Source organism: Erythranthe guttata, chromosome 12 (assembly GCF_056151865.1).
Source record: "Erythranthe guttata isolate IM_541 chromosome 12, IM_541, whole genome shotgun sequence".
NCBI lineage: Eukaryota > Viridiplantae > Streptophyta > Magnoliopsida > Lamiales > Phrymaceae > Erythranthe > Erythranthe guttata.
Genome location: NC_142544.1, coordinates 15,404,085 through 15,521,029, shown reverse-complemented (window position 1 = coordinate 15,521,029; position 116,945 = coordinate 15,404,085). Strand labels below are relative to the sequence as shown.

General features: G+C 34.7%; 12 protein-coding genes across 15 annotated transcripts; 6 read left to right on the top strand and 6 right to left on the bottom strand.

Annotated features, from left to right (window-relative positions):
* The first annotated feature begins 17,318 nt into the window (after positions 1 to 17,318).
* LOC105954040 (AP2/ERF and B3 domain-containing transcription factor RAV1) lies at positions 17,319 to 18,728 on the top strand. Its single transcript, XM_012977710.2, has one exon. The coding sequence runs from the start codon at positions 17,511 to 17,513 to the stop codon at positions 18,564 to 18,566; it is 1,056 nt and encodes a 351-aa protein (XP_012833164.2). The 5' UTR covers positions 17,319 to 17,510; the 3' UTR covers positions 18,567 to 18,728.
* Positions 18,729 to 24,009: 5,281 nt separating this feature from the next.
* On the bottom strand, positions 24,010 to 26,171 carry LOC105954041 (zinc finger protein WIP6). Its single transcript, XM_088826402.1, has 2 exons — positions 25,327 to 26,171; positions 24,010 to 24,734 (listed from the first exon to the last, which is right to left on the bottom strand). The coding sequence occupies exons 1-2, from the start codon at positions 25,747 to 25,749 to the stop codon at positions 24,249 to 24,251; spliced, it is 909 nt and encodes a 302-aa protein (XP_088682528.1). The 5' UTR covers positions 25,750 to 26,171; the 3' UTR covers positions 24,010 to 24,248.
* Positions 26,172 to 31,540: 5,369 nt separating this feature from the next.
* LOC105954068 (transcription factor HHO3-like) lies at positions 31,541 to 33,836 on the top strand. 2 transcript variants are annotated; one of them, XM_088826675.1, is made up of 6 exons: positions 31,541 to 31,930; positions 32,038 to 32,156; positions 32,251 to 32,540; positions 32,669 to 32,960; positions 33,064 to 33,140; positions 33,240 to 33,836. In XM_088826675.1, the coding sequence occupies exons 1-6, from the start codon at positions 31,923 to 31,925 to the stop codon at positions 33,555 to 33,557; spliced, it is 1,104 nt and encodes a 367-aa protein (XP_088682801.1). In that variant the 5' UTR covers positions 31,541 to 31,922; the 3' UTR covers positions 33,558 to 33,836. The 2 variants fall into 2 exon arrangements, with proteins under 2 accessions (XP_088682801.1, XP_088682800.1); XM_088826674.1 differs by having other exon boundaries at positions 31,541 to 32,156.
* A 9,583-nt stretch (positions 33,837 to 43,419) lies between these two features.
* Positions 43,420 to 46,526, bottom strand: LOC105965604 (Metallo-hydrolase/oxidoreductase superfamily protein). The gene is made up of 8 exons (XM_088826463.1): positions 46,246 to 46,526; positions 45,947 to 46,043; positions 45,719 to 45,844; positions 45,479 to 45,637; positions 44,302 to 44,420; positions 44,003 to 44,194; positions 43,811 to 43,901; positions 43,420 to 43,656 (listed from the first exon to the last, which is right to left on the bottom strand). The coding sequence occupies exons 1-8, from the start codon at positions 46,404 to 46,406 to the stop codon at positions 43,558 to 43,560; spliced, it is 1,044 nt and encodes a 347-aa protein (XP_088682589.1). The 5' UTR covers positions 46,407 to 46,526; the 3' UTR covers positions 43,420 to 43,557.
* Positions 46,527 to 47,970: 1,444 nt separating this feature from the next.
* Positions 47,971 to 50,154, bottom strand: LOC148766571 (pH-response regulator protein palA/RIM20-like). The gene is made up of 6 exons (XM_088826726.1): positions 50,016 to 50,154; positions 49,805 to 49,927; positions 49,465 to 49,729; positions 49,202 to 49,362; positions 48,954 to 49,106; positions 47,971 to 48,430 (listed from the first exon to the last, which is right to left on the bottom strand). The coding sequence occupies exons 1-6, from the start codon at positions 50,067 to 50,069 to the stop codon at positions 48,074 to 48,076; spliced, it is 1,113 nt and encodes a 370-aa protein (XP_088682852.1). The 5' UTR covers positions 50,070 to 50,154; the 3' UTR covers positions 47,971 to 48,073.
* A 1,133-nt stretch (positions 50,155 to 51,287) lies between these two features.
* Positions 51,288 to 55,409, bottom strand: LOC105954093 (GDT1-like protein 4). 3 transcript variants are annotated; one of them, XM_088826363.1, is made up of 13 exons: positions 55,079 to 55,279; positions 54,922 to 54,990; positions 53,193 to 53,252; positions 53,046 to 53,093; positions 52,750 to 52,835; positions 52,580 to 52,616; positions 52,440 to 52,487; positions 52,281 to 52,349; positions 52,144 to 52,188; positions 51,989 to 52,050; positions 51,775 to 51,847; positions 51,566 to 51,668; positions 51,288 to 51,483 (listed from the first exon to the last, which is right to left on the bottom strand). In XM_088826363.1, the coding sequence occupies exons 1-12, from the start codon at positions 55,097 to 55,099 to the stop codon at positions 51,603 to 51,605; spliced, it is 684 nt and encodes a 227-aa protein (XP_088682489.1). In that variant the 5' UTR covers positions 55,100 to 55,279; the 3' UTR covers positions 51,288 to 51,483; positions 51,566 to 51,602. The 3 variants fall into 3 exon arrangements, with proteins under 3 accessions (XP_088682489.1, XP_088682490.1, XP_088682488.1); XM_088826364.1 differs by having other exon boundaries at positions 51,591 to 51,668; XM_088826362.1 differs by having other exon boundaries at positions 51,288 to 51,668; positions 55,079 to 55,409.
* Positions 55,410 to 63,788: 8,379 nt separating this feature from the next.
* Positions 63,789 to 65,852, top strand: LOC105954091 (Eukaryotic aspartyl protease family protein). The gene has a single exon (XM_012977761.2). It carries the CDS (start codon positions 64,117 to 64,119, stop codon positions 65,593 to 65,595), a length of 1,479 nt encoding a protein of 492 aa, XP_012833215.2. The 5' UTR covers positions 63,789 to 64,116; the 3' UTR covers positions 65,596 to 65,852.
* An 8,071-nt stretch (positions 65,853 to 73,923) lies between these two features.
* On the top strand, positions 73,924 to 77,501 carry LOC105954043 (transcription factor HBP-1b(c38)-like). Its single transcript, XM_088826855.1, has 11 exons — positions 73,924 to 74,285; positions 74,408 to 74,529; positions 74,683 to 74,768; positions 74,886 to 75,104; positions 75,446 to 75,523; positions 75,612 to 75,671; positions 76,037 to 76,114; positions 76,280 to 76,337; positions 76,437 to 76,708; positions 76,792 to 77,037; positions 77,122 to 77,501. The coding sequence occupies exons 1-11, from the start codon at positions 74,173 to 74,175 to the stop codon at positions 77,266 to 77,268; spliced, it is 1,479 nt and encodes a 492-aa protein (XP_088682981.1). The 5' UTR covers positions 73,924 to 74,172; the 3' UTR covers positions 77,269 to 77,501.
* Positions 77,502 to 77,565: 64 nt separating this feature from the next.
* On the bottom strand, positions 77,566 to 78,326 carry LOC105954069 (hypothetical protein). The gene is made up of 2 exons (XM_012977738.2): positions 77,856 to 78,326; positions 77,566 to 77,749 (listed from the first exon to the last, which is right to left on the bottom strand). Exons 1-2 carry the CDS (start codon positions 78,250 to 78,252, stop codon positions 77,697 to 77,699), a joined length of 450 nt encoding a protein of 149 aa, XP_012833192.1. The 5' UTR covers positions 78,253 to 78,326; the 3' UTR covers positions 77,566 to 77,696.
* Positions 78,327 to 87,699: 9,373 nt separating this feature from the next.
* LOC105954044 (protein PLANT CADMIUM RESISTANCE 11) lies at positions 87,700 to 90,277 on the top strand. Its single transcript, XM_012977714.2, has 4 exons — positions 87,700 to 88,064; positions 88,163 to 88,234; positions 88,337 to 88,549; positions 89,974 to 90,277. The coding sequence occupies exons 1-4, from the start codon at positions 87,854 to 87,856 to the stop codon at positions 90,048 to 90,050; spliced, it is 573 nt and encodes a 190-aa protein (XP_012833168.2). The 5' UTR covers positions 87,700 to 87,853; the 3' UTR covers positions 90,051 to 90,277.
* Positions 90,278 to 96,680: 6,403 nt separating this feature from the next.
* Positions 96,681 to 97,874, top strand: LOC105954070 (alpha/beta-Hydrolases superfamily protein). Its single transcript, XM_012977739.2, has one exon. The coding sequence runs from the start codon at positions 96,749 to 96,751 to the stop codon at positions 97,838 to 97,840; it is 1,092 nt and encodes a 363-aa protein (XP_012833193.2). The 5' UTR covers positions 96,681 to 96,748; the 3' UTR covers positions 97,841 to 97,874.
* Positions 97,875 to 100,305: 2,431 nt separating this feature from the next.
* LOC105954095 (uncharacterized) lies at positions 100,306 to 106,786 on the bottom strand. Its single transcript, XM_012977763.2, has 13 exons — positions 106,484 to 106,786; positions 105,499 to 105,919; positions 103,978 to 104,224; positions 103,319 to 103,431; positions 102,805 to 102,884; positions 102,367 to 102,508; positions 102,186 to 102,266; positions 101,933 to 102,037; positions 101,639 to 101,821; positions 101,223 to 101,315; positions 100,991 to 101,130; positions 100,808 to 100,874; positions 100,306 to 100,698 (listed from the first exon to the last, which is right to left on the bottom strand). Exons 2-13 carry the CDS (start codon positions 105,886 to 105,888, stop codon positions 100,579 to 100,581), a joined length of 1,761 nt encoding a protein of 586 aa, XP_012833217.2. The 5' UTR covers positions 105,889 to 105,919; positions 106,484 to 106,786; the 3' UTR covers positions 100,306 to 100,578.
* Between the last annotated feature and the right edge of the window lie 10,159 nt (positions 106,787 to 116,945).

Genomic DNA, 116,945 nt, shown 5'->3' with positions numbered 1-116,945 from the left:
AGAGAGAGAGAGAGAGAGAGAGAGAGAGAGAGAGAGAGAGAGAGAGAGAGAGAGAGAGAGAGAGAGAGAGAGAGAGAGAGAGAGAGAGAGAGCGAGAACGAGAGAGAAAAAAAGAAGAAATAAGAAAAATAGATGAGAAACGTGACTTTAGAATTTATGGATTTAGGTTGAGGGCAAATTTGGAATAAAAAGAAAATAAAGGATGTGGGTCATATTTATTTTTAAAAAAAGGATTTAGTTCATAAAAAATATTAGGATTGTATCCTACATCTAATTATGTTTCCAACTAGGGATCTCTAACATATTAACCCTTATTATTATGGTAGAGTTATATTTAGTAGATAAGAAGTTATAATTAGATTTAGAGGGTGTTTGGCTAAGCTTATAAGATGTTAAAATGAGCTTATAAGATGTTTTAGAGCTTATAAGCTCTTTCAAAGTGTTTGGTAAATTTTTATAAAAAGATCTTTTTTTTTTTTTAAAATAAGCTGTTGGAGAGCAAATAAGATCTTTTTAAATAAGTACATCTACCCCACCTTTTTATTTAAGATCTTTTAATGAGTAAAAATAGGAAATAAGTCCATTATCCAAACACTCTAAAAATTAATCATAAAAATAAGATGTAACAGCTTATCAGCTCTTAAAACATCTTATCAGACGTAAGAGCTTATCAGTTGTTCAAAATAAGCTTAGCCAAACACCCTCTTATAACTAAACTTATATCATTTATTATAAGGGTCTATTAGATATAACCCCCTTAAACATTCAAATAATAGGGGTAGACCCAAATTTATATTTGCTATTTTGATAACAGCCCAAACTTTTCCTAATTACATAATTACCCTCAATCAAATCCCACAAAACCCGTTACTTTACCTTTTGAAATAAAATAAAATCCCTTCCTATTTTCCCGTTAAATCACTATCATCCCAAACCCACTATCGAATAAACTGCAACACCTCCCATAACAACTTCCCGGTACGGCCGATTGAAAGGGGTAGACGTCTGCACTGCCGTGAAACGACGATTTTCGTGCACTCCGAGCAAGCCGCCGTAGGTACGTCTTCGCCGTAAGCTGCATCGCTATCGTCCATCGTATGTTGATATGTTTTGGCTAAATCGACTATTGGGTTTGTATAATTGCAGATCTGTTATAATCGCATACCAAATTCGAGCGCTGAATCGTTGATATTGCAACAATTGATGGGCAGGACATCCGCCAGAAGAGGTAACCCATTACTATATTTATGTTTAACTGCAGCGTGATAGTGTTTTTGAGATTTTTTTTCGGAAACTTTGTATATATTTGCTTATCTAACACACTCAGTAAAATGTTGCAGTCATCGAAGCATCGAAAATGGCAGACGACATTATGCTACTAAACGCTGGTGAGCAATTGATTTCCCCTAATGGCAGACGACATTATGTGATAGTTGGTTAATGAAGTTCGATAGTACATTAAGATATTAATATTCGGATCTGTGTTTTAGATAGCGTGATGTTTGTCCGTAGTGTAATTAATCTCATGGGTTTAGTCATGTTATATATCGCGATTAAATCGATTCTATGTGATAGTTGGTCAATGAAGTCCGATAGTATATTAAGACATTCGGATCTGTGTTTTAGATAGCGTGATGTTTGTCCGTAGTATAATTAATCTCATTGGTTTATTCATGTTATACATTGTGATTAAATCGAATCTATGTGATAGTTGGTTAATGAAGTCCGGTAGTATATTAGGACATCCGGATCTGTGTTCTAATAGCGTGATGTTTGTCCGTAGTATAATTAATCTCATGGGTTTATTCATGTTATACATTGTGATTAAATCGAATCTATGTGATAGTTGGTTAATGAAGTCCGGTAGTATATTAAGACATTCGGATCTGTGTTCTGGATAGCGTGATGTTTGTCCGTAGTATAATTAATCTCATGGGTATTCTGATGTTATACATTTGGTCAATATACTATTGTGTATGTGATGTTTGGTTGATAAATCTGAAAGTATAGTATAATAGTCTGACAGCTTGCTGTGTTAATTCCTGTTACAAGGAGATAGTATTTTGAAGTCGTTTCAGACCGAGTTGTTGTGAATTGATATAGTATATTAATATAACGTTGTGTTGTTATGAATCTATATATTAATTGTAGAACGAGTAGGAATCTATATATTAATTTTAGAACGAGTAGTGAAATACCATTACTTTAGAATGAATTGTTGGTCTCTTAACTACACTGCAGTGTTAGTTTGCATGCTTGTGTAGTTATGTGTATGGTGTTAAAATGTATGCCTATGATATGTTTAATTGTTATCAATATTTGTTGCGTATTTTACGTTTCTCATAATTACACAATTTTACATGATTTACAGCCGAATCAAACATAATGGCACAAAAAGAACTAGACCAAGGCAGCTGGACCCGACAATTCCGATCAAGCCTACACTCAACAGTGGACTTTTTCGCAAATGTCAGTCTGCGAAAAGCGCATTACAAACGCCTCAAAAGAACGCCATTCTACCAGCTAATCTTACCGTTTGCCAAGCATGAAATATCCATCTCGCAAGTCACAGGGACACAAATAGGCACAGTCCTCATATTGAAAACATACAACAAAGAAGACAGAGTGTTCAAAATTGGAGGAAGAGAATTGAATGTCACAGAGGAAGATTGCAATCTGATATTCGGCATCAAATCAGGTGAAAAAAGCATAAGTATTCGCAGAACCACCAAACCAGAATTCGGTCTAACCAATCGTAAATTTAGAGATGTATAAAAGATACGGTTGGGGATGTTGAAGCCTAAGATGCTGGAATACATAGACAGTAGGGATGACGAGGATGTCGAAGATGTGGTTCGTATAATCATACTCCATGTACTTACATCCTGTTTTTTTGCAACTTCCGGAGACCAAATCAGCTGGTGGATGGTACTGCTGTGTGATGAACTATACAAACTCTGTGATTACAATTGGGGAGGTTACATCGTCGAATTCCTGATGAAATATGTGCAGGAAACAGAACCATCATTAGTCCGTGGTGCACAACTAGGGGTGGGCATTCGGGTCGGGTCGGGTTATTCGGGTTATTCGGGTCGGGTCGGGTTATTCGGGTTATTCGGGTCGGGTTATTCGGGTTTTTTGCAAAAAAAAAATTACCCGAACCCGACCCGAGATAACCGGGTACCCGGCAACCGGGTACCCGGTTATTTCGGGTCGGGTTCGGGTTTTGCTATTTTCCTCTTTTTTTTTTTTTTTTTTTTTTTTTTTTAAGGTATAAATATATATATATAGAAATATACATATACATATACTGATATACATATATTATATATATATATATATATATATATATATATATATATATATATATATATATATATATATATATATAGACAGATACATACACTGATATACATATATATATTTATATATATATATAGACATATACTGATATACATATATATATATAAATTTTTTTTTTAAACCGGGTACCCGATCGGGTACCCGGGTAGAATTTCTATTACCCGGACCCGACCCGGTTTGGGATCACCGGGTACCCGAACCCGGGAAAAACCCGGCTACGTAAAAAATTACCCGATCCGGTCGGGTAATACCCGACCGGGTCGGGTTATACCCGAATAACCCGACCCGAATGCCCACCCCTATGCACAACACTATTGTTGGTATGTCCGCATAGTTATATATACATTAACTCGTGTTCAACTCTGCATAAATAGTATTTTTGTTAGTATATTAACTAACATGCTCACGTAAATATGAAATCTCGTATATTCATTTGAAACATAGTGTACATTCTATCCATACAGTATAGTACTGGACCTAATAGTATATTTGTTTTGTTTAGATAGTATATTTATATTGTCTTCATATGACATTTATAATATCTTAATAGTATATTAATATCTAACATGCAGTCCATTCCTAACAATGGATTGTTTCCGCAGTTCTGGATGTGCGAGAGGATAAATATCATTGAACCAATCATCGCTGATGCTTTCCCAAGGTTCCAGAAGTGGAATTTGAAAACACTGGGGACAGCGCTGGAGCATAAAGCCATCAGAGACATCCGCAACGATGAAGTGAACGAGTCCGCACTCACTCAGACAGAAGAAGAAACTGCGTTCTTCAACAAGGACACATCTGCTGCAGAAAGAGGCAGTAAAAAGAAAAGAACAATTAAAAATAAGGAGCACAAGAAAGGCAAAACAGATGACACATGCACCAATTCTGAAACAGGAGATAATGATCAGAATATGAATGTCCCAGAAAAATTCATGACTAAATTACGTGAGAAGTCGTCAGAAAATCGCCGTCTTTCCAAGCTAGTACTCCAGTACGAGACTGAATCCCATATACTGAGAGAGAAGAACAAACATCTGGAATACGTCTTGGCCAAATACGCACCAGCCGCAGAAGCTAGTCATGGGGGATCGGCCCAACCCATAGACCAAACAACATAAGCAAAATTAGCTGCCGAAACATTACGTTGCGCCGCACTCGAAGAACAGCTGATAGTTATGAAACAGTCGTACGATGACTTGGAAGCAACAACAGCACTGTTGAAGCTACATATAGAGGCCCTGACCGCTGACAACAACAGCCGCAAGAAGTCCAAAACAGGACTCCAGAACTCCAGTGACGAACCTGATACCAAATTGCACGAATCAGCTGGCAAGGCAACCACTTCCATGGTGACAGGCTCAACTTCAAAAACTCCGACGGATGACAGTATGCCATCTTTCCCATTGCTTTCACAAACGCAGCCTGACCCTAATGAGACAGCTGGTGATCACGATGATCCTTTACCTCTGACGTACGTTGACGAGACCGAGATACAACTCGTTGATCTCATTACTGATGTAACATTGCTGAAAGATATCAATAAGGAGAAGAGTCAGACGATACTCCACCAAAACGAATTAATCAAACAGCTGAAGCACACAATATCTAGTACCAAAAAGACTAGCAATTGTCCTCAAATTCCAGCTGAACAAATGAATGTATCCTTCGAGATTGATGGGGGGATCATGGACTCCAACAGCGAAGGTCATGAGGGCTCGGCGGACATATCTGCTGACAAATTGATCTTACCGCATGCCAACACGGAACATGCCGAAAGCATCGAAAAAATACTACCCATATCTGATAGAACACGGTCTAAGCGTCCTGCTGTAACACCGACAACTGTATCCAAGGTTGTAAGGAAGTACAGGAAATTCAAAAACTATCGCAATATGTCGGAGAGTAACAGGTCTCTACTGGACATCACAGTGGAGGCTGCTGCAAACAAGGAATAGTAAATTTGAACAAAAATCCTTTCGCCATAATTTGTTTAATACTAATATAATTAATTTGCCCCCAACTAAACCTTTTATTTACCCTAATTTGCCCGCATCACCAAAGTTTGGACAAGGAATATAATTAATGTTTGTTGAACGACCGAATATAGCAGTGATCATTTGACTTATCCACCGATGCGTGTATCCTCCACGAACATTGGCTAGCATTTTTGAAACGACACACCGCTGTAACTCTCGATGTCTCATTCTTAACATACGAGAATTCGAATCCCATCTCAATAGAGTATTTGATAAGCGATTTCCTGAACTCACGAACACCGCCTTCAAAAACCTGACCTACATCCTTGATCAAATATGCCCAATCCGCACGCATCAATCTTCTGCCTTTCACCTTATCGCGCACTCCCTCTACATTGCCTTCATTAACAACCACACCTTCATCATACAACACCAATGGGAAGCCACCAACCTCCGCAGATAATACATTCGGCCGAGGCACCCTACTGGTTTTCCATCAATGTTAACATCAATACAATCCAACGAGAGATCTGCCAACATTTCAAACATCGACGTCATGTCCTCATCGTCAGCCAAGATACATTCACCAATGCCTTCCAGCCTATATGTCATGCTTATATCCCACCCATCGAGTTGTGGCCACTTTGAAATAACAAATGCAACCAATGAACCGCGAGTAAACCCATTCGAACACCTCTTTATAGCAACCAACCCACCATATCTCAGCAAAATCCGTACAAAATTCGCCATCGATAAAAATCTTGAATCATGATACGACATTAAAAATGCAGAATACTAAAAAATATATTAATATGATCAAAAATAAACTTAAAATGCAAAATCCATACGATAAATTAAAAAAGACTACGAAATATATATTAATGTACTACCCAGCATCCTAAAATTTGTTGTTACAAACAAATAAACCAACTATCGACCGGGAACAGACTCATGAACTCGACCACAGCGGGCAGTTATTTCAATTAATGCGTAAACCAACTACGATGTTGATATAAAACAACTCTGGTCCGATATGCGTGAACCATCATCTTCTAACTCTGTCAATCCTCTTCCAAACAAACATCATCCACCATAAAAAACGATGTATATATGACGGAATAATTTTTTTAAACAAAATTCTACTTAACAGAATCAAGTATCAACACAACTCTTAAAAAATTTCTAAACACCGTACACGACAATCCTAGACATTGAGCGAAAAATAAAAACAAATAACGCATTCATACCCGGTTGACAACGTCCAACAACGAACGATCAAATTCGATCCTATTTCCACGACGGTGCAGAAATCTTCAAAGACGATAACAAACCGCTGGAACGCTGAAGAGAATCCTCAAAAAATATTGTACACGATTTGATATAACGGCCAATGATCTCACGTAAATTTATTCCGTGATTTAAGGCAACATATCAGCAAATCTCAAATCACGTAGTAAAGGAAATAAATGCCGTTTAAAAATAAAACAGGGGTATTAAAGGGAAATTATATAATATATTTTGGAAAGTTGGCAAAATTGGGTGTATCTCAAAAAAGGGAAAAATAATTGGATCCACCTCATTAGAAAATATGAACAATGGGGTTATCCCTAATAAACCCTTATTATAAACATGGTATCTTTATAAAGGAATAATACGCAAATCAAATTAATTATGATACTTTTTTCAAGTATTCTAATATGGTATCGAAGCTATACTATTGATTTTTTGGTGTTTCTCAATCTTTCGCTAGGCTATACCGATGCGAAATACAACGTAAAACCAACGCCCTATTTTGATTTGTCATTCCAATACTGTTTGTGATCTTTGTTTTTGTTCCTCGCGCTTCCGCCGCAAAGGAAAACACCATAAATTATTGCTCTTACTTTTCTTTGTAGTCTCATTTTTTGCGTTTCTCCATCTTTCACTCGATTCCACCGATGCGGAAAGCACAATAAATCGTTGTCTTAATAGGTGAGTGTACTTTTTCTAAAATAGTCTTGTGTTTGTGTTTGTGTTTGTTCTTCTTTATCGCTCTTAGATCGCTAAGAGAATACCATAAATCGTTGTTGTCCTACATTTACCAATGTGCACAACGTTCCAATCAACATTTTGATTAAGGCACTATCAAAGTCGTCGTTAACCGATCTATTCAATAGGTGAAAACCAGACGATCATCAAAGTTGTCACAATCTTGCACACCTTCAAGCGTCGGGATTCTCAGGCGCTACACGCCTCAACTGAAAAGACATTATTACGATTTAGTTAACAACCTCAAGTTGATATATCACCGCCTTGAGTTTGAGGGGTGTTGTTAGTATGATTAGAATTCTTATTATAAAGTTATATTTAGATTAGAAGTTGGAGACGTGGTGCTATTTCCACCATAAAAAAATCTTATTTCACCACCAAATTAAATATATTTACTATTTTACCCATATTTCCTCTTTCACCTATATTTTATATAAATTCATAAATTGTCCACCACCAAACTAATTAGAATATTAAAAAAAAAAAAAAAAAAAAAAAACTCCACCATTTTCCACTAGAATCTTTACCACAAAATCCCACCCTTTCCACCTTAAGTGAACGATTGATACCTTTGTCCGAGAAAAACACCTGAATGTCAAAAGGAGCAGGTATTCACGTTCTTGGAGAAATAAACTAAGAGCGCTTATGTAGAAATAAATTAAAAAGAAAAACAAATCATAAGTATTTGATATTGTCGTTTTCGGTGAAATAAATTTAAAAAATGGGCTACGTTTTATTCAACACAATCTGTCCAAAAACTGGTTCAAATTGAACGATTATTATAATTTTGTTTTACCCTTTTAGAATTCATTACAAAAAAAAAAAAAAAAAAAATTAGAACATATGAGGATTAAGCGGATATAACGGAAGGTGATAGATTACAAATTTGATGGGTATTTATGTATTTTATATAAATTTGGTGATGGATTGAGATAATTTTGAGGTGGAAATAGCAGCACTCAAAAGTTATTGTCAAATTGTAACTAGACTTATATACCTTACTATAAATATAGTACTTCTATGAACCAATAATACACAAATCAAATTAATCATAATACTTTTAAGTATTCTAACGAGATATAAGAAGAAAATTAATTAGAAAAATGTCACAAACAAAATTTCGATATAATTGAAATATGACTCAAGTAGTAGATTCAATTTTCTACGTACGTACAAAAGCCAGCTATGAGCTGATAAAAACTGTATCGACTTCTCTCCAACCTTTTGCAATTTGATTTTTTTCTATTTGGATTTCGTATCTCTTATTATATATTATAATTTATACATATAATATAAGTCAAATATACGTTATGTATCTCTCAAAAATAAATACACAGTTGTTTATTACAATTGTCGAATGTAAACAAATGGTCGATTGTTGTAAAAAAATATTGTCATATAGATCTCAATATATTATATATCAAAAACATTAAAAAAATATTTAATTAAATATTAATCAACAATTTATTTAGTAGAGTCGTGTGCGTTTTTTTAATCAATTTTGAATAAATTAATTATATAGTTAATTAACTAAAATTTATTTTCTAAGTGGCTGGGTATTATTGGTCGGTCAATGATATTCCGATATTTAAGCAATTACCGACCGATTTAGGTGGTGTTTGCAAATGCTTTTTGAAAGTGATTATGCGGTTTTTTTTGCTCATAATCTGTTTTTAGGTGTTTGCAAAATCAACTTTGCTTTTGCTTCTCTTAAAATAACCTGCTTTAAGCTATTTTTTAAAAACACCCCTAACCCTGCTTTTTCAATTTTAGTTCATTTTCTGAAATATTTGCAAACACCCCCAACTTTTAGAAATAAGCACTTAAAACTAATTTATTTCACAATCACTAACTTCTGCTTTTAAATAATCATTTGCAAACACAACCTTAAGTAACATACATGCACAATAAACATCGTGTTTGAATACTAATTGACACATTAATATAAAGAAATAATAATAAATTATTACAAATTGACACAACTAATTGTTCATACATAATTATAACAACATTAATAAAAGTAGAAAATAGATATATTGCTATGATTATTAAATTCGTAGTAACTCAATTTGACCAAATTGGCCCGTAAGTTGGGCGAAACATATTATAAATTTATATAATTGATGTTGATATTATGCAAATTGCAGAGCCCGAATATTACGTCTTAAGTCTGGGGACGAATGCATTAAAAAAATTATGAAACAGGGCCGATAGTAAATTTATACATGACTTTTTTATAACTAATTTATACAATAAAGAGGGATTCGAGAATTATTAGGGGGCCGAACCCCTCGACTCTATACTGGCTCCGTTACTGCGCTATTGATATTATGAGAAACTAATATAGTGAAAGAATAATATTATAATGGATAATAGGTATTGAGGTTGATTTGATCAATGCTTATCTGCAACAGAAGAAAACGAAGCTGCAGAAATATCATATATATATATATATATATATATATATATATATCTTTTAAAAATATCAAAATATATTATTATATATATATATATATATATTATAGAGATACATATATATATAACCGATGTTGACTTTTGTAAATGTAAGTTTGTGCGTGGCATGTCGGCAACATAAACACTACGTACTTTCTCTACTTATTTCCATCCCAAATTGATAAATTAATTAATTTCTAGGGGACCATTAAACATATGGGCAATTCATTATTCTGTATCTATCTATTTATTTTTTTCAAAATTCTCCATGTGGCAAAATAATATTGCATTATGCATATAAATGAAAAGGCATGAAGTTTTTTCAAGAAAAAAAAATTTGTTCTTGTTATATATAATGTTTTTCTTGCTCGTGATTTTGATTTACTAATTCTTGCTAATCATAAAATACTAGTATTATTTTATTTAATATTTTTTTTCCAAATTAAATTCCTGGGCGAATTTAATTAGTGTAATTAGAACAGAGGAACTATTCTCATCCGTTGACGTGGAGTTCTATTTGAGACGACTATCTTAGGGCAAAGTCAACGTTTTCTATATATTTTTTTTTTTTTGGCAAAAAAAAAAAACTATGGGCTGACCAAGTCCATTCACATTTTTGAATCAACCAGCCCTATTTATTCTTTTACATTGAGAGTATAGAAGAAAAACTATATAATGTGGGTGCAGTTGCAACACGGGATATCATCTGACTTAAGCTTCGAACTGTAATCGCTGGTCAACTTCCTGGCGTGTCACATAATATGTTAAGTGAGTTTACATAAAAGACGCATACATAGAACAACGCAAAGCTCGTGGCATTCGAACATGTATTTCTAAACAATTCTCCAATTCAACGTTCGATTTACAATTTTCAAGTGATCCCGTATCAGATATTATATATCAAATTTTGAAAATTAGAGAGTAAAAGAAAATGGTTGGGGAAGGTCTAGTGGGACAAATTGGCATATTATTTAAAAGGCCAGCTTTTGAAAATTCAAAACCTAACTTATTTATAAGTCTCTAACCATCAAATGGGCAGACAAAATTTGTTAGGTTTGGTTATTATTTGATTGCACAGATGAGAAATAATTAATTAGAAATATAAATGGAATATTTGAAATTCACAAGTTGTGAAGCAATTGGAAGAGTTATGCGGTCCCAATTAATTACTATTTGCAGTCAACAAAACCAACTTGGAACGTATTGCAAATTTTCATCCACTTGCTCTTCCAACTTGGCTCTAACTAAAATTCCATACTTTTGTTTTCTTTCACAATTTTTCATTTATATAAGTGAAAATTACGGCCGGCCACGAGATAATATAAAATTATGAAAACATCCATCGTGTTTGGGTATATATATATATATATATTAGAACTTTATTAATTTCATTTTAGATTAATTAATAATCTAGTTATTCAGACTCGAGGACGATATGGTAAAATAATAATTTGTTAAATTTATATATAAAAAAAAATATGTACAAGAATTCATATACAAATAAAACCCATAGCACATTTATGACTAATATTTGAAAACTTCATAAAAATGATATTTTTTCTCTTGTTATTGAAAGTGATGTCACTTTGAATTTGTTCTCCAACTTTTATTAAGCTTTGTTTTTCCAAACTCAGAGAAATAAACTATGTTGTAAAACTAACATCATCAATTTCATACATCACATTTTTTTAGTTTCAATGATTTGTTTTATCTATTTATTTTTTCAGGATAGTGAAAAGATATTCAACATCCACCCATTTTGCCATGTATATGCAATTCTATGTCACTAGATTCTTTGCCATCTGAATTTAGTAATTATTAATTTATCGATTATTTAGTATTCCGCTAAATTAATAAGATTTTGTCCGTTTTCAATCGTACATTTTATTACGGTATCGAGGGAATTTATTCTATTTAAATAATAGAAAATTAAATATTTACAAGACCCTATCTCAGTCTCTTGTGTTGAATAGTCTTACATATTAATATATATTAATCTCTATTGGTGTTTACTTCCAATTAATAATATTTTGGGATGCCAAGATCTTAAGCTAATACCAATGCTTAAATGTAACTAAATCAGCCTTACCCTTTAATAAATTATTTGAGAAAGTGACAATATATAGAACATCAATGGTTTTCTTTAAAACCCATTAATAAATAAATAAATAATAAATTCACCTTAAAAATACAAAAACACATGCTAGAAACTAATTTAATTTTCCAAATTATGTGCCCTCAAAGGTGCAATTTGCAAATTAAATATACATAAATATTTCCAAATTGATTTCGTTTGAAACAGCATTCATGGAAAACATCAATGGTTTTCTATGTTTATACTTTATATACATACTCTTTAGTATAAATAATTGAGATTAAATATCGTTTATGTCAAGAATCGTAAAACTACGGTTATCGATAAAATAAACAAAACAACAATTAATAATCAATATTTTTAGTAACAAATTGAAGATTAAGGTTGTATATATAGTATGATAGTTTGAACTTCGGAGTCATAGTGTATCAATGAAGCTCCGAATGCTGACTCAGTCACGTGCTTGACCCGAAAAGCTGGGTCTTCGTCCACGTCGATAGAATTAAGAAAATCAAGCAGCAGTCGTGATCTAGGTTAATTAATTAATTAGTTTCTCTAATCTTCTTATCTTAGCTTGCTAATATTTATAGCAACAATTATTATGATTATATTTTCGAACTTCTTGATAAACAGTGAAGCAATAAATAAACAATGCATAGCCTGAAAATGCGTTGATTGAGTGTGCGATTGTGATGAAAAACGGTTAATTTACGTAAATATACTTATTGTGTATGTTCGAATGAACGTAAATGTATTAATTAAATTTTAATATATATACTTTATTCATCAAGTGTTGATACATAGCTTCTACTATTATGGTACAAATGAAGCAGAAAGTTTATTTTTTTAATATTAATCATAATAGTTAGAACTAAAACAATTCGAGTTTATCTATAATAACAATTCGGTTCTAAGAAGTATCTAAATTAAAATACTTATCTATTTTATTCTTCATTAACAAAATCTTATATATAAAAGGAAAAACCCTTGGCAAGCCTGAGTAACCTAATGTCATTTTTATAATTATTTTTGTTTTATATTTTTTAATTCCCACTATTTTTCTAATTTATTTGTCATTATATTCCTCTATCATTGTTAATTGCAATTTCGTAAATCTTTTTTTACTAATTTCTAATTATTATTTTTTATTTTATTCCTTTCTTAACTCGACGAAACATCGTTCCGCTTTTTTTTGTAATTCCGCTTTCTGTATTAACATCTTTGTACTTTTTTTTTAATTATTAATTGCTTCATATATTTAACGATCTATTTCATATTATGAGAATTAATTTTATATAATCTTTTGACAAATAATTTTGTAGTATATATAACATTTTTATGAATATGGATACATCACTAGTACTTTTTATATTTATAATTTATTAATTGTTACAATCGTGTATTAAATTAATTATTTTTTTATTTTTTAAATGTTATCTCGTGCATTCACATGGGGAAAAAAAGAAAAAAAAACCTCTACTAGTCGATTAGAAATCAAACTTAGAAGGAAGACATTCATTTAATTTTTATTTTATTAATGATGACAAGATAAAAAGGATAAAAAGCAACAAATATATATAATTGTCCAAAAAATCCAAATGCCATCATCTATTGAGTCATGTGAAGTATTTTGGCTTTTTGCATTCTCAGTGGTTTAGTTGTCATCTTTCCATGACAATAATATTATTATATATAACTACTTGTCCAATTACAACCCAGTAAAATATTTTTAATCTAACTAAAAATCAAAGATTCCATCATAAAACGTGCCAACATTAGTGTTTTTTATTGCCCTAAAGTCGTGTTTGTCGGTGATCAGATTGAGATGGCATTCTCATCTCTTGTAATAATTATATTAATTAAGTCATCTCTAACTATAAAAAGAAAAACTAGAAAAAAAAAAAAAAAAAACAGCAGGAGAAGAAAAAAAGGGGTTCGCCTGTACATTTAGTATTATGTATTTATTTCAATTGTTAAAAAAAAATTTAGCACAAAGGAAGATATAGAAAGATTTTTTTAAATTTTTTAGAGAGAGAAAATATGGTGAGTTGGAAAGTGCGATTTATGTGATGGAAGCGAATAGATTAGCATATCCGTAGTTTGATTTCGGATTATGATTACGATTAAGATTACCCGTGTTTAATTAGAGGGAAAAGCAGCAGATATGGATAAATGGATGCTTTTTAGTTTTTATTTGATGCATAGTGATGAGCTCATCATGTAATTTATTAAATTTTATTTATCCGATTTAAATTTTTCAAAGTTCAATTGGGACTTTTAATTATTCGATTTTCTCTTTCCTTGTTTTCCATAATCCTTCATTCAAAATTGTAAATTGTCCCTTCTAAAATTGCAAAAGCCAAAAAATAAAATAAAAAATAATAATAATAAAAAGAAATAAAAATAAAAATATTGATAATTCACCAACTCTTTTGGGGTCAAATGCTACATTGTGCATTATAAAATATTTATCAATACTCAAAATTGTTTTCCATACAATTTTTTTTACCGAATATGATATAAACCCAATGTTAATTTGTATCTGATGTATGATAAAATAAATCCGATTTCGATAGAGGAAATCGAAAACGAGCATATTCGACATATAATATGTGTGGAATATATATATGATGCAATTATATATGATGGGGATGAAATTAATTATTATGATTGATGACTAAGAGAAGCACCAAAAGCCAGGATTAATATAAGTTATATTCAATAATTAAGATTATTTTGTAAAGATTAAGGAATTATCCTCATGTTAAACGATTCTTTCAGACTATTCCACCAACCATATTAACAGAATCTTATGTTTGAGATCAGCAAGTGATGATACCTAGCTACAAGATAATTTAAAATAATAAGGCCTCGTTTGGTTAGGAATATTATTTACTATTAATTTAAAATAATAAGGCCTCAGTTTAATATCCCAATAACTTGATCGGTCGATCCGTAAATATTTTATTTCATAGTTTATCTGACATTATCTTATCTTTTAAGTATTTTTTATTGGGCGTCCCGACGATGAAATAATTGAATTTTCATTAAATTATTTAATCTTATCTTGACTAATCTTATCTTGTCAGCAAATAAAACCCTAAGAAAAATAATAATAATAATAATAATAATAATAATAATAATAATAATAATAATAATGACATTGTCTATCCTCTTGCATTATAAAGTTAAAAATAGAGTAAAAAATTAATAATATCTCTTGGTATTACGATTTTGGATAGTCCCACTTTAAATACGACGTAAGAGATTGCCAAACAAGCCCTACCATTAGATTATAGGGCCGGGTTAAATATGAAACAGACGAACATAATTCATAATCAATATAATCACAAACTAATCCGAGACCAAAATGACTATGTAATCATTTGCAATAATTAATTTGTATTTTAAATAATAATCTCACACGGTTCTAAATTATTCTGCTAACCCTATAGTCAATTTGTGGGCATTAAGCCGATTTCAATATTATTTGTTCGATGTTTTGCATTTAAAATAATTACAGTTAATCGACCCAACCTAGAGTTGATATTTTACCTTAATTAACGAAGTTAATGTACATGGTACGGATCGAATCTCTCTCTCTCTCTCTCTCTAATCTTACATTTGTAACAAATTTTAGTTTTAAAAAAAGAATTTACATCCATTTCATACATAATTTTTTTTAATAAAGAAATCAGCAATCAACTATATATGTGCATTAAGTAAACCTACACTCTCGTATAGCTTGCGAACCATACAAGAGATGTAATATGCACTAGACTACAACAAGCTCGACCCAGTAATCGTTATTCGAATTTGGATCAATTGACACGGACTTACGTGCTCCAATCGCTCAGTCATTCCTTATTGGACAAAATTAAAATACTTAATGAGATAATTATTGAAGGAAAAAAATCAATAATTGATGGATAAAAAACAATTTCAAGGTGGCGAGGTGTGTTGTATGAGGTGGGGGTGGGGTGTTAAATGTGGGCACGAAAACTTGTAAGGGTGGGGCCAGCTTGGTGAGGAGAACTACAATTCCGTACAAGAATTATATGTATCTTTCAACTTACTCAGCAATATTATTGACGAATGTGTATATGCTGGCCCCACACCAAATTCAATTCTAATTATAGAAAAAACTAGAGGCTGGGCAAAGTGATTTTTGTGAGTAACAGTGAAAATAAACTTCAAAGATAAAAACAGAATAAATATTTATATATGAATAATAATATGTGTTCAAAAAAGTACGTATAAGACTTGGTCCGGAACAGTTAAATTGAATTGAATAAATAAACCGTAAAATAGAGAGAGAAAATGTCAATGATTTAGAAATTGTCAATGTTGGTTGAAAAAATGCAACACTAAATGAAAGTGTATACTATACAGAATAGAGTAAATATCAAAATCTGACCAATGAGGAAAGACAAATATGTCGACCCACCAATCAAGTGATGCCACGTAAGCAGGGCCATGGGAGGAAAATTGTTGCCATAATTTTAATGTATATCCATCCCTAATTAAAACAGGTCCATACCCACCCACCCCCCTCAGATCACCCCCCACCAGCGTACCACCCCCACAACCCCAAGTCCCATGCTAGTGGGAAGATTATTAGTTAGTGCCACTTGTCACTTAAACAAATATATCTTAATATATTTGATGCTGATACTTCATCAAAACGAATTTCATCTATTATCTGCTTGTCTGCTTTCTATTACCGCCAACTGTATGTTTTCCAGATAAACATCCCCACCCCACACCCACACGCACGCGCTTCTAATGCTCCTGTGTGATATTCTTGTTCGGAAGCAACATTCAATACACACACATTTATATATATCCACACTCAACAAATTTCCAAATGCTACCTAATTAGGGTTTAATCTAATTGATATATATATACAAATTTTGAAACTTAACAGAATAATAATTAACCAAATTCAACTTGATTCATAGCGAACTAGACTTGACTCAAATGAAAATGGACATCAGGCTTTGGATAAGCTCGACTCAATTAATTCAACAAACCTAGCTAAGGGTTAAATTATAGAGATTAAACACAAATTCAATTAACCATTTATGTGTGTGTAGGGGGAGACCATACTCATAGTCGAGCAGGGGGGATGAACTTACTAAATTAAAAACACGGTCCACAATCATGTGAACCCCCCATCCTACTTGCTTCGTTATCTTTTACACACACCCACACACACATTACACACACTTGAGACACCCCCCACCCCCCACCATCCAGCCCCCTTGTGTCATGAATCTTCCTAGTTCCTTACCATCTCTATAGGGTTGACCCACTTAACACACATCTTCATATCTTGATCATTCTATTTTTTTTATTTTTTTTAATAATTGTACCATATGCAACTATTATATACTATATTAATGTTATTTTTTTTTAATTTGTCACACACTAAAGTTTGAGGAGGCAAAGCAACTTGTATATATACTCATCCTACTGTCCCAACAACTCATTTCATAATTCACACTTTCTCTCTCATTCTACTTTCTCTCTCTAGCTACCAACGGAAAAAAAAGAAAAAAAACAAGGAACGAATTTAACGTAAATCAAGAAAATGGAAGGAAGTATCACAGAGACAACCGAAAGCACAACCAGTACTGACTACTCCATATCAATCACGCCGCCGCCGTCTAATCCGCCGGAGAAGCTCTGCCGCGTCGGCAGCGGCGCCAGCGTGATCACCGACGGTGAGAACAACGTAATCGAGGCGGAGTCGAGGAAGCTTCCGTCGTCGAGATTCAAGGGCGTCGTGCCCCAGCCCAACGGCCGGTGGGGCGCCCAAATCTACGAGAAGCACCAGAGGGTCTGGCTCGGAACTTTCAACGAGGAGGAAGAGGCTGCCAGGGCCTACGACACCGCCGCCCAGCGTTTCCGCGGCCGCGACGCCGTCACCAACTTCAAGCCGCTGTCGGATCAGAAGCACGACGACGAGGTGGAGGCCGCGTTCCTGAACTCCCACTCGAAAGCGGAGATCGTCGACATGCTCAGGAAGCACACGTACGCCGACGAGCTCGAGCAGAGCAGGCGGAACTTCGGGAAGAACGGCGGCGCCGCAGCCAGGGGCGGCGGCGCGTTCGGATTCTGCGGCGGGGCGGCGGAGAAGGCGCGTGAGCAGCTGTTCGAGAAGGCGGTAACTCCGAGCGACGTCGGGAAGCTGAACAGGCTCGTCATCCCGAAGCAGCACGCCGAGAAACACTTCCCGTTGCAGAGCGGCAGCACGTCGAAAGGGATACTGCTGAACCTGGAGGACAGAGGCGCCAAAGTATGGCGGTTCCGGTACTCCTACTGGAACAGCAGCCAGAGCTACGTCCTCACCAAAGGCTGGAGCAGATTCGTCAAGGAGAAGAATCTACGCGCCGGCGATGTTGTCAGTTTCCACCGATCCACCGGACCCGACAAGCAGCTCTACATTGATTGGAAACCCAGGAATAACGTTAACGCGCCGCCGCCCGCGGCGGCGATTGCGGTTGTTCCGGGTCAGATGGTTAGGCTGTTTGGAGTAAACATATTTGAATCGCCGAGAAATAGCGGCGGCGGGAAGAGGATGGTAGAGATGGAGCTATTAGGATTACACTCTAGCAAGAAACAAAGGGTTGTCAACGCATTGTGACATTTAATTAATTGTTAATTAATCTTTTTTTTAATTAATTAATTAGTTGATTAATATAATCTTCTTTTGTGATTTTGTTCTTTGTTTGTGATTAATTGAAACTTGTAATCAGTGTTGTAGATGGAGTTTTACTAGTAGGCATGCAAGTTGCAAATTGTAGAATTTTTTAATTCCAAAAAAATGTACAGTAATCAAAAAAATAAAATTGAAAAAGAAGTAGCTGAAGAGGGACTTTAGGTGGAGGAAATTTGAGCAAAAGATTGTCGATTCGTTACTTTTCAAAGTTTTGAACTGTTATCTACAACTTTTATTTATTATTATTATTTTCTACAGCAATACTTTATTTGAATATGTTTTTAACTTTCATGGAATATTTATATAATGTCATGCTGTGACGTACTTATCTCATTTCTCACTTTTGTCTCGTTTTTTTTAATGGTGGAATGGTTGGATTAAGTGAATTTTTATCAACTCATGATCCAAATTTAAATTAGAATACTAAGGATCCCTAGATCAAACTTGTTACACATAATTTGTGTACGATATACGTCTTTCGTATAATTCGCAAGCAATTTATAAAAGAGTATGAATTTAGTAAATGCACATATATAATTAGTTGCGGATTTCTTCATTTTGAAAAAATAAAATTAAAATAATAATAGAGGAATTGCTAAATGGCTAAATTACAATCAACCCATGATGTATATTTTCTAAATTACAAATATCCCTATTATGTTTGTAAAATTACAATTACTACCCTAAGATATTTCACCGCCCAACAATTTTCCCCTTACAGCTTTAACACTAACAAAATCTTTTAGATTATAAGAATATTTGTTCAAATATTGTAATTGTAAGGTTTTTATTTCTTTAGGGGGGCAATTGTAATATTTTAGATGATATATATGTTTTTAAATTCCATTTAGTAATAGGATAAATTACGAAAATCCCTTTGAACTTGGCTAAATAACAAAAAACACCCCACATATCTGTAATAAGCAAAACCCCCCATCTGATTAACTGTTGATTGAATTCTTTAATAGAAAATGTGTACAGTCTATTATATTTTCTGTTAAATAGGTGAGAAGTAAAAGAAAATATCTGAAATTGTGTAAAGTTTTTTCCTTGGAAAAAAAAATCCGTGAAAAATCACACTCTAAAGTGTTGGTGTAAGACGGGAACAAACCTCATGGGGTTTTTAGTAATTACGAATAGATAGGGGTATTTTTCGTTATTTAGCCTAAATTTAGAGGGATTTTCGTAATTTACACTCAGAAATTTTGGCCCAATGGGCTAGCTCGTGCTCTGAACATACACAATTGTTATCAATTAATGGTCCAATAGGCCGTTATCTTGAGAGGCTGTCTTACATTCTCTTTTTGTTATCCAAAGCTATGAAGAATATGGAACTTATAAAATATAATTCGTACATCATTTTTTTGAAACTTAATTTTTTTTTTTTTTGAACTTATAAATAAATCTTCATATTTTATTAACAATATGATAAATCCTGAATATCATATAAGTTCACTCCAGCATTTTGTGCATAAACAAATTTTACTGTAATAATGCATAGGAAAACACGAGTAATTAAGTAGGTAGACATCCACGTTGACCACATGTGACGTCATAATTTTTTGGTTATGATTTTGGGTCCAATGGATTATTGAAATCCAGCCTATTAAAACCATTTTCTTCTGAAGTAGCCCAGCAGCACAACTGTCTAAAATTTCAACCTTCACCGTTTGATTCTCACCGCTTTGATCCACACTATTCATTCGATGTATTTTTTCTTCGCCTCTCTCAATAACGCAAATGCTTTATCTTTCTTCTCTCTCCTCCGATCGTACCACCAATTGAATGCACTAGCATTTTTCGGCTACACACCCGTTTGAGTATGACAATGGGTGTACCGATTATGCTCTCCACTTTGGAGACTTTTGAGAGAGAGAGAGAGAGAGAGAGATGCAATTTGAATCAGAGAGAGAGAGAGAGAGAGAGAGAGAGAGAGAGAGAGAGAGATGCAATTTGAATCTCTTCTAAGTTTCGGATCTCTGTTCATTGGTGAGTAAGTGAGGGAAACATGAGAGAATTCAAATCTTGTGAGAATGGGGGTTTTGGGTGAGAGCGTGGACCGAAATTGAGTGGTTCTGGTAAGATCTAGGGTTCCGGTGAACTGTACTTTTTGTTGAGCCGTTGGTGCCACTACTAATGAATTCTGGACGAGAAACGTAACATAGGAAATTGAGGCGTAACAAAAAGCTTAGCTTCTTCTTCATTCGTAGGAGTATGATGTTAATTGCTTTTATGTTGGTATTTCTTTAGTTTACAATTTTTGTTTTTTCTTGTCTTAGATAATCTATAATCGCCTGATCTAATTTCTATAGGTAATCTCTATAATATAATAGAATTATGTATTATGTTATGCTTGTCTTCAAGTTCAAATAGTTGCACAACGTTTTTAAATAATAAATAATAATAGATATTATTTACCCACAAAATCACATATAAAAATTGGAGGTTGATCAGAAAAGAATCAGAGAAACCAGAAATTGTCTTGTTTCAATTGAAGAACTCTGAAGGGTGACGAAATTGGAGTTTGGTGAGAGTTAATTAATTTAGGATAAATTAAAACCACCCATGAGGTATGATTAAATTACGAAAATCATCTTATGTTTGTGTAATTATAAGTTATAACCAACTCTTAACTATAAATCTTCTTACAATTTCACCTTTGCGGTTTCATATTTAATAGAATATTCGAGATTATATGGAATGTTATCACTTTTGTACCGTTTTATCCCATTTGAACTCCACATTTTGAAGCTTGATTATCATAATACGTATTTTTTGCTTTTATATATCAGATTGTGGTGCATCATAAACTGTATTTTTACTCTAAACGAGTACAAACTAGATCACATTCCACAAAATCTAGATGATTATGTTGAATTTGACACCATGAGAATGGAGGTGTAAGAAAAAATAATTGTTAGGGTAGATGTAATTATCCAAACAAGAAAGATTTTTTCGTAGATTGATAGTACGGCAATGGTGGTTGTAATTCACCCTTTAATTTAATTGGGGTATTTTGTGTATACTAGTTATTGTATAGTCTTTTGTCTTCATCTTATATGCCCTGTAATATACGGATTGCATCCTGTCACCATTTATCTGATCTTTCTAATATATTTTATTTCCCATCACGTCAGACATCTATTTTTTTTATTATGGGAATTTGAAAATACCCAAAAAAGAAATAAATTATTTGTCACATGTCTATGTGCTAGGTGTGTGTGTGTATATATATATATATATATATATATATATATATATATATATAATAAATGAATAATATTTTTCAATATTATGACCATGATATATATATCATCACTAAAATTTCTTCAATTTAGTTTTAACTATAATATTTTATATTGTAATGATATAAATATGAAGTGTAGGTCTGCCCTTGAGTCCTTGACCATGTACTCATACAATTTAAGTTAGACGTACGTGTGTATATGAGTCGACCTCGCTTGAGCACAAGTAAATGTTTATGAGTTCCAGTTAAGCTTTTCGAGCCTAAAATTTTCGGTTCAAGTTAATTACTAAGTGTCACGAGTCGACTCTTGAGATTTTAATTTGGACACCTAACAAAGATTTTTTTTTTTAAATATTATTATTATTTATATCATTATTTTGCAACAAACTTCTAAAATTGGTGAGAATTGGCGGCGAACTTGTTAAAATTGATAGAACCTGACAGTAAAATTCTTAAAATTAGATGAAATTATAGTACAAATTTGAGAGATGAAAATTATATTTTTCACTGCAAATAATTCCTTGACATAAAAAACCAAATATGATTTTGAAATCAATAATGTTAGTAGGTAAAGGATCTTCTTGTAGCTAAAGTTAAGCAAAAAGTACTTTTCTCTCAAGCTAATTAATCATTAAATAACATCTTTACCTAAGGAATATTATATATAAGACAATTCACCTACATATATTTCATAACTATACATAAACTTATGTATATATGCAAGCAAGCATAATATATGCAAAAATTACAATCTTGAAATTCTACCCTTTCAACTGTCAATATATTCAAACAATGGCATCCCTTGAAATCAAGAAAGTCAAATATAATGTGAACCCCAGGAATTAAAGTATATATCTAAGAACATAACATGGCTATTTTAAGGTATCTGATAAAGCAAAGAGATTTGGAGATATCTCCCCCACCTATTTCGAATCATAAATCAAGAAATCTTGGAGACAAAGATATTTTGTAATATATATATATACGTAAGTGATATACATACATTATTATTATATAATGAGGGCGATGGTTGGTGTAATGTAAAAAACACAAAGAAAAAGGAAACAAAGTGGAAAAAGATTGATGCATGCATGCATGCCCAAATCAATCAACTGCGCATACATACACACATACACAAATGTGTGAAAGTAAAGAGACAGTGAAAAAATTAAAAAGATTAGAGAGATCGAAACAAAAGGAAATAAAATAAAAAGATAAAGTAATTGGGGGGAGGAGAGAGAGAGTGAAGAAAAAAAAGGCAGCCAAAAAGGCCTTGACAGGATGGTGACACTGTGTGATGTGTAAGCCATGCACAATAATGACAAAATATGTATATGTATATATATAATTTAGGGTTTTAAATAAAAGAAAAGAAAGAAAGAGAGAAGAGTGTGGTGGGTAGTGAAACATGTTAAGTAGTAGTATGCTGTATGTATATGTATATATGTGTGTGTGTGTGTGTGTGTATAGATGATGAGTAGTAGTGTTGGTCTGAAAAGGTAAAAGGTAATACTTTGGGTGAAACCCCAAAAACAGAAACTTACAGTGGTCCATTGTTACCCTTCTGACAACATATAGAGAGAGAAAACCTTCAAAGTCTTAGTTGTTCCTACTCCAACCCTCCCTCCCTCCTCATCAAGACCCACCCACCACATTCACAGAGAGAGAGAGAGAGAGAGAGAGAAAACCTTGTGAGTGTACATGTAAGAGAGAGTCCAAGAAAACCTTGTGTTTGTGTGTGTGTGTGCAAGAGAGAGAGAGAGAGAGAGAGAGAGAGAGAAAACTTAGTGTGGGTGTATGTGTGTGAAAACTGAAAATAGAAAAGAAAGAAATCTAGAGCAAAAAAACAAAGGTAGTGAACAGTAGATTCTGAGAGTACTGTAATAGAGAGTACAGTAGTGCAGACAAGTCTGAGGTTTCTGCCAAATTTACCTCAATTCACTTGACCAAACCCCCTCTCTTGCATCACTTTTCTCTCTACTTCCCCATTATTAAATCTTTATCTATATATCTTTTTTATATATGCATGCTGATCAGTGATGATGTATACACACATATATATACATATATATTTGAAATATCAGAAAACAGAGACTTTAATCAAATAAATAGAAATCGAACTGCCACTTCAAACATTTAATGCAATAGAATCATGACTTTCACTATACTATATATTTGTCCTCTCTCTCTCTCTCTAGATCTCTCTCTCACACACACACACACACACAAACTACACACTAAATGCCAAAGACTTCCTAATCAGTACCAGTTCCTAATTAACCAAAATAAAAATAAATTAATAATAACAATAAACACCAGTACTAAACTAAAACACTAAAATTAATAACCTGATCTAAACCCTAACCTTCTTCATCATCATCTTCTTCATCTTCATCATCATCCAACTCACCTGCCACTTGAACACCACGACGACCATATTGAACAGCACCGTACGAGGAGGTGTACAAATTCTCAGTGTGGGGTGCATGCCCCTGCCCGAACGCGCGCACGTGGTCCTTCAACGATCTCTTGTGCTTGAAATCGGAGCCGCAGATGCAGAACCACAGCTTCCCGCAGTTCTTCTCGTGCGTCCGCCAATCGCCGCGCACGGCGAACGGCTTGCTGCACTTGCGGCACTCGAACGGCTTCGCTCCGTGCTTGCGTTTGTAGTGCGTTTGGAGTGTCCGGAAATCCTTCAACGGCTTCGATCTCGGGTGCTCTATGTTGTTCTTGCAACCTTCCGCGCAGCAGTAGCACGGCAGCCTCAGAATCGACGAAGATGGCTTTGTGCCCCGAAGAGATTCCGGCCCTTTTCGGTATTCCGATCCATGCCCCCACATATGCATCTAAAAATCATATATACAATAGAATCTCAATAAATTAATACGCGATAAATTAATCAAATCATTTAAATAATAGTTTCTTCTGGTCTCGACTCGGTAAAAACCTACTAAATTATTAGTTCGGTAATTTAATATTTTGCTAAATTAATAGAATTTTGTTAGTCCCAACTGTATTAATTTATATAGGCACACAAGTTAAATAAGATTAGGTGTCAGTGAAAATTAATGAGGATGCATAAATTAAATTAAATTTCTTGATTTTTGAGTATTATATATTCTTGAAAGTTGGGGGAATATATGAATGAATGTTGGTTTTGAGTATTGAAAGCTGGAATTGCCAAAAGGAGGAGTGGAAGCATGTTTTTCTACTTGTTTTATTTTCTAAGTGAACCAAAATAGAACATGGGGTTTAATTATAACCTCAGACAGAAATTCTGGACGGACACCATTGTTAAAGAAGATCAAGACAGATTTATAAACCCTAAATCAATTTATAGTCGGCCGGATGAAGAAAAGAAATGAAAAATAATTAATTAGAAAATACCCACATAGATTGGGATCACGTGTGTGTGTGTGTGTGTGTGTGTATAAGTACCTGCATGTTGTTGTATCTGTTGAAAGTTTTGGTGCAAACAGAACAAGAAAACTGGGTAGGGCCGACAAGGATTTGAGATGGGGTTGGAATCCAATATTGCCCTATTTGTCCCACTTCCACTCCGCCACCACTACTAGGGTTTTCTTTTGCTACGGCCGCCGCCGCTGAAGATGATGCAGAATCTGTACTACTCGGCGGTGGCCCAATATGAAGAGCCACCGTCACACCATTTTGACCTCCGCCGCCGCTGCTATTAGGGTTTCTCTGGCTCTGGCTCTGGCGGCGCTGCTTGAAGCTGCGGTGGTGGCGGAGCTGTTGGCCAGGTGGGCCCAGAGAGAGCAAGGTGGACCAGTCGCCGTCGTCTTCTTCTTCATCATCAGAGGTGGAAGCTATGCAGTATGGGAGAGAAATTCGAGAATGCATGGTGATTTTATAATCTGGAGTTTTAGGTTTTGGGGATGGCGGATGATGTATGATTTTTCAGACAGTGTTTATAAACAAATCTTACATAGGATTTTGTGGGAGCTACGGCATAGGGATTTAAGGATATGTTGGAAAGTGAGGAATTCAATTCAGTTCATCATGCCCCAGTTTTGTATCTATCTATCTATGTATGTATGTATATAAAAAACGTATACACTTAGTATGTGTTGGTGTGTGTGTGTGCAGTGTGCACGTAGGTGGTGGCCGGTGGTGGTGAGAGAGAAATGAACATAATGTATATATGTTGGGATGTAATTTTTGGCGTTTAATGAGTGTGGAGGAGACAAGGGATAGGCAAAAAGGAGAAGAAAGTGGGGAAGAAAATTTACATAGAATCGTGTACCAAACACTGCATTATTATTTTTTGGCTCTCACTTAACTCACTTGTATTTCTCATTTTCCCAAACATATCTTTTTCTATCCCTTGTCATTTCATTTTCTTTTACCCCTCTCTCTCTCTCTCTCTCTCTCTCATATATGTATGTGCAGTTGGTGTGTGTGTGTGTGTATAAATATATTTTATATTTCCAGTTTTGTAATTAAAGAAGAAAGTGATAGAGATGTGTTTGTTGGAAGATGTTAACTTGACTGAATGATGTATTATTACAGTCGATGATGTCATCTTTACATCATCACATCAAAGTTGAACCCCCATGTGATTTTTCTTTTTTTTTTCTTCTTAAACAAGGACAACCTCCTGCCATGCTCCTCTCAATATATATATATATATATATATATATATATATATATATATATATATATATATATATATATATATATATATAGTTAAATATTATATTTGTGATTTTGTTTACATAAGACTTGATCACTGTCTAAATTATTCCTAATTAAAACAGTTCATTATGTTCTAAACAACTTTTTTTTAGGATAAGAAAAAAAGCCTCGTAATAAAAAGATTCTGATTTAATCGTACTTTAATTTGTCCTTAATCAGAGATCATGCATGTATGGCTGGCTACTTTATTACCATGATTTGACAGTTTATAAGTTTAAGATAAAAAACAAAACAACTAACAACTGATCATGTGTCTAACAGTAGGGCAACAAAGAAATCAGGGATGGTGCTTTGGAGAAGTGCCACTTTCCGATGCAAGAAGGGTTCGTGCTAGGACACAAGGTGTCGAAAGATGGCAATTAAAGTTGATCGTGCAAAGATTGAAACCATTGATCGACTTCCACCACTCATATCGGTAAAGGGAATTCGAAGTTTCTTGGACACGCAGATCGGCAATTTATCAAAGATTTCTCGAAAGTTGCCGAGCAATATTGTTCACCTTTGCTCGAAAAAATATGTCAAATTTGAGTTTAATGGTGAGTATCTTAAAGGTTTCTACGAGCTTAAAAAATGTTAGTTTCCACTCCTTTTATCATTGTCCCTAATTGGGACGAACCTTTTGAGTTTATGTGCGATGTTGAGGGAGTCAAAGAAAGAACTTTTTTTTTATATCAAATTATTTTTTGATCGAGAATTCACCGTAGGGTTTGAAACAAAGCATCTAATAACTTAACCAATGAGTTTGAAACAATTGTTTTGGTAGTGGTGACCTTTTACTACACTTGTGTGACTAATTCTTTAAAGCGTATAAAACATAAAAAAAATGTCTCCTCAAAAGAAAAAAAAAAAAAAAAACATAATTTTTTTTTGTTAAGTTCAAATTGGTCAATGTAAGTTCGAAACCTTTTTTATTCGAGTAAGTAAGTTTGTAGGATGTTCTACACCTAATGCCCTTAAACCAATTGATTTTGGAGTCATCGCACTTGGTCTATAATATATATCAATTTTAAAGAAAAAAAGTGTTCAATATTATTTGTCACTTTAAATTTTCAACACTACAATAATTCCTTAATTCTCAACGTATATCCTTGTTAACTCTTTTCAGCACTATTGTTTTAACTCAGTTCTCCTTCTTATTAATTATAAAAACAAGATCATTTTAGTTTAAACCTTAAAAGCATATATATTTTTCTAAAATCAATACACAATTAATAAAATTCTTAAGTCTTGTGCAAATGTAAGGAAAAAATGATTAAAAAGAAATGCATCTCTTGTTACAATTTTGGAGCTACCCGAAAATTAAAATTGAATATGGAAGTGGGCTTCACGAGTTAGTCTAGTAAGCCCAACCCATAAAATGTACCTAAACAGAAACCAACTTGTCAAATATAATCCAGTTCTTTAAAATATGTATCTCGAAAATTTATGTCAATCCAAATGATAATTTTATAAAATTTGATGTAAATTATACATTGTCTTCTGGAAATTCGTCAAGGATATTGAAAATTGAATATAGTAAAAAATGTAAATAAAATTTAGTGAAAATGGTCGACTAAAAGTTTACGAATGTTCAGAGTAGCGCCTTTAAGTTTTTTTAATAGTATACACATAGTACAATGCAAATATGTAAGAACGTCATAATTAGATTTTTAGAGATAATTTTGGAAAAAAATGGTGAAAATGATAAAGAATTGATAAATAAATTAAAGTTGAGAGTACGAAAATGGTTTTTCTTTGGCAGATTCGTAATTTTTCAAACAAAAAGAATACCACATAGTTGAAAATTTGGAAAACAATATTAGAATCAATCTACCATTTAAGGTACAAGTCAATCGTGTAAAACTCTCACATGTAAATTTATATAATACGAATGAAGCGGTCAACAATAAGTTAACTCGAATCACCTCAAATTAAACCTGCAATGAATATTCAAGAATTTTATACGGTCTTGTGATGATCTTCTTCAATTTGATGGGTTAGGCGTTTTCTGCGTAAGAAAAATATACGTTAGGGTGCCGGAGCTTGGTTCCGGCGAAAACCCTCCGATGCTTAAGTCAGTCCAGATTCCAAGAGAAGAATATCAGAGAAAATATGAGAAGAAAATATTCTAATGCCTATTGAATGAAAAATTACCTCAACTCAATAAACGTAGAGCATTTATATACGGAAATCTTACTACGGACCTGGAATGTGATCTTGGGCCTTTAACTGATAATTGGGCCCAAATATTATAGTTATAATTTTTGGGCCTCATCATATTTTTGGCCCATGTACATCAACGAATATATAAATTCATTTATATTTTCAATCGAATAACTATACAGTCTGGAACCACATTGTGTCTGCCATTGCAAAGGTATCGCCGGAGCAATATTAGTTTCTTTTTTCCTTTTATTTTTATTTTTATGGCCTTCCTTACTATGGAGTCAATGTCGTGATATTTAAATGATACGACAACGCGATATATTTCCAATTTAATAAAATTGATGATAATGGTCTCTTACCAAATTAAAGAGAGAGAAAAAAAAAAAAAAAGGGGGCATTTCTAGTAACCAATTTATAATTCACTCCAAAATTAGATGGATTTGCTCGCACCGGATTCAAGCAACCTGCAATAAAAAAACACCGAAAAGGGAATATTCCAGTCTTTGTACCATACGGAGGTGAGGTCCCACCGTAAGAGCCAGGATGTCATGTTATGATTAGTCCGTGTAGGACACGACGAAATTAAGAGAGTTGGATAATGTTGATCTTGGTGGGATTGGCCCTTGGAGAAGGTGAAAGGCCAACAAATTCTTCCAAAACGGTTTCGTTAAACGTAACAAACATTATTCTACGCGCGGTTAGGCGCTTGTGAATCACGGAATCTTCCAGAGCTTCAATTGTCTGTGATTCTTCTAATAAAAGTATATTCTAGTTAAATAAGGTGAAATTGCAAAGTGACCCCTCTTTTCTATTTTCCTTTGTGTTTCAATCCACCCTTATCTTCTACGTTCTATTTCTAGTACATTTTGGAACAACCTTTGACAAGAACATATGGTTGAGTAATTGTTTGAACAAGCTCTAGTATCTCCGTGCTCGGGTGGAATTTTGTAGAGCAAATTTTTTTGTTAAGTATCATTGAGAAATTAAGAAAATTCAAATATAAAACATAATAATTATAATCGGATGATTCGCTTGATACTAATCGTTTAAATGTTCTACCATACTATTAAAACTAAACAATTTTAAACCTTATAATACAAACCTAATATACTTGTAACATATCATCGGTGATTAGGTCAAAATATTGTTCTGCTCTGTGTTGTGGTTTGTTTCGGATGGGATATGAAAAAGAGGAAAACGGTCTGGACTTAGGTCCGAGTTAACATTTCGACGGTCAAGTCAGTGATTTTTCTAAAAAAAAATTTCGCAAGTTATATGTTTCTCTTTTGATGTAGGTTCTTATCTTGATGGCTCGCGTCCAATATTTATAATGGGAGGAGTGGACTTCAATTCTCCTTCAATCCTGTAAAATATGTCTAATCATCTGATCAATACTCTAAATTACATTTCAATCACATTTACTATGTTATTTCAAATGAACAGTGGGATAATTGCATGTGTCAAAAGCAACAAAAATTTCTTGAACCTGATAGTTCATAGAACGTGCATTAAATATTATCACATGACTTACGCATGAGTATTCCGCTGTCCCGCTTTCGAATGTCCTCTCGCTGCGGATATCCTTCAATGTTTGTCTTACCCGCCAGAATCACTCAAGAATCTCTTGCTATTTGGCAGCTTGAGAGCGACCGATTCACACGAGCCTCACTTTTTTATGGGCTTTATTGTACCCGACTTGCCTAGAGGGCCGACACGATTGAAATATTGCTCGGAGCAATTGAGCTCCTAGAGAGAAACTGGAGACCAATACAAAAAAAAAATCATTATATTTCTAAGATATGTTTTATGCATTAGAGAGTTTTCTTATATAACCATGCCATTAAAAAAATATCCAAAATCTTCCCTAATGAAACAAAGAGAAACTGCACCTAGCTAAAGAAAAGTATAAGAGGTCACAGATGACAGTAGACATGGCCACGGGCCGGGTCGGGTCCGGGTCCGGGTCGGACCCGCCGGGTCCGGGTCCTACTTTTTTGGGACCCGAAACCGACCCGCGTGGAGGCGGGTCCGGGTCCGGGTCGGGTCCACTCGGGTCCTCCGGGTCCGGGCCGGGTCCGGGTCGGGTCCGGGTCCAAAATCGGTTCTAGATTTTTTTTTTTTTTTTTATTTAATTTTATTATTTTCGGGTCGGGTCCGGTTCGGGTCCGGGTGGACCCGAGTTTCTAGCCGTTGAAATTAAAAATAAAAAATAAAAAATTTGAATTTTCGGGTCGGGTCCGGGTCGGTTCCGGGTGGACCCGAGTTTCTAGCCATTATAATTAAAAAAAAAAAACATTTTTTGAATGCTCGGACCGGGTCCGGGTCGGGTCCGGTTCGGGTCCGGTTTCTAGCCATTGCATTTTCGAATTTTGAAAAAAAAAATATTTTTTTATTCGGGTGGACCCGACGGGTCCTCGGGTCGGGTCCTCGGGTCCGGGTCCTCGGGTCCACCCGCCGGGTGGACCCGTCGGGTCTCGGGTCCAAAATATTGGGACCCGAAACCGACCCATACATTTTCGGGTCCGGGTCCGGGTCCATGGTCAACGGGGCGGGGCCGGGGCGGGGCGGGGCGGTCGCCGGGTCGGGTCCGGGGCGGGTCCGGGTCAGACCCGACCCGTGGCCATGTCTAGATGACAGTTCCAATAATTAAGTGGGCACAATTGAATAAACCAAAAAAAGCGAGGGCGAAAATATAAAAGTAGCTCAAAGGGATAGAGACAGAATGAACAGAAGTTGTTGATCTTATCTAAAATATAAACGCGTAGCATCATTTCAGTCCACATAACTAGAGAATCACGCACTAATTTCACACACACACACACACTTTCTCTCTCACACACACACACATAACACAAAACTTAAGAGAGAGAAAATAAAAAAACCATAAAATCAAAAGATTCGTCTGTACGCGACGCCCCGACCTCGACTTTCTCCACGCACTCCTCGTTTTCTCCCTTTGTCTTTAAATATAATACCAAATCTCCAGAACTATTTTTCATCTACTTTCTCTCTCTACTCTACTTTCTCTCTCTTCAAGTACAGAATACAAGCTAAATGAATTCATTCCTTGATTCTACTTAATTAGATCCCCTTTATTCCCACAATTTTTCTGGTCCCCGATCCATTGCAAAAGCTACCTGAAACTCCATTTCAGTTCTGAGATAGCTAGGAATATGTACATGTAAGAACAAAAGCGCGTGAAAAAGGAAAGAAAATAAAAACAAAATAGCGCTTTTTTTAATTATATTAATCGAAGATAATGATGATTAACAACGGACATAATCACAGTGATTATTCGGAGAAGATGCAGAAATTTAATGATTATATCCAGGCCTTAGAGGAAGAACGCTCCAAGATTCAAGTTTTCCAGCGTGACCTCCCTCTTTGCCTCGACCTCGTCACACAAGGTATATATATACACATATATGCATATATATATGAATTATATTTATATTTGGAAATTTTTGGTGGGATTAAATTTTGGGATTTAATTAATTACAGCAATTGAGACATGCAAACAGCAGTTAAGTACAGGTGGTATACATGAGAAATCTGGATGTAGTTCTGAGCAGACATCAAACGACGACGTACCAGTTCTTGAGGAATTTATGCCTATTAAGAGGGCTGATGATTCTGATTCTGATCAAGATCAGTCCGAAGAGATTGAGAATGAAACTAGTGCTTGTAATAACGATGGGCAAATTGGTAATTTTGATAGAAATTTGAAGAAATCTGACTGGCTTAAATCTGTTCAGCTCTGGAATCAAACCCCAGATCCACCCTCTAAACAGGTTTTTTTTTTTTTTTTTTTTACAGAATATTATTATTATTAATTTATTTTTTTCAAATTTTATCTGGGATTTGGTAAATTTGGGTAAAGATTTGATCTTTTGGGGAAAATTACAAATGGGGGTTTCAGGATTCGCCTAGAAAATCTGATGTGGTGGAGGTGAAGAAAAATGGTGCATTTCATCCCTTCAAGAAAGCAAAAAGCGGCGGCGGCGATGGTGGTGGTGGGCCTATTACTGGGGCGGCGCAACCAGCATCCACTAGTTCCACGGCGGAGACAGGTGGTGGTGGTGGTGGTGGTGGTGGAGCTAAGAAGGAAGTAAAGGAAGGGCAGTCTCAGAATCGGAAGGCAAGGAGATGTTGGTCGCCTGAGTTGCACAGAAGATTCTTACAAGCAATTCAACAACTAGGTGGTGCGCATGGTATATATATATTCAAATTATTACCCACTGAATTTAATTTGTTTGTATCTGATGATTTAATTTTATTGTTTTGATTTTATTTATTTTATTTTTCTCCAATCAGTTGGTACACCAAAACAAATTAGGGAATTGATGAAGGTTGATGGTCTGACAAATGATGAGGTTAAAAGTCATTTACAGGTTAGTTAGTGTTTCCATATAATCGATCGATGCACGTGTACGATGACATTTTACCCGATGGAAATTAATCGAGAATTTTCTTGTGATGAATTATCGCAGAAATATCGACTGCACACGAGAAGGCCAAGCACTACAATTTACAACAACAATACACAAGCACCTCAATTTGTGGTGGTGGGAGGAATATGGATGCAGCCGGAGTACGCCGGAATGGCTGCAACCGGCACATCCGTGGAGGAACCCGGCGGTGGTGGTGGTGCCGCCGCCTCCAAAGAAATCTATGCCCCGGTTGCTGCTGCTGCTCCACCACCGCCTTTCCGGGAAGCAAAACACAAACCGTCGTCATTGCACTCCAGTGACGGAGGCGGCGCTCGATCGTATTCCCCGGCCACCTCCTCGTCCACACATACTCAATGATTTTGCCCCAAAAAAAAAACAAGAAATTTGTAGAATACTCGAGTTGACACTTATATGTAATATTTCAATAAAAAAAATATATAGAGGGAATTAATTAATTGTATTAGGGTTAATTAATTTAACATATACATGTGTTAATTTTGTATGTTAGAAGTTGGAGATATGCATTTGATAGTGACTGTTAATTTGATTTAATCATCATGGTCCATGGATATGGGAGATTCTCCCAAGTCTGCTGGATATTCGAAGGAGGATTATTTAATTTTTGAAAGTGATTAATTAGGACTTTGATTACGGATTAATTCTTAATTTTATTAATTATATTGTGCTATGTCAAACTCTAGTTCCTTATTGTTACTGATTATTCTGCCAATATTGTTTTTTTCTGCCCCTACATTTTTCTTCTATAATCATAATTATTTCCTCAACTCAATATATTTTTCATCTAACTGATTAAGAGCTGTAAGGGGTAAAATTAAAGAACAAAAATGCAATTAATTACTTTATGAAATTCTAAAGTAACAAATAATTTCGAATAACAAAATATTCGCCAAATAAACGAATAATATGATACAAATGGAGTATATGTTGACGTATAGAATAAAATAAATTCCTGAATCTACAACAAGAAAAACATTTAGATCAGCTAAAAAAAATAAAAAATAAAAATGAAAATATGTTAGACTGGTTCATTATATATTCGGTATAGTCATTGAAAAAAATCCCACCAAATCAGAAATCAAGAAAATTCATATCTGACCTAACAAACTTATGCAACTGTACAATAATTTCCAGAATAAATGACCGAAGCAAAGATAATGTTAGGTCTATTTTTTCTATGATACACCCGATAAAAAAAATATACTGAGTGGATTTTTACCTTGGATTTACACACATTAATTGTGGATTCACACACTATGTTACACCCAGTGGATTTTTATTTTTTATTTGTATATGAACTATAAAGATTTATGCAGTGTATTTCCGATGTAGCATAATATAAATGGTAAGTCGTTCATAGCCGATTGAATAGATATTCCAAATAGTGGGGCTGAAGTATTCCTATTCCTGCAAAAAGAAGTTTCTTAGAAAATAGTGTTAAATGTGGTGAAAGTAGAAAATTGGCTAAAATCTCCAAAAGAGGGAACATCTTTTCCATAATGGAGATCGTATCCTATACTTCTTTTCTACACGCAATGTGTGATTGATCAGAATCTTTGACTTTTTAGCCCTCTTCTTCTTTGACTAATATTATTTCTTTATATTAATTATTATTATTTTCCTAAAACTTAGGGCAACTCCAACCGAAGACCCCAAATTAGAGGCCCCAAACGTTCATTTAGGACTTGCTAAAGTGTTTTGGGGTTCCTGAAAAAGTTTTCTACTCCAATGCAAACCATCAAATTGGGGCCTCTTTTTTAAAATTTATTTAAATTTATCTACTTAAATAAAATTTAAATAAAACTATATTATGTTATAAATAAAACAAATAAATTAATTAATTAAATAAATATAATTATGTATGTATTTTGTTAATGTATATTCTTAGGAAATAAGTTAGGGATTTGATTTGATATACTTTACATAAGTTAGGAGATTTGATTTCATTGTAATTAGTAATTTCCTTGTATAGCTTTCTCTCTATGTGTATAAAAAGTGCCTCCTATGGAGAAGAATACACATCAATTTTTCCTCAATTCAATTAACATGGTATCAGAGCCAATCTCTGATCTTCTAGCAATTTTTGGTTTCCCTGTGGTGTTTTCATCTTCTTCGTTTCTCGCTTCCGCCGAAACACCATAAAACCACTGTTGTGCGTGCGTCATTGCTCCGATTCAGATTCTGATCATACCACCAAGATCGTCGTTAAACGATCTACTCATCGGTGAAAATCAGACTGCCATCGGAGATCGCACGCACCCTCACGCGCCCCGAGAAGGTTCTGCGTACAGTTTCACGCGCCACCGTACCGCCGCCGAAGAATTTTCACGCGCCACGCGCCTCCACGCGCTCTCACGCGCGCCGTACCGGCACTGAAGATTTTCACGCGCCTCACGCGCCCCGCGTCCCACGCGCCCACGCGTCTCTTTTGGCTGCTTTATGTGACGTCATCCTCACGTCATCGCTGACATCATCCTCCTCTAGCAGTGACATCACCGGTGCTTTGTCATTGCTGAGTCAGCTCGCCACGTCAGCACCAGTCATCTCGCCACATCAGCATCGGTAATCTGTTGACTTTGACTTTTGGGTCATTTTTACCCGATTTTTCGTGTAGATTTCAGTTTTTACGTCCGTTTTATTAAAAAAAAAAAAAAAAAAAAAATGGATAAAAGAGATAATTTTCTCCCTCGACCCATCAATAGTACTCTAGAAGGAACCAAAAATTACTTGTCATGGTCTCAAGCTATGAGAAGTTTTCTTAAAGGTCGAATGCTTTGGCAATATTGTACTGGTGCAATCACCATTCCTGTTCAAGCGAAAGATGAAGCCGACTCTGCCTTTGTTGGTCGTACAATTGAGTGGGACAGCCACAACCATATGATTCTTACATGGCTCAGAAATACATCCATTCCTTCAATTTCCAACTTATTGGGCAGTTATGACGATGCCAAATCCGCATGGGACATGCTAGCGACACGATATTCAACTTCTCATGGATCTATGAAATATCAGTTGGTTGTTGCATTGCACCAACTTCGCCAAGAACCAGGGCAATCCATCAATGATTATTACGATCAGTTCCGCTACATATGGGACCAAATTGATTTGTCTGAACCAACTTGGGCGTGCTCTAAAGATGCTCAACTTTGTGCTGCTGTACGAGACGAATTTCGTCTTTATGAATTTTTAATGTCTCTTGACAAAGCATTTGAACCGGTCCGAGGTCAGCTTCTCAATCGTAGTCCGCTTCCTTCTCTTGATATAGCTGTTAATGAGTTGGTACGAGAAGAAACACGTCTTGCAACTCTTCAAGTGCAGAATAAGATCAATGTCCTCGCAGTTGCTCCCCCTATCAACACAGATCAACCTTCTCATTCCGGATTCGATAGTCGGCGTAGACAATCCATCAAGAAGTTTTGCAACTATTGCAAACGCCCGGGCCACACAATTGATACATGTTATCGTCGAAACAAATCCACCGTTGCTGTTACTGAGTCCACTCCGCCAATGACTTCCACCTCAGCTGTGTCTCAGTCTTCTGGATCCACTATACATCTTACATCACCTGAACTACAAGATATAATAGCTCAGGCTATTCGTATGGCTGGTAATGCATCTCTTTCCACTGCTCTCTCAGTCCTGCCTGGTAAGTCTCAAACTTGGCTTTTCGATTCCGCATGTTGCAACCATATGACCCCTCATTCATCCTTGTTTTCTAAACTTGAACCTGCTCCACACCCTTTAAATATTCACATAGCAGACGGTTCCACTTTACATGGTAAAAACTTAGGGCCTGTTTCAACTCCCAATATTCTTGTTCCCGACGTTTTTCACATTCCTGATCTATCTTATAATCTATTTTCTGTGGGACAATTAGCTGAACTAGGATACCGTCTTACTTTTGATTACTCTGGATGTATTGTTCAGGATCCGAGGACGGGACAGGAGCTTGGGACCGGGCCTAGAATTGGGCGTATGTTTCTCGTGAATAACCTTCGTCTTCCACCTGTTGCTCCCATCTCTGTTGCTGCTGCTGTTACATCTACATCTTCTTCACCTTCTCTTGTTCTATGGCACTCTCGCCTTGGTCATGCTCCTACATCTCGTCTTCAGCACTTAGCTTCTAAAGGTCTGTTAGGTTCTGTGTCTAAAGAACATTTTGATTGCACCTCGTGTCAGTTAGGAAAACAACCAGCCTTACCATTTAGTACTAGTTCATCAGTTTCTAATAAAATTTTTGACTTAATTCATTCTGATGTTTGGGGTCCCTCCCCCGTTACTAGTATTGGTGGCTCGAGATATTTTGTTGTCTTCATTGATGATTATTCTCGTTATAGTTGGATCTTTCTCATGAAATCTCGCTCAGAACTATTGTCCATATATAGTAATTTTGCAAAAATGGTTGAAAATCAATTTTCACAGCGCATCAAAACTTTTCGATCTGATAATGCTCTTGAATATACTCAAAATGCCTTTCAAAATATCCTTCATTCCTATGGCACTGTTCACCACCTTAGTTGTCCAGGGACCTCTCAGCAAAATGGTCGAGCCGAGCGAAAACTTCGTCACATTCTTGACACTGTTCGTGCTCTCCTTCTCTCTGCGAAAATTCCCTCTCCATTCTGGGGTGAAGCTGCCTTGAATGCAGTTTATGCTATCAATCGTTTACCAAGTCCTGTTATCCAAAATGAAACTCCATACGAGCGCCTCTTTATGAAATCTCCAAACTATCATCAACTCCGTTCTTTTGGTACAGCTTGTTTTGTCCTTCTTCAACCACACGAACACAACAAACTCGAGCCTCGGTCTCGCCTTTGTTGTTTTCTTGGTTATGGAGAAACTCAAAAGGGCTATCGGTGTTATGATCCTATCTCTCATCGTCTTGGTGTCTCTCGTCATGTTGTCTTTTGGGAACATCGTCTTTTTGTTGAACTTTCACATTTTCGTCCATCTTTGAGTACCTCAGCCGAGTTAGATATATTTTCGGATGATTCTCCTTATCCTATCGACTTGTTTGAAAATAATAGTATTCCTCGCTCCAGCCCAACCCCAAATGAACAGGTGGAGAATGAACAGGTAGAACACGCACTGCCCAGCTCTGACCATGAGTCCCTTGCTCCTGCTCCGCCTGAGGATCTTACAGACCATACACCACCTCGCCATTCAAATAGGGTAAGATCTATTCCTTCTCATCTACTTGACTATCATTGTTACACTACTCTTGCCACTTTGCACGAGCCTCACTCCTATCATGAGGCTTCCACCAACCCTTTATGGCAAAATGCCATGAGAGAGGAACTTGATGCATTATCTAAAAACCATACTTGGGATCTTGTTACTCTCCCTCCTGGACAGTCTGTTGTTGGATGTAAGTGGATCTACAAGATCAAGACTCGCTCTGATGGATCGATTGAGAGATATAAGGCTCGTCTTGTTGCAAAGGGTTTTACTCAAGAGTATGGAATTGATTATGAGGAGACATTTGCTCCAGTTGCTCGAATCTCTTCAGTTCGCGCTCTCTTGGCTGTTGCCGCTGCTAGTCGATGGGATCTATTTCAGATGGATGTTAAAAACGCATTTCTAAATGGAGAACTATCTGAAGATGTCTATATGCAACCTCCGCCAGGACTCTCTGTTGATTCAGACAAGGTCTGTCATCTTCGCCGTGCACTTTACGGTCTTAAACAAGCCCCTCGAGCTTGGTTTGCCAAATTCAGCTCCACTATATCTCATTTGGGTTACTCTGCCAGTTGTTATGATTCTGCCTTATTTCTCCGTCGTACTGACAAAGGCTCCATCTTCCTCCTCTTATATGTGGATGATATGATCATAACTGGTGATGATCCTAGTGGAATTCAAGAATTGAAGGATTTTCTGAGTCAACAGTTTGAAATGAAAGATCTTGGTCACCTCAGCTACTTCTTGGGACTTGAGATTACTCACTCTAAAGATGGTCTTTACATTACTCAGGCCAAATATGCATCTGACCTCTTATCTCAAGCCGGCCTCACTGATAGTAAGATCATTGATACTCCCGTTGAACTCAATACTCACTTGACTCCCGCATGGGGGACACTGTTGTCGAATCCGTCACTTTACAGGCGTTTGGTGGGCAGTCTAGTCTATCTTACTGTCACTCGTCCTGATATCTCATATGCGGTTCATCAAGTGAGTCAATATCTATCTGCTCCAAGATCGCTTCACTATGCTGCTGTTCTACGCATCCTTCGATATCTAAAGGGTACTCTTTTTCATGGTCTTTTCTACTCTACTGAGTCACCTCTAGTACTTCGAGCATTCTCCGATAGTGATTGGGCTGGAGATCCCACTGATCGCAGGTCAACTACTGGTTATTGTTTTCTTCTTGGCACATCTCTAATATCTTGGAGAAGTAAGAAACAAACATTTGTTGCCCGATCCAGCACTGAAGCAGAATACCGTGCTCTTGCGGATACCACATCTGAGCTCCTTTGGCTTCGATGGCTTATCAAGGACTTAGGAGTATCAACATCCTCTCCCATTCCTCTTCATTGTGACAATCAAAGTGCTATCCATATTAGTCACAATGATGTCTTTCATGAACGGACTAAACACATTGAGATAGACTGCCATTTTATCCGTTCACACATTACTCGAGGTATTCTCAAGCTCTTCTCAGTTTCTTCCAAAGATCAACTTGCAGATATCTTCACAAAGCCTCATCCTAAGGGACGTCATCGTGATTTGGTCTACAACCTCAAGTTGGTTTGTCACCCTCCTTGAGGTTGAGGGGGGCTGTTAATGTATATTCTTAGGAAATAAGTTAGGGATTTGATTTGATATACTTTACATAAGTTAGGAGATTTGATTTCATTGTAATTAGTAATTTCCTTGTATAGCTTTCTCTCTATGTGTATAAATAGTGCCTCCTATGGAGAAGAATACACATCAATTTTTCCTCAATTCAATTAACATATTTTATATATATATATATATATATATATATATATATATATATATATATATATATATATATATATATAAATGTTTATAATTAATTCATTAAATAATTAAATAAGAATTAAACAAATACTTTAATGGCTAATCCGAATTGAACCCTGATATTAATACCTAATCTCCCATCTACCCACCTGCCACACACAAAACAACCCACCTCCCCATTTTTCTTCTTCTCTGCACTCTCCCACCCTCGCCCTCTGTTTTTTTTTCTCCCTCCAAATTTTGATTCCCCATTATTTTGACCCCATATTTGGGGTCCAGCTGAAGGAGATCCCAAAATAGGGCCTTGGTTGATGGCACCGTTGGAATTCGATTTTGCTATGTTGAGCCATCAAATTGGCAGTTGGTCCATTTGGGGCCTCATTTAGGGCCCCCGCTGGAGTTGCCCTTAGATACATAAGCAAAAGGACAGTTGGAATTTGTGAACGATGAATTTATTGTATCTAGGAAACCTTTTAATAGCTCATTTTTGACGATTTTGTAGATGTTGAACTTTGTGAAATATGCTGGTTGATCTTATATAATCAATGCACATATAGAAATACAAACACCCATATATGTATGTATTTATTACATTTATGGGTCGAAACCATATGTATTTCACCATCTTGCATAGACCGAATTATATTTTAAGTCTTGCACTTGAAATATTTAAAATGGGTGGCGGTGGGATTCGAACTCATGATCTTTTATTTGGCTTGACTCTGACCATCTCAACCAAAAGCTTAAGCTATTAGTGAAATGTATCATTTAATATTAATATCTCCAATAATATATATATATATATATATATATATAGAGAGAGAGAGAGAGAGAGAGATAGAGATGATCTGGAGTTTGATAGATCCGTGTGATTATGTGCAACTGAACGATTGCAAAATAACCCGTGTTTATAACATTATAAGAGAACGTAATAGATTGTTATGTTACATTTAATGAACTACGACTTTAGTTGATATAACGTAAATTATTGATTTATTGTAGTTTATAACACACTCGCGAATATGCGGAATTATCTTCTTCTTCTTTTGATCACAAAAAAAATATTGAATTCCCATCACGTAAACCTAAAACATGGCAGCTACCACTATAAAAAAACAACAAATTAAAAAAAATATATAATAATAATAATACATAAAAAAGAAATAAAAGCCATAATTATTTGATACATACTAACGTAAAAAGACCAACACTAGTTTTGTTTGATTGCCTCTTTGGTGGACGAAAAACTAAAGCCCACTTTGACGACTGTGTAATGTAAGAATCAACGGCTCTAGTCTAAGAATATTCCTTTTCCATCATTTGTTTAATTAATCATAATTAGTGGGGCTAGCTTGTTAATGGATATAAACTATTGGCGAATTGCTTAATTAATAATGTTTGGTTAAGTATATTCTTTTCTTTATATTATCTTCTAGGTCCTAGGTAAGAGAAGATACAATTTCCGATCTCACCAGAATATTGCCTTCCTTTAGGGGCCATTAATTAGTGTCTAATTAATCAATTAATTAGCGGTTTGATATATAATATGGTCGCATATGCCTGCATTAGTTGTTTGTAGAACCTCACAGACTATCAGTTGTTCTAAAATCAATTAGTGTCAGAAAATACGTAAACTCGTGCATTCAGCACACATAAGTGTTCACGACATTCGATTGTGGCGGAAGTATCAAGATCTTGAAATTTTCTTGTGAAGCCCCTACTGAATTTTATGTAGCCTTTTTTTTTCTTTTTTTTCTTTTTTTTTTTTTTTTTAATTTTTTTAAATGAATGTTTGATGAATTTCTTCTCTTGCAATGTACTACTCCATAGACCCACTGGTTTTACTTTGGACCCGGTTGGAAAAGAAAAAAAAAAGTATGAAATAATCAAATTGTCATGCTGCTTTTCGACATTTTATATATAAAAGAAAGAAACGTTGGGCAACCCTAAAAAAACTCTAATGGTATTTTTGTAATTACTTATTTTTAATATTTTTATCTACTAATTTCTAACTATAATTTTTAACAATTATCAAAATTGAAACTAAATCGTGAAGAATCCTACCCTAATGCTACATCTGTAATGATTTATTTTTAATATTTTTTCTCTACTAATTTTCTAACTAATTTTTCTCTAATAATTATTCTTAATCTATATATTTGGATTATATATCTTAACATGTAAGATTTAAAAAAAACTAATGTTATATAAAATATGAATAATATTTTTTTTGACTTTTGAAATAATATCTCGTGCATCGAACGGGAAAAAAATGATAGTATTCCTAATTCAAGGATTAGTTTAAGCAAATGATATTAGCCATGAAGGACTATATATTATCTTAATTATTTAATTATATCCCTAGCTAACAATAAAATAAATGTGGATATTATTAAAACGATAAAAGCCATGGAGGGGGTGGGGAACAAAAGTGACCCTTAATGTACAACTTAGGCCAAATGTCTCTTGCAGTTATCTAAAGTACAAATAACTAATTAAAATTAAAAAAAAAAAAAAAAAAAAAAAGAGACCAATGAAAAAAAATTCCATTTTAAGGATGTCTTCTAAGGAAGCAAAATCCATTCTTGACACATTTCTCAAACTACTAATTAAAATTAGTTTTGACTTTTGACCTAACTCCACTTGAATTAGTACTCACATCTATGGAAGTCAACGTTTTTTATATGCAGAAAAGGATCTAATTATTGTACTATGCATATCTTATAATATTGTACATCCACCTTTTTAATTGTTTTTAAATAAGATTATTCATTATGTCGACATTCTAATTGGCTCCAACTTCTTAGTTTTTTTCTGTATATATTCCTACTATTGATGAAATTAAAGAATAATCGACATTATCTCGAAGTAGAGTCGTCTAGTTGGTAGAGTAGCATAACGTGATATCTAACTGTTCCAGCTCGATTCTTCTTGCAAACACTTTTTAGGTCGATCTGGTTGCACATGACTTACTTATTACGGTTTACATATTTCGTATAGTATTGAACAATAATAAATTTACCTAGTACACATGACCGAGACTTACGATGTAGTAATTGCCTAAGATCATCTCACTATCTTGTGTCATATTTTTTATTTTCCCTCTAATATCACCAATTGGATCCCATCTATTCATTTTATTTTCTTGTTGAAGATAATAATGCAGTTTGGGCTTTAAAAAAATGAAGCACGCGTTGATGCTTGTGCTTCGACAATTGCGTTTTTATCTGTTTCAGCGATAATTTCTATAATACGTCCGAATTGATCACACTCATTCTTTATATGTCGTAGTATATGTATACAATATACATGTATATAAAGAATATAATTTTTAGTAATTACTTCAAGGTTTTGTGCATTACGAACTGTTGTGATCCGCAGGTGGAGGAACTTCGAGCGGTACTCCAGGCGTAGCCTCTAGAATTTTAGAATCTGGTACTTCTTTCGATAACATTTCCTACACAAGAAAGACGGGACTAATATATTATAGGCACCACAGATTAGCCAATTATTTTTTTTATTTTAAATTTTTAAATCGATGTATAACCGTAACGACAATGCTGAAGAACACTTCTCATGCTAAAAAATCAACAAAATATACTGATTTGTACCTTGAAATATTCCATGGTCCCTTCGGCCTTAACAATAACAGAAAGAAGCCCTTTGCCGTCAAGTTCCCCGTTTCTCATTGGCACAACAAACCTTAAAAAAAAAACAAAGAAAACAAAGATTTATATTTGGCAAGATAACATATTTCGAAAAAAAATAAAAAAATAAAATTAAAATCGGATAGTGTGACATACTTGGCTTGCAGCAACTTAGCTAGTCGAACTGCATCATCCTGCCCAGATACCAAAGTGAAACCTGGAAGGAGTTGCTTTATAACAGGCGTGATAACTATGTCGGCCTTTTCTTTCTCCAATAAATTCTCATCGTACACACAGTGGGGTTCGTAGTATAGTGACAGCTGGCGGTTAGGAGAGGTGACAATATAACTGGAGCAAGAGGTTTAAAAATAAAATAAACGTGAAATGCAATAATAATTTGAAAAAACGGGAGTCTCTACCATTATGAAATATAACGGTATTAGTATAGAATATACCCGTTCTCCGGACGTTGCCACGGTGGACCTAAAACTGGGCCTGGAGTAGCTCGAACGTTAACTAAAGTACCGTTGCTGACTTGGATATCCGAGCTTTGACCCGGTTCTAGATATGTAACCTAAGATTTTGTAATAAAAAATGTTGAGTGCTCTGTACTGAAATACTATTTAACAGAATTTAATTTCCTCAAAATGCAGGACTGCCTTTTTTTTTTTTTTTTTTTTTATTACTTTTAGTAACTTTAACCGTGGCATGCATAGACATTATTGATGTTCCCATAATCGATATTGTACTAATCACGTTGCCATTTAGTGGGAACTCAACTGTACACAAACATGATTAAAACAGAATTCCAATATGATAAAATTAAAGAAACGAAAAAAAGATTGTGAATATCATGCAGCCAAACTTCTCTATAATGCTTTTCTGCTCTGTTACTTCAAGTTAAAACACTTATTCGATTAAGCTGTTCTTCTTTTTCTAGGTAAACCTAAAAAAGTATTCTGGCAAATATGTCCTAAGATTTCTGCCCACACAATACTCTCTCCTCGGCTTCGTTTTTATTTTTTTATACATACTTTGACATGCGACCTGTATGGCTTTCTAACAATAACATATGCAATAATACGAATCTTAAGTGTCCTAATTTTAAATCCAGAATCTTTAGTGTCCTAATTTTCAATCCAGAAGAGCGTTACCACTTGTTAGAGTTAGTATGGGAATAATAATATTATACCGTTTGCTTATAGGGCTACTTATGTAACTACATCTTTCTGTATATTCTTCTCATAATTAGACATTGATCTCGGGATATTTATTTTCCAAGAGTGCATTTAGATTGAAGTATTTTAATTTGCGGAAAGAACTTAGGGAATAATTCAAAATGACTCCAAATAAGATGGATTTGAAATTCACCACAACGGCTCAAATAGTAACTTAAAAACGAGAGCTAAAGATTTGAAATCCATTGTCAGACGAATCAATCCAAGCAAGCTGTCAAGCTCAATGGATTTGTTATCACTTATTTGAAATGATCCGCTCAAATCGTTTCATCCAAACGCAGTATTCCAGGTGATTTATTCACTTCTATTCTATCTCTTAATATACCAAATTTATCACCAAATCGAACGCATCAACTAAATATTCCACCAAGTAACTTTAAACAACTTAACTCACATTGTTGAACAGAGGATCCAAAAGCGATTTAGCATTAGGAGTCGAAATAACTCTGAGATTCGGCAACTTTTGAGAAAGCGGCTTCAACGTCTTCAGGTGACAATGGTCGTCGAGGCTTTGCGTAATCAGTAAGCAGTCGATTTCAGGAAGATTATCAAGCTGCACTAATTTACACCACAAACAAATTTAAAAAAAGAGATATATATTTAATTAGGACTATAATGTAAACAAAAATAATACCTTGAAATTTTTCAAAAACCTCTTTGCAGCATCATACAGCCAAGGAATTCCAAAGTCTAGATTCCCAACCAAGATTGGATCGACCAATATATTCGCCCCTCCGATTTGCCATAACCAACTATTCCCCTGATCCACAAAATTTAAAAATAAATTAAAATCAATAAATAATTTTTTTTTCTAAAAAAGGAAAGAAAATTAACCAGATTGAAGATAATAGAAACCCTAAACCTCCAAATAAGTGAGCTTGAACACATCATCGGCACCAGAAACACTAGACTCCACTACTTTTTCTTCGGATACAGCAGTAAACACTTTTTTATTTAACCTGTAAGATAAATAAACCCAAATTAAGCGCAATTGTAATCACCAGACGCCATTGAAACACGAATTTTTACAGCTAAAAAGTGAGACGAATCCAGAAACGTGAGAGAGAGAGAGAGAGAGAGAGAGAGAGAGAGAGAGAGAGAGAGAGAGAGAGAGAGAGAGAGAGAGAGAGAGAGAGAGAGAGAGAGAGAGAGAAACCTGACCTGGGTGTTGAGAGCTTCAGTGGATTAGAATTAAGGCGAGAAAATGGTGATTGTTGAGGAGAGGTGAAAGTGGCGGTTACGAATCGGGAAAGGGGTTTTCTACTGCAGCGATTGTTGTTGCAGTAGGTGAAATGGTGGGAAGAATTGATTGGAGTGGCCATACTTTTGCTTCCTGCTCTTTTGGGCTGAAATTGGGCTTTTTATATCAGAATATTTGGGAACCAAACCAATGCATATATATGTTCCACGTTCCCCTTCTTTGTTTTTTTCTTTTTTCTTTTTATATAAGTCGCATTTTGGTGAAATAGTTTCAATTAATAGCTTTAATTTGAACTAAATTTTAGAATCTTTGATCACTCTTAATTAACTTCTTAATGGCATTTTTGCTGGTTCATTAAGTACACTGATTACTATGCGTTTTTGTGACAACATCTGAATGAGTCCTGCAACTTCTTAGCCGTTCATTCCAAAATAGTGAGTGTATTCAATATGTGACGCATTTGAATTGTTTTTCACCGTATCCATTATAAAATAAATAAAATATTCCTTACTTCGTGTGTTCCAACTGAATTAGTTACATTTTTTTTTTCTTTTTCCTCCAATCTTCTATTTCAAGATTTTAAACTTTTTTTTACAACAATCTTTGCATTTTTTAATTATATACACTGGCTTCTCTAAATTCGAAGAGTTTCGGCAAGTTGAAATATACTATATATTTAATTTTATTATATTTAAATTAGTGTTACAATATATTCGTTTGTTCAATAATATTTTTATGACTATTCGGTTGTTCCCTGAATTCCGTAAACAGTGATTTACCTTAACTTCGTCAATATTTTAGTCATATTTTCTCCAAAATCTTAACTCCTAATGAAAAAATCCGTGTTCATTCGTGCTCGTTAGAATGAATTAATGTGTACATTATACAATACAAATATGGACCGATTTTTACAAATCTTAAAACTCGCTAAGGGCCCCAATTTCTTATAACGTCCCTGCTTGTAGCTATCGAAATGTTGCTTTTCTATTTTCGTATTTTGAATATATAATATTTACTTTAATAACATGGGATTTAATACATAAAATGTGTTTATGCACATTTTTTATATATTTTACTAATAAAGTGGATATTTATACATACATTGTCCACAATTCAATTAATAATAATGTGTTTGTCCAACAATTCTTAACATTATAACATAAAAATAATACTATTCAAACATTATTAATATTCAGTTATCGAACATACTTAATTGTTGAACATTCAGATTCATATATGATTCTTCACCACTCAGATATGGATTCAACATTCAACATTCGTCGGTTAATGCAACCAAACAAAACCTTAATATGTAGCTAGTCATTAAAATAATATAACGAAAGTACTTGTGTATTTGAATTGTCCTTGGAATTTCCTTAGCTATGTAATCATTATTTGTTTGTTTGAATTGTTGAATTTGGATAGCAACTCCAAATTCAAATGAAACTCTAGCCATATATATATATATATATATATATATATATATATATATATATATATATATATATGCAACCTCAAATTTTGATCCATGACAATTCATGTTAAGGACACAAAGGTTTTAATTAAAAATAATATCAATCAATTACCAAACAAATTACAGAACCAACCAATCCCTGAAATATCCCAAAAAGAATCGGAATAATCATGAAAAATCGCACGAGAAAAAATGCCAGAAAATCTCTTAATACCGATGAATTCTAGTGAAATGTAGAATAAAATCGTACCCCCGTGTTTTTCTTTATTGCCAGAAAATAAAAATAGCTTACTGTACATATTTTTGCACAATAGTTACATTTTGAAGAAAAGTTTTTTTGCCGATTTTTGAGGTTGATAAGGAATGATGCTAACAATTCTTACGGATTCGGGCGAAGGAAGTTCAGTGTCGCAAGGGAGCTTCCCATGCCACAAGAACTCATTCTGACGCTCGTATCTCCCTAGCAGAGCAGTTAAGTCGTCGATTATTTCTTGCTTAAGAAGTAATCTCAACGAATCTTCCTTTGGCATGCTTTTCTTTGCGTTTAATAGCCCCCGACGAAGAACGCCAACTGCAATGCCAACAACTTTATCGTCGTTTTTGTCAAGGCCTTCGACAATATACTTGTAACACTTCAGCTCATGCAGTGTCTTGCAGCTCAATATATAGTCCTTCAAACACCACAAATATATTAACGAGTTTTTTAAGGTAAAGAAATCAGACAAAGAAGTGTTTAGTTCTAAAAGTTGGGGACGTTTGCAAATAAACTTTAACTTTTAGCTTATTTTAGTCAAATATCTAAATTGTCCTACTAATTGGAATTTTGATAAGGAAAATGAGGGTGAATATGTCATCACATGTCTTTTGAGTTAATTACATAAGTGCTTTTAAAATAGAAAAGTAGAGCCAAGAATGTTTATCAAATTATAGCTTAAAGCTGCTTATTTTTCTAAAAGCAGAAGCAAAAGCAGGTGTTGCAAACATTCTTAAACTGATTCAACTATATCAAGCATTAACTTTCTCTTATCACCTCACTGAATTGTGAAGGTTATGTGTTCGTTTTTATGCACGTTCCATAATATTCAACCATATTTAATAATTTTCTTCATATGCGTGTAAAAACCTTAAACGACAGATATATATATATATTTATGAAACAAACGCAGTAACTAATGATGGTAGTCCCGAGATTACCATAAGGCGAGACGAGATATCCTTGCATTCTTTAGTCGTTACTTGCAATAATAAATCCACAGCTTCAGCAAGAAACTCCGTAACGCCACAATGTAGTTTCGCTAAAAGTCCGTCGCTTTTACCGTTTTCCGCAGCCTTTCTCGCAGTTACAGCCTGAAGTTTGTTTCGTAATGAATCAAGAAAATATTCAATTACAAAAACCACAAGTACTATTTATAAATAAATAAATATATTTATGTGTTACATACCTGTGCCTCTGCCAAACAAATGAGCCTCAAAACCGAAGAAATGTGAGGAGTAGCTTCGGGGGTCCTATCTTCGGCCGGAGTTAAATAAATAAGAATTTCCCGAGATAAATAGCTGTACACGCCGGCTGCTTTTCTCAAAAGTGCAGCTGATTGAACAAGATCTGTATAATTAAGACAAACATAAATAAATTAATTACGATGTTCATTACCTTTTTCTTTTTACGTATTATTTAAAATCAATGGAAAATAAATTTTATGCTTGCCTGATGATAATAAAACTTTAAAAGCCCGGTCACGAAGAAGTGCACCGTAAAGAAAAAGGCTCATTCCGAGCTCGAAGTTTATATCGTTAACCTGATATAACTTTGGACCACCGAGATTAAACATAGACGACGAAGTAAGTACACTGCTCCATCGTATTTTAAGGTCCGAAATCCAGCTCAGCATTGTCCGATTCTTGGCTCTTACATTTAGGTGATGTACTAGGTTCTCCAATAAAGGCAAGTAATCTTCCAATTTCTGAATGTCCTAATTAAATTAAACAACACAAATTATTTTATTTTATTTTCATTTTTGAAATATTTTCACCGGTATTTATTTTACCTGTTCACTATTTGAAGTGTTCTCATCGACAGAATCGACGATTGCTTTACGTTTGGTACTCAGCTCTGTTAGATATTCGCGCGTCGGTGAATCTTTAGACGAAATTACTTTTTGATACACAATCTGGCAATTTAAAACATTTCATAATTCCATCATATAATGAAAAACGACAAGATGTGAATGAAAAAAGATAAAATAAAATAAAACTTACCGGCTTTGTTTTCAACTTGGTAAGATTAGGACAATATATCATCATCGTACACATTGTAACATTCAAAAAAGACAAAAAAGCCCCACCAAAATTCTTTTAAATCCAAATAAACCCAAATTTATTTCCAAAAGCCCACAGAAAATATTTTTTTAGCAAATTAATTAAATGAGCTCTTATATATATATATATATATATATATATATATATATATATATATATATATATATTATTATTTATGGGTGTTTGCAAATGTAGTTGAAACAATGAAACTGGATGGAAGATTGAGCTGAAACCTCCAGGAATGTGATGATAATTAATAATTGTAAGAATTTCAAGGACTTTTTCTTTGTCAAGAGACCATTTATTTATTTATTTATATATATAATATAAATACCGAGTGAATAATATACCTCAATTTTCTTATGAAAAAAAATTTATTAAAAATTAATGTATAAACATTCTGGGAGTTTTCCGAAATAGGTTTTTAATTCAGAAGTGTGTGCTGCTAACGTTGTATATTCCGATCCAAGTCAGCCTAGTAAACTATGTATGGCATTCATATTTTTTTATTTAAGGTTTCTTAAAAAATAAAAATAAAAAATAAAAAAATTGTTCTTTAAAAATATTTTCTTTTATTTATGGGTTTGGATTTTAGTTGGGATAATAAATACCCACTCAATTGTTCAAGGGGACAAGGACTTTTTTTCATTTCATTTTTTTATATATTAAATTTGAAATTTCAAGGAATTGATATCAATTCTAAAACAACATTTTTTTGGATGAATTAATTTTATAATTTTTTTTTAAATTCATACCTCTCACTTTTTAATTAATTTTTTGGATAATTAAAGTGGATTAGTAATCTATATTATAGGAAGTTATTTCAAATTATTTCATTTGAAATTTGCAGGAAAATTCATTTTGCAGGTATATTCATGGCCCCTTCACACGAATCGAATCTATCTTCACGGAAATTTTGCAGGTTCACTACTCGGAGTGTACGATACGCCTCAAACGAATTACGTTAATTATTTATTTTGAACGACTATTGAATGAAGTTGGTCCGATGTTGTTTTTCCCCAATATCTTAAACTATATATAACTTATATTATAATTTTTTTAATCGTATTTTATTGAATGACATTTTATTCTTGAATTCGACTCCCGTGCATCAAAAGGCTGATATACTAATTCATAATAAAAGTAAAATATGCCATTCCAATAAAAAGATAAAAGGAAATTGAAGTTAGAAATGATAAACAAGTAGCCCAATTAGATGAAAAACTAACACTACAAAAAAGTGGAACCATCATTTATCATGTATTATAATAATTGGAAGCACAATTATTTTGTCTCCCTGAATTTATTCAAGTCATAATTTCCATGCCCCCTCTCAATTTGGCTACACAATAATTTCCTACCAATTTCTAAATAAATCTTCAATTTCTGCAAGTCTGTAACAACATGCCTGCATGAAAAAATTCAATACCATCTTTCTCTTTTAGCATCATTAAAGTAGAGAAAATAAGAAGAATAAAGCAGGCTCATACTTATCCCTTGGTATTTTTTTAAAGCCATCGTCATAAATCAAACTGTTGAAAGAAACGATTGAATCCCGAAAACAATGAAGAGAACTCCTCCAGATAGTGCAACCTGCATCGCGTTCAAATTTCATTTTTTTCGAGTCGATTAGGTGTCGTTTTCTTTTTTTCCCTGTTTATGAAAAAAACAAAAAACAAATACGATCGCACAAGCTTACAATTTTCTCAGATATTTGAGTTGCCAAAGTCTTGCCTCCCAGGACAGCAGCCGTGGTGCACAAGGCTTGTCCTCTGCCCCCAAAAGAAAATTTTACAAGATCTCGTTTTAGTAAAATTTAGTGAAATGGTGCATATTCTAATTAAGTAAAACACGATCAGTGAGAAATTTTAATTTTATAAGCGTAAAACGTAAATCATATAATATGGACTTACAGGATTCCACCAAGAACAACACCCAGAGGATTCTCATCTGCAGCCAAACCTATTGTGGCAAGCTGAAAAAATGGTCATATTTATATTGTTAAATGAGAAGAGAGAAAAAAACACTACTATCGGGACTGACAAAAGTAACCAGCACTTTGGCTTACCTGACTTTTATCGCCCCATTCCCCGAAGAAAGTAATAGAAAAAGCCTACAGAAATGGCAAATGTAGATTGTTCGGTGTGTAAATAATAAGGCGGTTGTTGCTTGATAAAAAAAATAAAAAAAAAATAGAACCAATACCTTCAAGAAGATCGGAGAGAAGAATTGAGTAAGAAAAGGCCGATTCTGCTTTTTCAGGTCGTCTTTATCCTGGACCAGCACAAAATATATTATATATATAATATATATATCAAGTCGTTCCACTGTACAACAGTAAACGGGGTCATTAATGCGTCTTACCTTTTTACTCTCTTTGGTTTCTCCTCCATTAGACTTTATATCAGCATTCTACCCAATAACAACACGAAATCAGTGAACTTTCTAATTCAATTCAAGTATTCAACCCAAGTCGCAAAACACAATCGACAATTAAGACTAACCAGTTCTTTTTCGACTTCAGCGAAGTCTTCAGCCTCCCTGTCACGTATAGTCAGAATATTAACACAATTACACTTGTAAAGGATTTAGTTAAACAAATGATTTTCTGTCGACGGAATTAGTTCAAAGATTGTTTATCTGTCAATCATAAGGGATGTAAAAAAAGTTCTACCCGTCATTAAATGCATCCCACAAAGACCACAAACCAAATCCCAGAAACAATACTGTAGTAATGTGATGAGTCCACTTGCGGGGGATCTGCATACGTAAAACATGAAATATATTTATAACTCTTACCATAAAAACAAGTTTACAGAGTCGTAAAACAATACGTTTTATATGCATAACGAATGGTTAACATCCTACCCGAAAATAACGAGATACATAATTTTATCATTGGTATCATATACATGCATGACTCAGCATAGTATATTTCTTTAGCAATTATATCACTTTACATCCACTTACCAGATTTGGAGCGGCCCAGCCAACAACAGCTGACAGTATGGTCATGACCTATTAAAAAAGAAAATAAAAAATTAAATTGCTGTCTATTTTACGGCCTCGAAAAGTCACGAAAACATAAACAGTTAAAGAGAAAAAAGTAAGTCTTACTATCAAAGCGCCAAGGCAACCTGACAGCACGTACCTTCTGGGATAGCGCATTGCCAATATCTGAAACGACCAGAATATTGTCAGTATATCTTTCATTTTTTACTTTTTTAAAAGCATAAATCGAAGGCAGGGTCAATACTTAATCGAAGCTGACTCAGTTGCTTTAAAGTGGAGGAAATATTGATCTTAATTTCAATTAGAATGACAAGGAGTTTAAGGAGTGAAATTCGTTACTCCTATTCTACGAAATAAGTTATAAGTATCATGCTATGAAGATCCAACAACCGGGACGTAAGAAACAGAGTTTTAAACACAATAACAGAATATGCCAGCACTTGGAATATGCCAATTAACACGAGAAAGTAGCTCGTAGTTCTACTCAAGCTGATGCAGAAACGTTAATTTAAGCTTGGGCTTGTTTTTTAGATACCCTTGTAAAAATAGACTCAATCTTCGTCTCTACAAATGATTCTGATCATTTGAAGTTTACCCTGAAAATAAAATAAGACAATCTTTTTCTAAGAGATCCAATTAAAGCAATAAGATCGATCCCCAAAAGTTTATTCATCGTTTTGCCATTAATTTGATACGCCAAAAAGAGAAACAATAAAGTTGTTCAAGGACTTGGGCACAAATATTGCAAACATAAACACTAACTACAATTGGGATCCAGTACTTTATGTCTCTTTATATCCCAAAGAAGAATTAAATAGATTAGATTTCAACAGCTCTTTTCTCTTCCGAAGAGATCAATTAAAAGGGTTTGTTTATCCATTCCAACTCGTTTATCCATTAAAACCGATTCATAGTTCATCTTCCATGTTCAATAAAAACTAACATGACTGGGTTAAGATAAAAAAAAACGAAGAAAAAAAACTCAACTACAACTCACTGAGCATATTGTATTATTTTCGGTTAGCAAGTATGCGTGATATACAGGGTACAGCCGTAAAGCTTCATATGTACAACTGATTGGCATCAAAGAATATCAGATTATAAAGTGCGATAAAATCAAGTTAAATGAAGAGGAATTTATTCCCCATAAAAAGTGTAAAACGAGACTGTAGTTATTTAAGAGAAATGTGCATAAAGCAAGAATCGGCATCCCATTCAGCATACTTTCTTTTTTATTCCATTTCTCAGTGTGAATTATCTAACTAATATATTCTCTATTCGCAATAAAATAAACAGCAGCATGGCTTAAAGATTAAATGCGATACACGTCGAACCATTCAATTGCAACAAGAACAAGACAGTATCTTGCATATAATTCATCAAAACCATACCTATTTCACTAATATAATTCCAAAATAAAGAGCCAACGTAGTAACACTTCTCTATAATTTCAAACATAATCGAAATTGTGCGATTAAAACTAATTCCCAATTATTATTTATTTTATTTATTTACATGGAAGTCAATTAATTCAAGCAAAACAAAAACAATTTACTACATAAAATCTTTGATGAAGAAGAACTCATGCATCTAAAACCAGTGGGCATTAACATATAACATTAGCATTGTAGAAACAAAAATGAATTTAGCAATCAATTTATTCTTGTTATACACAGAGCACTCGATCAAAAATTTCAAAAAATTAAAAAGTAGAATACTCAAACACACATAACAATCAAGAGTAGCAGGACAATGAAAAGAGTAATTGAACAAAAAATGTATACATACATACATACATACATACATATATATATATATGTATATATATACTTACGGCAGCTGCGAAAAAGGTCTTATCTCCGATCTCTGATAATACCGTCATTGCCAATGACTTAGTAAACCCCTGTTGGATTGACAGAACGAAGAAATCAACAATCAATAAAATTAAAATTAAAATTATATGTGTAAACAGAGAAAAGTTGAAATATTACTTGAACAATTGATAGACCCATTCTTCTGTGAATAAATGGAGGTGGAGCAAAGGAAAAAAGGAACCCAGATTTTGGGAGAAATCAAAGAGCTTCTTTTCTGCTTGGATGTGTAAATGAATAAAATATATATATAGTAATATGTAACTATATAGGTGGGGTTAGTGAGTCGTGAGGTCTGAGTCAGTTTTGGGAGTCTGACTCGAATCTTTGTAGTGCTGTACGAAATCTTTATATAGAGAGAGAGAGAGAGAGAGAGTTGCCTTCAAGACTTTTCAGTCCGACGGCGGAGGCTGTGTGTGATTGCAAATTAAAGGGGAAAATTAAGTAGACTGCAAATAATTCTTTTTTTTTTTATATATATACAAAAGAAGAATTATTTAATATTTTTTTAGGAAAATTTAGTTAATTACTTGATAGTGCAAAATGTGCAAAACAAATAATTGAGCGAATAATTTCCTTTTATTTGGTGGTATATCACTTTCATTTTTCTTTTTACACTTAAACACTAATAGTCATTCGCAGAAATAACATACCTAAACTCGGCCTGGAATTGACCGAAATCGGTCTATATGGTGTAAAATTCATTTTCATCTCTAACGTTTGTAGCCAAATCAAATTAGTCCCTATGTTTCTAATTTTGTTCGATATCATGCTTCGGACACAATTTCTATATTAATAGTCATTTATCTTAGTATTTAGTCTCACTTTAGTCCCTCATGTCCCAAATGTCTCATTATCATCCTTCAACTCTACAATTTATCTCAATATAGTTTTTCGTTGTATAGTTTAGTTAACTTTAGCAGAATCTTTTGTTTATTGGATGACATATTCTATTCTTGCGATTATTTTGTAATAAACTATACATAGATTAATAAATACTAGAAATACATATATAATTGAATTAGTTCTTTAAATATCAACATAAGATCACAAAAAATATAAACTAGATTTTGAAAGAGAATTTATGTAGATGACATTTATAATTATTTAAATATGTTTCTAAATTATATCCACAAAATAGATGAGTCGTTTAATATTAATATAAATTAATATTTCGTAAATATATTAGGTTTTTAAGTTATATTTCTGTTGGTTGCAAATATTATTTTTAAATTACTAACCTTATTATTTATTGAAAAAAGTCTTAATTTATCCAAAATAATTCTAAGAATGGAATATATATCCCATCCGTTTTTAAAAAGATTTCGTTAATGTTAACAGGTTTACACATCAAGGGATGATAATGAGATGAATTATAGAGATAAGGATGAAAATGAGGCAATTGAGACATGAGGGACTTCAGTGAGACTAAATGTGAAAATGAGGACCATTATGAAATTTAGCCATTTCTATATGCAAAGAAAGTAATGAGCTCTCAACATAGCTTAATTAGTAAAAATATCGTGTACATCAAAATAATAAGCTTGATGGTTCGTTTGTGATTAAATTAATAAAAAAAATTATTAGAGAATAATTCTAAATTGGATTAAAAGCTTTTTAATGAATTTTTAGCAGTAAATTAATATGATTGACTCGTTAACTTAATGTTTTCATAGAAAGAGCTAGCATGAAGGCTAAAGCCATTAATGGGTCCATTGAGTTGGACAAACGGGATATATAAGTAGGGTAAATTGCAACCATCTCCCTTAGATAAAGTATAATTACAAAAAAACACCTTATTTTTTAGAAATTACATCCACATTCTAAAGTTTGTACATTTCTTACACCCACCTCACAAAAGGTTGTTAATGTAAAAAATTTACCAATTGCGGTAGTGCATGTAATGATAAAAAATGGAGGGATTTTTTGTGAATAGACTATTTTATTTTTGATTTTTTTTGCTGTAGTATTTGGATAAACAGTGACCATTGGTGAGCTTTGAAAATGTTGATAGTAAATTAGCAATTTCCTGATTATAATTGTCAAAGGTAATTGAGTTGAGTATGTTTGAAGTTGGAGGAAAGATATTTTAACATTAAAGCGACAACAATTTCATCAAATTCTATTCCAGCCACATAAAATGTACTCCTTGTAAGATAAGCTAAAAGCCACATATCTTTGTATTTTGAAAGCATCGATTTGTAGTTTATTAAAGGGTCTTTACAAATAAGCCCATCAATGGATACTTATTTATAAAGAGATCAAGACAAAAAACTCCTTTACCAATAAGTCCACACATGGTTCAGATTTTTGTAAAGGACTAAAATAACCCTCATACTTTAATATGCTCCAATTTCATCATTAACATTATTTAACCTCAAATTGACCCCAAATTTCACAAATTATTCAATTTTGACCAAAACTTTTTTTTTCAAAAACTTTTTTTTTCCCGCCGGATTCCGGCGTTGACTTTTTCGAATTTTTTTTTCTTTTTTTCTTCTTTTCTTTTTTTCTGTAACCTTTTTTTTCGTTTAAACAGCAATATTGCTGTGATTGACAGTAATATTAACTATATTACTGTTAAACACAGTAAAATTAAACTAAACTACTGTTTAACAAAGTAATATTGCTATATTAATCTCTAGCACAGTAATATTAACACAACAAAACTCATTATTATTGTGTAATAGAGTATTATTACTATGTTGACCGTTCAACAAATGTAAACATAATAAAAAACTGAAAGAATTAATATTACTGTGAGTGACAGTAATATTACTATAACAACATAATATTACCGTCAATCACAGTAATATTACAATAATAGACAGTAATATTATTACGTTACTCCATGAATAACACAAACAAACAAAAAATCCAAACAAAATAATAATATTGATGTGGTTGACAGCAATATTACTATAACAATAGTAATATTACCGTCAACCACAGTAATATTATTGTGTTTACAGTGATATTACAATAATAGAAAGTAATATTATTACGTTACTTCGTGAATAACTTAAACAAAACAAAAAACCCAAAAAAATAATAATGTTGATGTTGTTGACAGTAATATTATTGTGTTTACAGTTATTTTACTGTCAACGACAGTAATATAATTACGTTGACTTGTCAACAAATCAAACAAAAAAAAAATAATAATATTACATTAATTTACAGTCAACGGCAACACAATTACATAAATGTATTGTCAACGGCAGTACAATTACGTTAAGTTACTGTCATTGACAGTATAATTACGTTAATTTACTGTCAGTGACAGCACAATTACGGTCAACGTTTAGCGGCGAACGTAAAAAAAAAAACAAACAAAAAAAAAAACTCAAAAAAACACTAAAAAAGTCAACGCCGGAGACCGCCGAAAAAATCCGGAAGAAAAGAACAGAAAAAAGAAAAAAAAAAAAAAAAAAAAAAAAAAAAATCAACGCCGGAGACCGGCGTTGACCGCCGGTAAATGCCGGAAACCGGCGAAAAAATCCGAAAGAAAAAAAAAACAAAAAAAATAAAATAAAAAAATTGAAAAGTTAACGCCGGATCCGGCGGCAAAAAAATTTATTTTGAAAAAAAAAATGTTTGTGAAAAAAAAAAATTGGGTCAAAATTGAATAATTTGTGAAATTTGAGGTCAAATTGAGATTAAATTAAGTTAAAGGATGAAATTGGAGCATATTAAAGTATGCTCTAAAAAAAAGTCAAAATTGGATTTTTTTGGACTAAATTGATTAAATTGGGGTTACAATTAAGAATTTTGTATAAATGGTTGAGGGTAATATTGGGATATACATGAGTGTTTCCTTTATTTATAATAAATATTAAATGAATGAACTTATTGGTGAAAGAGATATAACCCCTAAACCTAGAAGAATAAACATGCTTGGTTGGGACTTTATCACAAAAACCCCTTTATTAAAAGTCTATTAGATTTAATTTGATTGTCATAAGTAACACATTTATTTAAAGAGTTTTTTTGCATAAGTCACCAACCAATCATCTTTATTATTATAGGTTTAGGGGTTATATCTCTTTCACTAATAAACTCATCCATTTAATATTTATTATAAATAAAGGAAACATTCATGTATATGTCAATATTACCCCAACCCTTTATACTCAATTCTTAATTATAACCCTAATTTAATCAATTTTGTCCACAAAAATTCAATTTTGACCACAAAAATCAAATTTTGACTTTTTTTTTAGAAAAAAATTTTGCCGCCGGATTCCGGCGGTCTCCGGCGTTGACTTTTCAACTTTTTTTTTTCTTCCGATTTGTTCGCCGGTCACCGGTGTTGACTTTTTCTTTTTCCTTCCGGATTTTTTCGCCGGTTTCCGGCGTTGATTTTTTTTAGTGTTTTTTTTTCTTTTTTCTTTTTTTTACGTCCGCCGCTAAACGTTGACCGTAATTGTGCTGTCACTGACAGTAAATTAACGTAATTATACTGTCAATGACAGTTAATTAACGTAATTGTACTGTCGTTGACAATACATTTATGTAATTGTTCTGCCGTTGACAGTAAATTAACGTAATATTATTATTTTTTTACTTTTTGTTATTTTTTTATTTTGTTTGATTTGTTGACAAGTCAACGTAGTTATATTACTGTCGTTGATAGTAAAATAACCGTAAACACAATAATATTACTGTCAACAACAACAATATTATTATTTTTTTGGGTTTTTTGTTTTGTTTGAGTTATTTACGGAGTAACGTAATAATATTACTGTATATTATTGTCATATTACTGTAAATACAATAATATTACTGTGGTTGACGGTAATATTACTGTTGTTATAGTAATATTATTGTCAACCACATCAATATTATTATTTTGTTTGGATTTTTTTGTTTGTTTGAGTTATTCACGGAGTAACGTAATAATATTACTGTCTATTATTGTAATATTACTGTGGTTGACGGTAATATTACTGTTGTTAGAGTAATATTACTGTCACACACAATAATATTAATTCTTTTGGCTTTTTATTATGTTTACATTTGTTGAACGGTCAACATAGTAATATTACTCTATTACACAATAATAATGAGTTTTGTTGTATTAATATTATTGTGCTAGAGATTAATATAGCAATATTACTGTGTTAACCTGTAGTTTAATTAATTTTACTGTGTTTAACAGTAATATAGTTAATATTACTGTCAATCACAGCAATATTGTTGTTTAAACGAAAAAAAATGTTACAGAAAAAAAAAATCGAAAAAGTCAACGCCGAAATCCGGCGGCAAAAAAAAAATTTGTTTGAAATTTTTTTTTGGGTCAAAATTGAATAATTTGTGAAATTTGGGGTCAAATTGAAGTTAAATTAAGTTAATGATGAAATTGGAGCATATTAAAGTATGAGGGGCTATTTTAATCTTTTACAAAAATCTGAACCATATGTGGACTTATTAGTAAAAAAAAATTTACCTGGATTTTTTTATAAATAAGTACCAATTAATGGACTTATTTGTAATGACTCTTTTATTTAATTATTTTTGATAAAGGAAAAGTAGTGGCATTTCTTATTAGATAAACGCACTACAAGCTTGTCTTTTCACAATGCATACATCTTTTCATCAAATGTTAATCCCTTCTTAGAAGTTGGAACAATTAGTAAAGAGACTCAATTCTGGAGAACAATTTAGTATAAAATTGTTTTAGAGAACATAAATTTTAGTTTCTTAATGAGTTTTATAGTTAAAAGATATAGAAAACAAATTTGGATTTTTATTAAGACGTGTTTGGCTAAATTTAAGAGCTTATAAGTGGTGTAAAAAAAAAAAATACACCGATGGAGGGTATATAGGATTTAAAGAAAAAAAATATTTATGCCCCACTTTTTTATTTATGATAAATAGCACTTAATTCATTGTGGTTTGAGTTTTGTGCACATAACCCCTTATAATTTCAATATAAGCACATGCCCCTTGTAGGGGCAATTTTTTTTCTAATGTTGTTTGGAAAATAGTTTTTAAAATGGTGTTGTTTTGGAGGTAGTAAACGAATTGGGGTTGAGTGCACTCTCGACGGCGGCACCGACAGGAGGCGCCACCTCCAATGACGTCTCTTGTATATTGTTTAAATATTTTAATATTTTAATATTTTAATATTTATATTTTAATATTAATATACCCGTTTGCTTCTCATACACCCTTTTATGCAGATGTTTTTGTGTACGGAGGTATGGACGATTTATCTACTACACAGAGATTTATGGATATGTTCGGTCCGTCTACATCTCAGGTACCCATATTTACAGATTTAGTTGTTCCATCTACGAATGATTACGTTCCATATATGCCATGGTCCGATTCTCTAGCTACCCCATATCCTCCTGCTATTGATACTCGGTTCTCTTCATGGGATCCACATTTGGAGCTCAACTTGGGATACTCAAATCCCCAAGAGCGGATCCGACCACAATCTAATGTTTCCCTTGTTCCATATCCACAAGATGACACCCAGTTTGTTGATGATGTACCGGCAGAACCTGACATTCGTCGAGATGGTAGGTCGCGTAGGACTAGACGGGCACCTGCATGTGGCACTGGTTCACATAGGCACTGACTTCATAGTGCTAATTTTATTTCCTTGTACTCATTTTGTTTTTGCTATTGAACATATTTATTTTGTACGACTCTTTTATTTTCTAGAACTCCTTTTGTTTTTATTTACATGTTTTTAAGATCGTACACTATTTTAGTGTGTTAATTAGATGAAAACATGCAATGATTAATTTAATACTAACACATAAAATATATAAAATATAATAAATTTAATACTAATATCATACTAATGAATTTAGTTTGAATTGTTTTATTTTGTAAAAAAAATTAAATATCAGAAAATATTAAAATATTAATATTAAAATATAAATATTAAAATATTAAAAGATTTAAAAAATAGACAGGAGACGTCATTGGAGGTGGCCGGTGCCGCCGTTGGTGGTGGCGTTTCCTCCCGGTGCCGCCGTTGGTGGTGGCGCCTCCTGCCGGTGCCGCCGTGGAGAGTGGCGCCCAACCCCGATTCGTTTATTCCCTACAAAACAACACCATTTTAAAAATTCTTTTCCAAAACAACACTAGAAAAAAAATTGCCCCCCCCCTTATAGTTTGAACTTTGTGCACATGACCCCATATACTTTTAATATTAGCATATAATCCCCTTATGGTATCCCATTTGGTAAATAATCAGGTCCATTAACATAAAATTTTTGAAGTACAAGTGGATAATATGCTTATATTAAAACACAATGAGGGCATGTTCTATATTGAAAGTATAAGAGGATGTAAAAAATTCAAAATAACAACTTATCAACTTTTAAAATAATTTATCAAACCTAAGAACTTATCTTTTTAAAAAAACAAGTTTAGCCAAATAGGCTCTATGCCCTGAATCACTCTTTGATCTTGTATTCTTGTTGAATCACTCTTTGATCTTGTAACTCCAAAGAAGTATAGGTCAATTGTTTGACCAAATGAAAAGAGCAAAACAAGAAAAAAGCTGATATAAAGTTTACACAATCATGCTAAGTTAAGCAACTTAACTTAACTCATTTGGTCCACCATTATTTTGCCCTCGCAAAGCAAACAAAATCAACACAAAAATGAAAGAAAATTAAAGAAAAAGAAAAAAGCAGCCATCTCGTGATAATCAAAAATAATTTCAGAGTTCTTCCCATCTTTTTGACCCACATGTAGGGCCCACCCCCACTCACATTCCGCCTTAATCTCGTCATTAGTAAAACACCGCTCCATAATCACTGCCCAAAAGCTGCTTCCTCTCTCTCTACCAAAAAAAACATAATTCCTACATTTTCATAATTGGGTTGTATTTTAGGGATTGATTCCATTTTGCACCCTTGAAAAATAGTTTTTGTCACTGTTGCACCCCCAAAAAATATTAATATCATTTTGCACCCTCTCAACTACAAGATGCAAAATATAAAAGTCCATCTCATCAATACATTTTTTTTTCACACAAAAATATTTTACAAAATTAAAAGGAACAAAAATCATTCAGCTATTATATTATCGAGTTACTTGAAAATTATATTTTGTTCCAAAGATTTCTATCAAATATCATCACTACTTACAATAAAAGATACATGAATTGAATAACTGAAATGTTAAATGTCGTTTCAATTTTATTAATGTCGTTTTGACTTCGGACTTGATTTTGACATATTTCTATTTTGATTTTGCCAAAATTCGAAACACAAAAATTCTAGTCCTTTGGGTTAGCTTTCTAATCCAACTTAAATCCGCTACATTGGATTTCGTGTTACAAAGTTATGCATGAATGAGTCACATTTTGAATTTTAGATATCTCAATATATACATCAAAGTTGTGGGCAGTTCCTTTGATTCATGTATATCTTTCTCGTCCGACATCCAATTTTGGTGATTCAAGTTGGATTAGAAAACTAACTCAGAATACTACAAATTCTATTTTTTGGATTTTGCAAAATTTGGAATTAAAAATGATCAAAATCACGTTTGAAGTCGTAACGGTATTATTAAAACTCGAACGACATTTATCACACCACATTGAATAATTTAGTGATAAATTGTTTTTTGGGAAAGAAATTATAGTTTTTTAAAGTAATTTGTTGTGATTTGTTTTTTTTTTTGGCATTTCGCATCCCTGACAAAAAAAAAAGAAAAAACCCAGCAAAATTAAAAATTTTAAATATTTAATTCAGGATGTAAATGATTTATTGTGTTTTAACGGTGCAAAATATCATTAATTTTTTTAAATAGTGCAAAAGCCAAGACTCAAAGTAAGATTAAGCAAATGAATAAGTAAACTAGTAGTAATTAAAGGGATGATCTTTACGTGACAAGACATTAATCACAAGTCGCAAAATTAAACTCATGTGAGATGATGACATTAGCAAAATCTAACAACCTTTTTAATGAAAAATATAAACAACATTCATTAAAATACCCAAAAAATCTCTTCTCCCCACATTCATTCAAAGCTTCTCTCAATTTGCTTTCTCATAACCCTCCAACAATTCCTGCGTGACTCTCTTTATAAATACACACACACACACACACACACACACACACACACACACTTGTATCTCACGTACTCCCTCACTCACTCACTCACTCACAGCAGTACGTGTAAAATGGAGAAATTGGGCTTTTTCCTTGGAATTTTCGCTGCAATTTTCTCCATTGTTGTTCCTTCGGTGATTTCAAGAACACTCCCATTCAACTCAGAAACATCTGTTCTTGATGTTTCTTCCTCGCTTTCAAGGGCCCAGGGTTTGTTCTCACTCAATCCCCAAAACGTACTATCCTCGAAGCACGAGGTACACCACCGCCGCCCAGCCGTTTCTACCGGCTCCGCCGCCCTCAGTTTCCAGCTCCATTCTCGATTGTCGGTCCGTGGAAGCTCCGAGAAGGACTACAACACACTCACATTGGCTCGGCTGGCGCGTGACTCGGCCCGAGTCAGAGCGATTCAGACTCGGCTAGATCTGGCGAGTTTGGGGATTACGAAAGCAGATCTAACCCCTCTGGAATCCGAGTTCGGCGAGGAGAAGCTGGAGGGCCCGGTGATTTCCGGCACGAGTCAGGGCAGCGGCGAGTACTTCTGCCGAGTCGGAATCGGCCACCCCTCGACTCAGGCTTACATGGTGCTCGACACGGGGAGTGACGTCAACTGGGTGCAGTGCGCCCCCTGCGCGGATTGTTACCAGCAGGCCGACCCGATTTACGACCCGGGTCTGTCCTCCTCCTTCACCCCTCTCACGTGCGAGACCCAGCAATGCCAGTCGCTCGACGTGTCCGAGTGCCGCAACGGCACGTGCCTCTACGAGGTCTCCTACGGCGACGGTTCCTACACCGTCGGGGATTTTGTCACTGAGACCATCACCTTCGGCGGCTCCGCCGCCGTGGACAACGTGGCCATCGGATGCGGGCACAACAACGAGGGGCTGTTCGTCGGAGCCGCCGGGTTAATCGGATTGGGCGGCGGCCGGCTGTCGTTCCCGTCGCAAATCAACGCCTCATCGTTCTCCTACTGCCTCGTGGACCGCGACTCCGACTCGGCGTCGACTCTCGAGTTCAACTCGGCGGCGCCGCCGGACGCCGTCACGGCCCCGCTGGTCCGCAACTCGAAGCTCGACACGTTCTACTACGTGGACGTAACCGGAATCAGCGTCGCCGGGGATCTGCTGCCGATCCCGCCGTCGACGTTCGAGATGAACGACAACGGCAGCGGCGGGGTGATAGTGGACTCGGGCACCGCCGTCACAAGGCTGCAGACGGAGGCGTACAACTCGATGCGCGACGCGTTCAGGAAGGGGACGAAGGAGCTCCCGACGGCCGCCGGCGTGGCGCTGTTCGACACGTGCTACGATCTGAGCTCGAGGAAGAGCGTCGAGGTGCCGACGGTGTCGTTTCACTTCTCGAACGGCAAATCGCTGAGTTTACCGGCGAAGAACTACATAATACCGGTGGATTCGTCGGGGACTTTCTGCTTCGCCTTCGCACCGACGGCGTCGGAGCTTGGGATTATCGGGAATGTTCAGCAGCAGGGGACACGTGTCAGTTACGACCTCGCTAATTCTCTTATTGGGTTCTCACCCAATAAATGCTGATAATTTATTTATTTGATTGTGTCTAAAAAAGAAATTAGTGATTAATTAACTGTTTAATTAATTAAAAGTTTTATTGTGTTCCTTATTATTATTATCTATAAATTGATCTAGTTTTTTTTTTTTTTTTTTTTTTTTGTGAGTGAGTGGGCCTGTCCTTAATAACTGTAAGCCCATGGTTTGGGCCCACATGATGGGTGTGTGTTTGTAACTATTGCTATTTATTTTAATAGTAGTTCCTTGTTTGTATAGTAGTCAAATTAATTGTATGTTGCAACTTTCGTGTGAGGGGATTTAATGAAATTGTCGGTCAAAAATTTACTAGCAACTGGCTTTAAGTTTCGTGCCATAATTTTTGTGGTCCGCATATATATATATATATATATATATATATATATATATATATATATATATATATATATATATATATATATATATATATATATATATATATATTTTTTTAATTTGGCTCGGGATTACTCTTGACCTTTCTACCTTGATTGCATCGATCAACCTCTTTGCACTTGAAAGATTGTCATAATGTGGCTCTTATCGTTACTTCTTTGATCTTTGACCTGATAACCGTTTGTTCCAAGGCCTCAAAATTGAGAAAACATCAAAGCAAAAGGAAAACTGACGATAAGGAGGAAGAATCACACGCTAACTCAACCACAAAAAACCAATATCACAGCATAGCCTACGACGACAATCACCACATCAAAAACAAGCGGTTCAACCACCAAAAGATCAATATCGCAACATAATCCACGACATCAACCACCACCAGCGTTGCCACCACATAAGTTACCAAAATCAAATATGCCGCGCCTCCCTTAACGTCTTCTTCTCTGCATGTCTCCACCGTACGTAAATTGACTTACATTTTGTGCTTTAACTCATCATTTGTGTCCACCTTCAAGAAACCCAATGTATGGTGGGATTTCAGCCCACCCCAAGAGAAAACGGGTCCAAGAAAGATTCACAAGAGAATCGATTCTTCTCCCTCCTCCTAAGTTGAAGGGACATGTTCACTAAATCATGAGGAATATCAACAATAAGAAAGAGTTAGTGAATACTTTAGACAAGTATGTGAAATTTGTGAGGACCAATCACTGTTTCTTGTTGTTTGCTGATCTTGAAAATAGTTATAAGTGGCTCTTGTTGTTAGAGTGGATGAGCAACAAGCCAACTTATGGTTGTGCTCTTTCCTTAAAATAGATCGGCTAACCAAAGTTAAGAATCGTAGTACACGATATTGTCTTAAGGGAATGATTGACTCCACTAATTCATGTATTGACACTAGATTATAGTTCCAAACTAAAACCCGTTATCCTCTATATATAAAGCTTCTATTGCGAAACACGATTACATGATAGTAGAACATTTTTTTTCAAACTATCCGAATATAGTTTCAGCTTACACTTAGTGTTGATAGTTTCGCCATACACTGAACTTTACCATTTTTAATTCTATTTTCGATGTATGATTTCGAATTATCGCAACTTCTGGTTCATTTGACCAAATTAACACCTTTTACCCAATAGATACAAATTTTACTTGATTTTCCTTTTATAGATTTTCGATCCTCTTTTCAAGAAAAAAAATTCAGAAATATTCTAGGATATGTTGGTTTAGTAATTGCATAGTTGGGCCATTGAGCTTTAGAAAATATGGAAGAAATAAAATGAATATAATCCTTTTGAGATTGGAAAAATCTGGAAAATGGATCACGAGTCCAGCTGCAAAAATTAGATGTGTTCAATTTCTTATTCTTAATAAATGAAAATTGGAAATTCAATTTTCACCTCAATGTGATTGTTGTACAACCCGGCCCCGCAAGGTGGCCTAATTGATGAGTAACGAGAACACGACGTATAACGACTCAAATCCGATCCACTTACTAATACTTTTGAAGTCAAATTTGTTGCATATGTATCTAGTGCGATTTATACTTACATCTTTCGTGTGATTCACGGACTATTGTACAAGAGGGGTTTACCTAGTGCACAAATTCAACAAAAAAAATGTGATTGTTATACATTACCTTGAAATTTGAGTTTATTACACGACGTCCAAAAGAAAAAGATTTTATGGGGTCACATGGAATTAATTTATATTTTCCAATAAATCTATAAAATAAACTCATATATATTAAAATTAATTTATGTTTTCTATTTTCCGTGGGTTGATTGCACACATATTAGTGTTGCATGTAAAACTTATTAAATGATCGCCTTATTAATTAATTTTATGACAGTGCAGTTGCTTTGTTTGAGTCATACCAAAAAAATTGAGAGCTCCAAGTAGTCCATTTCTAGTAAAAAGAATTGGCGAGGGGATTCAAACAAAAAATATTTTATCTGATCTCACTCTGATGTCGTGTTGAATAATTCATCTCATGTTAAAATTTAAACTGTTAATTAGGATCGGAGCTCGAAATTTGGAAAAAAAAATATGATCCCGGAGGTAGTTAATAAAAACCAAAATGTGTAGAGTAAGAGAAAAATGCTTATGATTTAGGAGAAAGTTTGTCATGAGAAATGAGACCAAAGTGTACGAAAAAAACCACTTCACATAGTTTTCAAACTCCTATATAAATGCACACATTTTTTAGTATACTTGCCATCATTTTGCTTCAACATTTTCTATTTTCATTACAAACATTTCAAACTAACTAAAATCGCATGTTATATGGTCCAACATGTTATAACATTTTAGATCTTATTTATTTATTTTTATATGGTAGGTGGAGATGTTTAAGTATGATATTGACAATATATGACGTCAAACAATGTTGAAACTGTAGGAGGACGCCCGACAATTTAATAACATAATTAATGTGTCATAAATAGGAAAAATTGACATTTCATTGACCAAAAATCACAAATATAACGTGACCAATGTGAGATGCGACTAGGGTGGAAATCGGACGGATCGGATCGGATTTGGGGGTTTCGGAAAATTTCCGATTTTTTTCGGAAGTCCAAAACGCCTTCCGATTCCGATTCCGATTTTTTCGGAATTCAAAAAGTGATTCCGATTTCGATTTTTTCGGAATTTTCGGAAAATCGGAATTTTTCGGAAATCTTCATTTTCGGAATTTTTGTCGGAATTTTTCGGAATTTTCCCAAAAAAAAAAGAAAAAAAGAAAAAAAAGAAAGAAAAAATTGATCACCGACACAGTAGCCAAATTGCAGAAAGAAACATCAAATAAGGGTTTCGAATTAATTCTAATAAATTTTGAGTTTTGATTTTATATGTTTTAGAAAAGAAAAAAAAAATAATATGTCCAAATACATATATATATAATAATTGGAAAAAAAATATTAGTAATATACTAATATATATTACTAGCAATTAGTACAGACTGCATAGACATATAGCATATATTATATATAGTAATAAATATTAATATTATTATAATTGGAAAAATCGGAATAAATCGGAAAATAATCGGAATAATTTTGGATCGGAAATCGGAAATTCCGAAATTCTGTTATGTATTTCCGATTCCGATCCGATTTTTTTCGGAATTTTCGGAAATCGGAATTTCGGAATTCGGAATTGAAAAAGTTGTTCCATAATCGGAATATTTCGGATTGGATTCGGCGGAAATCGGAATTTTCGTTCCAATTTCCACCCCTAGATGCGACCTATCCAGCGTTATCTTACCAGTTTAATTAATAATATACCAACTTTTATATTTGAATTGAAAGTGGCCATAGTTATGCTCCTCAGTTAAGGGTGGAAATCGGAATGGAATTTTCGAATTCCGTCAATTCCGATCCGAAAATATTTAAATTTGGAACCGTATTTTACATTCCGATTTCCGAAGTTCAAAATTTTTTGAATTTACAATTAAACTTCTATAAATTAATACAGTCGGTACTAGCAAAATTCTATTAATTTAGTGAAATACTAAATTATTGAACTACTAATTTAGTAGGTTTTTATCGAGTCGGGACCAGAAGAAACTATTATTTAAGCAAAGTTATTAATTTATCGAGTATCTACTGTATGTGAAACGGAATTGGAATAGTACATAAAATTACCTAAAATTCTAATTTTCGATCCAATTTTAGTTTCGAATAATTCTATAATTTTTCGAAATATATAATATCATTTTATGAGAAGCGGTGTCAGAGCCACATTTTTTGAATCATAGGTAATTTTTTATTTGGTTAGATTACTCTCCTCGAATTCTTGTGTGCAATTTGAACTAAGGTAGTTAAGTTTAACTAAAGAAAAATAAAAGCACATTCTTTTTGTTAATTAAGTTTCTTTCTTACGAAAGATTTTAGCTAATTTTTCTTTGTTAAAAAGAATATCAATAACTCTACATTCTTCAATATATGTTTATTAGGACATGTAAAATGAATCTCTATATCTTATTTTGAAGACTCCTTTAGTGATTGACTTTTACATTAAACTCTATATACTATATATATTTGATACAGATACGTAGTTATGTACACGGTTATTCGAATCTTATAATTTACGTTCTCAATACAATTTGGTTCGATTCGATTTATCATACCTTAAATTTTCATGCTCATACTTTACCAATAATTTTGCCAAGTGTTTGTAATTCATATGTTTCTTTTGATTTCAATCGAAGTTACGAAAAAAATCCTGAACTTTATAACTAACTTCAAAACAAACCAACAACTTATCCAAGAAATTATTTTGTATGACATTTTTTTATACAATTATAAAGGTTTTATACGTAGAAGCATTTGTAGCATTTTGATTCAATAGAACAAAAACTCAAACAACGGATGTTCTATTGGTTGATTCAATTTAATTTTTCTCATTAAATCTTAAATGTTCAAATGTCGATTAAATCTTACAGTTCACGATTTTTATGATCTGAGAAAATTTAAATTATTATATTTTTTGTGCTCAAATTCAATTAAAAAAAATACTAAACTTTAACTATAAATAGTTATTTAATTGACCTTTTTGTCAACTTTATATCCCCATAAAATACTATTGTATTAAAAGAAAATCACAATATATTTTTTTATATTCTACTCATTATAGTTGCATTTCAATGTAGGGAAATTAATTGAAATGAGTTATATATATATATTCTATTTTTTCTAATAACTATTTCTCTAATTCTAATTAGTTATTTTACTCAAATTTCTCACTTGCTCGCCAATTTTAATAATATAAGTGAGCTACAAAACACACAAAAATGTCCTATATCTAGGGGTGGAAATCGGAATTCAGCCTATTCCAATTTAAAAAAAAATCTGAATTTGGAACTGTATTTTTCATTTCGATTTTTGAAGTTCGATTTCCGATTCTCCTGAATTTATTTGGAACGGAACTGAAATGTTATATAAAGTTATCGGAAAATTTCGATTTCCGATCCGATTTTAGTTCCTAATATTTCAATAATTTTTCGAAATATATAATATAATTTTATGATATATTTTGTGATTCCATAATATAACTTATGTTGTATTTTTTATATGAAAAATATAAATGCCGAAGGGTCAAGTAAATTAAAACTTTATAAAAGATTAATTATTATCAGAAACTTTATATTACATTTTTCGTTATAAGAAAGTCTATGTTTCAATTTGTTGGTCCTGCATGTGTATATTTATATATAGCGTTTTGCCGAACTCTCTTTTGGATTTTCTTGTATTTGCCTGCAAAAAATTTAAAAAGATAGAAAAATATTGTGAAATCTTCCCTTGTATCCGAATTGGAACAAAAGAATATAAACTAATGTAATTTCTAAAATTTCCGAAATTCCAACGATTCCCAAAATTAGAATGAAAATTCCGATTATTTTGAAATGAAAATTAGAACCCAATTTTTACTTTAAAAAAAAATTGGAAATTTCCGAAAAAATATCATTCTTCGATCCATTCGGTCCGATTTTCACCAACTACCTGTACATAGAGAGGTTTTGACCAATACATATCTTTTCACCTATAAATACAAATTGAATGAAACAACACATTGGTTTCTACAACCCCACAGTGTGGCCGTCTAGTGGCAGCGCACAGCCTAAAAACCAGAGCCACCGCGGGGAGCGGTGGCGCGGCCGTATGAAAAGCAGGAGTCGTATATGTGAGCTGCGGTGGCAGAGAGACAAGTGGCGGTGGCTCTGCATCAACTGGGCCCCGTACAATTTATACTGCTATCCAACTCTTCCTGCACAGGTACAATACAAGGGCTTTACTTCCAAGCAAAACCTCTACATTTAATTCCCCATTTATTATCTTCTCCTAACCAAATTTATTTTTTATATATTATATTTCTCTCTCTTCTTATAATATATATTTATTTTTCTAAGAAATAAATAAAATAAAATAAAAAAAAAAGAAAGTGATTCTATTGGTATATCCCATCTCATCACCATCCCATCATCTTTATATGCTCTGCAAAATTAACTCACCCTTCCCCATGACGTAGACGCCTATATATATTTACATTCAGATTCTTACACCTATGTATATATATATTTAATTAGGTGAGAGTAATAAAATAAATAAATAAATAAATAATTACATCGTAGGCTCATCAGAAAGGAAGTTGAAAATTCACTCTATCGTAGTAATTATTATTTTTTGTAGGGTATATTTCGTGTTCTTGTAGGTGGGACTTCAAGTTTGAGTTGGTTAAAATAGATGCACATGAATTAATTAATTACTTAAAAGTGTAATGATGATGATATATATCTGTTGGGCCAAATTACAAAAAAAAAATCTCGTAATTATAATTAAAATTAGTCCATTCAACTATTAATTTTCTTCCATGTTTATATCTGCGGTGTCAAATCTAGTGAAGTCTTTTATATTTTGTGGAGTATTCTTCAGTTTTTACCCGTTTTATCCCATTCAAACTCTATATTTCGAAACAAGATAATAATAAGATGTGTATACTGACATATAAATATTAAACTGTGGTGCATCGAACTGTATTTTTGCACAAAACGAAGAAAAATTAGAGAACATTCCACAAATTTTAAAATATTATTTTTGAATTTAACATCATAAAGTAGACGTGTCAGAAGATTCAGATGAAGGATAGTTGTAATCATCCAAACAAAAAAGATATCTTTTCGTAATTTGAACCTGTGACCGTAATTTACCCTAAAATAATAACCCAAAATTTATTGTAAAAAAATGATATTGGATGGCGAGGACTATTTGTTGGTCGTTTGAAAGATTTTAAAAAGTTGCGACTTTTGGTTTATCTTTCATTGTACTTCTTTTTTGAATAATAAACACGTCTTTGAAATAAAATCTGCAAACAACAATTGATAAATCAAACTATTATATGGGGTCACATGAAATTTTCGCAATGGGGGCCGATGCACAGCTCTATAATAAAGGGAGGTAACAAATGATGTTGTGTTAGCTGTAAATCTCACGTTATATAATTAATTAATGGATAAATTACAACCATCGCTGAGGTATGGTTAAATGATGAAAAATCTCCTCTAGTGTGGATAATTACATCTACTCTTTAACTATGAATCTAGTTTGTACTCATTTTCTATAAAAATACGGTTTCTGATGCACTACAATCTGATACATAAAAAGAAAAAATACACATCTTATGATTATCTTGCTTCAAAATGTGGATCTCGAATGAAATAAAACGGATACAAAAGTGATAATATTCTACTAAATTTGAAAACGCAAGAGTGAACATATAAAAAAATTTATAGTTGAGGGGTGGTTGTAATTTAACCATACCTCATGGGCGGTTGTAATTTACCTTTCATTAATTAATAACACATTTCACAGTGCAAATGTTTAGGACATTAGATGCTGCCGATGTTATATATATATAAAAGTAATTTCTTCAGTGTCTTATTCATTTATTTATTTATCTTTTTAATTTTTGTATCTCCTATTATCCATTATTCTTTCTCTAATAACGCTCCTAGCAATTCGAATTTTTTTCTTAATCTTCTATTTTCATGTCACTTGTTACCAACACATGAATTCTAGGCGTGATATTTATAATTATTATTATTTTCTGTATATTATTTATCTAACTTTTCGCGATTAAAATGTCATCCCATGCATCGTTCACCTCACACAAATTAAAGTCCACAATTTTCAATTGTGCCCACCCATACTCAAACTTCCACTTCTAGATAATTGCTTACAACAAAATCCCCTATAGTTTATAAGAACGGGATGTGTGCAGGGACCCACAGTATTTCATTTTTGTTGGATAAAAAAAATGTGGACAGTAGTTGAATTATATTGGCACGCGACTTACACGTGAGGTGAGAGGTGAAGGGTGTGTGTGGGGGTGGTGACAGACGTTGGAAGAAGAAACTCCAGAAAGGGTAGGGGTCAGTATGCAATAATGAGAAATATAGTATCGTAGTACCTATTCTTTTATCAATACAAACAACCTCCTTTTCATCAAAGATACACCCAAGATTTTCCCTTCTTCTTCTTCCTTATTTATTATTATTAAACTACTATTTTTTTTTTTTTTTTTTATATCTCTTCTAATACTACTTCTCCATATATCTCCTTGTTTCACATTATCGAACTTGTACTTTGTAAGAAGATATATAAAAAAAATAAAAAAATGCATAATAATAATAATAGATACAAAGCAGCTGTAACAACAACAACACAGTGTATTGATCTCACCACCTCCGATATGTATAATTGCCATTCCCACTCACCCTTTTATCTCAGGTTTTTTTTTTTAAATTCCTTTTTGCATGTCTGTTTTTGTTGAAATTAAGGTATTTTTCGTGTCATTTTTGTGCATGTTTTTTTTCTTCTTCATGCATATATAAATATAAATATATATTCAGAAGTGAAGATGGAAGAAATAATGGGGCGCGTTTTGCGGATCTTGGGGAGCTGGAGCAGTCTGCTGGAAATGGGAATAATGGGTTTCATCATACTAATGATGCTGCAGTTAATTTAACCACAAGTAATTACTCATTAATTAATTAATCCATTTATTAGTTGTTACTTTCTCTCTCTATCTCTCATTAATATTTTCTCTCTCTAAAATCTCCTTGTGTTTGGTAACAACATAATAGAAATTGTGAGTTAATTGATAATTTGAAAATGGTGGTGGTAGGCTCAATATTTAATGATTTGAAGGGAAGCAACGTCTCTATTGTATCTACTAATAACTTGCAGTTTGGTGCACCACCTCTCAACAATGTATGTCAGCCTTTCTTCTTCTTCTTCCTCCTCAAAACACACACTGCACGTTTTAGTGCGTGTATTCTTGATTCTTATTTCACTCTTTTTTTTTTTTTTTTTTTTTGTGTGTGTCAGAATTTGGGTTCAGCTGAGATGCTTGCAACAGGAGTTGATTCCGGCCAGTTCATTTCAGATAAGGGAACAATGGCGGTGGTTGGCGGCGGCGCCGCCGCCGGCGGTGGTGGTGGTGGGGGTTTGGGAAATTGCCATTTTGATAACTGGGGAGATTCAGGCGTCGTAGCAGATCACAGCCAACAGACTGACACTTCCACGGACACCGATGACAAAAATCAGGTCCCTTTAAAAAAAAAAAAAAAAAAAATCTTCCCACATTTATCAAAAATTGAATTTTTAACAATAATTTTTGACGATTTGGTATTTTTTAATTTTTTTTAAAAAATAATTTAGGTGAATCTTGAGTATATATAATGAATGTATCTACATTTGTATACACTGTCTTCAAATATATATCTTTGCAGTACAGATTTTGATGTTTAATTTGAGATACACAGTGACAGTGCTTTAATTACTATATATACAGTACACTTTTTTTTTAATTAAATTTTTTTAAATTTTAAATTTATTTATTTATAGAAAGGTTGTATTGATTTGAATTTGGTTTGACATTTTTGTAGTACCCTGGAGCTCGTCATGAGAGATTGATGGGTGTGGATTCAATGGACAATTCTAATCGAAAAATCGGAGACCAAAAGGTTTATTTATTTCCTAACTTAATGTCGTTTAATTTCTTCGATGTTTCGGACAAGTGATTTTTGTCTGAATTTATTTGCTCTGTTTCAGATGCTTCGTAGGCTTGCTCAAAACCGTGAAGCTGCACGTAAAAGCCGAATGCGAAAAAAAGTAATCATGGATAAATTGCTCTACTTATCACAAGTGATCGACCACTGCTATTTTGTGTTACTCGTGTTTGAAACCAGTAACTATCATCCTTTTTAAAAAAAAAAAAAAAGAACGCGACCTTTTGTTTAAGAGGTCCGATTGTCTAGTTTTATGCGCAATATTTCGTTATTTTTTGATGCAATATAACTTGAAATTGTCCATCATTATGTTGTGTTTTAACTTCTTGGATTAATGTGTTATAGGTCCCGTTTTAAATTGTCGAACTGAAGTTGAAACATTTTATTTCATCATTATTAATTTACTTTTAAATAGCTAATAGGTTTTTGGAATTATAAATTTAATTTACTTTTAATCTATGCGGACAGGCTTATATTCAACAGCTCGAGAACGGTCGTCAGAAGCTTACTCAACTAGAAACGGAGCTGAAACGAACGAGGCAGCAGGTGCTTCCCCTGTTTGCAATCTATCATTTTTTTTAAATAAAATTAAATTAGAGACAATTATATGCTAATATACTTCAAATTAAAAGTCTTGATTTCCGAAATCTTACGCGACGATTATTTCATTGATATACTGCAATTTACTTCCTATGTAAAATATAAATGCAGAATGTTTTCGTCGCATCTGGATTTTCCGGAGATCAGAGCCACTTGTTAGGTGGAAACGGTGAGTCGAATTACTGATGCTCTACAAATGACGTTCTTTATTTTAGTTTTATTTTTAAATACTTTAATTATTTTAATTTGCAACAATATATTTCTATAGGGGCATTGGCATTCGACACAGACTACTCAAAATGGCTAGACGAACAAAACCGACTAATTAACGATCTTCGATCAGCAGTCAATTCACACGTGAGCGACAGTGAATTGAGGCTTCTCGTTGAAAATGTAATGTCGCACTACGAAGAAATATTCCGTTTAAAAAGCATCGGAGCAAAATCGGATATATTCCACATTCTTTCCGGCATGTGGAAAACTCCCGCCGAACGTTGTTTCATGTGGTTGGGTGGTTTCCGTTGCTCCGAAGTTCTCAAGGTCAATTTAGTACTTTCACATAATAATTACCCTTTTTTAATTTTGTTTAATTCCTCACTAATTGAAAATAAATGTTTTTTCAGATACTGGGGAATCAAATAGAGCCGTTAACGGAGCAACAGGTGATGGGAATTTGTAACCTGCAGCAATCCTCACAGCAAGCAGAGGATGCTTTATCTCAAGGAATGGAAGCTTTGCAACAATCTTTAGTCGACACACTTTCGTCTAATTCTCTTGGCCCTCGAAGTTCGGGTAATGTGGCCGAGTATATGGGACACATGGCCATTGCTATGAGCAAGCTCGCCACACTCGAGAATTTCCTTCATCAGGTATTTATTTATATATAAATATAGCCAATATTATAATAATTAAGTTTAAAAAATAATTTTGGGTTTTATTCGATTGTGATATAGGCTGATCTTTTGAGGCAGCAGACATTGCAACAACTTCAGCGAATATTGACCACACGACAAGCGGCGCGTGCACTTTTAGCTATTAGTGATCATAAGTCGAGGCTTCGTGCTTTGAGTTCTTTGTGGTTAGCGCGCCCTAAGGAATGATTATAATTAATCCAAGTTTGTATTTTGATCGTAGCTCTCGAAATTATATACAATCCTTGAGTATGTTTTGCGAGGATGTGGCGAATGTGTAAGTATATATTAGCTTAATTTTGTTAGTGTGGCAGACGGTATGATCTAGCTTTCTTGATTTAATTTGTTTATGAATGTAAGAAATATTAGTTGTCTCTTTGAGATATGGTTATGCTGGAATTGATTTTTCATGTTGCTTATTATTAACTGTATATTTTTATTTTAATGTTGATATGTATAGTTATATATCTATATAGATTTGAAATCTGCAAAGTATAATTTCAAACTTGTATTTATACTAGGAGAAATTAAAGTGACAAAAGGATGTACATGAATATATTTAATTTCATATGTTTTTTTTATAAGAAATAAAAGAATCGAATTATCCGTTCATCGGGTCATATTTTCTCGACCCGTTTGTATGTTCTACCTCTTCCATTCCTCTTCCTTCCTGCAAACCATATTAAAAACAGAAAGATTATTAGAAATTTGAATAATATCTGTTTTCTTTATTTATTTAATTAAGTAAATATTAATTATCGTAAAATCGAACTTACTTGGCCTGTTTGTTTTTCTGGATTGAAGTACAATTTGTGGTATGAAAACTCCGGTTCCATTTCCGGTCTTCCACAGGTTCGATATCCATGCAGGCGCGGCAAGATTGTCTTGACTCTCCGGCCAATTGTAGTAATTACCTCCGTTTAGTACACGAGAAACGTTATTTACAATTAGGCCCTTGTCTGCTGGACTAATAATAATGTTCTTGTTTGCATCGAAATGTTGATCTTGTTCATCGTCGTCTGCAGTCAGTTGCAAGACTTGTCTTTCGAGCTCGGAATAGTAAACATCGTCGTCATCCGCGTACATATCGAATTCGTCGAAGAAGCTGTAAAGATTATTTGTTGTGTGAAATAATTCTTGGGGAAGAGTAGTTGTGCTAGTGTTGAAATCCATGGGAGATAGTATGATTTTTTTTTATTTTTTTTGTAATGATTGCTTTAGTTTGTTCTGCAAATAGGTATATATGTGTGTTTATATATATATAGATTATAGACACAAAAAACACGTAAATAATTAAATGATTGAAGGAAAAGTAGGTTCGATTATTATTATTATTATTATTAATAATAATAATTAAAATTGCGGTCAATATTTGTATAGTTGAGTTTAAGTCGTCTCTGAGTGGGGCTGCAAATTGCTAGGAAGATTCTGAGTTTTGTATTTGATTATAGTGCTGCATTATGTTTCGATATTTAAATATTATTTCTTTATTAAAATATAGTTTTAGGGTTGAATAATGTCACATGTTCTCCTCTTTGTCGTTGAATTTTCTTTTTGCCAAGTCTAATTTGGGTATTTAACGCGTTGAAATACGCACCAAGTGAAAAATATCGGCTGGAAAAAGATAAATAGAAATAAGCGTAAATTACGATCACTGGTAATGCCAAATTACGAAAAAACCATATTTTTTTGGATAATTACAATCACCCTCCAAATATGAATTTTCTTACACACTTCATTATTGCTAGTGAAAATTCTAGGTTATGTGAAATATTCTTTATTTTGTATCTGTTTTACCTCATTTGAACTTCACATTTTGAAACAAGATGATCATAAGATGTGTCTCTTGGCTCGTATATATCAGATTGTGGTGCATAAAATACACAAAACGATTACAAACTGTTAGAATCTAATTGGATTCTAATAAACAAGGGATGAGTAAAGACTTGTGCAACAAGTCCTTAGTACCGTGAAACACAAAAGGGAAGTCTCCTTGTTTACTCTAATTCTTTAATTTGTCATTAATTGTTTCTTTTATATAGGAAACTATCTTATTAATTAAAAAGATTTATTCTTAACTTAATGACTTGTGTAGAAGTGTTGTGAAAGAAGAATTCATTCTTGCCATATATTACACACATACGTGTGATTGTGAAAGAGAAACAGAATTCTTTTATATATTGATATTTTTCTTATTTGTCATTAATTAAGTATTATTTATTATAAGGAGTCTTCTATTAGGAATAAAAGTCAAGAATTCCTCTTACGTATTGTCATCTATTTCCATGCATTAGTATTTTGTTAATTGTGGAAATTAGGTTAGATAAGGAATAAATATTTAGTTTTCTATATTATTAAATTCCTTTTCCTTCTTGACCATGACTTTTTAACCTAATTATTTTTCTTGTACAGGAAGATTCAATCACATATAAAAGGGACGACATTACAACGTGATTGTGTGCGGCTTTTTTGGAGAGAAAGATTTTCTCTTTTCTGTGTCGCTCTTCAAGCGTCTTTTTTATCGAGAGAAAAATTCACAGAGAAATTATTATTTGTTCTCGTTTTTATTGCTCCATCGTGATACGTGATTTTCATAGAAATATATCGACTTCAAGGCTTTGTGGTGAAGACAACAAGATTCAAGGAGTATCACCAGTTTGCTTCTTCTATACAAAAAGAAGATCGGTTCTTCGGGAGAGGGGCTTAAACAGATCTCGGGAGGAGATCGATCCGCCGACTGAGGGATTCAGCGTTGAAGGGAGTTCAACCGTGCGGAGCAAGAGACGTGCTGCAAATTGAAGATTTATAATTCAGCGTAGTATACAAGAACGGCGTCAACAAAGAGGGAGTCTTTGTATTTTGATTAAGTCCTATTATTGTATTCGTAAAACTAAAAATTAGTAAATTTTATTTGCAGGTCCCCGTGGATGTAGGGTACAATTGTATCCGAACCACATTAAAATTTGTGTCTCGTTTATTTCTGTTTTTACGAACTGCTTCACGAACTGTTGCAACTCTTCACGCAACAGTAACGAAAAACTGAATCTGACACAAATAATTTATATCTGCACGAAATAAATTCTAACAATTGGCATCAAGAGCCTGTCACTAGATACACTTAGTGAGATTTTGGGATTTAATTTTTTAATTTGTTTTGTGCAGATATGTTTCATCGTGAATGAGCGTCTACAGTACGACCACCTCTCTTGGATGGATCAAATTACTCTTACTGGAAATCGAAGATGAAGATGTTCATCAAGTCCGTTGATGAACGAGCTTGGCGTGCTATCGTGACTGGTTGGACCCCACCCATGGCTAAAGGAACGGATGGTATGCAAACGGTAAAACCAGAAGAAGCATGGACTAATGAAGAGATATCACTTGCCAATTACAACTCAAGGGCGATAAACTCAATTTTCAGTGGCGTTGGTGACAATCAGTTCAAACTGATAGCATCATGTGAATCAGCAAAAAGGGCATGGGAGATCCTACAAGTGACGTATGAAGGCACATCAACTGTTAAAACATCTAAGCTGCAGATGCTAGCCACGAGATTTGAGAATCTTCATATGGAGAAGGACGAGACGATTGCTGATTTCCACGCTAAGCTGTGTGATATTTCAAATGAATCGTATGCACTAGGTGAACAATACTCGGAAACAAAGTTGGTAAGAAAGGCACTACGTTCATTACCAGAAAGATTCGCTTACAGAGTTGCAGCAATCGAAGAAGTGAGAGATATCAACACACTGAAGCTAGATGAACTCATGGGTAAACTGCAAACCCAAGAAATGAATTTTAGAGCAAATATTCGAGAAAAGAAAAAGGTGAAGAATGTGGCATTCCAAGCTGAAGCTTCCCATGGCATCTCACAAGGCCAAACATTTCATGAGTGTGACATTGATGTTGAAGAATCCTTAGCAATTATGTCAAATAACCTCGAAAGCCTGCGTCAAAAAATTGAAAATAGAGAAAATTCCTCTCAATCAGGTAAGTCTGTTAACCCTAACAAATTTAAAAAGTTTTCTAATAATGGTTATTTTGGTGATGCAAAGTCTAGGAGAAAACAATGTCGAGAGTGTGGGGGTTTTGGACATATTCAGGCCGAGTGTGCGAACACTTTGAAGAAAAACAAGATGTCACTCACCACTGTTTGGAGTGATAAAGAGGACAGTGATGAGGATGAGAACAACAAAGGAGATCAAACCACTAACTTTATGGCATTCAGCGGTACTACTTCGATGAGCAGAACCGAGGGACGAACTGTTGCAACAGTCTGTCCGACAGATTTCAGGTATGATGAATTATCTTTAAATAAGGACAATAGTCTGACTTCATCATTTAATTTTGCAGGTGAATCTGAGAGCAGTAGTGATGATGAAGAGCCAACCCTCGAAGAGGTGAAAGATGTATATGAAAAAATGTATCGGAAGTGGCTTGAAGTATCTGAGGTAAATAAGCGCCTTGAAAATGATAAGCATGTTCTCATAGAGGAAAATAAAGTGTTAAAGGTAAGAATTTCTACTCTTGAACAAAATGTTATTTCTTCTAGTAGAGAAATAGATAGCTTGCAGGCTAAATTTGCTCAAACCCAAGATGTTATTTCTAAGTTTAATACTGGTAGAGTAACTTTGAATGAAATTTTGAACAAAAATCAGCCGAACTACTGTCGTATAGGTATAGGGGGTAATCAGCTATCTAATGATGCATTGAAACAGAAAGAAGATCCAAAAAGAAAAATCAATTTTGTTAAACAATCCACTGTTTCACAAACTGTTGCGACAGTTGCACCAACACAGCCATTTCAAAGAAAAGTTTGTGTTCCTACCTGTCATTTTTGTCATGTTTCTGGTCATATACGACCCAGGTGTTTTAAGTACTTGAAAATGGTTAAAAGAATAATGGCCCGCTCACCACTTTCCGCTAAAATTGATCACAATTTTGTGTCGTCTCAAAAACCCAAGATAAAGGTTGATTTAGTGAATAAAACTCAACAAAAAATCTGGGTAAAGAAGTCTGATCTTAATTGTTTATCTGCCATTACTTCTTTAAACTCATGTGATGATAGTACTAACTGTTCCAACAGTTCTGGTGACAAAGCTAGTTTTGGGAATAAAAAACTTGGTAATCTGAATTGTGATAATTTGAATGCGAAAAATAAGTTTATGAATCCAATTCAGCATTCGAGAACTAAGCTTACTGATATCTGTCATTGTTTCATAAGGGGCTTGGTCGAAAAGGGGGTTGTCTCAATTGATTATGGTGCAACGGAGAATGAATTAACTGATGCTTTTGCAAAAACCATTGATGCACAGAAATTTGATTCCTTGCGAAAATCGCTGGGAATTTATGTTGTTTAATCTGATGCAGTTGCATGAACTGTTGCAACAGTCTGTGTGTCCAGACTTGCAACTTTTAGAGGTAGGACACTTCATATGTTTTTGCATCTCATATAGGACCTGCATTAAGCATACTGCATATGATTGAGACAAATGTGAATTTGATACTTCGTGTATTTCTAAATTTTGTGGGGTAGAACTTCACCAATTCCCAAAATGATTACTTAAAAGGCTCCAACTTATTTATTTCTCTGAATAGTCTTGTCATGGTTGGATGTTTTTATAGGGAAAAGCTGCCTCTTTTAATGAGTGAAAGCTACTCTTGAACTACAGTTATTAATATATATATATCTACAACCATTTGGTCAGTGAATAGTTCGAAGCCTTTTTGAGTCGAGCCAGTAAATCACGTGGCCGAAAGCTCGCTACAAGGCTCAATTAGAAAGCCCAGGGAACTACACATTGCACGGCCAATATAAATTATATATATGGTCAGTGAATAGTTCGAAGCCTAGTTGAGTCGAGCCAGTAAACCACTTGACCGAACACTTACTACAAAGCTCAATTAGAAAGCCCAGGGGACTACACATTGCACGACCAACATAATCTCGTTCCTTTTAATTGCTCTGTTTTTCATGGGAAAAAGCTACCATTAGACGTGTGTGTACGCTACCTAATAAGAGCATCTTTGTGTTTGACTTGGGATTATTAAGTTTATTGGTTGCATTGGCAGTCGGATTTTTGGGGATTGCGCTTATCGTGAATGTGAAGATAAATCCCATATGTTTTGTTTGTCCATGCAGTATCCTATTCACATATGTCTCTTCACTCATGTCTATTTCTCATGTTTACTTTTTGTACTGCATTAGGCATTATTTAAAAAAAAAAAAAAAAAAAAAAAAAGGAGAGAGAGAGACGGGATTTTTGTTTATGTGCCGGTTAAATTTGATTTTTTTGTTGCAACCGGATCGATTGGGCTTACTCCTCACATTTCCACGTTTCTTATGAAGTTTGGCAAAGTCTGTAGTCTTTGCTATTTAATGTTGGATTTGATATCACTATCCTTTGATTTTCGCATTGCAATTATCGTGTGGTATTGAGTTTGTGAGTTTGTGATTTTCTGTGCACGTTATGTATAGTGATTCTTCTCACTTCCTTCCAAGATTCTCTCTTCGTTTTGATCTTTTTGTTAAGTGTTTGAACAGCTTGCTTGAATCATCAAGATCATTAGTCCATGTTGAGTTATCTCTGCATGGTGATTGCCCAGAAAGGGGGAGAAAAGAACAGGAGAAAAGAACAGTAACGATGGCATGAACACAGGGGGAGTTCCGACAACTGTTGCGACAGTGCATCAGACAGTTGCTGGAACAGTGCAGGAATGCAGGGGGAGTTCAGACAACTGTTGAAACAGTGCATGAGACAGTTGCTGGGCAGAAATATAGGACAAATAATAAGCATTGTGAAGAGAAGTTGTTTCTGCTACTGCATATCCTTTGATCTCGTGCTTATCTGAACGAATTATCTGCTTTTATTTTGGAACTATGGTTTATTTACGGTTTACACTATCTGGTGAACTGTTTGATAAACTGTTGCAACAGTTTATATGTGCAGATGTTATTCTGAATTTGCTAACCCTTGTTCATGCAGGTATCATATATTTAGGGGGAGTAAATATTCTGACCAATCAATGCCAAAGGGGGAGAGTGTTAGAATCTCGGTGGGATTCTAAGTCCACAACACCAAGTGGAATTCTGTGGAGATGTGTATTAATATGAGGAACATATTTTCCTTAGTTATCTCATTAGATAATTTGAGAAGATATAAATTATCTCTCCACACTAACACCTGAACGTGTGTATTCAAAAGAGAAGGAATTTCACTTTTTCTAATATTGTGTTTATTGTCATTAATTGGTTTAGATCTTCACAAGAATGAAGTCATTTACAAGAGGAGCTGCCTAAGGATCATTTACAGGGGCAGAAACACATGCAGGGGGAGTTGAATTCGTTGTGAACCACCTACCGAAGCCACTACTGTGGGAACAGTTGCTGAAACTGTGGCACTCACTATTGCAGCAGTTCATGGCACTCTTGTTGCTGAAAGAGATGGAGATGATGAGCTGTTCCTTTAATGCTGAGGATGATCTTTAGTTTTATTGTTTCCGTCTATCCTCTGATTGTTTTATTTTCAGGTTTTTATTCAGGGGGAGAAAATGATTAGAATCAATCAATGACAAAGGGGGAGATTGTTAGAATCTAATTGGATTCTAATAAACAAGGGATGAGTAAAGACTTGTGCAACAAGTCCTTAGTACCGTGAAACACAAAAGGGAAGTCTCCTTGTTTACTCTAATTCTTTAATTTGTCATTAATTGTTTCTTTTATATAGGAAACTATCTTATTAATTAAAAAGATTTATTCTTAACTTAATGACTTGTGTAGAAGTGTTGTGAAAGAAGAATTCATTCTTGCCATATATTACACACATACGTGTGATTGTGAAAGAGAAACAGAATTCTTTTATATATTGATATTTTTCTTATTTGTCATTAATTAAGTATTATTTATTATAAGGAGTCTTCTATTAGGAATAAAAGTCAAGAATTCCTCTTACGTATTGTCATCTATTTCCATGCATTAGTATTTTGTTAATTGTGGAAATTAGGTTAGATAAGGAATAAATATTTAGTTTTCTATATTATTAAATTCCTTTTCCTTCTTGACCATGACTTTTTAACCTAATTATTTTTCTTGTACAGGAAGATTCAATCACATATAAAAGGGACGACATTACAACGTGATTGTGTGCGGCTTTTTTGGAGAGAAAGATTTTCTCTTTTCTGTGTCGCTCTTCAAGCGTCTTTTTTATCGAGAGAAAAATTCACAGAGAAATTATTATTTGTTCTCGTTTTTATTGCTCCATCGTGATACGTGATTTTCATAGAAATATATCGACTTCAAGGCTTTGTGGTGAAGACACCAAGATTCAAGGAGTATCACCAGTTTGCTTCTTCTATACAAAAAGAAGATCGGTTCTTCGGGAGAGGGGCTTAAACAGATCTCGGGAGGAGATCGATCCGCCGACTGAGGGATTCAGCGTTGAAGGGAGTTCAACCGTGCGGAGCAAGAGACGTGCTGCAAATTGAAGATTTATAATTCAGCGTAGTATACAAGAACGGCGTCAACAAAGAGGGAGTCTTTGTATTTTGATTAAGTCCTATTATTGTATTCGTAAAACTAAAAATTAGTAAATTTTATTTGCAGGTCCCCGTGGATGTAGGGTACAATTGTATCCGAACCACATTAAAATTTGTGTCTCGTTTATTTCTGTTTTTACGAACTGCTTCACGAACTGTTGCAACTCTTCACGCAACAGTAACGAAAAACTGAATCTGACACAAATAATTTATATCTGCACGAAATAAATTCTAACACAAACTATATAATATTCCACGAAATCTAAAAGATTGTGTTGAATTTGACACTTTAAGAATAAACGTAAGAAAAATTATAGTTAATGGGTGATTATAATTACCCAAACAATTTTTTTTTAGTAATTTAACCTATCTCATGGGACGACCCCAATTACCCTAAAATATACCATTTCTCCACTAAAACATGAAAAAGACTATTTCCTGAAGTAAGGGGGCAAAAAAAAATCCTATCTTGATTTTTGCTTCTTTGAAATTTCTCTTGTTTTAAAATTATTGATGATGATTCGGTCATAATAAATGTTGATGTCCAGAAGATATGGACCAAAGTAGTGCTGTGAATGCTGATATTAATAAATTACCTACCCTATTTAATTTGCTCTGCGTTCAAACATGTGCAGCAAATTACGGCCGGCCCTTAAGATAATGTCAAATTACGAGAAAATCCCTTATTTAGTAGGTAAATTTAATACGATATATATAGTTACTGGAGATGATTGTTATCATCATAGATTTATATAGATGTATATCTTTTGGTGCTAGAGTACGTAACTTCCAACACACAAGTCAGATTTGTCAACTGAGCAAATATTTTAGGTATTTTAAGCTTGAGTTGCCTTCATTTTATATACATAGTTTTAACCCATTATAAAAGTTAGTTGATTAAACAATCATTTAAGATCTATTATGTAACGGGTTAAACTTTGTAGGATAATATCAATCTTGTCATTATCTAAGTAGCATATTGTTGACCAAACTAAAGTTTCTAAAGTCTCAAGTAGACCAAGTCACCTATGATTGATATTATATGATGTATGTTCCCATTGTCTTCCTTAACCATGGTTGAAGGGTGCCTTAACTAATGATGGATCGTAGTAGAAAAAAAAAGTTGTGTTATTGCGAGCTATTGCACGATCTTGGAGTTTATACAATGCATCAAGAGTTAGGGTACAAATCATGGTGAAAATTTTCAGTATATTTTATTGGTTAAATTAAATATATTAATCATTTAATTAACTATTTATTTTTAAAGTCGGTTGATCGAGTATTATCGATCAACTGACTTTTTAAAATTTCAACTATCTGTCAATCCAACTGTATATGTAGGTCAATTGAAACTGTCAGCCAACTATATATGGAGGGTCAATATTAGAAAATATTTGATGATTTTATTAAGGCTGCAGCTACTCGAAATACTTGTTCCACTAAATGTAAGATCAAATTAAAAGACAAACAAAAAAAAAAACACCATGAAATGACTAAATATACCCATCACTTAGATCATTTCATCTTTTTTTTTTCGAGACCAAAAAACAAGGTTTAAGTTTGGAAAAGTAAAAGAAGCGGAATAAGAAAAACACTTTGCCGGACCCCTTCACCGTAAAGTTTGAAAAACCAAAAAAAAAAAAACGGTACATCGTAATTAGAAAAGCCAATTTGCCAGACCCTTTCACAGTCGCCCTGAAATCTCCAAGACAAAACCCCTTCACCGTCGCTGCCTGAGTCCGTTGCCGCCTATGTCCGTCTCCCGATCACCCACCTCAGTAATTCATCTTTTATTAGAAATGTAGTGTGGTTAGCAAATTCACTAGAGTAATTCATTACTAATTCATATTTTGTTCAATCTTCAAAAAAAAAAAAAGAAAAAAAATTAAAATTGAGACAGACTATAATCGACATGACAGTGTCAAAACACATTGCTAAATCTCGACATGCAGGGGTTGAATAAATGCCCAAGGAATCAACAATAACATATGTCGATTAAAGCAGGGGTCTTTTAAGTTTTAATAATTTAGGGGTACTTAATGTGAATGATTGATATAGTAAGGGGTGCAAAGTGTATTTAACTTAAAAAAAAAAAAAAAAGAAGAAATTTAAAAAACGGTTATCTAATTAATTCAAAGTGGCGAACTGCCACCCGAAACCTATTGCACCGTTTCCTTCAATTGTCAAATTAAACTACCAAAATACAATTCCCTCCGATCCTCTGCGATTCATTCATCCCATGTTTAACAAGAAGAACGCCTCAGCGCCGCCACCATCAGCCCCACCGCTAATGGCAGCACCGGCCGCCACCGGTATCCCAGTGGTCAATCAGTGCTTTCCGCCGCCACCCGTGGCCGCCCCAAACTTAGGCGGCCGCCCCCGCCTTTCTCCACATGACCATGCCCAGTGGTCAACTGGCCTCTGTGACTGTTGCGACAATCTTAGCATCTGTAAGAACTTGAGAAGAAATCTTTTTACTAATTATTATTACATTGGCAACAATATTTATTAATAAATAATTACTATGTATATTATCGATTTCTCCCAGGTTGCTTAACGTGTTGGTGCCCGTGCATAGCATTCGGTCGGATCGCAGAAATTGTGGATCGAGGGTCGACGTGTAAGCCGATCCGATTTTATATATAAACACATAATTGGATTAAAAAAACAACAATTAACTTGGAAATAAATAATTATGAATATTGATGTTGTTTAATTTCAGCGTGTGGTGTGAGTGGAGCATTGTACTCGATGATCACGTGCATGGGAGGATGGTGCTGGGTGTACTCATGTATGTATAGGTCAAAAATGAGAGGGCAGTATTTCTTGGAGGAAAAACCAGGCACAGATTGCTGCGTCCATTTTTGCTGCGAGACATGTGCTTTGTGCCAAGAGTATAGACACCTTCACAATCTGGGACTTGACCTCTCTATAGGTACTCTCTCTCTCTCTCTCTCTCTCTCTCTCTCTCTCTCTCTCTCTCTCTCTCTCTCTCTCTCTCTCTCTTAAGTTATAAAAATATAATTTACAAAATTATACGAAAATATGAACTTATATTAATATACTTGGCCACTTAGGAACATATCTAATAATCAATATATCATAAGATATCATCTACAGATGTATTCTTTATCTAAATTTATTTACATCTTTTTATGATTTTATTTTAATATTTAAAAATTAATTCGAGTAGATGTTTTTCTATTGTTACTATTTTGTTTGTAGTTTATTATAAATAATTATAAGAATGAAATGTTTCATCCAATTTTTAAAGATTTCGTTAAAGTTAACCATATTATATATTTATGGACTGTGATGAGATTAATTGTAGTGTTGGAGGATAAAATTGAGACAATAAAAACATAAGGAACTAAAACACGAGGCTAAATAATAAAATGAACCGGGATTATTAGTGAGATCCGGCCTTACCATATTTTATAATAGAGTAACGATGAGTAATTTGTGGGTGTGGGCCGGTTCACTAACATTCTACAAAAATGCAAATGCCCCTAATTGTTTTCTTTATTAGAACTCAAGGCCCATCTCATAAATAAATAATCAAATGAACCTAATTTGTTCTCTACACATAAGGAGAAATTCACATTTTTAAATTTTCCCTTTAAAAAAAAATCAAATGCAATAATCATTTAGTTAAATATACTATTTAATATTAATATTTTCAATACGCTCCCTCAAAGACATTTCATTTGGGCTAACTCTGTTATAATGTTGTACAACCACGTACCTCAATGAAAAGTTTAAATTATTAGTGAAATCAGAAGTAAATATATCATTAAATATTAATATATCACATACTGCATCTACTAAGAGCAACTCTAATGGGGGAATCAAATGGAGTATTAAATGATAAAACTTCCATTTTGATTCCCAAAACTAAAAATTTCTTCTCCAACGAAAGCATCAAATGGGTAGTTTTTTTGATACTTTATCTCATAGAGGTGTAAAAATGCACCCAAAAAAACCAAGTATCAAATATTCCTAAAAATTAGGAACTGCAATTTCAACGTAAAAAAATAAATTTTCTAACAAATTCCTATAGAATAGGGACCAAATATATCTATTAATTTATGTTTGATACATTTTTAAAAATAAAATAATTTATTTAATTCCTACAGATTGAAGCATATAAGTTTTTTCGAAGTACCAAAGTATTATTTCAAGCATCAATTAAGGGTTTAGATGCCTCATTTAATATCTATCATTGGAGTTGCTCTAACTAACTCTTTCACGAAATTATGATATCAATATCATTTTTAGACTGCCTTTTTTCTACTTGTTCTCTTTTTATTTATTTATTTTAATTTTTCAAATTAAAAAAAAAATCTATTTCATTTAAAGGATGGCATGGGAATTTTGAGAGAGAGAAACGAAAGGCTGGTATTCCTCCATCAGTTCAAGAGGGAATGAAGCACTAGGGACGACCAAGAATCCATGCATGTGCTATATATATGCCTTTATATTAAAAAGATTTTTATTTTTAATTAGCCGATTAATTAATTATATAACGAAGCAAATTAAAAAAAAATACTAATTTGATTTGACATTTTATGCATGAAACGATATATATATATATTGTGGAGAATTATATTAATGGTTGCAATCTTTTTAGCTTTAGATTGATTTGGAACTTTGTGTAAGGAATTTGGATCGATTCTTGATTCATATATGCAAGTTGATCTTGATCAATCAGATATCAAACACATATTAGCAGCATGTGTTTATGAATCAAGAAATTCTTATCTTCCCGACCGTAATGTGCGCGTTGGAAATAATGCACTTTCTAGAATTATACATATATATGTATAAGCAAATACATTAATAATAAGTAGATAAATACATAAATGTCTAGTATTTTTCATGAATTTTATAAACGATTTCGGTTTATCTTATCTGTTAGCATCAGACGACATTTTCATAAGATAAACGGAGAAAATGTTTAAATTGTGATAAACTTTGATCTAGCCTATGGATTTGGAGAGAGAACCCCGTGTAAGAAGAAGCGCATACGTTCTGAGAGGCCTGCAAAAAAGAGTGTTGGGGGAGAGTTTTTGGGCTTTAGCATTCCGAAGGTCAAGTCAGTCGGAATGGAAAAACAATATAAGTGTATATATTCAGAAAAATATAGTACGAATGAATGTGTATTAGGAATACCCCAGTAATGCGGTGATGGGTTCCAGTTCTGTCTTTGATCAGATCACACGTGGAAATAGTGTTACTACTATGAGTTATGTTTGTCTGCTGATGGCGAGTTATTTTGTTCCATATGCGCTAGGTCAGTTCAATGGAGAGAGCCAACTGGTACGGCCGCTCCTGCCCAGTTCATGTCATGTAAGTTGCATTTTTTCCGATCCGCCTTTGTTTCTGACATTTGACCAAATGCAGTCACATATATGTCCGCCGATCGTTAGTGGGCAATATGAGAATGGATCTGAGCTGCCTTTTGACTTTGTGTGAAATTCTTACTATTTGAACTTTGGAGCAATCGAACCCGTATCAAAATCATATATCATGTTGTACTATAATACGAGACTTCACTTTAGGTCAAGATTTTGTGCACTTATATATATATATATATATATATATATATATATATATATATATATATATATATATATATATATATATATATATATATATATATATATATATATATATATATATATATATATATATATATATATATATATATATATTCTTACGACTTATTTCAAGATCCATGGCATTTAGATCCGATTTTTGAGTCTTGTCTGATGCATATGCTATATTATATAAGGTTTATCGAGTGGATGATCTGCCTACACGTTCAAATAAGAATATAAAAAGATATCTTTGATTTAGGTATATTACTATTGTAATTATCCATATGTAAGCACCTAATAAATAATACATGTGTAATAAGCATATTGTATAACTATTTTACAACCATTGCTAATGCATGCATGATATCACATGGCATGTCAATGAAGCGAACAAAGGGGAAAGAATAAGAACCTAGCCCTTCTTACATAATGTAAAATTAAATATAATTGAACATTTAATTTTAATTAATTTTTGCATTAAGTAAAATAAATAAATATTATTTTTAGTCGTATTTTCGGAAAAAGAAAAATCGGAATTTTTCGAATCACTTCTAATGTTAAAATCGGATCCAATTCCAATAAACGATTCTGAAAGGAAAAAAAATAAATTCCGAAATTGGAATTTTTCGGATCAAACCCGACAAAAAATGGAAACGTAATTAAGCTTCCGTTTACTTAATGACGATATAACATATTCCATGCATGCAAAACCTAGGGAATTAAGCAAATTAATAAATAATACTAACTAATGAGTTGACCTAAAAAATAATAGTTGGAATATCCAAAAGGAGAGGTGCAGGTTGAAAAGATTCGAGGGTTTATCAGAATCGGATGCATATTGTTGAGCTCATATTTCCAATATGTTTAATTTGTGTTCTTATCCTACTTTTGGAAACAATGATATATAGTCAAATAGAATTAAGAATAAAGACAGTTGCCCATTTGCAATGTACTTGTGAAGATTTTATTCTCAATATGGATATCTTTATATATACTTTCTCTTTATTCCTTTATTATTAACTTGAAAAGAAGCCCATTAAAAAAATTTATATAACTATTCATATATTGGAATATCCATATTTTATATTTTTGAGAATACTAATGGAGGAGGCCAAATTGATTTACAAGGGCAATATGGTAATTTTGTAAGGTGTGGGCAAAAGTCGAACGAGGGAAGGAAAAGTTGTGAAAAAGTTTGAGGTTTAAATGTAACTCAGATTTAGAGGTGCTGTTTGTAAAAGTTTAAAGAAAAAAAAAAAGTTGGTGATTGTGTGTTAACTTAATAATAAGTGTTTACAAATTCTATGAAAAATCGATTTCTAAAAATTTAGTGTAAGAGAAGTTGGTCTATGAGTGCTTTTTATATTTTTTATTACAAAATTTAATTTTAAGAGAAGTAGAAGTACACATTGGTATTGTAAATACTTCAAAAGTGATTATGAGCAAAAAAAAACTTAGAATCACAATTCAAAAATTTCTGCATACACCACCTTAGTAAAGTTTGACTACCAGAGCAAATTTATTTGGATAATGATTAATTTTATTTATGTTGTATCCCTGATTTAATTGTATTGTTATTGATTAGTATGTATAGATAAGATTTATTTTGCTATTTTAAATTAGATTTAACTCATTTGACTCTTCCAATTTTGATTAAATCATACCCTACTCCAAATGACTAGATCCTCAAAAAAGTTGATGAGTTATTGAACTTAACTCGTTCCTAACTCGAACCCCTTATCCACTTGGCCAAATTTTCAAATAAATGTGGTCCGAACAAGGTCATGAATTGTCCACGTAAGCCTGATTATTTTGTGTAATAAAATATTTTTTTTAATTTAAGTCAACTTTGGGCATGTGAATTATGTTGGGACACTTCTAGTCACTAGGGTCGACCAATTAGATTGCCACTAGTATTGGATGAGTTGTTCTTCTAAACTCCGCACATGTACAAAAGTAGAAATAAGTTGAATAGTCTCATATGTGTATGTTTAAATTTTCTTGAAAAAAATGAATAGTTCGAATGTTTGTCGACCTCCGATTATGTCAACCTCCTCTCCGCACGTTTGAACTTCTTCAACGCTGAATCCCTTCAGTCAGTGAATCGATTTTCTTCCGAGAATTTTTAGATAAATCTTTCGAACAAACGATTTTTTTGCAAGAAAACTTTGATCTTAATTTTGGTGTCTTGAATCTCACGCCGAAAGAAAAAAAAAATTCTCTCGAAAAAACCACACCGAAATTCCTCTACAACACACATGGCAAAGATGATGGAAGGTTTTGAATTCATATTCAAATTCTAAGCGGCAAAATTACAGTATCACTAATTCCATTTTTTTCTTGTAGAGAACATAAATCAAGTTGAGTAACTTTTTTTTCCTACATATTTTAGATTTTTATTTTTTTTTCTAATCGAATTCGAGCTCGCGAGCCTGAACCAAATATGTGTTCTAGCTAAGTTTGATTGATTTTGTTAACAAATCGAGCTCAAACAAAATTTTAACGAACCAATTAATTAAATATCGAGTAGTTTAATTTGATTTAATGTTTAAGCCCTACATATATAACTTCTTTTAAATAGATTTGGAAAATTGTATAACACTATTTTCTTTTTCTTTCTTTTTTGTTTTGTTTTGATAATGAAAGAATCCGGAGCGAACCAAATAGGTGTATTGGGTAAACCTACACTCTCGTATAATAGCTTATAAACCATACGAGAGACGTAAATCACACTAGGCTAATCATGTGTGACAAACTCGATCTAGTGACTAGCGACCATTGATAAAGAAATTAAAATTTGAATCAATTGACACATGTTCACTTCTTCAACCGCTACGCCATCCTTGCAGGACAGAACACTATTTTCTAGTAGAGTGGAACATTGACTGATTTTTTTTTTTGCTGATGACAGAACCAAATTTATGGGGGACAACCTGAGGTTAGGTTGTCTATTTATTTTTTGTGAATTCAGATACATCAATAATAATGTATCTAAATTCTTTCTTACAATAATGTTGTTACCTACAATTTGTCATGCCACACTCCTTTTTGCCCCCACAAATGTAATAGATGTAACATGCATCCAGTTATTATTCTTTAAATGCCATGAAATTTCCATCCCCACTTTTGACCTTATATATCAATCACCCCACTTATTATTCAGTCGTGGCCACCAATTTAATTAATTACATTATTTTCTATTTATATTGTTTTTTTTTTAATGTGTTATATCATCTGTGGCACATAATAGAACTTGGAACCAGATAGTCTTTTCTCCAGATTTGTCGTTTTGAAAAAGTTTTTCAATAATTTAATTTGGTTGGTTCTCACTTCTTAACTTTTTTTATTTTTTATTGTTGAATAGTTGAATATTGAATGGAGAAGTCGCAATAATGCTGATCAGATGTCGATTGGGCAACACAATGGTATTTTTAGCCTACCATAATAGAGAATGCTGAGAATCACTGTCACGTGTTTGATAATTTTTTGACTTGAAGGTCAGAACACAATTGTCTAGCCACCCCGATATGTTGTGTTTTCAACTGTTTTGTAAGTTAACGAGCGGATCTGCATTCTTGTTGGTTCAAATATTCTTGGGTCGCCCAATCAATTTTTGAACAGCAACGAGTGGAGTCGCCCTTTCGAGTATCTCAGACACATGAGCGGGCTCAAACACTCTTGAGTTGCCCAATTGACAATTTAGCAGCAACGAGTAGGGTCGTTCCTTCAACTACCTCGGATACGTGACAGTGACTCTCGTCATTCTCTATTCCGGAGGACTCATAAAATTATCAAATCGACATTCGAGCAGCATCACGCAGTCACTAAAAGTGTTATGAATAACACAACATTTAGTTATTATAAATCATATTTAATTAATTATGTGTGACGAGTTCAACCTAACAATTCACGATGAAATCGCTTAATCTCAAATTAAATAACACCACATTTTCTTCTATCTTCACCAATTAAAGTGGCATAATTTAAAATTAAAGATTTTATTTTGAACTCCAAGTCTCATATCAGGACAAGAGATAAACATCCACAATAAGACATAATTCAGTTGTTATATGTGAATGTACTATTAACGCGTCTTTTAGCTAATCAGATTGTTTAAGTTAGATATAAAATTAAAGCGATTAAAATAAATAATTAAATTTGAAAAAAGTTGCTGGTTAAGAATGACTGCTATTTTGTTTTGTTTCTTTACATAACTAAAAGATTGTGCATTTAAAAAATTAGATCCTCCAGTAAAGAGGGACAAATCATCCAGATTCATAATAAAGCAAAGATTATAATTAATTAAATACACTATACACCGCTTTAAAACGTCGTCGTCAAACTTCATTAATTAGTAGTATGTGATTATATATATATTCTTTTTACGACCATACATTAAATTATGTGCATTTAGTACTCCTAGTTATAATTTAGAGATTATCGTCTTTATCTTTTATACATGTAGTATATACGCACAAATATATACGTGTCATCGATCGGGTTGAATTCGAATACGAGAGTATGATAGTTAAAATACGAAACTCGACGGTTAAGTTCTTTTTCGTATCAAAATTGTCCCAGGTGAAATAGCTTCGAATTGAATTCATGATACATATAATACGATCTGTAAAAAATAAATTAATATCCAAATTGACACTCGAATTGCAACCGGGATCCAACAAACATGAATATATCTAATGATCGGGTAAGTTTAGTTCATTGGTCTACTTAAGGTTTATTTGGTGCTACATCCGATGAAATACACTGAGTAATTATTAATATCTAATCTACATATAATAACACACGCATTTATATGTATATGTCTGCACTGGCGGAGCTTCTAAGGGGCAGGGGGGGGGCTGTTGCCCCCCCAAGAAAAAAAAAATTTTGTTTTTAGCTATTTTGACCTAATATTTTTTGAATATTACTTTTGACCCCCCAAAGATTTTGTAAATATGTTTCTTAACCCTTACTTTTTTGTTTATTCTCCATAATTTTATATAAATTATAGATATATATTATATTATAGATATGTGTCGTAATTTTTTTCGCAGTATAAACCTATTTTTTCAATGTCTTGTGAACCTAAAATTTTTTTCGGGGCGCTGCCCCGAACCCCGAAATTTTAGTTAGCCCCCCCTACTTTCTAATCCTGGTTCCGCCCCTGTATGTCTGAGTGGGAAGTTATTTCGTAATAATCACCCGATGTAGCATCTCAATGACAGTCTACTAAAACTTGCCTTAAAAGAAATAAAAAAATAAAATAAAATAATGCGTGGGACTCCACGAGAAGACACGTCGCAATTTCCAACTTGCTAATATAACAAAAGAAAACTAATAATAAATTAAAAAAAAAAAAAAAAAAAGAAGACATAAATTGAAGTGTTCACATTGTCTGCAGTCTTACCTTCTCCTTTCTCTCTCCATTGACTTTTCTATATAAATAACCCTAAACGAGCCACCATTTCTAAATATATACATATATATATCATCACAGAAAAAAAAAAAAAAAAAAACTAAAATTCATCGTCTGGATGAGAAGAAGAAGAATGGCTGCCATGAAAGCAGTTCATGAACAAAATAATATGGGCCTCCAGATCAGCAGCAAAGACAAAGATCAAACCCACCTACACAGATCATCTTCACTAGTTCTCGTTGAGAAAATCGATGGCCTTATTAGGGTATACAAAGACGGCCACGTGGACCGACCCCAGATCGTGCCATGTGTCGGTTCCTCGTTGGCTCCTGACCTCGGGGTCACGTGCGGGGACACCATCATTGACAAGTGCACCAACGTATGGGCACGTGTCTATGTCCCAAGGAAGAAGAAGCAGCAGCAGCAGAAGCTTCCTTTGCTGGTCTATTTCCATGGCGGTGGGTTTTGTGTCGGCTCCGCTTCTTGGATCTGCTACCACGATTTCCTCGCGAAACTAGCCGCGTCGGTCAACTGTGTGGTTGTGTCGGTCAATTATAGGTTGGCGCCGGAAAACCCACTTCCGGCGGCGTACGACGACGGCGTTGTGGCCCTGGGTTGGTTAAGGAAGCAACAATTCGCCGCCGCCGGCGGAGAGTGGTGGACTGAGAGGTGTGATTTTTCCAGTATTTGTTTGGCCGGTGACAGTGCCGGCGCAAATATTGCCTACAATGTGGCGGTGAGAGTAGCAACGCCGCCGTTGCCGTTGAAGGGGCTTGTTTTGATACAGCCGTTTTTCGGAGGGGAGGCGAGGACTGATTCGGAGAAGTACATGGTGCAGCCGCCGCGCTCCGCCCTGACGCTGGCGGCGTCCGATACGTACTGGCGGCTGTCGCTGCCTGCCGGAGCTGACCGGGACCACCCGTGGTGCAATCCGACGGCGGCGGGGGAGCTGCCGGCGGCGCGTGTGGGTGTTTTGGTGTGTGTGTCGGAGATGGATATATTGAGAGATAGGAATATGGAGTTTTGTGAGAGGTTGAGAAATACTATGAAGGGCTGTGGCGGCGGCGGCGGTGGTCGGAAAGTAGAGCAAGTGGTGAGTAAAGGTGTTGGGCATGCATTTCAGATTCTAGACAAGTCTCCTATCTCCCAAACTCGAGTTCTTGAATTGATTTCTCATATCAACAATTTCATTATTAGTACATGTATGTAGCACTTAACTAACTAGTGCAGTTAGTTTCTTGCAAGTTTTATTTGTGTTTTAATATTTTTGCAAGTAAATATATAGGGGCTCTTTGAGAAAACCCCCTCACTACTTTTTTTAATTGAAGGAGGCCCAAAATATTTTAGTCCATTTGAGAAAAGTCCACACCCATTTTCAGCCATTATGCTTTCCAGCTTTGCCCCCGCCCGCCACATCATCACTAGGTCACGCTCAGCAATTTTTTTTTTTTTCCGTTTTTTTGCTCTATCTGTTTCCTTAATCGACTATGCAGCATAGTCGATTAGCCTTAATCGACTATGCTTCATAGTCGATTAAGGAAATTATTTAATTATTTTTTTTTGTTTTTAATTTTTGTTTTATATCAGGTATAGTAATCGACTATGATGTGAAGCATAGTCGATTAAGAATCTGCTACTAAAAATAACAAATCACAACTGCGAAAAAAATACAAAATCAACTATATATTACAAAAACAAAAACATATACAAATATTATAAATGATTTATACAATTGAAAGCAATAAACAAAAAATCCAAAAAAAATAAAAAAAATTGGAGTCGATGAACCTTAATCGACTACCAGAGCATAGTCGATTAGCTTAATCGACTATGAACATGTACATAGTCGATTAAGGTAACGATTAAGGTAACAGTATGCGCGAAATTCTCTACACGCGCCTTCATCTCGTTAATCCACCAAAAAATCCTAAATCTGCCTCCCCATCGTCACAACACACCATCATCACCTTACTTTGATATTATGATGGTTTTATGTCTGCGCGATTTTTTTTTTCTACACCGTCTTCCGCTACAATGGACCACCTACTTTCTGTTTAATCCCCTGCGCGATGTTTTAAAATGGACCACCTACTTTCTGTTTAATCTAAGACAAAACACAAAATCCCCAGAAATCAAATTAAAAATAAAAAACCGATATTTAAATTATTAATAATAATAAATAAAAATAAAGAAAATTAAAGGGAGTTGTAATTGGACCGGTGGAGTGGAGCATTTGCAGCAAAAGCAGTAGGGCTATTGCAAACACTGCCACCATCGGAGTGCGAAAACATCGTCCTCTGATCAAGAACACCCGACGGCGAAGAAACAGTGGTCGCCGCCGGCGACGAAAGCGCCTCTCCGAGTGGGCCCCCACCTGCGAACCATACCGACTCCTTAACCCTACTTCCGATCGACAGATTCAGCGAAGTCGACGACAGATCTCCGTCGTTCAAAGACTGCACATTCAAATTGCCTCCGCCGCCGTTGCTGCAATTCAGATTGTAATCATCAATTGACGACCAGGCATCGATGAATCCATTATTCGGAACTTCAATTTCAGGTGGGCTGAAATTCTGATTACAGAACACTTGAGAATAATCTTCATGGAAGAGAAGATATTGACGATAAAGGAGAATTAGATATGAAAAATGAGATTAGGGTTTTAAAAGAGTATATTGAACAATTAAGGGTAGTTTTGGAATTACTAAAATAATATTTGGGTGGAATATTAGCTAGGGGGTTTTCTCTAATTATTTTTGGGAGAGGGGGTTTTCTTAACTCATTTACCTAGATGAGGGGGTTCTTGCTAATTATCCCAAATATATATCTATAATCGAAAATATTTATTATAAGTTTTATTTTTATTAAATTCATTAACAAGATTGGTACCAAATTTTGATTAATGTCAAATTTAGGGTTATTAGTACCTTAATTACTTTTTTATTTTTATCATAATTTTATTGTTTTTATAGTATTTTTTTTTTCCTCTTTTGATTTTCGTAATACCCCGTCTCGTGTTAGTTATACATGCAAATATTTCGGACTTTTATGGTGAACTTGTGCTAGAATTGTTATATATATATATATAATAGTAGATCTTTTCGTAAGAATCAGTCACACATTTGTCACTAACTCCGTTACTCATTGTTACGGAAGCCCTGTTTATTGGTAGTGAGTAGGCCAATCAAACTCACAAATATAATTGTGTTGAAAAACCCGAAGGGTTTTACGAAGTACGTAATTGAGACAGTTTGTGTTTGCCAAAACACCGCAAATGGCAGACACGTTCGATAACTGGTCGAAAATGGTGTCTAATCTTCCATTATCTGTTTTGTGCTTTATAACTTGCTAAATGAACCCCCAAAGTTAAGAAAGAGTACAAATTTTGGGTTAGGTGCAAATTTAACTAATATTAAAAGTATTTGAAAACAAAAAAATTAAAAATCAAACATATATATTGTATCCAGATATCATGATAGACTTAAAATTACCATAATTGAGATGTTGAATTTAAATGTTTTGAACTCTTGTTAAACCATCAATGTCAGATGGCTTGCCAGGTTTACAAGTGACGTGGACAAAACTATCCATCATATTTCGATACAATGAATATATATACATACATACATACATATCCAGTGAACTTCACGAGATATTGAGAAACGAAAATTGCGATGATCATAATGGGAGCTATATAAGTAAAATTTAACAATTTCAAGTAGCGACACATAAGAAGCCTAAAATACGATTTCAAGGGTTAAGACTGCTTAATCTTTTACAGATCAAGAGTGAACTAGCCTTTAACACGAAGGAGTATCAAAAATGGGAAAAAAAAAAGAAAAAAGAAACTACAAATAACAGAGTGAAAAACATGTAAGATATTAATTCGATCCAAACAAATCAGATAACACTATGAAATACGAAACATCGACGTAGAGAAGTAGCTGTCTAGGTGGACATCATGGAATGATCGATGGACTGAAGTGCTTGGTTTGCGAAGAAACGGACGTCCACATCAGCGTCCTCGGACAGCTCTACCAAACTTGGTCGTATAGATGTCTCCACCACCTACGTAGCAAGCAGAAAAAATAATAATAAATAAATATATACATATATATGTATATATATATACACGCGCAGGCACAAATGAATGAGATGTTAATAGTTTACTACTCACGGATTGATCAACGATAGGAATCATGGACTGCAACACCTTAGCAACGTTAAATTTGATGTTTGGCACTCTGCAAAAATAATGCGGTTCGGCTCGTTGTTATTATTAGTGAAGACTGAAGAGTGCAATAATGCAAACTCTGCACACAGCCCATATAAGACGAATATGAGAAAGGCAACAGCTAACCTGTCCTTTGATGCAGTAACAATTACAGGCAATAATTTAGAACATGTTATCTCAGACCCCATAACGGGAGCGAGTAACGAAATTGCCTGAAGAACTGTCATCCTGTACAAATAATGAGGGTTGTTTACCATATCCAAAACCTGCATCAACAAAACGAGAAAATGTTTTAATGTTTGAACAATGTCGAAATTTCAAAAAAAAAAAGTATACTTATCTACAGAGAAATTTAAACCTGAGGAACTATATGCTGCATTGCCCACTCTGGACCGAATTCCTCTGCCAGACGCTTCAAATTATTAGCTGCAGCATCTCGGATAGAGTAAACCTGAACAAAATCCCAAAAACAAAATTGGTTTCTATTTTAATTATTTCCCTCATTGTGCATCAATTACAGTGAGAGGGTAATATACGTAAAAGATTTAGTATATATCTTCATTGACTGTACTGTAACTTTATTCGCAACAGAAATTACGAACTTAATAATAGGTTGATGATAGAGAGAGGAACAGGGAAAAGCCAATCAGAGATCATTCTTTTTTGATTTTCTCCATTTTAATTGCAGCCAAATAAAAGAAAGAAAGAAAAACTGTCGATGAAAAGATGATCCATGCTATGGGAAAAAAAAAATCTTGAAAGAGAAACACCAACCTTGTCCTGTAGCCACTGCATGCAAAGGGCACCCAACTTATCATCGAAAAATCCAACTCCCAACTGACTGGCTAATAACGGTATGTACTCTATGATGGCAAGTCGAACCCTCCAATGCCTATCCTCTGCAAGCTCGACTATAGCTGGTAATAAAGATTGAGAGAGTAGATCAATTCCAATAACCTGCATCAGCAAAAAAAAAAGAATAATAATAAATAATTGGCAGGTGAATGAAATGATACTGATTTGTATAGTACTTGAAATAAGAAAAGAGTCGAATGGAATAGCACATACCTGATTGACTTGATCTAGCTTGCTGATAATATTGAGGCGAACATCGGGAAATTCATCTTTCAAAAGAGATAGAAATATAGGGAGAAGTTGCTCAATTGTTGCATCCTGCACCAAACCGGAAAATCCCAAATTTCAAATTTCGGTGCAATCATGTGGAAAGTAAATAGAAATTCTACGCCTTATTGTGTCGGGATAAAACGAAGTAAAAAGAAATTATTATAAAAAAATATTTGCATCGAGAGTTTTTGTTTACCTTTCCAAGAACCGGAGCCATTCCCATAATGACAGACGCCAAAGCAGACCTTACGTGTTGTGAGGAATCAGATGATAATTCCTGCAAGTGATTCCCAATATAAGATAGTTATTAGAAAGAATTAGGACAATAGATTTAGTAACTAAAGAGAAATCCAGCTAGATATCACCATCAAAGATACCTTTACACAGGGAAGAATATGCTGAATAGCCAGTTCAGGACTAAGAATCCGAGAGAATTTTGTAACTTTTCCGGCAGCTGCTATTCGCACTTCTGCTTCATTGTCTCGAAGTAGGCGCACATAAGCAGGTACCAAATCCGTCCTTGAACAAAAAATAATCATAGTAGGTGGTATAATTCAGCATAAAAACAACTTAATTCAAGGTAAAAAAAAAGAAGCTAAACATAAATTTTAACTATCGTCACTAACAATTCGGATCCCCGAGTAGGAACACTGATATTAGCAACTACATGCTAGCAATTCAGCTCATCATTTAGCCATGTGACATTAAAATAAATTATATAGTATCCCAAATTTCGAGACACGTGAGAGATAACATCATATGAGATGCAGTAACATAATAATTATAGAAGCAGTGTACCAGACATAAATAGCTACCTAGTAGGTTCAGGTCCCACGGCCTCACAAAGCTCGTACAACTGATTCGCAACCATGTACCGGACACGCCAAGATTTATCCTGATGCATATAATAGGAAAGTTAAATTAAAACAGTCGGGTGGGGGGGTTAACAATAAAAGAAGCAGCAAGATCCACTCGGACAGAAAAAATAAGCATTTCCAGTTGAGACTTGTCTTTATTTATGTATATATAGCAACATTTCATGCTAAAAATAGGATATGGATAGTTACTGTTGACCCAAAATCAATAAGCTACAATAAAATAGAACTACCGATACAAGGAAAGATGATCAGAACTGTTCCAACTACATAGCTTAAATAAAACTGCATATAGAATTTCCACGGCAGAATAAAGGATGCATCGATAATAACTTACACATTCAAATAACAAGAAAAATTCCTCAAGAGCAAGTAAAACAGATCAAAAGAAAACAACGATGATATAGCAGGTCCGGTATCATAACTAGACAAGCAATGTAATTTGATTATATACCTGCGAGAAGTTGACAATTACAGGGAGAATATGGGCAACACAATCTTGAGGCTCCAACAACTTGCCCAGAGCAGCACAGCCCTCAACAGCTAGTAAGCGAACAGAATCTTGATCTGAAAAGAAGCATTTAAAAAGTTAATTTAGTTTCCAACAGCACCGCCTATCATCTTAGTTTCCCAACTACAGTAACAGGCCATCATTTAGTTTCCAGATGTCAATCTTTATATTTACAAAATGGATGGTTGCTTCAATTCAAATATTTACTTCCTATTGCTTCTTCACTTATTTTTTAACAATAATATGCTATCTCTTTCTTTCGATATATCCACATTGTTAAGCAAGGTAAAATAATTAAGAGGGAGAGCATCCATATAAACTAACAACTATACTACCAACTATGCGATGAAGAACAGCCCTTACATTGGAATATAAAGGTTGTATGGCAATTAAAGGAAGGATGGGAGGAGAAGGGATAAGAAGGTTTGCACAATCTAGCTTTCAGTCTCTCCATGGAAAACGCTTAACCGGAAAGAGTTTATTTAAAAGTTTGGAGCTGTAATATTTCAAAAACTGTTTCATAACTAAATCTCGTAGTTCATTTTGCAACAAACTTTTTAAAACTTAGGATTAAATATGAAAAGACTCGAAATTTGATATACCATCATGTGTAAGATCCTCAAACAAAGACATGATATCAGTTTTCAGATGAGCAGCTTCCACGGTGGCAGCAAATTTCCCCAAATTTGTTGCAGCAGCCCTTCTCACCATAGGCATATCATCTTGACACAATTGGCTGTATATTGACCTTAATTCTGTCTTTAACATATCTGGGGCACTCGTGTAAGCAATATGAAATAGTCCGCAAGCCGAGACACGGGCTGTAAACCACTCACCAGCTGCCAGCCTCTGTAATTTAAAATTGAATCAAGTCTAATCAAAATTAATAAATAAGTAAATAACGAAAATGTGAGATTTGAAAATGGCAAACATTTGAGAATCAAAGAACTCGTATATGCATACTTTAAGAAAAAAGAAAACAACTAGACCTCCACATGTTAAAGGTTAAAAGCAATCACTATTGAAGATAGTAACGATTTTTATGACCAGAATCCAAAATCATCTAAATGAATTGCTTGCAGTATTTTACCTGAGGTGATAACCCCAATGAACAAATGATGCTATTTAGGTAATCCCACCCAGGTATTAATCTTACGCATCACCAAGAATTTACTTTGGCTATACGAAAAAACCACACAGATTTTTAGAAGAGTTGCAGAATTGTTGTATTATCAGTCTATTGTGTGTGTTTAAAAATTATAAAAATAACATTTTGGTGGTAACGTAATGAATAAACACAACTAAAACTTCACTAAGTGTAGATACTGATAAAACGATCATTCACATCCCTAAGACAATGTATTATTTAGATGTTACTATACTCAACTACAACATCAAATGTTGGTAGTCTTTAAATGGATAGAAACACAACAGTTACACGCTTATGGAGTTAACTAGGACGAGTGTTGTTTCAGTTCTGTGCAGTTAATAACAGTATTTTATATCTCTTACAAGGTACTAAACACTTGGAAAACTTCAAATAAATAAGCAGAATTTCTTCATACTTTCTCACTATCCACAGTTGTACCTTCAAATCGGAGTTTATTGTTTTGAAATGAATACGCGTAATTTCTTCACACTTTCTACTATGAATAGAAGTTGAAACTTCAATATGGAGTTCATCGTTTTTATCACTTTTAGGATGTCTCGAAATGAAGTTCAATTTCTTAAAACAAAAATAGTTGGATAAATGTAACTGTCTGCTTTGACTATTTGTAAGCATTCAAGTAATAATTTATTAATTGTTATTCTTTACAAAGTTAGAAACTGCAAGTATTATTTCATAATTCAATAATTATTAGGTATTTCGTATTATTTAAACAAAGCACGTAATATTTTAAAGCTATTCAAAATCTTGAGGAATTTTGAAATATTGATGGAATCTTAGGAAATACTGAAGAAGATTCCAAATTTTCAACGAAATCCTGTAAAATGATTTGAGAAACTATCCTCAGGTAATCAGTTTATTTTTTCATGTGATTTCACTTCCCATACTTCAAACAACAAACGTAAACAATTTATGTAGTGGTTATGAAAGAAAAAAGAGCAAGTTAAAGGGTTACCTTCACAAGAGGAATAAACCAGTCGACCAAATCACTCTCCCTCATCTGTGATCCGATTCTGCACAACGACTCTACAGATTTGTCCCTCACACAGGTCTCCTCCACGGTACATAGTGTTTCGAGAGGAGGAAGCAACACATGAGCATGCTCCATTCCTCCAACGTAAGGAATAAAAACACCCAATTCTTCAGCCGTAGCAAGCAGCACCTCGTCTTCGTCGTCGTTGTTCTCGCACAAAAAGGGAATCAACTCCTTCCGAGTCCTCTCCTCCCCAAGTGCTCGTGCAATGGTGGACAGTCTGCGTATAGAGTTCAACCGCAGTTGAATGTCGTCGTTCTTTAACTCATCAACGAGTACCGCTATCGGATACAATGGCTCCTCCATCGACATTTCGTCACGGTAACTTCTGGATAACTACAAGCTTCATCAGAACATTTAAGGGAAAAGGATAAATCAGCAGAACGAATTCATATGGTAAATAAGGCATAACACGAATCTCGACGAGGGTAAAGTCTAATCAAAATTGAATCTTGATTTAACAAACCCAAAGGAAATACTAAAAATTGTACTGAAAAATGAATTGCATATCCGGATCTTAAAATACCCCAATAAAATTAAGCCTCTATTATAATTAGAAATATATAGGTGAAAAATTCAGGCGATCGCATAAAAGAGAGCTATTTCAATTTTCTACGAAGAATACTTGCGAATACCAACCCTTGATTCCGATTCAGAAATTGACAAGGAGTAAAACTTATAATTCTGCAAAAATTCGAGCTTTACACACAACATGAATTGGGAATTGATCCAGTAAATATCGCAAGATTAATCAAAGGAACAACAGATCGAAAATCAAGTGGAAAAAAACTAAGATCTGGGCCACAGCCAAGGATTTGAATCCCCGAAAATAAATAAAAACAAACAAGCAAATAACTCAGCAGTCAGCACGCAGAAAGCTGAAAGTGCACGTAAGAATTAGAGTTACCGGAGGCAGTGAATTACGCCGGCTTCCCTCAGATTCGAAGGCTTTCTTTTAGAGAGAGAAACAAAGAGAGATGATATTTAATTTATGAATTTTTCTATCGACTTTCGCGACCGGTGTTTTTCATTTTTATTTTATTTATTTATTTTTTTCTAAATTACAATTTACAACATAAAGAACAAAGAACAATGGACAAAATATTTTAAACTTATAATAATAATAATAAAATACAGTGGAGAAAATGTTTGAGTCATTTGACAATTGACAAATATAAAGTTAATTCTCAGTTCAATAAATTATTTGGAACTAGTAACTCACACGTGCGATGCACGGAGATTAATTAAAAACATCAAAATAAGTTAATGTATAAAGCAACGAAGAAAAAAATATGTCGAGAATGTTAATAATACAATCGAACAAAAAAATAAAAAAGGATAAATTACACCCACACCCCTCAGGTATGCTTAAATAACTTTAATGTCCCATGTGGTATTGATAATTACACTCGCCCCCTTGAAACGTAGTTTTTTTTTTTTTAAGAGAACGACACCCGATGAGGGTGGGGGGTTAGGCTTGACCCCCTACCTATTTATAAAACAAAATTTAAGAAGTACATAATGAGTTTCGCTCAAATTGCTACTGCCCACATATGGCTAATAATAGCAATTGACAAACAAAAGACAGTAGCTAACTAACAAAACGTTAAGAATACGGGCAAAACAGGTGGCCCAAATAATAAAAAAGGACGGGGTGGGAATGATCATAGAAGGTCGGGGAAGACCAAGGTAGACCGTTCGCCTCACCACAACAGCCGAGGCCACTTACACTTTCGCAAAAAATGGGCGAAACAGGTATAACGCTGCGAAATGTGTGGCACCATTCGGCAAAAAGTCTAGTCTTGATAGACCCAAACAATCCATAATCACCCCAACCCTTCCTAACATGTAAAGTTCACGAAAATTCCTAAATTGCCAATAATATAAAAACGTGGAATGCATGGAACCTATGTGCGAGACTGTCGTCGAAAGGATGGATATCCAAGTTGGTCCATCCAAATCATCTGCTGAATAGGTCGAGGAAGCTCCGCTGTTGTGAAGGTACGAGCCAACTCGGTTTGACACCCCAAGTTAGCTAATGCATCAGCTACCGTATTGTCCTCCCGGTAGATATGTGTAATCCTGTACTCCAAAGTAGAAAGAGAGTTCCGGATCGCCGTGAGAGAACTCTGAAGACTCCAATGACCTTGGTCCGTGTGCGAAAGAAGTCGAACAGCGACTTCTCCGTCAAGCTCGATCCAAACTCTAGTGAATTGCCTCTGAATAACAAATCGCAGCCCCGAGGCAAGGGCAGCAAGCTCGGCTACAATACTGCTCGGGGCAGAGATCCTCTCGTGAAATGCAAGTATGGCCTCAGCGTCCGAGCCTCTGATAATCCCGCCAATAGCTGCAATCTGGGGGGATGCTCTACGGGCTCCGTCTGTGTTTAGCTTCACCCAACCCGGATCCGGTGGAAGCCAAACAACTCGATGAGGTGTGAGAGTTGGTGTTCTGACTCGGTAATATAGGCCAAGAGACTCAGCCACTTGGGGAATGCCAGTCCAACTGTCTGCCGAAAGTAAGTTGGTTTGTTGAAGAATCCTGCTGTGCTGGATGACCATGTAAATGATGGAAGAAGCGCGAACCGTGATATCCTTGTGTTTGCTGTCATTTCATGCAATCCATAAGTACCACAAGATCAAGCAAGGCACAATGGTCGTGATGTGTGTGGTGTGTGAGTGTGTGCGAAGTGAAGTGCTGCCAATAAAGTAAATATGGGGTATGTGCGTAGTGTGTGCAGGTGTATAGCCAAAAAGATAGAAAAAATGATGCCATACCCTCTTAGCCGTCGGGCTCTCCACGAAGATATGATCAATCGACTCAACAGAAGAAGACTCGACAGACTGAGATACAAGACTCGACACATGAAAAGATGGATTTGGACAACAATAGCACCTCGAGGCAAGAGAGGTGCCTCGAGACTGAAGTTTGGTATCCACTGGAAGACGGTGAAAAAGGAGACGCCAAAGAAAGATAGAAATTGTAGTAGTAAGACAAGATCCCCAAAATATACGAAGAAGAGGGGTAGGGGTATGCTGCTGTCGTATCAAGGCCCAAGCCGAGGTCAACGAAAACTTGCCATCCGAAGAAGCTCTTCAAATGGGCAAATCACCCGAAGCACCAGAGATTGGGACCGAGCAAATCCTATCAATCCACTCAAAAGAAATATTCTCAGCTAGCTTGTTTCGATTGTTGGGTTTCGGGCCCGCGTACGCAGCGGAAAACAAAAATTTTATGCGAATTAAACAAGTTTAAAACACATAAGCACATGCCCGATAATATAAATCAATTAATTGCGTACCTTTGCGCTTCCAGCGAAATTTAAATAACAACATCCATGCTAATTAATTTAACCGAATTTAAATCAACTAACATGCTCGCGTTTAAACCAAATAACATGCTTGCAATGATTAAAACGATTACACATAATCACATAAAATCACACGAAAGCAAACATGAATATATAGCGTTTAAACGTAATCGAATCAAGAACATTGAGTTCGTGTGTTTACCTCTTGAAGCGTGAGGTAGGAGCGTTAAGCAAGTCGAGATTGCTACGGAAACCAATCCGTGCAATCCGGGGCAGCAACGGCGATGATCCGAGCTACGGCGGCGCATGTGATTCACGCGCAGAGAAGATGGCTAGCTGCTCTTCCCACTCCTATTGATCTAACCTGTTTGCTGATCTGAAATTACAGCCTTGCTCCGACTTCAGTATCTCCATGCGTATTTACTGGATGAACAATTCCTTCTGGAAGATGGTAGATTTATGAGTCGTGAAGCTTTTGTCAAAATTTCACGTCCATCGGATGACCGGTTGATTTATGGAGAATTTTCTCGCTGGGCAGCGCAGAAAATCCGAGAGCAGTTTTTCGGAATTGCCTTCTCGCATCTTCGATTCTTCGATCTTCCTCCTCTTGGATTTCACCTCGTACACTTCGATCTACTAAACACGTGGCACTAGACACATAATAGTCAGAATAACGGAAGAAAAGAAAGAAGGAAAGGAATACCGAAAGAGATCGGCCAACGGGTGGCCGATTCCGGCGAATTTCCGGCGACGGCGCGGTGGTGGTGGCCGTGGGAGAGGGTGGCTGATCGAGAGAGGCAGCGGCTAGGGTTATGAACGTGTGTTCTCTTAGTTGTGTGTGTGCAAGACCTATAAATCAAGTATTTATATGTCTTGCATAAAACCCTAACGGGCTTAAGTTGGACCGGGCCCAACAGCTTAAGTTCGTTAGTTCTCTTACTTGCTCATCTCTCTCAATTCGATGATCGGAAAACTGTAACGATTACATTTTCGGAATCATTATAATGTCCTCGTCATTACGAGTGCCAACTCTCGATTTCCAACTTTCCAAAAGTGGAAACCCTAATTCAGTGCACTTTCTAAATTTGGAAACTTCCCGATTTAGAAGGTTCACTAATACGTTCGCCTATTCTTTTCCTTTTCTTATTCTCATTCATAATTCCAAATTACGAATGTTGGACCCAATCATATTGACTTCCAATCATGCAAAGATAAACATATTTTACCTTTGACCGTTTATTCAAAGATCTCATGTGCACGAGCAGTGTGACCCTCGATGGTTCAGGTGTAAGCTAGCCGTGGGCCCACAACCCTTTGTGGTCAAAACTCGTCCCTTTAGAGTTACGATTAAGATGAAACTCGTTTCACCTTAATCACCCAACGAATCAAGATTGGCGTCTAGCAACTACGCGTCATGATTCCCTAGATACAAATGAAGTGCCTGCAAGAACCTTCAGATATAGTTAACGTACAGTACGGTCCCTTCGATTCATATGTCCCGATTGAACTAGAGGCATTGGTTCATCGAGACCTCTTTATTTGTTCAATGAAGGTGCGATCGTTCTAAGTATTGTAATCGTCACGTGCATGACTTAGAGAATCGAATCCTCTAATCATCACTTAGTCAGCTCTGGCCAGAGACTTAGAATGATTACAAACTATCAGAACACACAGGACATCCAAGACTATTCTAGCGATCGAATCCCCGACTACAATGCACAGACCTCCCACTAGATTTCGGACTGCACGAACACTGGCCCTTGGGATGGTCCTCGGTGGAACTCAGAGACAGGTCACGATACAGCTGGTCCTCTAGTGAAGTCACGGTGATGTCTAGGTCATAAGGACTAATGGTGTACAACTATACCATAGATATCTCTACTCGATTATTGGGAACCACTTAGAGATTTCTAGGGTGAGGGAGTTCAGTGAACTCGTCAACTTACGAGCACCCACTTATGCATGCCGATATCACAATACCGTTTACTGATGAGATGCAGTACACATACACTAAGTGCTAGTCTTCTAATGGGAAAGGCCGATATCCTCATTGGTGGCGTAACCCTTCGACTAGGAACACGTTTAACAGTTATAATACTTAAGTAAATATCTCACGATCCTAACGATCAATTACTAGTACTTGTAATAACTGTAAGGACTATATCTATGCTTGTGACAAAGGGACAAAGATATAGAATGCCAAGGTGTTTTATCATTAATACGAATAAAGGTTCGTTTATTACCATAATAAATACGAAAGACCACAGCCACAAGTTGGCTTGTTGGTCACCTACTCTAACAATCTCCCACTTGACCTAAAGCCAACTACCCATGAATCGCAATCCCATCGACTCTCGATGTTTCTCATGGACCGATCTCGGTAAAGGCTTCGTAAAGGGGTCTGCAACGTTCTCTTCCGAGGTGACTCGTTCTACTTTAACTTCACCTCTATCAATGATCTCTTGGATCACATGATACTTTCTCAGAATATGCTTCAACTTCTGATGAGATCTCGGCTCCTTGGCTTGCGCCAAGGCTCCGGTGTTATCACAGTACAACGGTACTGGATCACTAGCATTAGGAATGACACCCAACTCTTGGATGAACTTCCTTATCCAAGTCCCATCTTTTGCAGCTTCGGACGCTGCAATGTATTCCGCTTCGGTAGTGGAATCGGCCGCCGTGCTTTTCTTGGAACTCTTCCAACACACGGCACCACCATTAAGCGTGAATATAAATCCAGAGTTCGACTTTGAGTCGTCCACATCCGATTGAAAACTAGAGTCGGTAAAGCCCTCTAGTTTCAACTCGGCACCCCAATAGACCAAAAATATATCCTTAGTTCTTCGTAAGTACTTGAGGATATCTTTCACGGCCTTTCAGTGAGCCGGGCCGGGGTTAGACTGATATCTGCTTGTGACACTCACAACATACGCAATATCGGGTCTCGTACATAGCATGCCATACATTATGCTTCCTATGGCAGAAGCATAAGGCTTCATTTTCATCTTATCGATTTCACTAGGTGTTTGAGGACACATAGATTTCGAGAGACGAACCCCATGGGACATTGGCAAGAATCCTTTATTCGAATCTTCCATGCTAAACCGTTTCATAACGGTGTCTATGTACAGGCTTTGGGATAATCCAAGCATCTTTCTTGCTCTATCTCTATAGATGCGTATTCCTAATACATAAGATGCTTCTCCCTAATCCTTCATTGAGAAACGTGTGGACAACCATGCTTTTGTTTGTTGCAACATTCCTACGTCATTTCCAATGAGTAGAATGTCATCAACGTAAAGCACTAAAAATATCACTGCCCTCCCACTAACCTTCTTGTATCACAAGGTTCCTCCGGATTCTTCTCAAAATCAAACTCTTTGATAGTTGAGTCGAACCTAATGTTCCAACTTCGGGATGCTTGTTTCAATCCATAAATGGATCGCTGGAGCTTGCAAACCTTTTGCTCACTTCCAGAAGATATGAAGCCTTCCGGCTGCGCCATGTAAATTTCTTCCTCAATATCTCCATTAAGGAAGGCGGTCTTCACATCCATTTGCCATATCTCGTAGTCGTACCACGCAGCTATGGCCAGCAAAATCCTAATGGACTTCAGCATCGCGACTGGCAAAAAGGTTTCCTCATAGTCAACGCCTTGCCTTTGAGTGTATCCTTTCGCTACCAATCTAGCTTTATAGGTCGATACCTTTCCATCCACTTCAATTTTCTTCTTATAGATCCACTTGCAGCCAATAGGAACAATTCCCTTAGGTGGATCTACCAAGGTCCACACCTTGTTGGAGTACATGGAGTCCATTTCGGATTTCATGGCAGTTAGCCAATGTCCCATGTCCGCATCCGATACGGCCTCATTGTATGTTCTTGGATCTTGTCCAAGATCAACATGATCTTCATCATTCTCGAGGAGGAATAACCTATCCGGAATTTTCCGAACACTTTCGGATCTACGTACCGTAGGTTCAGGAGGTATATTAGTGTATTGTTGTATTGGTTCGATTACTTGTTCTTGCGCTTGAACTTCACTTTGTGGTTTTTGAACTGCTTCAAGTTCTATCATGCTGCCTTTTCTATCGGATAGAAACTCCCTTTCCAAAAAGGTGGCATTTCTTGAAACAAACGTCTTTGCTTCCTTGACATAATAGAATTCGTATCCCATTGAATCTTCGGGATACCCCACAAAATAGCACAAGTCGGATTTACTATCCAACTTATCTCCCACTAATCGCTTCACATAAGCGGAAAAACCCCATATCCTAATATGTTTGTAGTTGGGTTTCCGGGAATGCCAAAGTTCTTTATCATTAATATCTCACTACGTTTTGCTGAATTTCGCCTTAGGGGCCCCCACTACCTTCACCCACTTCGAACTTGCTGTTTGGAAAGGGAACTCTTTCCCTTCTCTTCTTTTGGGGAGAACTATTCTTTCCAGAAGTAACAACAATGAGAACAGACTTCTCTTTCTTAATGGTGGACTCGAAACTGACCAACATGTTCATTAACTAATCCAAGGGAGGATCTAGTTTGTTCAAGTTGAAGTTCACTATGAACAATTCATAGGAACTAGGAAGAGACAACAGGATCAAATCCAACGAGAGCTCGGCTGGGAGGGTGACATCGAGATTCACTAGTTTTTCAAGGAGACTGATCATTTTGAGACAGTGCTCGTGGACCGAAGTCCCTTCGCGCAGTCTCGTCGTGATCAACTCCTTTGTAGCAGCGTACCTCGATGCCCTAATATTCTCACTATACATGCTATCGAGATGAGCCTTTATATCGAAAGCATGCATGTGAGACTCATATTTCCTCGCAAGCGCGGGCTCCATGGCGGCTATCATATAGCACCTAGCATGTGTGTCATCTTTCTTCCAAGCTTCATAAGTTTCCTTTTCAGCATCAGTCGCTGTGGCAGGTATAGTGGCGGGAAGTCTCTCGTTCAAAACATAGAGACGCCCCTCAACGGTTAGCACAAGCTTAAGACTACGCAACCAATCTAGGTAATTAGGGCCATTGAGTTTATTGTCGAGGATTGACATTATGGGATTCATAGACATGATTATTTGAGAGGTATAGAGAAGAGGATTATTAGAGATTCGCGTTAAATGATTGTTACAATTAAATGTTTGGCCTTGTGTTATTTAATTGTTCTCCCACTAATTTTATCGAGTTCTACTTCCCTCTAGTAGACAAACGAGAAAACTGATTTTTCTTAATGGGCTTTAGGTCCAATAGACAAATATAACCCGTAGTTAATCTAGCCCGATTATATTTGCCCAAAGGTAGATCACAATCAATCATATCCACAATATGACCCTAAATTAATTTTCCTCACACTTGATAATGACCTAAGTTAATCTCGCGAATATCAAAATCGTCGTGTGTCAAGTCTAACCTACCAATCAAAGATGCTCATAGAACTTGATTATGCCAAACTAATGCAGCCCCTAGTTAATCTAGCCGACCACGTTAATCCAACATAACCCTTTTCTATGGCTACCTTCATCGCTATGTCAATTGAATTACAGCTTACTCTACCATAGCACTCCCCGCTAACACGGCTTACTGCACTACAGCAAAGGGCTACACATAATCCAACCGTTGGCAGAAGGAAAAAAATACCTCAACAGATTGGGTCATTCTTTATAGCTTGAAATGATTCTCAATTAGATTAAGAATGAGGGGTTTATAAAAAAAGTTTTATCTCATCAGAAGGTTCGGATTGGTCTATGTGATTCCTACATCTATGTTCTCTAAAGGTATATGGAAACGCATATTGTCCTAAGAGGAACATACGACCTAACTTCATAATTAATTACATTAATTAATTATCGAGTTTTTCAAAATAATTATAGAGCCTCAACTAGCATAAATCATTCAAATAATGTTGAGGTACTACTAATTAAGTTGAACCATAATCAAAATTATGAATGTGTTCTATTAATTGAAATCAATTTAACAATTTAAATTAATTAATTTATCTAACACCTATTTACTAAAATAGATGATTGTCGATCCAATTATCTAATTGGGATTAATTGAAAATAATTTTCCAAAAATTAAAATCAATTTGTTTTAAGTTTAATTTAGAAATCTGAAATAAGTTTTTTTTTTTTTTTGTTTATTTTCAGTGAACCGGTTCGGCCCAACCGGTCTGACCGGTTCGGACCGAAGCGGTCCGGTTCTGCCCAGTCCAGTTGACCCAAATCAATGGGCCGGGTCAGTCGGACCAAGAACCGGTCTGACCGACCCTAATCCACTTGGATTCGGTCAATTGTATCGTGCACAACAATCGAACCGGCCGGTTCGATCCGAACAATTTAAAAACCGACGTTTAAAAAGTAATTTCAGATCCGATTTTCCAATTTTAAACAATTTTAAAGCTGGAAAAATTCTAAACAATATTTCAAAAATATTTTAAACTTACGAAAACTCCCAATTACATAATACAACAATCACTACTTTAATAAATCGAACATGCATAAAATCATAGCATTTAAAAACGAACGCAATTAATTGCGCAACGAGCTCTGATACCACTGTTGGGTTTCGGGCACGCGTACGCAGCGGAAAACAAAAATTTTATGCGAATCAAACGAGTTTAAAACACATAAGCACATGCCCGATAATATAAATCAATTAATTGCGTACCTTTGCGCTTCCAGCGAAATTTAAATAACAACATCCATGCTAATTAATTTAACCGAATTTAAATCAACTAACATGCTCGCGTTTAAACCAAATAACATGCTTGCAATGATTAAAACGATTACACATAATCACATAAAATCACACGAAAGCAAACATGAATATATAGCGTTTAAACGTAATCGAATCAAGAACATTGAGTTCGTGTGTTTACCTCTTGAAGCGTGAGGTAGGAGCTTTAAGCAAGTCGAGATTGCTACGGAAACCAATCCGTGCAATCCGGGGCAGCAACGGCGATGATCCGAGCTACGGCGGCGCATGTGATTCACGCGCAGAGAAGATGGCTAGCTGCTCTTCCCACTCCTATTGATCCAACCTGTTTGCTGATCTGAAATTACAGCCTTGCTCCGACTTCAGTATCTCCATGCGTATTTACTGGATGAACAATTCCTTCTGGAAGATGGTATATTTATGAGTCGTGAAGCTTTTGTCAAAATTTCACGTCCATCGGATGACCGGTTGATTTATGGCGAATTTTCTCGCTGGGCAGCGCAGAAAATCCGAGAGCAGTTTTTCGGAATTGCCTTCTCGCATCTTCGATTCTTCGATCTTCCTCCTCTTGGATTTCACCTCGTACACTTCGATCTACTAAACACGTGGCACTAGACACATAATAGTCAGAATAACGGAAGAAAAGAAAGAAGGAAAGGAATACCGAAAGAGATCGGCCAACGGGTGGCCGATTCCGGCGAATTTCCGGCGACGGCGCGGTGGTGGTGGCCGTGGGAGAGGGTGGCTGATCGAGAGAGGCAGCGGCTAGGGTTATGAACGTGTGTTCTCTTAGTTGTGTGTGTGCAAGACCTATAAATCAAGTATTTATATGTCTTGCATAAAACCCTAACGGGCTTAAGTTGGACCGGGCCCAACAGCTTAAGTTCGTTAGTTCTCTTACTTGCTCATCTCTCTCAATTCGATGATCGGAAAACTGTAACGATTACATTTTCGGAATCATTATAATGTCCTCGTCATTACGAGTGCCAACTCTCGATTTCCAACTTTCCAAAAGTGGAAACCCTAATTCAGTGCACTTTCTAAATTTGGAAACTTCCCGATTTAGAAGGTTCACTAATACGTTCACCTATTCTTTTACTTTTCTTATTCTCATTCATAATTCCAAATTACGAATGTTGGACCCAATCATATTGACTTCCAATCATGCAAAGATAAACATATTTTACCTTTGACCGTTTATTCAAAGATCTCATGTGCACGAGCAGTGTGACCCTCGATGGTTCAGGTGTAAGCTAGCCGTGGGCCCACAACCCTTTGTGGTCAAAACTCGTCCCTTTAGAGTTACGATTAAGATGAAACTCGTTTCACCTTAATCACCCAA

Excerpts from the sequence above, each read along its gene's own strand:
- LOC105954040 (XM_012977710.2), top strand. The coding sequence starts at position 17,511 with ATGGAAGGAAGTATCACAGAGACAACCGAAAGCACAACCAGTACTGAC.
- LOC105954041 (XM_088826402.1), bottom strand. The coding sequence starts at position 25,749 with ATGCATTCTCGAATTTCTCTCCCATACTGCATAGCTTCCACCTCTGAT. Across the intron at positions 24,735-25,326 it reads ACAGATACAACAACATGCAG|ATGCATATGTGGGGGCATGG; the intron begins GTACTTATACAC and ends TATGATTTTTAG.
- LOC105954068 (XM_088826674.1), top strand. The coding sequence starts at position 32,009 with ATGATGATTAACAACGGACATAATCACAGTGATTATTCGGAGAAGATG. Across the intron at positions 32,157-32,250 it reads CCTCGACCTCGTCACACAAG|CAATTGAGACATGCAAACAG; the intron begins GTATATATATAC and ends AATTAATTACAG. Across the intron at positions 32,961-33,063 it reads ACAACTAGGTGGTGCGCATG|TTGGTACACCAAAACAAATT; the intron begins GTATATATATAT and ends TTCTCCAATCAG.
- LOC105965604 (XM_088826463.1), bottom strand. The coding sequence starts at position 46,406 with ATGGCCACTCCAATCAATTCTTCCCACCATTTCACCTACTGCAACAAC. Across the intron at positions 45,845-45,946 it reads TCAAGCTCACTTATTTGGAG|GGGAATAGTTGGTTATGGCA; the intron begins GTTTAGGGTTTC and ends TTTGTGGATCAG. Across the intron at positions 43,657-43,810 it reads GGACCATGGAATATTTCAAG|GAAATGTTATCGAAAGAAGT; the intron begins GTACAAATCAGT and ends TTTCTTGTGTAG.
- LOC148766571 (XM_088826726.1), bottom strand. The coding sequence starts at position 50,069 with ATGTGTACGATGATGATATATTGTCCTAATCTTACCAAGTTGAAAACA. Across the intron at positions 49,730-49,804 it reads ACACTTCAAATAGTGAACAG|GACATTCAGAAATTGGAAGA; the intron begins GTAAAATAAATA and ends TAATTTAATTAG. Across the intron at positions 49,107-49,201 it reads TTTGTTTGGCAGAGGCACAG|GCTGTAACTGCGAGAAAGGC; the intron begins GTATGTAACACA and ends AACAAACTTCAG.
- LOC105954093 (XM_088826362.1), bottom strand. The coding sequence starts at position 55,099 with ATGGGTCTATCAATTGTTCAA. Across the intron at positions 54,991-55,078 it reads TGGGTCTATCAATTGTTCAA|GGGTTTACTAAGTCATTGGC; the intron begins GTAATATTTCAA and ends TCAATCCAACAG. Across the intron at positions 52,488-52,579 it reads CTGAAGTCGAAAAAGAACTG|AATGCTGATATAAAGTCTAA; the intron begins GTTAGTCTTAAT and ends GTTATTGGGTAG.
- LOC105954091 (XM_012977761.2), top strand. The coding sequence starts at position 64,117 with ATGGAGAAATTGGGCTTTTTCCTTGGAATTTTCGCTGCAATTTTCTCC.
- LOC105954043 (XM_088826855.1), top strand. The coding sequence starts at position 74,173 with ATGCATAATAATAATAATAGATACAAAGCAGCTGTAACAACAACAACA. Across the intron at positions 74,769-74,885 it reads GTGCACCACCTCTCAACAAT|AATTTGGGTTCAGCTGAGAT; the intron begins GTATGTCAGCCT and ends TGTGTGTGTCAG. Across the intron at positions 77,038-77,121 it reads TCGAGAATTTCCTTCATCAG|GCTGATCTTTTGAGGCAGCA; the intron begins GTATTTATTTAT and ends ATTGTGATATAG.
- LOC105954069 (XM_012977738.2), bottom strand. The coding sequence starts at position 78,252 with ATGGATTTCAACACTAGCACAACTACTCTTCCCCAAGAATTATTTCAC. Across the intron at positions 77,750-77,855 it reads CAGAAAAACAAACAGGCCAA|GAAGGAAGAGGAATGGAAGA; the intron begins GTAAGTTCGATT and ends TATGGTTTGCAG.
- LOC105954044 (XM_012977714.2), top strand. The coding sequence starts at position 87,854 with ATGTTTAACAAGAAGAACGCCTCAGCGCCGCCACCATCAGCCCCACCG. Across the intron at positions 88,065-88,162 it reads TTGCGACAATCTTAGCATCT|GTTGCTTAACGTGTTGGTGC; the intron begins GTAAGAACTTGA and ends GATTTCTCCCAG. Across the intron at positions 88,235-88,336 it reads TGTGGATCGAGGGTCGACGT|CGTGTGGTGTGAGTGGAGCA; the intron begins GTAAGCCGATCC and ends GTTTAATTTCAG.
- LOC105954070 (XM_012977739.2), top strand. The coding sequence starts at position 96,749 with ATGAGAAGAAGAAGAATGGCTGCCATGAAAGCAGTTCATGAACAAAAT.
- LOC105954095 (XM_012977763.2), bottom strand. The coding sequence starts at position 105,888 with ATGTCGATGGAGGAGCCATTGTATCCGATAGCGGTACTCGTTGATGAG. Across the intron at positions 104,225-105,498 it reads GGTTTATTCCTCTTGTGAAG|AGGCTGGCAGCTGGTGAGTG; the intron begins GTAACCCTTTAA and ends TTTAAATTACAG. Across the intron at positions 102,038-102,185 it reads TGGCTCCGGTTCTTGGAAAG|GATGCAACAATTGAGCAACT; the intron begins GTAAACAAAAAC and ends GGTTTGGTGCAG.